We start from the raw sequence: 144,179 nt of genomic DNA, 5'->3' as shown, positions 1-144,179 counted from the left end.
AGAAATTCATTACTCTCTGGTAAAAAAGCATGATCATAATATATCTCATTTAAATTTGTTAAAGCATCAATGTGTATTCTCCAAATAACCGGTATTTTTTTTCTGGATCTATCAGTCTGAGAAATTGAGAGTTGTGAGAGAGTTGTGTCAAAATCTCTTACCTTGATGGTGACTTTATCTATTTCTCTTCATGGTTTTGTTAATTTTTACTGCATATGCATTGAAGCCTTACTTGTACATATAATTTTGGAAATGTTATTTTCCTGGTGGAATGAACTATATGTTGGTTAAGCTATTTTACTCTGGCATTTTTTTTTTTAAAGTCCAATTTGTGTGACATTCTTCTCAGCTAAAAACCCAGCTTCCCTTTGGTATTTCCCTGACCTTTTTTGACAATTTAAAAAATAATTATTGATTATCTTTCTACAATTCTTGGAAAATTCTCAGTCAATATTGCCTCTTTCCAGTTCTCTGTTATCCTTTGATGAAATTTCCAATCAAACATGTGCTAGTCCTTCACTCTCTAAGCTCCATCTTTTTACCTCTTTCACATACATCATCTTTTTGACTCTCTAAACTACAGTCAGGAAATTTTCTTTGATTCTACCTTTGAGTTTACTAATCCTCTCTTGGTCTATGTCTAATCTATTATTTAAACATCAAATATTAAATTTTTATTTTCAATTATTATATTTCTTTCTTAAAATTTTATTTGAATTTTTTCTGCTTGGTTTTATATAATAGTATTTTTAATTAGTAGTATTTTTAATAGGTAGTATGTTTTATATATATATATATAAATAAAACCAAGGTGTGTATGTATGTGTGTGTGTATACACATATACCTACCTATAGGTATATATATATACACACGTATATATACACACACCTACCTATTCCATGCAACTGGAGTGTGTGTGTGTATATGCACACTCAGAAAATATTATATATATGGTATTTTTTATATATATATATATATGCCATTCACTACACAACAATGTTTTGGTCAACAATGAACCACATATACAATGATAACCCCTTAGATTTTGGTATATTTTCTTTTTATTTTCATTTGTTTAATTTCCATGTGTTTGTGTGTTTTTTGAGGTTCCTCTTGTTGTTGATTCTAGTTTTATTCCAATGTGGTCAGAAAAGATACTTGATACAATTTGAACTTTTATGGTAATTTGTTGATCTTGTCTTGCAGCCTAAGATATGGTCTATTCTGGAGAATGTTCCATGTGTTGAGAAGAATATGTATTCTGCAGCAGTTGAGTGAAATGTTCTATGAACGTTTGTGAGAACTACTGGGTCTAGTGTGTAGTTTATCTCCAATATTTCTTTGTAGATTTTCTGTCTGGATGATCTGTCCATTACTGAGAGTGGGGTGTTTAAGTCACCTACTACTATTGTATCACAGTCTCTCTCTCTTTTTAGATTTATTAGCGTTTGCTTTATACAATAGGGGCCTCCTGTGTTGAGGGCATATGTATTTATACTTGTTATATCCTCTTGCTGAATTGACCCTTTATAAAGTAACCTTCCTGTATTTCTTTTGGTAGCCTTTGATTTGTAACCTATTTGATCTGATAGAAGTATAGCTACTTCTGCTCATGTTTTGGTTTCCAGTTGCGTGGAGTACCTTTTTCTGCCCTATCACTTTCAGTCTATGCATGCCTTTCTAGATGAAGTGAGTTTCCTGTGGACAGCATATAGTTGGGTTTTGTTTCCACATTCACTCCGTGCCTTTCAATTGGAGAATTGATAAGCAAAGGCTTACTATTGCCATTTTGTTGCTTGTTTTCTGGTGGCTTTGCAACTACTCTCTTTGTTTCTTACTGTCTTCTGTGGTTAAGCAATTTTATCTGGTAGTATGTTTTAATTTGTTCCTTTATTATTTTCAGTGGATCTATTATAAGTTTTTGCATTGTGGTTACCATGATGCTTACAAACTCATGTACTTTAGTATTGCCTACACACAAGGATATCCTCCCACATGTATGCACTATAACCATCAAAATCAGGACATTAACACCAATACATTATTACTGTCTAATCCTCAGTCCCCATTCAAATTTCACTAATTGTCTCAATAGTGTATTTTATAACAAAAGAAGCCATTCTAGAATCATGTGATACATCTAATTGTCACACTTTCTCAGTCTCCTTCAAATGGGAACAGTTTCTTGGTCCTTTCTGGCTTTTCTTGATCTTGACACTTTTTAACATTACAAGCCAATTATTTTCTAGAATGTCTCTCAATTTGTGTTAGTCTGATGTCTTTTCATGGTTCAATTCAGCAAGGACACAATAAATGAGGCAAGATTCTGAGGCTAAGAGTGGAAAGTGAGCTCAAGAACGTAGGTGGAAAGACAAGCCCCAGTCCCAAAGAATGGTTTTCTTAGGAAATGAAAGGTACAAATAAGATTTTAAAACTAAATGTTGAGACTGATTACAGGGAATTTAGAGGGGCTTGTGTCCCATGGCCTCATTCTTCATGGCCAGACTTCCCGAAAGACAACTCAGCCTCCACTTCCTCTTCACTCATGCACTCCTGCCCCCACAAATTTAGAGAAGCAATTCCCTCTTTAAAGGTCACCAAGGAATTTATGATTGTAAAATTCTATAGTCTTTTCTCGGTATTCATCCTTCTTGACCTTCCTGCAATAACCACATTATTTTTTTTCTTTAAATAGCTATATTGAGATAAGATTGAGATAACATATTTTTTCTTTAAACAGCTATATTGAGATAAGATTTACATATGGTACAATTTATCAAGTAAAGCATGCAATTTAATACCTTTTAGTATACCTATAGAATTGTGCATTCATCACCATAATCTATTTTAGAATACTTCAAGGAAACACTGCTCTCCTTAGCTTCCAATCCCCAGTTCCTCCACCTTCTCCCCCGCCCTGCCCAACCACTAATCTACTTTCTGTCTCTATGGAACATTTTATATAAAGGAATCGTATAATATGCAGTCTTTTGTGACTGGTTTCTTTCGCTTAACATAATGTTTTCAAGGCTCATTCATATTGCAGTATGTATCAATCCTTCATCTTTTATGGCTAAATAATATTCCATTGTATGGCTATACCACATTTGTTTATCCAGTCATCACTCAATGGACATCTGAGTTGTTTTCACTTTTTGGCTACTGCAAATCATGATATTTCTGTTCATGTTAAAATTCTTCCTTCTTTTGGCATTGACACCATTGTATGCCATCTTAATGATTTTCTGATAACTTTTGAGGAAAGAAAGAAAGAATGAATGAAAGCTAGCTGACCAGCCTGATATTCAGAAATCTGCATAATATGAATTCATTTTTCTGTCTCTCTTATCTCTGTTACATATTCCCTTAAGTAGAGGCAGACAATATTCAGTGATTGGAAGCCTCTGCATTTTTAGATGTTTTTTCCATTTGTCATTCTTGCTAAAGATATCCTTTCATCTTTCATGGACTAAAATATCATACCAAATCTTTGAGACTTATTTCAAATGCTACCAATAACTTTTCCATAATCCTTCTAAACTAACTTTTACTAAATGTTTATGTTCTTTGTTTCTGCCACTGCTGTACTCTCTTTACTACCAAACTGTTAGTCCTTGAGGGCATGGGTTATGTCTTCCCTTTGTGTATCTAAAGCCCCTTGCAAAGTTGATCTATTTGAAATAGGGACCCAGTAAATACTTTGAAACCTCTAGGGGAAATCATATAAATTGACTCAATGTTTCAAAAGAATATCCAGATAATTGGGGAAAAGTTATTTGGGGATTCTGACTCATCCAGAATCTGAAACTTCAGTTATCTTTAAGTTAAGGCATGACCACAGAAAAGATGATTATTGTCTTCTGAATAATTCCTATTATATTCCATTTGAGGTAATGACTCATTGTTTTAAATATACTGTGACTCAACACTAATTCTAAGTCAGTATCTACATATATGAAGCAAATAGTGAGTGACTTTAAAAAATAATTGATTCATTAAACTTGGGGGCACTTAATTTCCAAAACAGTGCTTTTATTGAAAATAAACAACAGCAACAACAAACCAATACTACATACAGCAGGTAATGCAAAGTGAGGGAGTTCTATAGTCAACTGAATGGAACTACCACCAAGGTCATGATATGCCTGGGTTTGTGGCAGGGAAAGATTTCTAAGACTGATTTTAAAATAGTAAAAAATACATCATTATTCATCCTCAAAAGATTGCTAACTATAACACCACTTATGAGGTATTCTGGCCTATAAAATTTGAACATAAATCTCATGAAGACTCTAGGTCAAACCCCCATTTTACATGAAATACAGAAGATAGAGGAACAATTGAAAGAAAACTGTAAGTAATCAGCTAAATCCTGAATGTAAACATTCCATGACACAAATATCGTTTTTGTTTTTGAACAAATCAATGTCATAAAGAAAATAACAAGAGATTGAGGACTATTTCAAAACAAAAAAAAAACTTAAGAGATATAACAATAAATGCAATACGTGAACCCTGTTTGAATTCTAATTCCAAAAAATTGACTATAGAAAGACACCTTTAAGACAACAGAGAACATTTGCATATGGACTGGGTTATAGGTTATATTAAGGGATTCCTCTTAATTATGTTAGATAAAATAATGTTCTGGTGGTAAGTTAGAGATACATACTAAAGTTTTAACATGTGGCATAGCTTAATTTTTAGGATTTGCTTTAAAATACTACAGAAAAAGGCTGGGTGCGATGGCTCATGCCTGTAATCTCAGCACTTTGGGAGGCCAAGGTAGGTGGATCATGAGGTCAGGAGTTCAAGACCAGCATGGCCAACATGGTGAAACCCCGTCTCTACTAAAACTACAAAAATTAGCCAGGCACAGTGGCAGATGCCTGTAATCCCAGCAACTCAGGAGGCTGAGGCAGGAGAATCGCTTGAACCTGGGCGGCAGAGGTTGCAGTGAGCCAAAATCGTGCCACTGCACTCTAGACCGGGTGACAGAGAGAGACTCTGTCTCAAAAAAAAAAAAAAAATTGCTGTAGAAAAATAGTGAAGAGAGGTAAAATGTATTTGGCAAACTGTTGACAAAGCTGGGTAATGGGGACACTGGGGTTTATCATAATTTCACTCTTCTTTTGAGTATGTTTGAAATTTACCATAATAGAAACTTAACTTAAAGTAAAATAAATAAAGAAAGAAAAATTTAAAAGAAAAAAGAAAAAAAAGATTACTAATATGAAAAATTGGATTTAAGTGAAATATGCCAAGTACTTACTGTGGGTGAGATCCTGTGCTAGGTGTAACATTTTTATACATGATACTTTACATAATTCTCAGTATAATCCTGGGCAGGAGATATTCCTCTCCCCATTTTATATATGAGGAAGCCAAGGCTTAGAGAGATTAAAGAATTTACGTGGGCTCACAGAGTTGGTCAACAGTGGAATTAGAATGCAGTCGGCCTCAATGACTCTAAATCCAAAGCTCACAGCTATATCACAGCTATTTCATAATCTTATCAATAATCTGAACATGATTTTAGCCAGATAAATTAAACTCACTATTCTCTTATGTTATTACAGGGAGATATATCAGAAAAGAGGAAATGAAAAAATTGAGGGATTCACTTCTTTCTGTAAGTGGATAAAAATCTTACAAAGAATAAAAAAGTGAAGAAGCAGCAAGTATTACTGATCGAAAGGGACATCAACTTTTGGAAAGGAAAATGTTTTAAGGTAAATAGTAGGACAAGAATGTGTGAAGTTGGTGGATTTTGGGGAAACTTAGAGGAAATGAGACCAGATCATTTTGAAGATTGCTGATACTGAACTGCACTGCCCCATTGCCCCAGTTACACAGCCTTCTCCTGACACTAATAATATGTTAGTGAGAAAAGCCACTTGCAAGTTAGGTAAAACTTTACTAGGGGCCAACCAACATGTTATCTAGCTACCTCCACCTTGGGGAAGGTCTAGGGAGGAGTTTCAGAAGATTTATGCAGTAGACAAAAGATGAGGTCAAACGAAGATGTACTTGGTTTGTAAATAAAACTAACAATACCATACCAGCAAGTCTGAGAATGATTTGGTTGCGCAGTTCTGCCAGACCTTCCGCTAATGCAGTCATAATCACTTTAAATAAGCTTAGTATTTGTGAATTCACCTTAGCCCATAGGCTAAAAATAGACCACTGACGCATGGGAAGCAATTCTAGCATTGGAACACTTTCTCCTGGTATGAAACCCTTGGAATTAATTTAGGTTATCAATAACTGATAAAAGTTCCTTTGTGTAACCTTAGGCCATTAATAACTAATAACCAGTGTTAGTCTCCTGCCTTAATTTAACCCTGCTGATGACTGCTACCAAGGAGAGTCAAGCCCCCAAAGGTGTCACGACAGGCAGAAGACTGAGTAACAGAATGATTAGAGTCAGTTGATTAAGCCCACTGCAGGAGTCTGTTCCATTATATAAACTTTCTTGCACATGTCAGAGCTGAAAGATAGAGAAGATATGAATCAAGGCTTTCCTTGCTCTGTCATCCCATTCTTAGCCATTCCTTCCAGTTTTCTTCCTTTTCTTTCTATTCAGGTACTCTAATGACTGCCTTGAAAGAGTCAACTTATAGAAATTTTCAAGTTAAATAATTAGAAGAACGCTTTGAAGTAAAACCATAGGCTGGGCGTGGTGGCTCGTGCCTGTAATCCCAACACTTTAGGAAGCTGAAATGGGAGGATTGCTTGAGGCCAGGAGTTTGAGACCAGCTTGGAAACACAGCAATATCCTGTCTTTGTAATTCTTTTTTAAATTAGCTGGGCATGGTGGTGCATTCCTGTAGTCCCAGCCATTTCGGAGGCTGAGGTGGGAGGATCACTTGAGCCCAGGAGTTTAATTACCAGGAGCAATGATCGCATCACTACACTCCAGCCTGAGCAACAGAGCAAGACCCTAACAACAAAATAAAACCACAGAAAATGTACTGATTACCCTTGGTATTTTCCAGCAGATCCACTTTCTGGGTTCCACCTGGTTATACGTTGCATGTATGCACATAGGACGATGACAAGTTGTACAGGTGTCCTTCAGGGCTGGCTCTACTTTTCACTTATCTTCCCCTAGAACTCAGCAATCCAGCCGAAAGGACAAGAGGGTTTTACAAGCTACCATATTTCAACCAGGTGTCTATGCAAATCTCCTCCTGCCACAGACAATATCCTTGGGTGATCCTAGGAAATTATATAACACTAGTGAAAGATCACAGCTCCCACCCAGTAGACACATCAAGATAAAATAGGATAAATAGACATGTCTGGACTGAATTGTGCCCTTCCCTTCACCTTAGTTCATGTGTTGAAATCCTAACCCCTCTGTCTCAGAATGTAACTGTGTTTGGAGACTAAACTTTTAAAGGAGTGATTGAGTTAAAATGAGGCCCTTAGGGTTGCCCTAATCCAACCTGACTGGTCTCCTTATAAGAAGAAGAAATCTGGGCATACAGAGAAATAAATACCAGGGATGTATATGCCCAGAGCAAAGACCACGTGAAGAGGCACAAGATGGTAGCCATCTGCAAGCCAATGAGATAAGCCTCAAAAGCAGCCAACCTAGCCAATCCTTGATCTTGGACTTTTAGCATGCAGAATTACGAGAAAATAAATTTCTGTTGTTAAGCTGTCCAGACGATGGTATTTTGTTATGGAAGCCCTAGCAAATCAGTACAAGTCATCACTTACTTTGCCTAGTGACCATAATGATCAAAGAGAGAAAGAGATTCTTCAAGTATTCAAGTATCAGTCAATGGGAACCCTTAAATCTTGATTGGAAAATTAAGATATAAAAGAAAACAAAACAGTTATATATACATATATCCACACATACATATACATGTAAATATGTGGTATTAAATTGCCATACTGATTCCAAAATTATTTAATTTATTTATTATTTGAGACAGAGTCTTGCTCTGTTGCCCAGGCTGGAGTGCAGTGGTGCAATCTCCACTCACTGAAACCTCTACCTCCTGGGTCGAAGCAATTCTCCTGTCTCAGCCTCCCAAATAGCTGGGATTACAGGTGCCCACCACCATGCCTGGCTAATTTTTGTATTTTTAGTAGAGACAGGGTTTCATCACGTTGGCTGGGCTGGTCTCGAACTCCTGACCTCAGGTGATCTGCCTGCCTGGGCCTCCCAAAGTGTTGGGATTACAGGTGTGAGCCCCTGTGCCCAGCCCATAATTATTTATTTACTGCTGTTAGCTCCCTGGAATTGTGGCAATAATAACAACAACAATAATAATAATGTCTAATGCTTAAATAGCATTTACTATGTGTCAAGTACTATATCCACTTATTTAACCTGAGAGAGAGAGAGAGAGAGAGAGAGAGGCACTATTATTATCCACATTTAAAAAACAAAGGAACTAAAGCATAGGGAGGTTAAATAAGTGTTCCAGGTCACAGAACTAACAAGTGGCAGAGTTAGGATCTGAGCCCAAATAATTGGTTCCAGAATCTGGGTTGCTAAGCATCACGACTTGTGTTGCTAAGCCCTGTCAAGTTTTCGCAACCTAGTAGAGAAGGATTGAGATCTAGGGTAGAACCTTGCACAGGTCTAGTGAAAGCCTGCCTATATTAAAAGACTTAGCAGTTAAGATCTGAACAGTCATCTAACCATTTGAATATGATTGGTCAGTATGTCACTTTGTAGATTAAAAACAAATTCAGTGATTACACCTGTGTAGTTTGCCTTCAATTACTGTCTCTGTAAAGCTATGGCCTAAATCCGCCACATTTTCTGGCATATAGCAAAAAGAATCCTGAATTGGAAAGTCAAAATATCTAGCCTCAAGGCTCTGCTTTATCATTATGAGCCACTTAACCCTGAGCATGTCACTTAACTTAGATTGGGGAAGATTGTCTTAACTGTAAAATGAAAAAAAAAGAAAAGAAAAAAAAAGACTGTGGACTTGATGTGAGGATTGAGTAAGATAATGAGTAAGATTCTGGTAGAGAGAAATTGCTCAATAAATTCCAGAAAAGTTTAATGAAACATCCTACTAAGATGAAAAAGAATGCATGACAGTGAATGTAAGATTTTATTGCCAATGATTCTTAAATTTAGAGATGAGTCTAATATTTGGCAGGAAGCATAAAACATAAATGAGGTGGAGGAAAAATTTTAATTCATTTTCTTTTTGGCGTGCATCACTTTCCTAAATATCCCTTAGATGTTTGCACTCTACCATGTATACTAGACAATTGGTAGCAATTAAAGAGTCCGGCTCTAGGTGGTGAAGGCTATCACACAATTAACACTACTTTATGCACTAAATCATTTGTATTAATAAATACATGGTTATTCCTTCAGGATTTACAATCATCTTTGGGGTCAAATAGTATGCAGTAATGTCAAAGGCATGTGAACCAGAACAGCTCCATTTTGAATAGGAGCTGGGTAAAATAAGACTGAAACCTACTGGGCTGCATTCCCAGACGGTTAAGGCATTCTAAGTCACAGGATAAGACAGGAGGTCAGCACAAAACACAGGTCGTAAAAACCTTGCTGATAAAACAGGTTGCACTAAAGGAGCCGGCCAAAACCCACCAAAACCAAGATGGCTACGAGAGTGGTGACCTCTGGTCGTCCTCGCTACTGCACTCCCACCAGCACCATGACAGTTTACAAATACAATGTCAGGAACTTACCCTTTATGGTCTGAAAACGGGAGGCATAAATGATCCACCCCTTGTTTAGCATATCATAAAAAATAACCCCGGGGCTGCTTTGTCTATAGAGTAGCCAGTCTTTTATTCATTTACTTTCTTAATAAACTTACTTTCACTTTGCACTGCAAACTCATCCTGAATTCCTTCTTGCGAAGATCTAAGAACCTTCCCTTGGGGTCTGAATCAGGACCCCTGTCCTGTAACAGTATTAACTATAGTATAGAACCCCAGGAGTAAGGTTCCTCCTGAACCTGGATGCTGATGAGCTAGAGGAAGCAGAAAAGTCTAGATAATGAGACTGACATCATGACCTTCAAACGTGGAGAGAAGAAAAGGAGAAAGAAACTGATTAAGAGAAGTAGGATTTTTGCCACTAGACATCATTAGAGAGGGATGAGGGCATCATGACAATAGACTCTGAAAGTCTAGGATCTGGATATAAGGAAGCAGAAGAAAAAGATGATTCTCCACAGTGGAGAGTGGTAGAGAATCAGCTCAAGCATTTTGCCTCTCACTTTTTGGTTACATGAAAGTAAAAGAGTTCCAAAACAAAACTAAAATTAAGAAAGTATTCCTTTAAAATGGAAATTGCTTTCCTGCCCTACCATCCCTCCTGCATGGCCTGGATAACCGACAGCCTCCTTGAGGTTATCCCAGCCTCTAAGCAGCCCTTCCCCCACCACCTATTTCCATATTGCACCAGGCCTGCCTTTCTCATTTGCAATTCTTAGGCCATTCCCTGATAAAACAAACAAACAAACAAACAAACAAAAAACCATCTTCACTGGTTTCTCAGTGTTTGCTAGTTTTAATTTATAAAGAAAAAAAATTTTTTCTCCCAGCAAGCAATTCCTTGACATGACTTGTATGTGTTATCTTATTGCTGTATAAAAAATTACCCCCACACTTAGTGGCTTCAAACAACAAGTCATTTATTATCTCTCATGTTTACTGTGGGTAGACATTAGGGCAGAAGACAGCAGGGATGACTTGTTACTGCTCTGCGATGTCTGAAGCCCTGCAAGAAGGCCTCACCTCTAGATGAAGGAATGTAAGCTCCATACTGTGGGATGGAATATGTATCCATGAGGCCATCTTTGGAAAACACAGTCTGTTACATTACTTACTTACCAGCCTACTTTTAAGCATCATTTCCATGTATTCTTTACCATTCATTCTACTCTCTTTCCATATAGATCTTCTGGTTTTTTTTTTTTTCTTTGAACATGACAAACTTTTCAAAGTCTCTGTTCTTTTGTATATGAGGCTTCCTTCACCCTGTTAACACCCAAGTGAAAACCTTCTTATGCTTCCAGTTCAAATTCAATTGTAGCCTCTCTGTAGAGCCTCGTCCTGGCCCAGAGGTTAATGATACCCTCCCCGAGGCTCCTATCTATGTTATGGATGTCTCCATCGTACTGTGTTGTCTCTTAGATTTTTTATCCTCACCAGACTGTGGGCAACTCAAAGGGATGGAACAGGCCTTGTTCATTTTTCTACGAATTCCCCTTATTCTCTCCTGAATGCTAAATATTTAACACAGTGCTTTGTACAGATACTGCTCATTAAATGTGTGTTGAATGGCTGAACAAAATTTTAAGGCAATCTTAGGAAAATTATGATTTCAAGGGCAAGTCGGGATTCTTGGTCTTCTATTATAAATGTTTTTTCACTGCTACTGTTATGTGAAATACTTTATTCTTTTAGGCCTTATATTAATACTTAAGACAGAGCGGGGGGAAAGGCTGGAGAGAACAAATAATGAGTCCAGCAAAACAGTTTTCAGTCAAAGTATGGATGACAACTGCACAGACATTTCTATGGATCTAGGGAAGAAAGGACTGAGCACAGGAGACCCTGGGGGAAGAAGAGGCAAGGGCGCTCATGAGGGGAGACAGAAAACAAAACGGGAGGTTGGAAGCACCAGGGATGAGTACCGCTGGGCTCACAAATTTGCCCGTAGGCAGATCTTGCTCATCTTCAGCTGTCTCTGGACAAATAGAAGCTGGATGCAAAAGTACCCCATGCTCTGCCTGATCCTGGTTCCTCAGCGGCAACACAGTCCCGGATTTTCCTCCCCTCTCCTTCCTTTCTTCCTTCCCACTGCTCAAGAGTTGCAGCTGTTGTGACCCCATAGGGCTGAAGGAGTGGGAGGGAGGCCCCCCACTGCCAGGATCCCACACTCCCAGGAGCCCCAGGGTGAATCTCAGATGGGGCTCTGGCACAGACACCAGTGAGATGATGATAAGGTCTGCAGTTTCATCCACAGCTATTCTGCTTTCCAGTCTCTCCATTCTGATTCTGGCCCTAATTTTCCAGACTTCTGTAACTGATGTGTCTCCCAGGATCTGAGTTTCCTCATCTGTCATAAAAGGTGATGGGCTCCATCAGTGCTTCCCCAAACTGCCTGAGCACAGGGATCCCCTGGGGGATTTCAAGTCATTAAAGACACGGAATCCTGGGCCCTTCCTTGGAGACTGATCCAGCAGGCCCAGGAGGAACCTGGGAATCTCTTTTATTTGCAAGCGATGACATAAGTTTGGGAAAGCCTGGAAAAGGTGACCTGTAAGTCCCTGGTTGGACTTGATTGAACCACCTGCTTTCATATTTTCTCTTTTGGCAGCATAAAGGGTGGACTGAAGTCGGTCAAGTCCAGAAGCAGTAAGAACAAATTATTCCAATAGTCCAGACATCCTCTCCTCCCATCAGTGGCTTACAGCATTCTTGTTTCTCATATACTACAGGAACTGATCTGTGCCCTTTACCTTTTAACTGAAATTCATTCTCATCAGTACATAACTTTGCAGAGCTGCGTATGCTGCTCAAGAGATGCAGAGGACCACAACCAAGGCAGTAGCATTACTGGAGAGAAGGGACTCCATAGGGGGAATAATAGTGAAACAGAAGATGCAGGACTTGATGAGGAGAGGGTTAACAGAGACCACTTTGTATCTTGCAGGGTGTTGTAGCCACTGCAGTGTGAGTGAGCACTTTCAGGCATCTCACAACCCTTTCTTTTTCATCACCTTCTTCCTTTTCCTATAGTTCTAGGAATTTCTCCCATGCCTAAGGATCCTTTGATTTCATGCACAGACCTTTTGGACCTTTTTCTGCTTTTACCTAGCTGTTTACAATGTTGAATGACAGTGACTTACACATCACACTTCTCTAGGACTTGCTACCGTCTAACACCTGTAATACTACAGTGTAAACAGGAGACAGAGAACTGATTTGCTCTAGCTCCCCCTTCTGCCTAAACAAATTTCTTAGCTTGTCATCTGGGCTGGCTTATTTCCTAGGTTTTCCTCCACAGGTGTGCCACACTGTAGCCAAACTTTTCTTTTCCAAAATTTGCCCCAGTCTTCCGACCAATACCCTAGTCTTGCCTATGTCCCTTCCTCTCTATCATGCGGGTCCAGGTAAACTTCTAATCCCCACGGGGAAATACCACTTTCTCTTTTGGCTCTCCATAGCACTGCACACCTATTTAGGGACAAGACCATCACTGTGCTCCCTGCTGGCCTGCACAGAAAGCTCCTGGATGTGAAACAATGATTTCAGCATCTTTATACTTTGCAGTACCTAACAGGGCTGTGGTTGTTTTTGTTGGATGATGAAGACGTAATGTAATAATAATTTCTCACTTATCCTACAACTTGTTTAGCTCAACTGTGCCCTGATTCTTTATTCTACAGTTTTGTGAATAGCTTTGCAACACTTCCCTTTTATATTTTTTAAAAAACCTAGATCCTCTAATATAAACTTTTGCATATTCTTATGGAAATATGCTGATATTAACACTGACATTTTCTATCAGGAAATGACAATTTTTCTTGGGAAGCTGGGGACATTGGCAGTGGTTCAACACATTGAATAAGAGAATAATCAGGAATTCAGTTTTGGTTTCCTGGGTCCTGATCCAGTGTCCTTTCAATTATTTAATAAGGTAAATAAACACAAAATTATTGAGATATGGAAAACATCAATAATGTTGACACAGCCTGCTAATAATACATGAAAACCACTTAAAAATGAAGATCCAATTAATGTACTGAGTTCAAAGTCAAACATGTTTCTGGAACTACTTTGCATATCTTTTCACAGAGAACTTAAAAAATAATGTTTGCCCTCCCTATCCACGGATTCTTTATCTGTGGAATCAGCCAACCTTGAATGGAAAATATTCTGCAAAACAAAAAAGGATGGTTGTGTCTGTCTTTTCTTTTTTTCTTTTCCTTTCTTTTTTCTTTTCTTGAGACAGGATCTCACTCAGCTGCCCAGGCTGGAGTGCAGTGGTACACTCACAGCTCATTGCAGCCTCAACCTCCTGGGCCGAAGCGATCCTCCCACCTCAGGCACGCTGGTAGCTGGGACTACAGGCATACACCACTATGCCCGGCTAATTTGTGTATTTTTGGTAGAGACACGGTTTTGCCATGTTGCCCAGGCTGGTGTCTGTTTTTTCTTGTCATTATTCCCTAAACAATATAGTAAAACAACTCTTTACAAAGCACTTACATTGTGTTAGGTATTATAAGGAATCTAAAGATGATTTCAAGTATACAGGAGGATGTGCATAGGTTTTATGCAAATACTATGCTAATTTCTATCAGGGACTTGAGCATCCATGAATTTTGGTATCACTGGTCCTGGAACCAATCCCCTATAGATACCTAGGGACAACTGTATGCAGGAGGGTTGTTATAGGACAGTCAACAAAGGAAAACAGTGCAAACTGATTATTTCTGAAAAGGTACATGGAATTGACAGGGAGAAACATCAATCTCTTGAGCCTACAGAGAAAAGCAACTCCTTTTATCTAGGCCTACTCCTAATATTTGTGGGGGAAAAAACCAAATGGAGACCCAGAAACCAGACATTTAAATATTTTACAATCTTAAACTAAACTTAAAAACTGTTAAATATAATGTCCTCTTCTGCTTTGACAAATAGAGCTTAATGTTGGCAAAATGTTTAAATATGTAAAGCTATACTTTTTACTTGACTGAAAACAAAATATCAAGACTGTTGAATTTAATTATGACTGTTTATGTCCTATTGTTCTGCTGATGTGCCAGCAATGTTCGGATAAATAATAAAATAAACATATATATAACTCATAAATTACATATTTATTTGATAAAACGCAATTGTTGCATTTATTTCATCAAATCACAGTATTGTTATAATCAAGGTTTTCACATAATTTGGTGATATTGACAGTAATACTTTAAAGGATCTTTAAAAAATGAATTATATTTGACATATACAAATATGAAGATATTTTCATCAGCAATGTGAACTAATTAAAAATGGAAACATTATATTACTTCTCATAGTTTTTAAAGTTATCTTTTCTAAAATATTTAAAAAATTTTTTAAATTAAAAGGTAAAATAAAAATTAAAATTAATGAGTACCAAACTTTTAAATACAATTATTAAAATACGTTATTTATTCAGTTTTTTAAAATGTAAGTACTTCTTTTACAAATTTTTATAAGAATAAAACTATTAGCAATTCTAGAGTTTAATGTGTACCTAGTTGCCCATGTAAAAGGTCAAATTCACACGTTATGTCTAGATCTACATATATAAAAATGTAAGAATATTTTGTTGTTTAATATTGCAAAATATTCCTCAGTCACCACACAGAACTATTGAGAAAACCATGTTAATTTGAGACTACCCTAGAAACTATCAACTAGAACACAAAGAGAACCAAGAAAATCTAGACACTCAGCATGGCACCTCTGGGAAACAGTTCTCCCACTTTGGAAGAATTGGGTGCATTCATGCTATCTGAGAGGAAGGACGTGATAAGTTCATTAATGTGTCTTTCTCTCACCTTCGTACTCGCACTGCTCAAATGGTGACACCCCATACTCTAATGATGCCAGCTGCCTGACACACTGATCTTCCCAGTATTCCCTGCAAAGGATGCTGTCTTTCTTTTTCTCAACACAGGGCCAGAGATGAGGAAGAGCACTTCCTTCGGGCCTGAACAGTGTTAGTTGTGACAGTGATTGTTTAGGGTTAGAGATGATGCACACATCTGAAACAGCTTGTGTCAGATCGCAAGTGACACAAGCTTACTACATTTGCTTTTTGTGCATTTATGACTGCAGGGCCCTCTATAGCATGAGTACCAGGGCAGACGCACTTCCTACTCAGGTCTACTTGTACCTTCCCCTTCCAGTTCCTCTGAGCACACCAAGTGCCATATTTTTTTGTCTTTTGTTTTCATTTTCTGTGCGCCTTACTAGTGAGAGCAGCATGGGAAAGATTTACTCACATGTGTACCTTTTTTTTTTTTTTTTTTTTTAGATACTGAAAAGGGAGGGTAAAGCACAGTTAAAACACAGTAAATCTAATCTTGTGGGCATAGGTGTATTTGTAAAGTCAATTATGAAGACTTATTATGACAAACAAATTGCAAATTTCTTCAGCCATAAGCAGAATTTATGTTTTCTTTTTCATAACCCCAGGGTATCTAGCCAGTGCTAAGCACATTAAGAGTCCCTCAGTATCAAACACATGAATATAGCAGTAATTCATATTTTAGAATATTTGATAACGTGTACTTGACACAAGGATATTGACACTTTGTATCTGTATAATTCAAGGGAAGAAATATAGACTTTTTATAATCCAAGTGTCACCTTGAACGTAAGGAGTATAAAAATCAACAACAAACTTTTCATGCCTCAGTAGAGTAGCACATACACGACCTCAAATTCTCTGTCATACTGCAGACATCGGGCCAAAGTGACTTGTTCACCTTCTGTTTTGATGTCGAAGACATCACATACTTTGAAAATGATTTCTGATTATTTTCCCCACAGTCTTGCCATCCTTAAAAACAGTTTTTCAAGTGAATTCTAGCTCTCACCCACCTTTCCTGAAGTGGGTGGCTTTTTATAATTACCAAAAATGACTATTTCTTTATAACCAGAGAAATAAAAAGCCAGAAGTTTAATAACTGATATTACACAAATTCATTTTAGATCTCTGAATTATGTAGATTCCAAATATCACTGACCATAGAACATTAAATTATTGTAAGTATCTGGCCATATCTTTAAATCATGAAATCAAGTGAGTTTTGGAGTGATCCTAAGGTATACTAAAGATTTTGTTTGATTTGTGATATTACTTTTAGTTTATTTTCTCAAGCATTTGTTATGAAAAACACAAGTTAGAAAAACTCCATAATCTGGAGTGACCATCTAGATTTGTACATTTTTATACTAAAAAATGTCTTCAGATGTGTTTTTTTGTTCATTTGTTTGTTTGCAATTTTGAATTTTGCATTCCTCTACAAGGGCAGGTTTCTCTGGACAACATATTGTCTTTCCTATCTTGGCAGGTCCATAAAACTCCTTAAGAGCAGTACAGTACTCAGAAATGTGAAAATGGAAAATTCGAGCTATTTAAGTTATAGAACAGACTCTTTCCTTTCTTCAGAGCAGAAAAGTTTCAGTCATTTCAATTGGCAGGCAGATGTTGCCCTAGTGCTGCCTCCATATTCATTAGCCCATAATGAATCTATTAATTGAATATGTAAGTTTGGCTAATTAGATGTAAGACATTACTTCAGATTTAAAGGGTAATAATAAAAAATTTAAACTGCAACACCAGATCAAGCATTTAAGAGTTGATAAATGTGAACTGGAAAGTGCACAATTCCAATACAAATTAGCTAATTGCCTCTGTTAATTTAGGTGAAATACATTAGCAGAAAGGTCAATCCATTTGAGGCTGGATGTGTTTTTCAAATACTAAATTAAAAATAGCAAATCAAAGAGCACTACAAAGTGGGAAGGCACAGAATCCATTTGCCCAATCCAGAGGTTTAGAGTAGGTTCAAGTAACCTCACATGGTTAACCTTCTTGGGGTTAAACAGTGGTTCTCAAACCAGGCTGTGCCTTACTAGACTTCAGAAAGTTAGTTTAAAATATCATTGCCTTGGGCCACATCTTAAATTAATTGAAATCTCTGGAGGTGGGACCAGGCATCCATATTGTAAAGCTCCCTAAATTACAATTGGAACCTGGTTTGAAAACCACTGGTCTGTTCCATGAAAGTCTGACCCCCTGACTAAACAGGAGTAGGTGGCAGCATCTCTCTATAGTAGGTGTGTATGCACTAGAAACATGACATAGTGTTATATGTAATACTCTCAAGTGGAAAAAAAATAAGCTGCCCTTGTTTTCACCTCTATTATCTCTTCCGGCTAGGTCTGTATCAAAGGGTATTATACTTGAGATCATATAACTTGAATTTGGGAAGTGGGAGGTAATCTCAGCTCCAAGTATTTGCTTTTGGAAATTCCAATTTTACAAATTGCTAATTTGGTAGATACCATCAGTTACCTTTACACTAAAAAATGTCAAATAAGTTCTTTGTTGGGCTATGCTCTGGAAAATGTTCTCTTTATCTTTTGTGTCACATGTTCCTCATAGCACCCAGAAGATTATAAATGCCCATGGGAGGCCCCTCCAAAAATATTTGTGTGTGGGTTGTGTGTGGGTTGTGAACGGGCTGTCCCCTTTTAGACATCCTCTTTCACTCCAATTCTGCACTGGATATTCTGATTTCTTTCCTGTCTCATAGGACCTGTGAATATTTTCACAGATTTGATTACTGTCATTCCACAGCCTCACTGTGAATTTGAGGGTAGGGTTGTGCCACAAAGTTTCTCTGTGTTCTTCATAGACTCTATTTCAGTGCTTGGCACATAATATATGCTCAATGAATGTTTGTTCAATTGAACTTAGTTGATTGACAAACAGAGAAAAAAAAATCCAGGTTCAGGAACTGCAGTCAGAAAGACACAGATGCTCTAAAAGTGGGATTATACAGCCCGAAGCAAGACCCCTCCTTGCCATTTGGTGGTAGATGTCCAAATTGGGTACCTACCCCAGCCCTAAATGCCTCACAGTTTTACTCTATACCTTTCACACAGCAAACTGTTTGGTTGAGATAAAAGAGGCTGCCATGCCTCCTCTGTTGTCAGGACATCTAAAGTGTTCCTCGTTATCTTTTCAGTGGCCCATTTCAGCATGTAAAAAGAGAGAGAGACAGTTCATTTAGCCTCATTTTCTAGTAATATAAATACAGATCCTTGCCCCGAATAGTGCCAAAGTTCATGTGAGAATTCCTTATGTCCAAAGATCCTGTAAGTTGAGTGGCTGTATAAGCGCAGATGGACTTGGGGAGGAACCTTAGGAATGGGAGGGTCCCATGTTAAGTATTAGGTTGATGCAAAAGTAACTGTGGCTTTTGCCACTACTTTTAAATGGCAAAACTCGTAATTACTTTTGCACCAACCTAATAATAACAGGAGTTATTTGTAGAATTGAGGAATTTTAGAAGGGTAAAAAGATAAAGGAAAGCTAAGAAATGTGAAATAAAGAAAAACAGCAGACAACTTAGTTACATGCCAAGTACTTATCTGGGCGAAATAGAAATAAATTCTGGAATCTGCCTATTAATAATTCTTCCTCACTCACATGATAAAAACAGTAGCTTCCAATCTGAGACACACTAATGCACCTTCCTCTGTGACAGAGTTCTCTGAATGCTATGTGAGTGGGACCATAGTGTTCTCAGTATTGCACTTTCTATGGTAAATTTGGCTAAGAAACACTTCTGTTCTTTTCCTATAAGTCAAAATAAAGTCCTTCTCCTAAACTAACTAAAATCTAAAATTTGTCTGACTCTAGGAGATTATTTTTTCTCAAGGCATATTCAAATTAAATGATAACATCTCTTAAAGATTTCTCACCAGTATCAGATAAAAATACATTGAATCCAAGCTATTATGTTTGAATGGACAATACTCAGTTGCACATACACACCATCGGCTGTAGGGGGCGCCAATGCATTTCCCTCAGGCCCTTCAGAAAAGGTTGTGTAGCTGGAATTTTACTTTCTTTCTGTGTCTGTTAAGTGTGATTATTGATGAAGTACTGAGCTCATCCCAGTACCCAAATTGAAGCTTCTCGAACATATACGAAATGGAACTGGGCTTTACAACAAAGGCACATCTAGTTCCCAAATTTAAAATAGTCTCCTGGGGTCCCTGAAAAGTAGAGGATATATTTAAAAAGAAAAGAACTGTGTTTTGTATCAAGACATAGTTTTTTGAGTCATAATAAATTAGGACTCTACTCCCTGCAACTCCAAATACCTCTTCTCATTGAATATAGTGACCAGAGGCCACATCAAGAAATGAGGAACTTAATATCTAGAGAATTTTTATGGTTAATAAATACCACAGCCTCAGCCTCTTTTCTTCTGGATGTTAGAAGGAATAGGATAATTAAATGAGAGTTTAGATCTCACATAAAAAGTTAATATACAAGTTAAATAAAAATATAAGTAGATTTATTTTATAGAAGTTTTCATAATGGGTCCCAAATACTTCATTAAGCATTTCTGGATAAAAATATGTAAAGCTCTTTATAAGCTTTTGTTAATAAATTAAATACCATTTCTCTATAAATATACCTTGCATTAAGCTTTCCTGTTAGAGTTTTCAGGAAACATTTCAAATAAAGTGGCCAGGCATATCCCATTTGAGATGAATGAGATCATTAGGAAACACTTATACCTGAAATAAGCACTGAGATCATTCTGCATACAACCTAAGGGCCCTAATTTTTTAAATATTTCAAACAATGTGCCTCTTTCAAATCATTACATGTAGAGACATTTAAGGAACTGATTCAATTAGCCCAGAAGAGGGGAATGCTATAATGTGTGATTTATTTTTGAAGATAAATTAAAACGCAAGTGTATCTGTTAGGAAAGGTAGGTTGTCATCATGGTTAGTAATGGGAACAGGAAAGCAATTAAGCAGGGCCACCTGAGGCTGAAAAAGCCCCTAAACACAGAAGCTCGATGTTCAAGCTGGACATTCGGTTGTCAAAATCAAAACTGTATCTTCTTTGAGAGGGATCTTTGAGCTACATTTAGTTCCCTTCATTGATTTCTAAAGCGCAGTTCTCAACTTACATACTTTCCTCCCCTTAACCGCAGCTAACAAGAAGCCTAAATTGTTATGGTTTCATAACTTAAAGCCAAACTTCACATAAAGCTGATGCCTTAAAATTACAACTTTGCATTCTATTATTTAGGTGAGGAAATATGAGGCAAGAATTTATTTTTCTCCTCTGCAACTCCAGGATATTGGCTCCACCAGGCCTAATAAATTGTTTTCATAAGGAAATAAATAGAGCATGCTGCAGCTTAGGTTCCCTTATGCAAGGGGTTTCAAACAAGATGTATGCTAAGCAATAAATAATTACAGATGGGGGGGGTGGGAGGAGAAACACTGTAAGGGTGGGGAAAAAACAGTTTCTTAGCCAAATTGGGGGAAGAAGACTGAAATTCAAATTGTTAGAAATCTGAAGGTAGTTGACTGTCATTTTAGAGATAGGGTCTCACTCTGTCACCCAGGCTGGAGTGCAGTGGTGTGATCATAGCTCACCATAACCTTGAACTCCTGCTTCAAGCGATCCTCCTCCTTCAGCCTCCTGAGTAACTAGGGCTATAGGAATGCACCACCATGCCTGGCTATTTTTTTTTTTTTTTTGGTAGAGGCAGGGTCTTGGTATGTCGTCCAGGCTGGTCTTGAACTCCCGGCCTCAAGCAGTCTTACCACCTTGACCTAATTACAGGTGTAAACCACCGCATCTGGCCAGAGATGTCTTCCTAACTATTGTGAAATCTGTAGAGAATATGAGAAAATGCTAAAACAAGATGATAAAGAGAAGAGGAAATAAGAATGCGAGAAGAGGTGTTAAGGCAGCCTTGAAAGTAATAGCCACGTAAATCTTACAAACTGAAACCAAGAAGATGAACACCAAAGAAGCATTTCTAAGTCACTGTTCTTTTCTGCTAAATCTTGTCCCCACCTTGATTTAAAAAGCTTGAACAACGACCGGGCATGGTGGCTCATGCCTGTAATCCCAGCACTTTGGGAGTCCGAGGAGGTCGGATCACTTGAGGTCAAGAGTTCGAGACCAGTCTGGCCAACACGGTGAAACTCCATCTGTACTAAAAATACAAAAATTAGCTGGGCATGGTGGCGGGTCCCTGTAATCCCAGCTACTTAGGAGGCGGAAGCAGGAGTATCGCTTAAACCCAGGAGGCAAAGGTTGCAGTGAGCCGAGATCACGCCATTGCACTCCAGCCTGGATGACAGTGTGAGACTCTATCTCAAAACAACAACAACAACAAAACACATACAAACAGATGGGGAAAAGCAAAACAAAATTTAAGATCAAGAGGAGAAAATGTTCCTTAATCAGTGAAAGAAGTTACTTTCACTTATGGTGGAAGTTGTAAAAAGTGCTCTGTCTTTTGCTCACATCAACCAACAAAAATTCTTATTAAATAGTTATTATGTGTTCTACACTGTTTTAGGAACTGAGGAAGGCACAAGGGAAACAGGCTGGAGTGCAAGATCTCCACTCACTGCAACCTCTGCCTCCTGGGTTCAAGCGATTCTCCTGCCTCAGCCTCCTGAGTAGTTGGAATTACAGGCACCTGCCACCAGGCCCAGCTAATTTTTGTATTTTTAGTAGACATGGGGTTTCACCATGTTGGTTAGGCTGGTCTCGAACTCCTGACCTCAAGTGATCCACCCGCCTCAGCCTCTCAAAGTGCTGGGATTACAGGTGTGGGCCACTGTGCCCAGTCTCTATACCTTTTCTATAGTGTTCTTTTTGCTCTTGTTGAAGCCTCCCTTCTCCCTTAAGACCCAGCCAAAGGTCAACTTTCCCAGGGAGTAGGAGTCCTCCCTGGCGGAGCACCCAGCTCATGTTGTTATGGCTCTTTTTTATGTTTTCCCCACAGCCTCTCATAACTAGTGATACGTTTTTCCACAGGTATCACTGTTTCCCCTTGCTGGGACCTTCTCTTTCTCCCCAGTGAACTCTAAGATTTTACTTTTTTAATTTCTCAATTGCATCTCTAACCTTCTAAGGCTTTGATAAAAGTATAGCTTATGAGCATATACTGTTATTAAGTCATAATTTTTGGCCATAGAAATTCCCTGAGATCCCTCAACTGCCCAAGCTAAGGTCTGTAGTTTCTCCGTGAAAACAATTCAGCCAGGTCACTTTGGGTTCTGAGAGGCTGGAACTTATTTCTATAAACCTAATACTAAAATGAAATATTTTTGTCTGTTTTCACTATTGCTTAGCATCCGAGCGCTGAGCGTTATTAGGCAGTTTTAGTTACTGAAAGTATCTAAGGAAAGATGTTTTCTGGCTGATGCTTAATGTTTTCTCAACACCCAAGAAATGGGACTCCAGCGGCTCTGAAAACGGCATTTTAGACGAGAATCAGGCCGGGCGCAGTGGCTCATGCCTATAATCCCAGCACTTTGGGAGGCTGACGTGGTAGGGTCACTTGAGCCCAGGAGTTCAAGATTACAGTGAGCTATGATGGCGCCACTGCATTCCAGCCTAAGTGAAGGAGTGAGACCCTGTCTCTTCAAACAAAACAGAAAGATGAGAATCAAAGTGTTGCTTGGTAGTGTAGAAAAGGCGTTTATCAACACTGTAGGCCCCTATCAAGCTTACATTTGGAGTGAGGAGTAAGGAAGGGAAGGGACTTACGCAGGTCTTTCCATGCGGCCCTGATTTAGTCCATGGAGTTCAAAGCCCATTCTGAGGCAGGGTCGCTAGGCTCTTGGTTTACACCTGCAGGCTGATCCACAGACTAGGGGGCAGCTTGTTGGACTTCGGAAACACTTAAACTAGGGGGGAGATGGAAGTTCAACCCTAAAGGGACAGTAAAATGAGCCCAAGGTCTGGCGGGACGATAGCTCTTAGCGTGTAAGGAACAACAGAAAAACAAAATAGCGTTTCTGTAGGTGTGCTAGGGTGAGGAGGGGAAACAGCCGGAAGAGGGATCCGAGAAGAACGAAAGGAGCCCACGAAGTACGCAACTCCTCCAAAAAGCCGGGGATGACCAAGGCCCACATCCTCCCGCCACAGCGCAGGCGGCCCGGGCGGTCCCGGCCGGCAGAGGGCAGCAACTGGGCGGGCGACGCCTGGCAAGGGCGGCCCCGCGCTGACCCGCTCGCGGGGATCTTCATTCTGAGCGCGGGGCGAGGGAGACTCGCACCCACCGCCACCTCTCCCCAACCCTCTGGCCACCACGCACCCCGGCCCGGCTGAGGGGAGTCGGGAAGAAGGGAAAGAGGGCGTCGCTGCCGAGAGCTCGGCGCCCCTGCCCGGAAGAGGAGAACGGAGGGCGCCCCCCGGGTCTCCGAAAAGAAGGGGGACGGGGTTCGGTGGGCTCTGCGACGGCGATGGGAGGGACCGTGGGCGGCCTGGGAGCCGCCCTCCGCAGTCTGAACTTTCCCGGCCGCTCTCCGCTCCGAGGCAGCACCCGACCGCTCCGGTCCCCGCCAGCCCGTGCCAGCTCCGCTTCCGGGGGCCACGACCCCCTCCCGACTTCGGCCGCGGGGCGCCTCACGCCGACTCTGGCCCGGGGAGCGGGAGACCGAGTCCGGTTGGCCGAGGCCCGCGGGCCGCGGCTCAACTTCACGCTCCCGCCGTCGAGGACTGTGGAGGCAGCGTGGGCGTGGGCTGGTCCCCGTGGCCGGGGGGCGGGGGGGAGCCGGGCGGACTTGACCGTGGGCGCCAAGCGTCCCCGGCCGCACGGCGCGGGCTTTATGTAAATGGAGGCTGCGCCGGGCGTCCTAGGTAGGATGGACCAGCCCCCCGCGCCTCGGCCCTCACGTCCAATAAGAAGAGCCCCAGCTTGACACCTGCCTATATACAGGCGAGCGCGCCCCCGGGCCGCGGACCGCACACAGCCCGCACTGCCCCACGCCGCGGGCTAGGGACACCCGGCCCGCCACCATGACTTCCAGCAAGATAGAGATGCCCGGCGAGGTGAAGGCTGACCCGGCCGCCCTCATGGCGTCCCTGCACCTCCTGCCGTCGCCCACGCCCAACCTCGAAATCAAGTACACCAAGGTAAGCGGCCGCCGAGCGCCCGTCGTCCACGGAGACTTTCTAGAACCTTCTTTCCTCTCCCCGATCTCTTCAGCGGATGAGGGCGGCGTGACGGGGCCGGGAGGGCCGGGGTCGCCGGGGCCAGCCTGTCATCCCTGCTCAGCAGAGGGACCCCCTGCCTGTCTTCGGGACTTGGGCGTTTGAAGCCCCTCCGCGGCCTTAGGACGCCTTGGGGACTTGCCCCAACCTGAAACGCAGCGTTAAGCGGCCGCCGTCAAAGGCTCCTGCCCCAGACTCGATCTGAGGTTGGTTTCTGTCCGATTCTCCAGGTCCCGACTGCCGCGGGGAAGGGGTCGGAACCGCTTCGTGTCCTCAGATGGAGGCCAGGGTTCCCCGTCCGCTTGGCCACGCAGCCTGGCAGTCGCTTCTGTGTCCCTTCGGGGCCGCTCGGCTGCTGGTCCCAATCATGTCCTCCGCAGCCCGGAGGGTGCTGAGGGGCTTTTCCCATAAGAAATTGTCAAGACACCAGCGCTCTGGCCGGTTTGACAAATTTCATGGAAACCTGACTGATAAGTACAGTAGATCCAACGTCAGCGTTTCATGTGAATTTTGTAGGCAGTGGCAGTTTTCCTGGGAAACTTAAAAAGTTTTAAAATTTGTTAGCACGTTCGGTTTTAAACTGAAGAACTTTTTTTTTTTTTTATATAACGAACTTTGACATCTTGGGTTTGCTAAGCAGGATTTTTCTTGTTGCATCGCATAAAAAAGAATATGCGTCTGCTACCTAACATAAAATGAATTTACTTTTCACAAATTCGACATAGAAAAAAATGACCGATTACAAACATGGGTGTATTGTAATGCTACAACATTTTGAGGGAGGTGGTGAGAGAAAGATGGGATTCAAAACCACGTTTCTTGGAGTTCATTTTGTAGTTCTCTGGTTTGATTTTCTAGTCCTTTCGGTACATTTCTACACCCAACTTCTCCCAATTAACTCAAACGCGTAGACGCACATGCATATGGTTAAAGGTTGATTAAAGATGTATTCCATCATGCTTTTTTACAAGATAAATTTTGTAGAGAAGTAAATTGTTTGCATCTGGCTTAATGGTTGAACGAGATATACAAGAAACAACATCAGAATATTGAGATTTTACTTGCATTGAGTTTTAGCTTACAAATCAGGGCGATTTGTGTTTTCAATGTCGATTTAGATGGATTTAAGGTACCTGCTAGCTTTTTTAGATGGTGTGACAAATTTTTCAAAGCCGTTTTAATGAGAGGTCATTAATGGTTATAGCCTTTTAGGCATTGTTTGCATAACAATAGTGCCAATGTGTGGCACTTCTCTGGGTTTAGGAACGAGCAGGGAAAGCATGCAGCTTAAAAGTTTTGTTTTATGAGGGTCTCTAACCTCTTCAGGCTCTTTTTAAAGGTTAAAATGGAAGGTCTACACTTAAGAAAAGACCTAACCCTCAGATTCGGGAAGGTTTGATTTTAGTCTTATTTTTGATGGGATTTTCCTAACAGCCTCTGAAAGAACTTTTAGGTATGCAATAGGTACGTTTTTCAGAATTTAATTTGGAAGCTCTTCCAGTTCTCTTATTCCCTAACTACCCCCTCTCTCTTTTCTCTCTTGTTCTCCCCCAGTAGGAAAGACAACTGATTTATAGCTAATTGGAGCCTTTAATGTGGAGTCTTTTAGCTCGGGGAACTTTTATCCAGTATCCACTTTCCCACTTAATACAAAGAAAAACAATCAGAAATGAAATAATGGATTGTAACTCGATTCTTTAATTTGTGGGGAGGAGGTACCTTATTTTTGTCTTGACAAACAACCCTCATAAACACTGAGTAACACTCATCTAAAGGCGAGCTCTTTCCACAAAAACTTGTAAAATCAGGTATCTGTGAACATTCCCAGCAGTTTTCCTCCTCAGCTCTTTAGTGAGACTTCTAAATTTTCTAAGACAAGCGTGGTGGACAAGCAGTATTTTTTTAAAAACATGAAGAGCAGAAGCTGCTCTTTTGGTAGCCCAGGGTAATGATTTTTTTGCTTAAAGGAAAAATAAGATTAATAGTGAGTTTTTAAAGAACGTGACCAGAAGCTAGGGAAATTATATTAGCAATTTCAAACAGAAGAATGAACATGGTAGAATTGACAGTCCTTTAGGATAGTGATACCATGTTCATTAGGGAATTTTAAAAGGGTAATGGCTACAAAAGTATTATGCTTTAGGGCCTGTTAAATATCACATTTGAAACAAACACAATATTTGCGTCAGAAAATGATACTCTAATACAATGTTATTAATTATTTTTTGTCTTGTTAAACATACATCTTTAGTGAAGGATATGACTTTCTGTATGATTTTTCATTGTGGTACTGGGACCCACATAAAGTCACTACTTACAAATAAATGACGGGACTATGAGAATTTCAAGTAATGTGCGCTTAGAAAGCTTTGTGCTTGTGATGTTGTATTTTTTCTGTATTTTTGCTCCAATTTCCTCCTTCTTCTAGAAGTATTTTACATTTTTTAATAAAGGGAATGGGGGAGATGACCAGAATTAAAAGTCAACTGCCTTTGCCAGCCAGAGGTCCAGTGGAAATGCTCCAGAATTAAAGTTCATTTCCTAAGGATGTTGCAAGGGCTAAACTCATGGTTTTGTATGGACTTTTAGGCAGTTACGTTCCATTTTTAAAAGTACGCTTACCACTCTGAAATTCCAGTATCCATGTTAGACCAATGATCAATGGCAATACCATTTTTGGAACATGTCTGTTTCTGTTTCCCTAATACAGAAAGCTGGACCCCAAGTTTTAAAAGTGATCCCTTATTAAGGAATGTGCTTTTTAAAAGAGATAGTGTTAGTCAAGGAGGAGTGAAAACTGACATGAAGTATTGAGGGGACCAATTTGGTACCAAGAGAATGTGCTCTCCTTTGCTTGTGTCCTAAGAAGACTGCATTCTGATTGCCTTGAGCGATGTGTTTATGAATTAAAAATTTTTTTAGTTGTCTATTTTATTAGTCTGACTTTTATAATTTTGTATAGCTGATATAGGAATACGCACATTACAAAATGAAGGCTCAGCACTTTACTGACAGCCCCTGTCTGCAGGGGATACCTGTTAACATATTCCCAGGTCTTTGGAAGCTTGCCCTCTGTATTCCACTTCCACCTTCTTTCTTGGCTCTATCTTCTCTTCTGGCTCTACCGGTCTCTCCTTTGCTTCCTCCCTCCCCCAGATCATTGTGCTGCATTTCTGTTGGTCACTTTTCCAATGAGAGTTTATGCCCATAACTAACAGTAGCAAAGAGTTATTTATTTTTCCTGCATCTGATATTAAACGGAGCTAAAACAGAGGCAGGAGGGGGATATTTATCAGACACTGACCTGCTAAAATAGAAGAGGCAAAAAGGCAATCAACTTAAAACTCAGAGCTAATGTGCATCGTGAGTCTAGTGTTTGTCCTTTTATTTATTCATTTAAACTTCTGTTTTCTGGGGTCGATTTCAATTAAATTCAAAAGGCATTTGAGTGGCCGTGTTCCTAACAAGGGTGCTTTTCACTATGTTAGACTAGAAACATCTGCCTTCTAGGAGATTAGGGTCTTATTAGAAAGATTGTGTGCCAAAAATTGGTTGTTAGTATAGCAGTAGTTCTGTTGATCAATGTAATAATAATTATGATGATAATACTTATGCCACTTACATTTTTATAGGGCCTAATGGTTTGCCTAGCACTTTCATATATATCTTGTTTGATCCTTGCAAAACCTTTTGAAGGAGAGAGAGTAGAAATAAATATAATAATTCATAAGGAAGACATTGGCCTTGACTTTAAAAAAATTGATAGTTTTCCTCACCATACACTTTTTCTAGTGGTCTGTGGCACATTGTTTTTTCATCTTGTTTTATTTTTTTTTTTTTTTTTTAAGGGAAGGAGTTTAAATCTTTATTTTTTTGTGTTGCTTCTCTCGCAACCATGGAGAGAATATGAACCAGTCTACCCCTCTTAAGAAGGAACTGCCTTTTGTGACTTTTGATTCTAATACTTTAAATGACTATTTTTTTGTTTTTCTATGAGATTTTTTTTTTTTTAATCTGGGGCAAGATTCTTGCCTATGCCAGGAATAATTTCTTAAAAGATAGGTGTGGATCTAGATCCTTCCAAACCTTTACTCAAGATTGTCTGTTTTGGTCATAAGTTGTCAGTCAAACTACATGTTAATAGAGGACTTCAGGTATTTTTAAAAATACTTTTTCATAACTGTACAGCTTTTTGATGTTTGTATCATCTCCATTTACAGGGAAGCTGAACAACTTCATCACAGGACTTGAATTAGGTAATTCTCCTGGGGGTCCTACCCTGATCCCTTCTACTACATGGGCTTATGTTACCATGTGGAATTATCATTTGCTGAGGGACTCCTCGTTCTTTATTTCTATAAAATGATGAATGATAGTTTTTCTGTTTCAGAGTAGGGGATTCTCTGAGGAGACTGTTTTGTGAGATCTGACTTCCTCATAGCCAGGCTTAAGAAAGGTAAATCATGCATAGTTAATTCTCTGTTGCATCGGTGAAGCACCATGATCTAACCAGGACCAAATCAGTAAATATCCCAAGTCCCATCACAGAGTTATCAGTTCTGAGTCTTAGACAATAAAATGCAAATACTGATTGGTATTTTTGTCTCTGTAGTTATCTTAGTGACAGTTTCAGGGGTCAGGAAACTGTGGACTGTCTGTCTGGTTTTATAAAGTTTTATTGTAACACAACTGCACTCATTCAGTTACATACTGTCTGTGGCTGCTTTCTGACTAGAATGGCAGAGCAGAGCAACGGAAACCATGTAGCACACATTTTAGAAGAAACTTGCATGCCCTTCCTTGATTTGGAAAAAGAGAGACTCTGAGTTAAAATAGGCCTTTGATCAAATCCTGGTCAGAAAGATACTTATTAGCTATGTGGACAGTTAACATTTATTTGACACATAGTGCCTGATATGGTGCCAGGTCCTAGGAATGCAACAGCACACACACCAAAAGATATGTGTGGCATCTTAAAGAGTTTCTTCACTGAGTTTCAATTTCTACATTTGTCATCATTGAAATAATAGTATCTACTTTGTGGGGTTAAAAGGACTAAATGAAAAGTATGTTGAAGTAAGTGGCATATAATGATAGCCAATACTAATTCTATTGCATTTTTGCAAAGTGATGAATACACACACACACACGCACGCACACACACACACTTGGTGATCTAAATTAATGGAAGCCAATGTTAAGGAAGATCAGGACTATATGATCAACTGGCCGGGTGCAGTGGCTCACACCTGTAATCCCAGCACTTTGGGAGGATCACCTGAAGTCGGGAGTTTGACACCAACCTGGCCAATCATGGTGAAACCCCATCTCTACTAATAAAACAAAATTAGCTGGGCGTGGTGGTACACGCCTGTAATCCCAGCTTCTTGGGAGGCTGAGGTAGGAGAATCACTTGAATCCGAGAGGCAGAGGTTGCAATGAGCCCAGATCACGCCCTTGCACTCCAGCCTGGGCGACAAGAGTGAAACTTTATCTCAACAAAAGAATTATATGATCAACAAAGTTTTATAAAACAGGCCATGTATTATTATTTTCATTACTTTTATTACATTATTTGCATTACTCATAAGAGTTCAATATTCAGGGTAACTATGGAATCCTCCTTATATAGTTACACTGCATTTTTACCAAATGGGATTCCTGGGAGGGTTTTCCACCAAGGTCTTGTCTTTACTAAAAAGTTACTAAAGCGATTTCTCAGACAGTAATTTAATAATAAAATTAGATATCTTGACGTTTGTGCCAAAATGTAGCATGAATATGCCTCAGTATGCTCGATTAGCTGAGCCTAAACTCCAGGTTGCAAATAGACATTTCTGATGTTTTAAGGAGTTTGGATAAAAATACTGACAAGATATTGGTACATAAATGGGGGGTGTATGCAGCATACGAGGACATTCTCAGAAGGTAGATACCTTTTGGCAGTGGGAAGGTATCTTACTTTATATAATTTAAAAGCGAAGAAACTTTTACTAGTCCTGACTAAGATAACACATGGAATTTTAAGAGCATTTCCCAGGAGCAGTCACCTTCCAGAAGGTAAAAGCGCCAGGTAGTGGCTATTTTGAAAGCCCTCCTAGCATTTCCTTGATTTCTTTATTAGCTGTAACAGGTAATTTCAAAGCCATTCGTTTCCCCCCAAACACCAAATCTAACTCACATAGAGGTGATTGCTCTAATGTCGCCTGGGTTAATTTTTAATTGCCTTTAATTGTATCTTTGAGATCCATTTCATTTAACCTTTTAAATATATGAGATTATGCACATTGGGAATTACTTATCTTGGCATTTCTCTATTGTCTGCCTTTAAGATTGAGTTATGTTTAAATTGTTTTCCTTCAAAATCTTAGAGCTTATTTACAGCAGGTTTATTTACAAGTCTCTGTTGGATCACATGATTGAAAACACTTCCAGGCTTTCAAAATTCCAGTTGGAATAATAATTGGGTGATTTCACCACCTAGACTTCTGTTGGGCCTAAACAACACTTGCCTGGGGCTAAACGTGGGGATTAATTGACCTCTGTAGAATGTGGTTAAAAATTAGTATGTCCGTGTGTGAACATTCTAATTTTTATTATAGAAGAAAGCCTTCTTTTACTCCAGTTCAGCTCTGTTACCTCCAGAAGTAGTTATCTGCTCTATTTCCTTTCCTCATCACTGTCTGACGTTTGGAGAGCCAAAGTACTGTTTCTTTATCACTACAACTCTGGAATGAGAAAAGCTTTTGTTTAGGTCTAACTGGAAACACCTGTCTCTTATCTAGAAGAATTTAGCATATCATGAATCTGAAAACCCTTTCCAATCTTGATTATAAAAGGGAAAATTTTTCAAAATAATTAAAAAATAATGTTTTAATATATCTTATATTATTTTCATCCATCTATTCATTGGACTTCGAATTTCAAGTCCAGTGACTCTTAGGGGTTTTTTTTTTGGGGGGGGGGGGGGATTATCATTTCTAGGGATTTCTTAAAGATTGAACAATCAGAAAGTGATACAGGTCGTGTGACTCTTCCACAAGAAGAATGGAATTACCTCCCAGTAAATGAATCTGGCAAAATAGTGTGAGTTTAGGAAACCCGCTAATTATTTAGCAAACCCACAAGATATGCAAAAATAACCTATTTTCCCTTTTCCCCACCTCTCACTCCTAACACTCATATACCAGATCTCCAGGCCGAGATGTGTGTGATAGTGGCACAATTTCAGGTGGGAAGGAGAAGGGGAAGGCTTTGCCTGGGAAGATGAAATTATGAAATGCCTGTATGAATTTATGGAGAACAACTGAAAGTCTTATTTCTCTAGGTGTGAAAATTGGACTTGCTCACAGAATCCTTTTTGGGAGGAGATGAAGAATCAGTGTGAGACTATTTGGTTAAATTCCCCAACAAAACTGAAACTGGTGAATTCTGCCTCATCTGTGTTTTACAGTTTGATAATATAATTGTATTATTTAATTTTATTATAATTGTATGATTTTATTATAAAATTTAATTTTAATTTTTATTATCTCAGGGTCATTTTTATTTTTGGCTATAGCCAGAGCTACTCTTTTGCTTCCCTGAATTTATTTATTCATTTGTTTATTTAACATGTATTAAGGCCTTTTTTGTACATATTGTGAGTCACTCTCTGGCAGAGAAAGATATATAGGTGTGGGCCCTGCTCTGAAGAGGTGGTAGAGGATCCCCATTTGGGTGTGGAGTGGGGTCATGCACACAGTAACTATCGTTCATGATAGAAGATGCTAAATGCTTGAGATGAATGAGGATTCAGAAGATAGAGATGTTTCCAGCTCAGCAGAACAGCACACTATTGCCAGACATATTTGACAGAAAATGAATTGCTTTAATCATACAGAAAAGTAAAGCAGTAATATAACAAATGTGTGTACTTATACCTAGATTTGTTCTTAATGTTTTGCAATATTTGCTTCTAATTTTTTAAAAGGATTAAATTGAAACCCCCATTTCCTTCTCTTTCTCTTCCTTTGTTGTAGGCATTTATCTTTCCCATAGGTATATGTATCCATAAATAATACATGCTATTGTTTTGCTTGGTAACATTTTTATATAAATGTTTTGTATATATGTACCATATATATATATCCTTCTGTAATTTTATTAGCTTGCCAAGCATATGTTCAGTATTCATCCATGTTGTTTGATATACTTGTAATTAATTGATCGTAATTGTTGCAAAGTATTCCGTTATTTGAATATATCCTAATTTTTAGTTCATTCTAGTATTGACAGTTATGATACATCCAGCATTTTTTATTGCAGTAATGCTGCATTGAACATTCCTGAACATGTCTCCTCATATACCTGGTGAGAGAGCATCTAGGATGTATACTTAAAAGTGATATTGCTGGCTCATGGAGTATATGTATGTACAACTTAATTAGGGATTGCCAAATTTCTGTCCAACATGGTTATACTGGTTTCCACCACCAGTATATTCCCAGTATGTACACTTCCAGTATGTTCCACTGGCAGTGTATCAGAGTTCCCATTAGTCTACATTTTCACCTAACTTGAGATTCTCATACTTATTAAATTTTGCCAACCTGGTAAGTGTGAAATGGCATCTCATTGCTACTTTAATTTGCGTTTCCTTGATTTCTTGTGAGATTGAGCATCGTTTCATGTTGGCCATTTGGCTGTCCTCCTTTGGCTAATTTATCATTTGCTGATTTTTCTATGTTGTAAGTATTTACTGATTTGTTATCAGTTTTTATAAATGTATTTTATAAATTTTATCAGTTATTTACTATGCAAACATTTTCCTTCCTCTTGTAACTTTCCCTCCTTTCTTTTTCTTGTGTAATTGTCATATAGTTTTAAATGCAAATGAGGAAGGATTTTTCCTCTGGGGTCTTGTTTCAGAAATCCATTCTCATTCCAAATTGTTCAAGGCATTCTTTGTTATTTTTGCTTTTTACATTTCTATGTTTACCTCCTAAAATTGGTAATGCATGGGGACAATAATAAATATTAAAGACAAATGATGTAGCATTGGAAAGTCAAACAATATTGATGTTTAAATAATTTTTAAAAATTGTATTCCCTGAAGTCTTAGAATCACATTAGGAATTCTAGAATGTGTGGTCTTCTCTATAATGGGAAAATAGGAGAAACTGGTTCTACTTTGATGGATGGTTTTAATACGTATTAGTTTCCCTAAACTAAGAACAGTACCATATTCCGTAAACCGACCTCTAAGCGACCACTGTATAAAACTCTAGGATAACATGATTATTATAACCTATTCATGTCAATACTTAATTTCCCTACCTTTCTTAGATTATCTAGAACAGAATAAGTACTTAAATGTTAGCTATGGTTGTACTCTTGCTCATGTGCGTTCGCACGCTCTCTCTCTCACACATGTACACACACTCATTTTTGAAGGGTCAAGATAAATTGATGAATTCTTTACTCTGTGCTGCCTATAGATTTGGAGAAAACATGGATAGGTAGCAAATAAAAAGAATTTCTAAAATAAAGACCTTTTTCTTGATAACTCTTTTCGAGAATACTATACTTCATCTTGTTAGTGAAGAGGATTTAAATTATTCCTTAGCACCAGGTCAGAAAATAACTCTACTTATTTTGTTAACATTTTAACTTATGTTATAAATCCAAAGCTGGTGTATATATTTACCTTTGTGTTTGAATTTCATCAGTGATTTGGTTCATGCATGTGTATCTCTAATTTTAAAGAAGATATTGTGGAAGTGTGAAATTCTCCAACCTTAAAACTAAAACTACCCCTTTTGTGTATATAATTACATATAATACCCGACAATTTTGGCTACACACTTATTTTTTGATAATGAATGTATATTCTCTGAGCATTCATATTACTTATTTGCATTTCTCCTCAGTGATACAATTTTTGCGTTGCATTATATTTTTCTGTGTAACTCCCTACTTCTAAACTGTACTAGATTATAGACTCTTATTTATTATGGTGTTTCTGAAGTACCTAGCTCAGTGTCTAACAATGTAGATGCTTCAAGAATGTTTTATTAACAAATACTTATTATATTTTAATAGCTACAGCTTTTATTAATACTACAGTATTCAAAGTACTTTTCACATATGATTACACTAAATTTTTGGGGCAACACTATGATGTGAATATTATATTAATATCTTCATTTTATAAGTGAGAAAATCAAGCATGTTAAAGTTAGTTTTTTCAGTCTCAATAGCAATAGTGGGTGGCAATTCCAGGACTCAATACTCCTCCTTCTTTACTCATAACAATAAGGACAAGTATAAGAACCACTATAAAGACAATACAATTTGGACTATTAGCCTAAAGCCTTGCTGAGTGTTTTTATGGGAAACCCCAAGCCCAGTTCTTCAACTACAAATCCCATATTTCATTCAGATCCTAAGTCTAATTCCACTCAGTATTGTTTGTAGCTATCATAAGCAACAATTCCAACCAGACAAAAAATGGGAGTATACATTCAAAAAAAAAAAGGGAGAGAATTGATACAATTTGACACTTCAGGTATAGGTCACCTGGGAATATGTGATTATTTAGGTTATGATAAAGAACTGTGGTTTTCGATTCTCACTGGTTGGGTAGTCACACACTGCCCTTAATAACACCTGTTTATTTGGTCTGTTTTGTTTGCATTCAAAAAGTGTTTTCCTTTTTTTATGGCTGTTAAGATTTGACTTGGGAGTGAGGATGTGTGAGGCTATTGAGGATAATATATTTTACATTCTTTCTGATGCTTTCTGTGCCCCAATGGGCCATCATTTTGTGTAACTGGGCTATAATTTCTGTGAGAAAGATGCTTCCCAGAAAGAGTTGGGTGGATATGTTCCATCTTGTCTTGTGAGCAATCATCTTACCAAGGCTTAATTACTATCAGATCCCTCTATTACCTGTAATTTCACTAGGGAGGCATAATAGAGGAATTCATGCAGTACTCAAACTTTGAGTTTCAGCAACACAAAGATGTGGCATTTGGGGTGCACAATTAATGTTTCATTATAAATGATTCAAAAATCCTATCCAAAGAAACTGCTGAAAGGTTGTCTCCTTTAAGCCAGATCTTGCAGTCTTCAGATTTCTCCGACTTCACTTTTAGAGAGAACAGATCTGTTTTTTACTTCCCAAAGTTACGCCTTTTCTCTCCTTTTTTACTCCTCCCCTTTTGTGCTTCTCTTCTGCTTCCCTAGGTGTTTCTCTTAAGACAGGCACTTGATGACTCTTATTTCTCGTTCAGACTCATTTACCTGTTTTCATGAAATGGTTGGTTATGCCTGGGAACCTTTGTAGTTGGCTCTCCCAGCTGTTGGCCTAAATGGTCCTTTGGGAGGCCAGAAGCAATGAACCTGGAATAACCACATTTGACTTCTGGGAGCCCTCTTGAGAATTTAGTAATTACTTAATGGATTGAATTGGCGACATACACTATTTCAGATAACAGCCTGGGTTGCATTAAATTAACCTTCACAAATGGGTATTTATTGGTGTACTCTTAAAAGACTACACGTGTTGGCTGTAATTGCTCTTCCATGTTTCTCCATGCTGATAGGTATTTGTACTGAGTGAAAAATTTCTGAGATTAAAGCCTGGGTGGTAGTTGTAGCCATTTAGTGATGTGTGTCATTGTGTTCAGCACATTGAGCATAAATCCTGTCTTGTAAACAGCAGGGAGACTAATGAGGTTTGCCCACATTCTGGTATCATTACCAGGAATTCCAACAGAGAAAAAGAGAAGGCTTAGAAAAGAAGTACACAAAACAGTGATTTTTGGAACTCTTGATGATCGGAATTAAGGATAAAGATTATTGCTCAACATTTAGTATAGGCATGTATACACAAATAGGAGTACATAAAGTACACTTAGCCAAAAAACAAACTAAACATTTTGCTTTTCCTGAACACTTGCAAAGTCACTAACTTATTGCTACGGAGATGAGGGCCTTGTTTATAAGTGTCTGTAATTCTGAGTGGTGCAAAGGGGACAAGTACTGAAATAATGCAGCTGTTAAAATGACGGCATGCTTTTTGCTTTTTTGGAACACCTCATAATTTCAGTGAACTAAAATTTCACACCAATTTTAGTTTTACAATTTTTGGAGTATTTCTGCTGTCATTTTCAGTGATAGGCACACATGACTTCAGAACACAACAAATCTCTTACAAGAAGCATTTTAAATGTAGCATTTTAGGTTTATTTCAAACTTCATTATTACTGTTAAGTAATGTGTGTTTTATAATGTCACACCAAGGAATCCAATTATTGTTTAACGCCTAGACTAATTCTTTTCTTCGACTTAAATTTTTATGAGAGCCGATATCATGGCTGCCTTGACACAGTGTGGTCCATACATCTTCGTGTTTGAATGAATGAGTAAATGAATACATACTAGACAATAAGTTGTCCGATTTCATTTCCAGAGTCATTAATAGTTAAAATGGCAGGACTAGAAAGTGAATTCCAAGGTAAAGAGTTTTGAAATAACTTTCTTTTATGTACTTCCTTTAAAGAAGGTAGACACACACAACTTTGGAAAACTCTTCTGCTTCATTCCCACACGTTTACCCTATCCTTTGAAATAGGAACCTTTCACAGTACCTTGCAGAGCAGTGAGCAAGGCAGTGGACAGGGCATTAGAAGACCCATGTTCTGACCCCAGCTCTGCCACTTATGTATGTTCATTTAACAGTTTCTTGGATATGCAGGCATTGAATAAATACTTACTGAATTGGTGAATGAACAAAATAACTTGATCATTTATTATCTAATCTATAATGGGACCTGGAAATATGAAAATGCTTTGTGATACTGGGTATACCACTTAAATTTCCCGGTAACAGGAGGCAGAGGTTGCAGTGAGCCAAGGTCGTGCCTCTGAGTACAGCCTGGGTGACAGAGCAAGACTTTCTCTCTCAAAAAATTAAATAAGTAAATAAATAAATCCTGGTAACAGTTTTATTACTTATAAAATGAGAGACCAGAACAAGATGCTTATTAATTAATCCACCTACTTTTTTAAAGTGTTAGATTAGAAAAACTATAAGATTTCTTTACCCCACCCTGACTAATTAGACCCCTTTACTTTCCTGGGCACAGAACCTGGGATTATGAGCATCCAAAAGACAATACTGAACTGCTTGCATGTTTAGTTGTAGTCTTTCGAGGGCCCAAAATTTGCACTGAAAACATTTTGTTGAAAATATTGTCTCAACAATGTACTCAGTTACCAAAAAGTTGTCCACAGAAATCCCTGTTAATGATTCTCGTAATATAAATGAGTGGCTAGCAGCGTCACAAAGATCCAGTGGGAATCAAAATGTTTCATGTTTGCTGAAGACTTACCATACTAGAAATTAGAGCAATGACTTCCAAGAGACTTCCTCCTTTGAGTCTTGGTGAAAATTGATTTTAATACTTTGTAATAGTAGTAGGCAGAAAATATTTGTTGTCATTTCTCCTCTAGACCATTTCGGCAGCTTTCCTGCCAAGCTAAGCTCATGAAAACCATGGAGGGTGAGGAAGCGCGGTGGCAAGGGAACTTGTCAGAAGCTTACAGCTTTTCACTTGAGTCTAATAGAGACTTAGCACTTTGCAGGTCAGTGCCACTGCTATTTGTCTCTGACCTGAGAGATCTGGAGTTCTTCACATCAAAACCACATCTTGCTGAGCAGAGATCAAACGTAGGAAGGTAAGAATTCTGCCAGTGATTTATCATGCCAGGGAGAGTGATCAGGCCATATGGGGCCACTGCAAATGAAGTTGACATTCTGGCAGTTTCTCATATAGGCCTCTCATGTAGTTATGGCTAGTTTTTCTTGTAGAGGAATTCCGGGTCAAGTGGCAGCTTTCAGTGGTATTTCTTAGCAGGACTGACCTCCAACATGAGGTTTATTTCAAAATGAAGTCCTCGCAAGAGTTTTCTAATGTTGTATTTAAATGGCAAATAGGGATTTTGATCAAATATTTGATGGCTAAATTGAGCTTTTCATTTGTCTCCTTTCCTGTTTTTTTCTGTCCTGGGAGGTTGCCTATCTAGAAAAATAAAAAGAGAAAATTAAGTTTAAGATCTACCAAAATTTCTCAAAATATTAGATGTGCCTTTAAAATGAACTCTATAAATTATGCACAATTAGGCTTATTAGTTTATCATCACAGTTCATTAAGTCAGGGGCCTTTAGGAATGAATTACTGCAAATAATCCAATTCCTGGGGTAAGAGGAAGCATCACATTTAAGGAATAAGTTAATTCTTTAAATACAATTCTTTAAATACAATTATTTGCTAAAATCTGAGTCAAGTGCAAACCTTTTTATTCGACAGAAAAAAATTTAATAATTCCTCTTTATTTATTTATATAAACAGATATGTAAAAATGATTGTGCTACGTAAAATTCAGCTTTTTGTTTACTGTCACAAGCAAATGTTTAGTCTCCTGTGGAGAAATGACTCATTTATTGGTTCAAAGGCTTCTTCAACCTTAGGATAAGCACTGGGGTGTTCGAACCCTTCCTTGCACAGATGTTTGCTTTGCAGCATAAATGAAAGATGATATTCACGTTTAAACATAGTGGTTCAAGACATTAACTTCTAATTCAACTGAAGATGCTAGTTGCTGCTTTTGGTTTTACTTTTTTTGTGATGAGAAAAATTTCCATAATTGAAATAGGCTTTAGTGACTAGAACTAGGTCTTAACCTACTGTAGTAAAAATTCACCTGATTTGTTGAATGATCACTTTATCTGTTTATAAACTGGAAATTAATATTCTGGTTGATGAAGTACTTCAGCTCTGCAGGGAGCAAGTGTAAGTGCAATAATGAAATGGAATTTGTCTTAGTTTTCACTTGCCGTTCTTGGAACATGTACAACGTCAATGAAAACGTGGTAGGATTGTCAGATAGAATATGTGATTTTTAGTGAAATGTGAAGATTAAGTAAATAATGGATTAGTTTTTTTAGTATAAGTATATCCTATGATTTCCCATATTTAGATTGAAATTTTATTTACTGTTTTTCTGAAATTCATATTTAATTTTTATTTGCTAAAACTGGCATTTCTAAACTGTTAAAGAAATCATTGGTGATTTTTATCTGTGACCATTTAATAAACATCATTTTAATGTAAAATTAATTAGCATTAAAAGTGAAAACCAAGGAATTCTTTAAAACTGGTACATTGGAATAATGAAGAGTGCAGTAGAAAGACTTTTTTTTTTTTTTTTTTTTTAAACCCTAGCAATACTATTGAATAAATAGGGCAACTAAGCCCATTGTAAAAACAGCTTAATCTCCTAAATGAATTGCTCCAACCTTCTAATTCAAAATCATACAAACAAAAACATTGAGATAAGCTGGGTGCTTTTTCAAATGGGGACCCCCGTGGCTTTGAAAATAAACAATTCAGCCCCCTTCCCCCTCAAGACCCACACTCACACCCACTAGCCTTTCTGATGCCTTCCATTTGCAAATGAACAGGCTGAATTCTGAGAAAGACAGAAGACTAATTAAACCTAGGGAAGATAGGCAGAGGAACATTTGTTTCCAAGCAGAAGACAAAAAGAAACCATGTTACATTCTCAGTTTTCAAGACAGGAGTACATGAAAGCCATTTCTCTTGAGTTTTCTTCCTCCAAAGTACATTTCCCACGCCCCTGTTCAGACCCTCTCAGGGCCAGACAGCCTTAGCATGTTTGAACCAGCCTGCATTAGCCTGTCCCCATGGCAGTGTCAGAAGTGGGTAGCGATCAGACATTTGGGGAGACCAGTTAATGTGTTGGACAGCCTTCACCATCTTTACCTCTTTCCCCGCCTTGTGTGTGTCTGCTGGTTTGGCTAAGGGATCTTAGTAGCAATAGAGAATAAGTGAATGAATACTCAGACAGAACAAGGAGTGACTAGCTTTTTAAGAGTACTAATAAATTGCCTTGAATTGATTGCTTATATTCAGAAGCAGAATGAATAAAAAGTCTCAGTGCATACAATGTTAGGCTTTTCAGTACTCCAATACCTTATTTAATCCTTATAACCACTCAATAAAGTGGTTTTTATTATCTTATTGTACAAATGAGAAAATTAAGCCACAGAAAGTTTAAATGACACATCTAAGTCACACCATCTAGCAATCTTTGTACACATAGGAATATGACCCATTAAGAAATCATGTGAGAGGAATAGAGGCACAGCTGGATCTTAGGATACCTTCATCAAATTTTTGTGGTTAAAGAAGATGTGGTATATTCCTAACATGGAGTACTCCTCAGCAGTAAAAAGGTTCAACAACATGGACAATTTGTCAAATATGCTGAGTGAACGGAAAAGGGTACATACTATGTGATTCCATTCATATGAAATTCTAGAAAAGGCAAAATACAGTGACAGAAAGCAGATCAGTGGTTGTTTGGAATGTGAGGGTGAGGGTGGGTAAGAGGGAGGGATTACAAAGGGAAACAAGGGCATTTGTGGGTTGGGATGGGGAATGGATATATTCATTACCTTGATTGTGGGGATGGGTGTACATATGCTAAAACTCATCGGATGCATACATCTTATTATTATACCTTAACAAAGTATTAAGATTTTAAACCTTTAAAAAATAGAGTCCAAGAAGACCTCTGTGAGACTCAGCTCAGGTGTTAGTGATACCTGTCATTTGATTAAGGGAGACAGGGAAAATTGGACATTTGAGATCTGTTGGGGGTATCCTGCTGTAACCCATGGAATCCTGAGTCAAACGGAACACTTGGTCTGCATCATAGGTCCCTGTGATTCCCCCGGACCCTTTAATCTGAATGACCCAAAATAGCACTGACTATCTCAAGCAGCATCATTCTGGGAAATGGGCCAGATCCCCCACCCATACTTCCCTTCTCAATTGATTTGGATCCAGCCTTGTCCATCAAAGGCTGACCAAACTGTCGTCTGGGGAACCCGACTAGTGACCTTTTGTCTCTGTACTCTCATCAGTGTCCTTTCACTTTCAGAAACAGACCTTGAGGTTAGATGGATATATGAGAAGCTAGGTGGATCTTGGCTACCTAACTGTTAATGTCCTAAGTTATTTCCATTTACAACATTAACACCGTTTGTGTAATCATTGCACATTAGTACAATGTGTTGGGCAAACAACACTTACTTTAAAATACCCAGCCACTTAATCCAGCACAATCACTTTCTATTAGTATTTTAAAGCTGTTTTAAAATGTTACCTTTAGTTTTACATTTTTTTTTGACCTTGTACTGTCGGAATACTTGGGCAGTCTAGTTAGCAGCCTTTTCTAGTGAATACTTTTCCTTTTTCCTGACTTTCAGCTTAGGACTCAGCATAAGTGGGGTTCAGGGACTGCAATATTGGGTCCATTATTTAAAACTGTTAATTGATTTAAAATTGTGATTGATAAATTAGTCCTTCTCAAAGCAAGCTGTCTAAAACCATACTTTCTGCTGGTAAGAGATTATGCTTATTGAACAAAGCCCATGTCTCTATAATATCAAAACATTGACTTTAAAGTGAAAAAAGCAATCAATCATCTAGGTGCTTTTTCTATACATTGCCATTTGGGTGTTTTTTCACTTTTTAGCCAGATGTTTTGGCGTGAAGCAAAGCTAATGAATAATGGAAGTAAACAGAACCACTCTTGCTCTAACCGTATAACCATTTCAGGAAAAAGTTTTTTCCCCTCTCTGATCTGAGCACTTGCCTTATCATTTTACTCTAGAATAGGTAGACTCTTAATTAGATATAAAATAAGGTGGGGCTATTTTTTTTTCAAAGTTAAAAATGCCTTTATTACCTTTGATTATAATGCTCAAAGGACACTAGCCTTACAGAGTGCCATACTGAGATGATCATCAATACAGTTTTTTAAATGTTCTATAGGTCAATGATAGCGCAGTCATTTTTTGATTGTTCATAAATCTCTTTAAAGTAGAAACAGTGGGACAATCATGTAAAAGGAGATAACATCATAAGTCCTCAAACTACTTCTTTGTATTGTTTAACCAAAAATAATTGAACTTTTTCATATAAATAGATCATTCTGGATATTGATTTGCTATCTGGTACTCTCTTATGAGGAATGAAAAGCAGTTTAATGGCAAGTTGAGTAAAATTGAACTCTCCAAGGCACAATCTACTGCAGAGTTTAATACAAATCATTTGAAGCATTTACTGTTAAAAAAACAAAACATTTTATGACTGAAATAAAACATGGCAGCTTTATGTCAAAGATTCACTGAGGATAGGAAATTATTTACATCTAACTCCTATCAATACCTGCTGCTTTGCGAATTCCTCAGGCTTTAGATTCCCCAATTAGAAAATCCATGGCAGCCTGTCTATATAATTACGGCCTTTTTGCTGTGGGCTGACAAGTGTGATAAGCCTAGTTTGTCCTCTGTTGTTTTCCTATTGCAAAAGTGGCCAAACAATGCAGGCTGTATGGCTAGTAAGCTTCACTGTTTTGAATCTTTATCCAACTAACTGTTAAGATTTATACAGCAACTTAAAGCAACTTTTAGAAGAATCTGATCCTGTTGACAGCCAATCTTAATTCCTTTTCCCAGCCCCGCTTCTTTTTCTGGAAACATGATTATATCCTTTGAGCACCTACTGCATGTTAAGTGCTATGTTAAGATGTGGGGGAAACCAGATGAAGCCAGAAGACCTTTCTTAAAGGAACTTAGGGAAGAGAGAAACTCCCATTTTAACCAGCTATACCTTAGGCACATTTCACATTTTATCTCACTAATTGTGCAATAGCCCTGTAAGGTAGACAGGTCTTATTTCTGCTTTTACAAAGAAGGAAACTAAAACTCAGAGAGTTTAATAGCTTGCTCAGGATTTACACAAGTGGCAAAAGGCAGACTGGCATTAAAATGGAGATCTTTCAACTCTACCTCCCCAATTCTAGGTTGTTCTATGAGGAAGATGAAGGAATGCATACAAGATTAATCACCTCAATCTTTAATGAATTTCTTGATTTCTTTACTTTGTTTTACATACATAGACATGACCCTTGTAACATTTAACCATCAAGCTTGAATAAATTAAGCAACTCTACACCTGTCTTGGGGGAACGGACTTGCTTGTTACCTTGCTATCCTGATGCTCTCTTTTGAAAAGTAAAATTGTATAAACCAGCATAGTCACTTTTAATTGGCTTTCAAAAAGCCCAACTTTATGATCTTTACTGTTTTAACACAGGGATACAACCATCTGCACCATTCACATGTCAGACTACCTTCCTTGGAGACCGTGAGATATCGATTCCTTTGTGGTTTGGGAAGGGACATTTCTTATTGGCAGGAAGCCTTTGTTGCAGGGAGTATTGTCCTTATTAAAGTTCTTAAAAGCATTCCCCCAGGAAGGTGAAATTTCTGAGATTAGAAAATACATGACATTTCCTGCCCTGGTGCCCAGAATCTAAGATGCTTTGAAATACTGACAAAAGGAAGTTGTACTTATAGATATTTTTCAAATGCATGTGTAGAGTGTCTCTAATAAAGTACCATTATGAATTTTTATTTTAATTCCCTTAGGTGGAAGAAGAAATTTTGTGGGCCAAACAGCAGTGACCATGTTCTTTTTTAAATTATACTTTAAGTTCTAGGGTACACGTGCAGAACATGCATTTTTGTTACATAGGTATACACGTGCCATGATGGTTTACTGCACTCATCAACCTGTCACCTACATTAGTTATGTCTTCTAAGGCTTTCCTCCTTTAGCCCCCCATCCACTGATAGGCCCCAGGTGTGTAATGTTTCCCTCCCTGTGTCCATGTGTTCTCATTGTTCAGCTCCCACTTAGGAGTGAGAACATGCGGTGTTTGGTTTTCTGTTCTTGTGTTACTTTACTGAGAATGATGGTTTCCAGCTTCATCCATGTCCCTGCAAAGAACATGAACTCATCCTTTTTTATGGCTGCATAGTATTCCACAGTGCATATGTGCCACATTTTCTTAATCCACTGTATCATTGATGGATATTTGGGTTGGTTCCAAGTCTTTGCTAGTGTGAATAGTGCCACAGTAAACATACGTGTGCATGTGTCTTTATAGTAGCATGATTTATAATCCTTTGGGTGTATACCCAGTAATGGGATCGCTGGGTGAAATGGTATTTCTGGTATTTCTAGTTCTAGATTCTTGAGGGGTCACTACACTGTCTTCCCCAATGGTTGAACTAATTTACACTCCCACCAACAGTGTAAAAGTGTTCCTATTTTTCCACATCCTCCCCAGCATCTATTGTTTCCTGACTTTTCAATGATTGCCATTCTAACTGGTATGAGATAGCATCTCTTTGTGGCTTTGATTTGCATTGCTGTAATGACCAGTGATGATGAGCATTTTTTCATATGTTTGTTGGCTGCATAAATGTCTTCTTTCGAGAAGTGTCTGTTCATATACTTTGCCCACTTTTTCATGGGGTTGTTTTTTTCTTGTAAATTTGTTTAAGTTCTTTGTAGATTCTGGATATTAACCCTTTGAGCAGTGACCATTTTATAAAGACTTTGGCATTTGATGTGCTTTTCTTTTTCAGTCTGGGATACCCAGATTCTACAGAGAAGGGAACATACGAAAAAGGACTCACTTTGTTGCCATGAAATTGTAACCAGCTCCTAAATCAGTTAGCTTGGCCATTCCCTTTTCCCTGCTCATCCAAAACCAGCCCTCCTGTGGGAAGTCATTATGATAGGGATTGGTTTTGAGGTCCTCTTCCTGAATCCTCAAATATAGTCCTGTTGGTTGTAAGAGCACAAAGCTATTCTTTAATATGCCTAGGAAAATAATTTTCTATTTGAAGATTGTAATAGTCTGGTTGTTGACTGTCCTCTGGCACAAGCTCCTGCTTCTGCACCTGGGAAGACTGCAGACAGTGTCCCAGGACCTCAACTCTAAGTAGTGTTTCATTAGGAATATAAATCAACAGTTTCCCTAACATATTTTGCTTTCAGGAAAGAAAATGAAAAATTATTTTACTGCCACCTGTGTTGATTGTGCTGAAGTAAGAGGACTCAAAATTCCTTGTGCTGAACAGTATCTAAGAAGCATTATGATACAGGAATAGAAAACCAAACACTGCATGTTCTTACTCATAAATGGGAGTTGAACCATGAGAACACGTAGACACGGGGAGTGGAACATCACACACCGGGGCCTGTCGGAGGGTGGAGGGGCAGGGGAGGGAGAGCATTAGGACAAATACCTGATGTACACGGGGTTTAAAACCTAGATGACAGGTTGATAGCTGCAGCAAACCACCATGGCCCATGTATACCTATGTAACAAACGCACACATTCTGTACCTATATCCCAGAACTTAAAGTAAAATAAGTAAAAAAGAAGCATCATGATGGAGATGCAACAAGGATCGCTCAGCCATCAAGTCCTCTTTTCAAACAAACATCAGCAAAAATTAAATTTAGAAAAAGCACTGAGGTGGGAATCAGGATATAGGGGTTCATTCTTTATTCTGCCACTAACTGGGGGTATGTGGCCTTGGTCAAGCCATTGGACTTCTTTTGACAAGTTTGTTTATCTAACACTTGCATTTGCAGAAATTATATCTAAGACCCCGTACAGCTCTGTGAATCTGTCTTTTCCTAACCACAGGAGCCTCTACTATGTTTAGACCAAGAAAAAGATTCTCATTCATTAGAGCATTTTAAAATTGTGCTTTAATAGGACTTGATTGTTAAAGTATGATCTTGGTGTACTGAATAATTTCACAACAGGAAACTAAAATCATTTGTTTTTATGCAGGGAGGGAGGGTTTCCAGCTGTTCGTGGTGATGACTTGGCATAGGTTTAAAAATGTTTGTTGTAGGACTCTTTTCCACCTGAATCTCACCATTTCAAATGATGTCTTTGTAGTATATTCATTGTGTGTTAAAATATTAGACATAATTGGAAAAAGAGGCAGTCAATGTTGAGAATGCAGAGGGCGTCCTCTGCAGCAGTCATGGAGATTCTGTTATTCAAATGGCTATGAAACGTTCATGTACACTCTTTAGAAAAGGAGCAAATCAAACCTAGATTATCACAGAACTTCTGATAAACTTTCTTATTGAGCGCCCACTGGTGGCCACATGTGTTCTATATCCAGTAACCCAGATGTACAGAATATTAGAACTCAAGGGTTATAAGGTATGGCAACAGATTTAATAATAAATGACATCTTCCATTTGATTGATAGTAGCTTTCTGACGTGCTGTATTGAAAAGTATTCAGAAAAGTTTAGCTGTAAGTGTCATGATTCATTATTAATGTCTGTCAAGAGCCTGGAAACAAGATTTGTATTGTAAGTGCCATGGGTTAGCCTTCTTTCAGTCACCACGTCTGGTACCCTCATAGACAAAGAAATTGAGGAGTAGAGAAGCTGAGTTACTTGCCAGATCAAAGCAGCCTGGAAACAAGATTTGTATTGTGAAGTGCATGGGTTAGCCTTCTTATCAGTCACCACGTTATGGTACCCTCATAGACAAAAGAAAATTGGGAGTAGAGAGAAAGCTTGAGGTTTAATTTAGCATGAAACCAGGACTAAAACACAAGCAACTTCACCTCTTCCTTTTCCTCCTCCTCCTAAGCTATAGAAGAAAATAAGACTTTTAAAGTGGTATCCCCTTATAAATAAGCCCCTAATGCACAGTCAGCTTAAATAACAAACTATAAAATGGCCACACTGCATCATTGATAGTGGCCAGGTGAGAAGAGTGCAATTCCAATTTGGCCTTTCAGACTGCAGGTCACTCAGGAGAACTCCAGTGTTATGATCCAGTGCCCCAAAGAAAAGCAGTTCCTTGTGAACCACCTTCATTTGCAAGGGCTTTAGCAGGATACCAGTGGTACTGCATCCTTTTTAGTAAATAAGTCCCTAGTCTTGGTGGCCACAGTGTCTTTATCTAGAATCATGTTCTGGATGAAAACTATTTGTCTTAACTTCAATTCAGACAAGAAAAACCGTAGGAAGCCTACAGTATAAATGAGATGGTATTCACTGTAGATTGAGAGACAGCTTTTCTGGGACATGAGATGAAAGTGATTCTAGGATTTCAAGAAACTTGACTCCTGGAATTCAACACATACGTTGTTTTGCTTTTAGCTGGAAGAAACAATGTACATTTTTAATTCATACTTGCTGCTTATGTAATACCAATACTTATCAAACATTTATTGAGCATCTACTGTTTTACCGTTCCTTATGTAGATGCTGGTTATACACAAGTAAAGATGACATAGTGGCATAGTATTTGTTCTTAAGGAGCAAGCAATCTAGTGGGGGCTTAGGTAAAGTATTACAGGACAGTGTGATAGGTAGGTATATGTACAAGGACCTGCAGTTAGTTCTGTGTGAAGGGATTTAGGACGGCTTTACCAAGAGTTCATATTTGAACTGAGTTTTGAAAGATAACTAAGATTTTACTGTTTTGTCAACTAAAGAAGGGAGGAAACAGTGTCTTCAAATATCCTAACTCACAAAAGTTCATGTCATGTTTAGAAACTGGTATAGTTTTAATATAGAATTTGAGAGGGGTTGGGACTTCCACAGGCTGAATGTTTGTGTCTCGCCAAAATTCATATGTTCAAATCCTAAAACAGTGGTCTCTCCACCCCATTCATGGTTTTGCTTTCCGCAGTCAGATGCGTACAGTATAGTAAGATATTTTGAGAGACATCACATTTACATAACTTATTATGGTATGGTGTTGCAGTTGTTCACTTCATTATTAGTTGTTAATAATGTCTAGAGCCTGTAAATGGTAAGCACTCAAATGTGAACATTTATTATTATCTTGCTCGATTTGATTTTCAATTCTGACTTTATAGTAAATTTCCTATTTACATTATTTTTACTGCCTTTGGCCCAATAGAACATAGATCTTTAATTTAAAGTTACATCTTAGTAGAGGAGAGGGGGAACAGCCACAAATGTTGAGAGGAAAGGTTCAGGTATTTTGCCCTGTGAATTATTTGTGTTGTGAACTTGCATTTACATAATAAACTTTAGCTTATTCCTCTAGACGGGAAATAATGCCTACATCATAGATTTGTTATCTAGATTAAATGAAATAGTGAAAGTTCACAGTACATGGTAGGCCCCTAATAACATTAGTTGTATCTGAATTATTTATTGAATGTGTGTTATCCATGTACTTTGGGTTAGAGCAAATTCTTCTCCGTAGATTATCTGTCTGCAGGTTGTTTTATGATTCATGGTATAGTTGGACCTGAGTAAACGTGTTCTATTAGCACAGCTCTTGAAAAAGAACACACTTACCAAACAATTCTGCCTCTTCAGCTGGGGATTCAGAGAGCCAGTGCTTTCTTTAAAGAAGGCAACTTCATCAGAACATTCAGAAGAGTCAGAATATTCAGAGGTGTTCTGTTGGCTTCTGTCAGGCAGGTGTGGTTGCTTTCTTTGGTTGGAATTCTTTAAGACACACAGACTGCCTCTCTGATATTTTATACAGTTAGAATATAAAATATATTATCTTTGGAGCATATTCATAGCAGGTATTCAATAAATGCTTGTGAATGTTCCCACATTTTATTATTAGAACTGTGACCGTGTTGATCTCCCCTGCCACAGTACTGAACACTTATTTCAAGGGCAGAGGGCTGATTCTTATTTATTTATATATATCTTCCAATGCCTAGCACAGTGCCTGCCATAAAATAGATGACTAAGAAATGATTGCAAATAAAGGAAGAATTAATGACTTCTAGGGAGCTAGGACAAACATGCCAAATGCCTCTCCTTTTACTTGTAACTCTCCTCCCTTTTTGTTCTCTCCTTTTCTCTTTTCAGCTCCTCCCTTCCTCTTGATAATCCATGTTATGAGTCACTTAACTAGCCCTAACTCACATTTTTAGAATACAATATTTCTTTCCTCTCTTCACAAAAATGAAAGGTGACATGTCTCTATTATAAAGAAATGGCCTCAGCAACTTCTGGAAAAACTCTAGTGGTTAATCAGTTACTTTTTATTTAAATATATATGCCTAATGCTGAATTACATTGTAAAACTCCCAGGCTGATTTATGGTCTCAGTCTGCCTTAATTAACATCGATTCCAGGGGTATAGTAAATGGGAATGGCCTTCACAATTGAGGTTGAACAATGAACTCTCTGGGTGTTGTCCAATTTGTAACATGATTTACATGGAAGCAAGCCCTTCCTTTCCTGGGGTTATCCCTTTTTCATCTGGTGTTTAGGACGGGTTATATATAATCCATAGATAGGAACATTTGCTGTCAAATACTTTTGCTGATTTAGAGCTAGGCCACAGAATGGTCACTATTAATAAAAAAGGAGAGAAAAAAAAAACTAATCTGAGACTTTGCAGGGATTCCAGGTTCTTGCTATGTGTCATCGCTTGTCCAGTCTGTGGCGGTTTTACGAAGTGGCCATAATGAAAGTCAGATTAAATGCACAGGATATATACATTTAATCAACAGCCATTGGAGTCTGTGGTGCTGGAAGAGTTGTAAGAGCCCCATGAATGCAAATTTATTGCAAAAGAATTCAAGGGGTGGGGGAATGAATGTCTGCTGAATGGTACTACCTGACACAGGACACCAAAAAACTTTCCAGAGTGAATGATTTAAGTGTAAGGTTTGGCTTGTAAAGCTGCCAGCTGCTTGGTTTCAAAACTTGAAACATTTCCAAAACATTGGATGAGGCACTTTATATGTGCACTAGAGTAAATACTCTGGTTTTACTGCCAATTTAAATGTGCTCAGTTTACAGTAATGAGCTTGTATAGGCATTACCTTGTTTATAGAAAGTGGAACAGGAAGAAATGAACATTAACCATTACCAGTAGCAATTCCCATTGCCTTCTACCACAATATTGATGGCAAGTTTAATTTCTTCCAATTTGGGACTGTGTCACAACTGACATTGGTGTGTATTTGGCTTTAATGTCATGTTGCTTCAGCAGAGGAACACATGCTGTGATTCAGCTTGCCTCTGTCAAGGCTGATCAGACCAGTTAGTTGTTTCTTAGTATTTTTCCTAAAACAGATGTCAAAGGCACATATATGGGAATTCTGGGACAGTAGACTAGGTAGGTACCCTGATTACACATAACTGGGTCTGTTTTAGCCAAGTCTGTTTTCTACAAATGGATCACTCATGGGAGCCATTTATTTTCCCTTAAAAATTATTTGGGTGTGTTTTTATGCTGTACATGAAACCAGTGGTCTCTGTCTCTTAGGATGACTGGCACAGAAATATCTTTATCCCTGTTTGACTCCTTGGATCATCTCCTAGAGATAGGAAGATATTTAGACTGAAAGACATAATTTACTTGGCCTGGAGAAGAAAGAAAATATAGAAATTTAAGAAGACTCCAGCAAATACAATGCCTAGAAGAGAGAAGACACTCAGTAAATACTGTTGAAGGAGATAAGAAAGGAAGGGAAGGAAGTAGGTAGTGAGGAGAAGAGGGTATTAGTAGGAAGAGACCAGGGAAACCCATATCTTAAGAGACATATCCTCATGATTTCAGAAATTTAGATTTCAAGACGCAGGAAAATAGAGAAAAACAGAAGGGGAAGGCCGCATGGGGGAAAACTGAGGTTAACAGATGTTAGCAAACTTGGACAGAGAGACATTAATCTCAGGGGAGATAGAGAGATTAGGGTGTGTGTTATTAAAAAAACAAAAAGTGTATCTTTTGGAGTTCAATTGATTTCAAAGTCCTTTTTATACATTGTCTAGGTGGATCAAAGACTGCTGGTTGCCAGGGACCTCTTATCTTTATTTCTGCTTTAATTTGCATGACTTTTTAGAACCTTTTGGCCTAAGTACACATACGAATATAGGGATGATGCTACCCAAGGATTTCCACACTTTCAGACAGTACAATTTCTTCTGCATTGTGTGGGATTCTAGCTAAATGCAGAAACTGACCAAAACCGAAAGCATAATCTAGGTCTGCAAATAGAATTATGATGCACAAGAATGTGAATATCACATTTATATTTTCATGTCATGGGCTGTCCATGTTTTCAGGTTGGTTTTGCTTTAATGGTTTTTCTAACAGTACTTTCATGATGAAAAAAAAAATAAAGCTAGTTATTCAACATTTAATAGTTTAAGTATTGAATGCCTAAATTTCGAAGTTTCATGGGAGATGAGTTCCACTTCTTTCTCTTAGCCCTATCAGTGTTTATTTTCCTTGGCTTTTAAAAGTCTCCTCTTCCCGTTTCCTCTACAGTATTTTTCACTCCATTTTATAGTTGTCCTTCCTAAATGTGTGGTTAATTTATAACATATCTTAAAATTTCTTTCTCTTTTCTCATAATTCTTTTTTTTTTTCTATTTTCTTAGGTCTTCGTTCTATAACGCTGTAGACTACCTTTATGAGCTTTCTGATTTATTTACTCTCATTCTTTTTTTGAGTTTTTGTGATTTGGGGGCTTTGGTGCTTGAATACATATTCTACTTACTTTGAGGACAGTGCTGTGGTAGAGGCTGTTAAGAATCCAAGGGGCACCATCATTTGAGTTTTTGGTAGAAGGGGAGAAAAGCTAAATGTCCATTTCTTTCTTCTCTGTCACACTTCTTAAACCAGGGTATCAGATAATCTTCTGAGAGAAGCCAAAGAAAAGAAGGGTTGATTAGGCCAGCTGAATAATTCTACTGAGGATAGAGTTTTTTCTTCTACTTTCCCCATTCCCTACTCCAGGTCATACTTCCTAATTATTTCTTATTTCCCCAAAGTGTTCTTCTAACAGATTTCTCTTTTCTCTGAAGCAAACTCCCGCACTGCCTATCTGCACTATCCATCTTGGCACTAAATCACAGTGTCTTTTGTTATTTAACTTTCCTTAGAGTAATCTTGTCATTGAAACATCATTATAAGCTCCAGGACAGCAGAGTACACGTCTTCTGTGGATTTTCAGTCGTACTTACAATTTCATGCTCAGAAAAGGCCTTTAGTAAATATTTTGCAGTGTCTTCTGTGAAGTTACATTTCTTCTCAGGTATTCCTTTCCTTCTTAGTTCCAAATGGTGCTGTTCATGTTGTATCAACCTGTTTCACAGGGGAAGATGTGGTAGGGAGTTGTGCAGGTCCCTTAATGCTAAAAAGTGATTGCATTGCAACTAAGAGTCATAACTATTCTTTAGACATTTCTGTAGACTATTATTTTTAAGTTTATGTATTTTAAAAGGTTAAGAGTTGTTGCCAAAAGTTGCTGCCCAGTGTCTTTCTGTCATAATGCAGCTAGATCTTGGATAAATATGTGTATGAACATGAATATGTGTTTGTGTGTATATATGTGTGCATAAATATGTTTTAAATTTTATTTTCCAGTGATTCATTAATAGTCTATTGATTGTATGTTGATCTTGTATCCTGGAACTGTGCTAAATTTGTACTTCTAGCAATTTTTTAAGATATTTTACAAACTTCTACATGGATAATGTCATCTAAAAATATAGTATTACTTCTTTTATTTTGAAACTTTGGCTGCCTTTTTCTTTAATATTGTAATAGCAAATGTTATTATAATATTAAATAGAAATAGTAAGAGCTATCCTTGCATACATTATTTTTTAATGTATTGATTAATTAAAAGAACAGTGATCTGGAAATGGATAGGGAGCTAAAGGAAAATGCAAAATCTGGGTTTACTCTAGAGGTGAATACCAATACCAGTTCTGGGACTAGCAAAATAAATGTGTCCAGCATCAGCAAAATGCACATTTTTCTCCAGCTCTCACAAAGCAGTCACCGAGATAGACCACATTCTGGGCTATAAATCACGCTTTACCAAGTTTAAAAAAGTAGAAATTATGCAAAAAAGATATTCTCAGTTTACAATGGAATTAAACTAAAACAGAAAGATAGCTGGAAAAACCAAAAATATTTGGAGATTAAAGAACACACTTCTGAGTAACACATGAGTTAAAGAGTAAGTCTCAAGAGAAACTAAGAAATATTTTGAACTAAATGAAAATACAACTTAAAAAATTGTGGGATGCTGCTAAAGCAGTATTTAGATAGAAATGTATCACACTGAATGCATATATTTAAAAATAAATAGTCTAAGCTTCTTTTTTAGGAAACTAGAAAAAGAAGAGTAATAGAAATAGAAAAAATAACAGAAATTATAGCACAAATCAATTAAATTGAAAACAAAAACAATAAATACAATAAAACTATAGACTGGTTCTTTGAAAAAAAATAATAAAATTGCTAAACATGTAGCCTGGCTAACTAAAAGAAAAAGAGAAGACACAAATTACTAATATCAGAAATGAAAGAGGGACTATTGCTGCTACTGCCATGGACAGTAGAATAATAATATAGAAATACTTTGCACAACTCTTTGTCCACAAATTTGATAATTTAGATGAAATGGGCCAATTCTTTGAAGGATGCATTCTACCAAAACTCAAGGAGAAATATGTATGACTAGGCCTATATCTATTCAAGAAATTGAATCAATAATTAATAACCTTTCAAAAAAGAAAGCACCAAGTCCAGATGGTTTCACTGGTGACTTCTGCCAAACAAACATACCAGTTATCTACAGTCTCTTACAGAAAGTTGAAGCAGAGGGAACACTAACTCATTTTATGAGGCCATCATTACCATAATATCAAAACCAGATAAGGAGAGTACAAGAATGGAATACTACAAACCATTATCTCTCATGAACATAGATGCAAAAATCCACAAAATATTAGCAATTTGAATGTACCAATGTATAAAAAGAATTATACACCATAACCAAGCAGGATTTATTTCAGGCATACAAGGCTGATTTGGCATTCAAAATTCAATTAATGTAGTCAGTCTCATTAGTGGGCTGACAAAGAAAAAAATCAGGAGATCATGTCTGTACATGCAGAAAGAGTATTTGACAAAATTCAACACCCATTCATGATGTAAAGAAAAAGAAAGCCTCTCAGAAAATTATGAATAGAGGAGAATTTCCTCAAACTGATGAAAAACATCTACATAAAACCTGAAGCTAACATAATACTTAATGGTGAGAAACTAGATGCTTTCCCTCTATGGTTGGGATCAAGACAGGCTATCTCCTCTTGCCGCTCCTATTCAAGATTATATGAGAAGTTCTAGTTAATGCAGTAAGAAAAGAAAAGAAAAAAGAAAATGTATACAGACTAGGAAGGAAGGAATAAAATTTTCTTTTTTCGTAGATTACATAATTTTCTATGTAGAAAATCCTTAAGAATCAATCCTTCTCCAAAAAAGAAAAAAACTAGAACTAACAGGATTACAGTAAGTTTGCAGGATTCAATGTTAATATACAAAAGTCATTTGATTTCTTACATACTAGTAATGAACATTTGGAATTTGAAATTAAAAACAGTATCATTTACATTACCACTGAAATGTTTAGGAATAAATACAATAAAATATGTATATTTATAAGGGAAACCACAAAACTTCAATGAAATAAATCAAAGGAGATCTAAATAAATGGAGAGAGACACTATCGATAGGAAGCCTCCATATTATTAAGATGTCATTTCTTCCCAAGTTAATATGTAGATTCAATGCAATCCCAATCAAAATCCTAGTAAGTTATTCTGTGGATATTAACAAACTAACTATAAAGTTTATCTGGAAAGGCAAAAGACCTAGAATAGCCAACACAATATTGAAGGAGAAGAACAAAGAAGGAGAACTGATACTACCCAATTTCAAGAGTTACTCTAAAGCTACTGTAATTAAGACAGTATGGTACTGGCAAAAAAAAAATACAGAAAAATAAGTGAAATAGAGAAGAGAACCAAGAAATACATTCACACAAATGTAGTCAACTGATCCCTGATAAAGGAGCAAACGCACATAGTGGAGAAAGGATTGTCTTTTCAACAAATCATGCTGGAAAAACTAAACATTCACATGCAAAAAAAAAAAAGTCTCAACACCGAACTTAAACCTTCCACAAAAATTAACTCACAATTTAATATTGAGTTAATTGAGAAACCTTTTTTTTTGTATAAAATAATTTTTGACAAACTTCTGGAAAAGAGTGATTAGATTTAGTGTTGTATGGTCATGGTATTGTTTTGGGGGAGGGTTAAGATACTGACTAACTTCAGTGGTCAAGTTGTTAAATATGCATAAAATACCATGAATAAACAGAAAAAATATAACGCACAACTTCCAAACCAATAGAAGGGAGTAACTGCATTATAAAATGAGCAACAATAACCACATACTTTAATCAACTAGAACTAAGAGGCAAGAAAGGAGAAAATAGAAGGTAAAATAAAGCATGTCAAATAGAAAGCATCAAGTCTTAATATAACAGAATATATAACACTAAATATAATCCCAATACATACAAATGTGTTTTTTATTTGTACATATTTATGGGGGTACATGAGATGTTGTGTTACATGACTATAATGTGGTAATCAAGTCTGAATATTTAAGGTATCCATCACTTAAATACATTTTTGTTAAGTATAGTCATCCTAAGCTATCAAACTATGAATTTATTCCTTCTATCTTACTATAGGTACCCTTTAACCTACCTCTTTTCATCCTTTCCCCTCACCCCCACTCACCTGTCCCAGTATCTGTGATCTATTTTACACTACCTCTATGTGTTCATAATTTTTAGATCCTACATATGAGAACATGGAATATTTGCCTTTTTGTGCCTGGCACAAAATTATTTTACTTATAATGACTTTCAGTTCCATCTGTGTTGCTGCGAATGACATCATGATTCCTTTCTTTTCTATGGCTAAACAATATTCCATTGGCTGTGCGTGTGTGTGTGTGTGTGTGTGTGTTGAGGGGGCACTTTGGTTGATGCTGTATCTTTGCTATTGTGAATAGTGCTACAATAAACAGGCTAGTGCAGGTATCTCTTTGATACATTGATTTCTTTTCCTTTGGATAGATAACCAATAGTGGGATTGCTTGATCAAAATGGTAGTTCTATTTTTAGTTTTTTGAGAAATCCACATATACTGTTTTCCATAGTGGTTGTATTAGTTTACATTCCCACCAACCATTTACAGGAGTTTCCTTTTCTCCACATCGTCACTGACATCTGTTATTTTTGTCTTTTTATCAGTAGCCATTCTGACTGGGGTAAGTTGATAACTCATTGTGGTTTTTATTTGCATTTCTCTGATGATTGTGATGTTGAGCGTTTTTTAATCTATCTGTTGGCTATTTTTCCTCTTTTGAGAAATATCTGTTCATGTTCTTTGCCTACTTTTTAATGCAGTTTTTTGGGGTTTTTCCTGTTAAGTCTTTTGAGTTCTTTGTATATTCTGGATACTGGTCCCCTTTAGGATGAATAGTTTGCACATATATTCTGCCATTCATCAGGTTGACTCTTTACTGTGATGATTATTTCTTTTGCTGTTTAGGAGCCTTTAGTTTAATTAAGTCCAATTTGTCTGTTTATATTGTTTGTGCTTTTGAGGTCTTAGTCATGAATTCTTTGCCTCAACCAATGTCCTGGAAAGTTTTCCCTAGATTTTCTTCTAGTGTGTGTGTGGTTTTTTTTAATAGCTTTGGGTCTTATGTTTAAATCTTTAATCTATTTTGAGTTGACTTTTATATATGGTGAGAGAGAGAGGTCTAGTTTTATTCTTTTTCGTGTGACTATCCAATTTTTCCAGCACTGTTTATTTAAGAGGTTATCCTTCCTCCAATATAAGTTCTTATCAGCTTTGTTGAAGATCAGTTGGTTGTAAATGCGTGGCTTTATTCCTGGGTTCTCTGTTCTCTTCCATTGATTGGTCTATGTGTCTATTTTTATACCAGTACCATGCTTTTTGTTACCATAGTCTTATAATATATTTTGAAGTCAGGTAATGTGATTCATGCAGCTTTGTTCTCTTGGACCAAGATTGCTTTGGCTCTTCAGGTTCCATATGAATTTTAGGATTTTTTTCTTATTCAGTGAAAAATGACATTGGTATTTTGATAGGGATTGCATTGAGTCTGTAGATTGCTTTGGTCAATGTGGTCATTTTAATTATATTCCTTCAATCCTTGAGCAATGGAAGTTTTTTCATTTGTGTCATCCTCAGTTATTTCTTTCATCAGTGTTTTGTAGATTCTTTTTATATATCTTTCACCTCTTTAATTTGAATGTATTCCTAGGTATTTTTATAGGTATTATAAATGGGATTGCCTTCTTAATTTCTTTCTTGACTAGATCATTATTAGTATATAGAAATGCTACTGATTTTTGTGTGTTGAATTTGTATCCTGCAACTTTACTGAATTCATTAATCAAATCTAAGTTTTTGGATGGCATCTTTAGTTTTTTCTAAATAGAAGATCATATCATCAGCAAAAGGGACAATTTCACTTTCTCTTTTCCAATTTGGACACCTTTTATTCCTTTCTCTTGTCTGATTTCTTTCTTTCTCTATCTAGGACTTCCATTACTATGTTGAATAGGAGTGACTAAAGTGGACATTCTTGTCTTATTCCAGTTCTTAGAGGAAAGACTTTCAATTTTCCCCATTCAGTATAATATTATCTGCGCATTTGCCATATATGTCCTTTATTAATCTGAAATATGTTCTTCTGTGCCTAGTTTGTTGATAGATTTATCATGAAGGGATTTTTTTTTAATTATTATACTTTAAGTTCTAGGGTACATGTGCACAACGTGCAGGTTTGTTACATAGGTATACATGTGTCATGGTGGTTTGCCGCACTCATCAACTCGTCGTTTACATTAGGTATTCTCCTAATACTATCCTTTCCCCAGGCCCCCACCCCCTTACAGGCCCCAGTGTGTGATGTTCCCCACCCTGTGTCCATGTGTTCTCCCACCTATGAATGAGAACATGTGGTGTTTGTTTTTTCTGTCCTTGTGATAGTTTGCTGAGAATGATGGTTTCCAGCTTCATCCATGTCCCTGCAAAGGACATAAACTCATTCTTTTTTTATGGCTGCATAGTATTCCATGGTATACATATGCCACATTTTCTTAATCCAATCTATCATTGATGGACATTTGGGTTGGTTCCAAGTCTTTGCTATTGTGAATAGTGCCACAGTAAACATACGTGTGCATGTATCTTCATAGTAGCATGATTTATAATCCTTTGGGTATATACCCAGTAATGGGATGGCTGGGTCAAATGGTATTTCTAGTTCTAGATCCTTGAGGAATTGCCACATTGTCTTCTCCAATGGTTGAACTAATTTACACTCCCACCAACAGTGTAAAAGCGTTCCTGTTTCTCCACACCCTCTCCAGGATCTGTTGTTTCTTGACTTTTTAATGATTGCCATTCTAACTGGTGTGAGATGGTATCTCACTGTGGTTTTGATCTGCATTTCTTTAACGACCAGCGATGAACATTTTTTCAGGTGTTTGTTGGCTGCATAAATGTCTGCTTTTGAGAAGTGTCTGTTTGTATCTTTTGCCCACTTTTTGATGGGGTGGTTTGATTTTTTCTTGTAAATTTCTTTGTAGATTCTGGATATTAGCCCTTTGTCAGATGGGTAGATTGCAAAACTTTTCTCCCATTCTGTAGGTTGCCTGTTCACTCTGATGATAGTTTCTTTTGCTGTGCACAAGCTCTTTAGTTTAATTTGATCCCATTTGTCTATTTTGGCTTCTGTGGCCATTGCTTTTGGTGTTTTAGTCATGAAGTCTTTGCCCATGCCTATGTCCTGAATGGTATTGCCTAGGTTTTCTTCTAGGGTTTTCATGGTTTTAGGTCTTGGATTTAAGTCTTTAATCTATCTTGAGTTAATTTTTGTATAAGATGTAAGGAAGGGATCCAGTGTCAGCTTTCTACATATGGCTAGCCAGTTTTCCCAGCACCGTTTATTAAATAGGGAATCCTTTCCTCATTTCTTGTTTTTGTCAGGTCTGTCAAAGATCAGATGGTTGTAGATGTGTGGTGTTATTTCTGAGGCCTCTGTTCTGTCCATTGGTCTATATCTCTGTTTTTGTATCAGTACCATGCTGTTTTGGTTACGGCAGCCTTGTAGTTAGTTTGAAGTCAGGTAGCAAGATGCCTCCAGCTTTGTTCTTTTTGCTTAGGATTGTTGTGGCTATGGGGGCTCTTTTTTGGTTCCATATGAACTTAAAAGTAGTTTTTTCCAATTCTGTGAAGAAAGTCATTGGTAGCTTGATGGGGATGGCATTGAATCTGTAAATTACCTTGGGCAGTATGACTATTTTTATGATATTGATTCTTCCTATCCATGAGCATGGAATGTTCTTCCATTTGTTCATGTCCTCTATTTCCTTGAGCAGTGGTTTGTAGTTCTCCTTGAAGACGTCCTTCACATCCCTTGTAAGCTGGATTCCTAGGTATTTTTTTTTTCTAGCAATTATGAATGGGAGTTCACTAATGATTTGGCTCTCTGTCTGTTATTGGTTTGTAAGAATCTTGTGGTTTTTGCACATTTATTTTTGTATTCTGAGACTTTGCTGAAGTTGCCTATTAAGGAGATTTTGTGCTGAGACGATGGGTTTTTCTAAATATACAATCATGTCATCTGCAAACAGGGACAATTTGACTTCCTGTTTTCCTAATTGAATACCCTTTATTTCTTTGTATTGTCTGATTGCCCTTGCCAGAACTTCCAATACAGTGCTGAATAGGAGTGGTGAGGGAGGGCATCCTTGTCTTGTGCCAGTTTTAAAAGGAAATGCTTCCAGTTTTTGCCCATTCAGTATGATGTTGGCTATGGGTTTGTCATAAATAGCTCTTATTACTTTCAGGTACATTCCATCAGTACCTGGTTTATTGAGAGTTTTTAGTATGAAAGGCTGTTGGATTTTATCGAAGGCCTTTTCTGCATCTATTGAGATAATCATGTGGTTTTTGTCGTTGGTTCTGTTTATGTGATGTTTTATGTTTATTAATTTGTGTACGTTGAACCAGTCTTGCATCCCACGGATGAAGCCAACTTGATTGTGTTGGATAAGCTTTTTGATGTGCTGCTGTATTCAGTTTGCCAGTATTTTATCAAAGATTTTCGTATCAATGGTTCATCACGAATATTGGTCTAAAATTCTCTTTTTTTGTTGTGTCTCTGCCAGGCTTTGGTATCAGGATGATGCTGGCCTCATAAATGAGTTAGGAAGGATTCCCTCTTTATCTGTTAATTGGAATAGTTTCAGAAGGAATGGTACCAGCTCCTCTTTGCTCTTTGTACCTCTGGTAGAATTCAGCTGTGAATCCATCTGGTCCTGTACTTTTTTGGTTGGTAGGCTATTAATTATTGCCTCAGTTTCAGAACCTATTATTGGTCTGTTCAGAGATTCAACTTCTTCCTGGTTTATTCTAGGGAGGGTGTATGTGTTCAGGAATTTATCCATTTCTTCTAGATTTTCTAGTTTATTTGCATAGAGGTGTTTATAGTATTCCCTGATGGTAGTTTGTATTTCTGTGGGATTGGTTGAGATATCCCCTTTATCTTTTTTTAAATCACATCTATTTGATTCTTCTCTCTTCTTTATTAGTCTTGCTAGCAGTATATCTGTTTTGTTGATCTTTTCAAAAAAACAGCTCTTGGATTCATTGAATTTTTTTGAGGGGATTTTTATGTCTCTATCTCCTTCAGTTCTGCTCTCATCTTAGTTATTTCTTGCCTTCTGCTAGCTTTTGAATTTGTTTGCTCTTGCTTCTCTAGTTTTTTAATTGCAACATTAGGGTGTTGAGTTTTGATCTTTCCTGCTTTTTCTTGTGGACATTTAGTGCTATAAATTTCCCTCTACACTCTGCTTTAAATGTGTCCCAGAGATTCTGGTACGTTGTGTCTTTGTTCTCATTGGTTTCAAAGAACATCTTTACTTCTGCCTTCATTTCGTTATTTACCCAGTAGTCACTCAGGAGCAGGTTGTTCAGTTTCCATGTAGTTGTGCTGTTTTGAGTGAGTTTCTTAATCCTGAGTTCTAATTTGATTCCTATTTGGCCATCTTGGAAGTATACCAATAGGAGCAGGATGTTGATTGTATCAAATACTTTTTCTGCATCTGTTGAGATGATTATGTGGTTTTGGTCCTTCATTCTGTTGATTTTCAGTGTATCATGTTTGCTAATTTGTGTATGTTGAACCATCCTTGCATTACTGGTAAAAATCCTGCTTGATCATAGTGTTTTATCTTTTCAATATGCTGTTGATTTAGGTTTGCTAGTATTTTGTTGAAGATTTTTGTGTCTATTTCATCAGGGATATTGGCTTGTAGTTTTCTTATTTTGTTGTTGTATCATTGTCTGATTTTGGTATTAGGGTGACGCTCGCCTCATAGAATGATTTAGAGAGAATTCCCTTGATATGGTTTGGATGTATGTCCCCTCCAAATCTCATGTTGCAATGTGATCCCCATTGTTGGAGGTGGAGCCTGGTGGGAGGTGTTTGTGTCATGGGACGGGATCTGTCGGGAGTGGCTTGGTGCACTCTCTGAGGTAATGAATGAGTTCTTGCTCTGTTAGTTCACGTGAGCGCTGGCTGTTTAAAGAAGCCTGGCATTTCCTCTTTTCTCTCTTGCTCCCTCTGTCACCATGTAACACCCCTTCTTCCCCTTTATGTTCTTCCACGATTGTAAGCTTCCCGAGGCCTCACTAAGAGCAGATGCTGGCACCCTACTTCTCATATGGCCTGCAGAATCATAAGCCAAGATAAATTCTTTTAAAATTACCTATCCTCAGGTATTCCTTTACAGCAACACAAAACAGACTAACATATTCCTCCTCTTTGATTTTTTCAAATACTTTCAGGAGGATTGATATTAGTTGTTATGTATGTTTGGTAGAATTTGCCTGGATTCTTATCTTGGGCTTTTCTTTATTGAGAACCTTGTTATTACTGATTCAATCTTGCTTCTTGTTATTGAGCTATTCAGGTTTTCTATTTCTTCCTGATTCAATCTTGGTAGCTTATATGTTTCCAGGAATTTATCCATTTCCCCTAGGTTTTCCAGTTTGTCAGTGTATAGTTCTTCAGAGATTACTGTGGTAACCATTGTAATGTCTCCATTTTCAATTCTGATTTTGTTTATTTGATTCTTACGCCCTTTTACGTTGGTCCAGCTAGTGGTTTATCAATTTTGTTTATCTCTTCAAAGAACCAACTTTTTGCTTTGTTGATCATTTTGTATTTTTAGTCTCTGTTTCATTTAGTTATGTCTGATCTTTTTATTTTCTTCTGCTAATTTGAGGTTTGGTTTCTTCCTGCTTTTCTAGTTTCTTGAGGTACATTGATAAGATTATTTAATTTATAATCTTTCTACTTTTATAGATGTAGACATTAATTGCTATAAAATTTCCTCTTAGCACTGCTTTTCCTATTCCCAAGAGTTTTGGTATGTTGTTTCTCTTTTCATTTGTTTCAAGAAGTTTTTAAATTTCTATTTTTATTTGTTGACACAATGGTCATTCAGGAGCATGTCGTTTAATTTCTATGTGTTTGTGTAGTTTCCAGAGTTGTTCTTGGTATTGGTTTCTAGTTTTATTCCATTGTTGTCTGAGGAGATAGTTGATAAGATTTTTAAAAAATTGCTGAGATTTATTTTGTGATCTAACATATGGTCTGTCCTGTAGAATATTACATGTGCTGATGAAGAGGATGTATAGCCTGCAGTAGTTGGATAGAATGTTAGGTCTGTTTGTTGTAAAGTCTAGTTTAAATCCAGTGCTTTTGGTTGATTTCCTGCTAGATGACCTGTTTAGTGCTGACAATGGGGCTGTTGAAGTCCCCCACTATTGTTGTAGTCTATCTTTTTAGATCTAGTAATATTTGCTTTATGCATCTGGGTGCTCCAGTGTTTGATACATATATATTTAGATTTTATAGTGTCTTGTTGAATTGATTCCCTAATATTATATAATGACCTTCTTTGACTTTTTTTTTTTTTTAAACTGGTCTTGGCTTAAAATCTGTTTTTATCTGATATAAATACAGCTACTTCTGCTCACATTTGGTTTCCATGTGAATGGAATATGTTTTTTCATTTTTTTTTCATCCCTCAACTTTCAGTCTACATGTGTCTTTACTGGTAAAGTGAGTTTCTTCTAGGCAGTATAAAATTGGATCATTTTTTAAAAAGTCATTCAGCCATTATATGTCTTTTCTGGTTTTTCATATATTCTTGGCGTTTTTTCCTTTTTCTTATTGTTTATCACTGTAGTTTGATGGAGTCCTATAGTGGTAACATTTGAGTCTTTTCTTCCTTTGTGTGATTGCTTTACAAATGAGTTTTATACTTTCGTATTTCAAAGTTAATATTTTGAGCATTTTTGTTTTTGAGATGGAGTTTCAATCTTGTTGCCCAGGCTGGAGTGCAATGGTGCAATCTCAGGTCACTGCAACCTCGACCTCCCAGGTTCAAGTGATTCTTCTGCCTCAGCCTTCCCAGTAGCTGGGATTACAGACATGAGCCACCATGCCCAGCCAATTTTGTATTTTTAGTAGAGACGGGGTTTCTCCATGATTTGGTCAGGTTCATCTTGAGCACCCAACCTCAGGTGATTCGCCTGCTTCAGCCTCCAAAAGTGCTGGGATTACAAGCATGCGCCACCCCGCCCAGCCCTATTTTGAGCATTTCTTGTAGGGTCTAGTGGTAATGAATTCCTTCAGTCTTTGCTTATCTGGGAATCAGTCTATTTTGCCTTCATTTGTGAAGGATAATTTTGCTAGAGATAGTATTCTGGGTTGCCAGTTCCTTTTTTTTTTTTTTTTTTTTTTTTTTTTTTTTACTCCCCAGCACTTTGAATATACCATCTCATTCTCTTCTGACCTGTGAGGTTTCTTCTGAGAAATCTGCTGTTAGTTTGATGAGGTTTCCTTTGTAGGTGACTAGATGCTTTTCTGTTGCTGTTTTTAGGATTTCCTTTTTATCATTGACTTTAGACAGTCTGATTACAATATGCCATGCAGAAAACCTTTTCATATTGTATCTGCCTGAGAATCATTAAGCATCCTATATCTGAGTGTGTTAATCTGTTGCTAGACTTGGCAAGTTTTCCTCTTTGTTTCTTCTTTTTTGATAATACTGATAATTTGTAAATTTGGTTACTTTAAAATTTTCCCAAATGTCACAAAGGCTTTGATTATATTTTTTAAATTCTCTGTTCTTTATTTTGTTTTACTGGATTATTTCAAAAGACCCGTCTTGAGGATTTGAAATTCTTCATTTTGCCTGATTCTAAGATTTTAAATGCATTTTGTTCCCTTCAATGAATTATTCTGTTCCAGATTTCTATTTGGTTCTTTAAAAAAAATTTATCTCTTCAGTAAATTTCTCATTTATTTCCTGAATTATTTTTCTGATTTTTTATATTCAGAATTCACTTGTATCTCACTAAGATTCTTGAAAGTCAATATTTTGAATTCTTTATCTGGGATTTTGAAATGTTCTTAAGATATATTGATGGAGTATTGTGTTCCTTTGGAGATGTCATATTTCTTTGCTTTTTCATGTTTTCTCTCTCCTTATGTTGGTATCTGCACATCTGGTATAACAGTTGGTTCTTCCTATTTTTGAATTTACTTTCATAAGGGAGGACTTTTTCCTGAAGGTGTATCTATGGTGTTGGTTGGATGGGGTACTTTGGCTTTGATTCTGGGTGGATGCAATGGTGTAGTCTCTATATGATTTTTTTTGGCAGTAAACAACATCAGTGATATCTGTGATTTCCTTGGTAAGTTAAGTTAGAGTGTTGTTATTAGCAGAGGCTGTGGTGAAGTGCTGAGGACTGGGATGCCAGGTAGGCCAGTCTTTAGACCACAGTAGTTGCAGTGGTGAGTTGAGTGTGCCTGTCTTTGTGCCCCAGTGTGGAATACCCTGGCACCTGTGTTGGAGCAGGCTGATTCTTGGCTTCCCGGTAGCTTTCTCACCTGGAGGTAGTGGCAGCAGTGGACCACGTGGTTGGATGTTCTCGGGCTCCTAGGCAGCTTGTGTGGCGTGGCAAGAGCAGTAGCAGTGGTAGGATGATCCTCTGCATCCTGAGTAGTGTGCATGGATACTGTGAGTGGCTGTGATGGGCTGGACAGGCAAGTCTCCAGGCCTGAGGTAGCACTTGTAGGTAGATTTCAGCTTATGTGGTAGTGGCTAGTAAGTTAGGCCCAACCTCAGTACCCTGTGAGGAATGTTCAGGTACCCAAGGTGGTAGATTGGATTGGACAATCTCCAGGACTTCGATCTACGTGCTCTGTCTCAGGAATGGAGAACAAAGCGAGGCTGGGTAGGCTTTTGTTCAGCCTCCACAGTGGTGAGAGGAGGCACCAGCTGTGATGGGCAGGGGTAGGGCAATTGTTAGGCCCTAGGCAGAGTGCTTGAGTGAGGGGCAGTAGCAGCTGCATTGAGGCCCTGCCATTGGAGAGGATGTGGCCATCATCAGTGGCCACAGCCTGGACTGGCAGGTGGGGAATGTGTGTCTCTTTCATGCCCCAGTTTTAGTGAGGCTTGATGCCCTGCCCTCGTGGTGGTAGCCTGTACCTAACTCTTCATCCTGCATCAGCTGCAGCAACCCCTGCCCAGCTCATCACCAATTCCAGCAGCAACTTGTGTCTCCATCTTAGATCTCAGCAACATATGCCTACCAGCACTGGGTGCTTCAGCTCGTGTCTCACTGACTTCTTAGCGTTGGCTTCAGGAGCACTCCCAGCTTGCCCCACTGTCCCAGCAGTAATAGCCTGAGTTTCCTTAATGCCTCAGTCCTGGCACTGCTGGGTCCCAGGACAGCAAGCAGTTTGTCAAAGGCTAGGTTTGGAAATAACGCCTTGCTGTAGCTGCTTAGGTCTCAGAAAGGATGTGGGGCCCAGTGTTGAGTTCTCTCTTAGGAGCAGTTCCATCTCATGGGCTCCTGGTAGCTCCCTGTGTTAGTTTCAGGGTCTGGGAGGGTTGAGGGCTTTTCAAGTGGCCAGGATTACACAATTCCATGGTGGGGATGTTGGCTGCTGGAAGTCTCACATCCATTTCCTACTTTGGGAAATCACTCCTGGCTCTCAGCTGATCCCAGTCAGGGAGGATGCAAGAGGCAACCTCTTTCCCTGTTTTTGGTGCTTCCTGTCCCTTCTTTGTTGAATTCCATTGTTCTCTTAGATAATATATTTGAAATGTGACTGTCTATATACTGTTTTGGTTTTCCTAAGTGGAGGAGTCAGGCATATAAAATGCTTCTAGTGAACCCTCCCCTACTCAAAAAGTTAATACAAATGTATTAAACTTGCTAGTTAAAATACACATTTTTGTATTAAATAAAATCTAACCATGTATCACAGAGACACATCAAAATAATAAAGATGTAGTTGAGAGCAAAAAGGAAAAGATAAATGAGAAATACTGGACAAAGGCTTAGGTAGCTGTACTAATATTAAACAAAATAGGCTCTAAAATACAAAGCTTTATTAGTAATAAAGAGCATCACTTCATATTGATAAATGGTTTACCAGAGAGATCTAATGGTTACAAACTTATATTCACTAATAAAATACCCTGAAAATTATAAAGGTAGAAATTTGGAGTTAAGGAGTATGTTGATAAATCCACCACCAAGGTGGGAAATTTCAGCATGGCTTTCTCAGTGATCACAGTACAAACATAAAATGTTAATAACAATCAAGATGACCTTAATGCATTTCACAAAATTGATACAATAGACACATACAGAAACGTGCCCCAAATAAATACTGCATTTGGGCAAGAAAAAGAAAGAAAATATCTAAGAATAAATAAATTAAAAATATAGGTTAGTGGTTACCTTTAGCGGCAGGGTGGGTCAAGCTGGAGGATGGGATTAGGAAGAAACACACAAGTAGCTTCAGTAATATTAATAATGGTCCAGTGCTTGAATGATGTGTTCATGGTATATTTTAATATGGTAGATCTTAACTTGCATTTATATTACATGTATTTTTACTGCATCTATTAAATATAACATAACAAAATTTTGTTCCTCAAATATTCTCCTCATTCTTCAGTGTGTTTCAGATTTGTTCTTGGTGTGGGAGGTACTGTATTCTGACCATATCAGGAAAGATGTCAGAAAGTGATTCATGTCGATACCGTTTGACCTGGCAATGCCATTACTGGGTATACACCCAAAGGGATATGAATCATTCTATTATAAAGATACATGCACACATATGTTCATTGCAGCACTGTTCACAATTGCAAAGATGTGGAATCAACCCAAATACCCATCAATGATAGACTGGATAAAGAAAATGTGGTACCTATACACCATGGAATACTAGGCAGCCATACAAAGGAATGAGATCATATCCTTTGCAGGTACATGGATGGAACTGGAAGCCATTATCCTCAGCAAACTAACACAGGAACAGAAAACCAAACACCACGTGTTCTCACTTATAAGTGGGAGCTGCACAATGAGAGCACATGGATTAAAGGAAGGGAATAACACATGGTGGGGCCTGTCGGAGTGGGAAGGCGGAGGGAGAGCATCAGCATAAAAGAGCTAATGCATGTGGGGCTTAAACCTAGGTGATGTGATGAAGGTGCAGCGAACCACCATGGCACATGTTTACCTGTGTAACAAACCTGCATGTTCTGCACATGTATCTCAGAACTTAAATAATATTTAAAAAATAATAAGAGGAAAGAAAGTGATTTATGTCCTCTCTCAGCAGACTTTCCATTCTAATTAATGTTAACTAAGTGCCCACCATTCTGTCTTTTTAATACCAACAACCTATAATATGTCAGTGGACAGTTCTTCACAATGACAATGGAAAGAAAGTTAGGTATATGAACTAATCCCTCCAATCTCTGAGAAACCTGGAGTAGATAGGTGCCTTCTTTTATGGACCATCTATTCCTTTTACCTTCAGTTACAGTATCACAGAAGTACATGATTTTGATAAGTCAGTATTTGTATAGTTTCCAAATGAAGAAACTGAGCAACAGTCAAGTAACTTAGGGTCAGATATATTTTCTACTTTCAAAGACCTCTATAGTAAAGCCCACATTTTTCCTGATACTAATTCCGAAATTCAGTAAACTACAAAGCAAAATTTTCTGGTTTCTTATACTGATATTAACGTGGCTTTGAGTTAAACTGATTTGGCATAATTGGGCCATGTTAAGGCAGCTTGAATGGCTTACTTTATTTTCCACAAAGTCACATTTAAAGAAACTTTTGTGAAGATAATGAATCCTCATTTAACAAATTTGTTTGGGGCATTTAAAATATGAAAGGTAGGCACCAAAAGATGACACTGACGTTTAAACTTTTTTTTTTTTAACTTTCCATTTTGAAATAATTTCAGATTTACAAAAATAAAGTTCAAAAATAGTGCAAAAAATTTCTGTATACACTTCATGCAGATTCCCCAAATGATCTTACAATTATAAAAATGATAAAAATCAGGAAATTAACGTTGATATAATATTATCATCTAACCTAAAAATCTTATTCAGATTTCACCAGTTGTCTCAATAATACGTATTTTTTTCCTGGCTCAGCAGGGAATCCATGGTTACATGATGCATTTAATTTTTATGTCTTATTAGTGACCTTTTTTGAAACAGTTTAGTTTTACTAGTCTCTCATGATCTTGGCACTTTAATAAAACATGGGACAATGATTTTGTAGGATATACTTTAGTTTGGATTTGCCTGTGTTGTATCCTCGCGATTGAATGTAGATTGTGCCTTTTGAGTGAGACTACCACAGAACTGATCCTGTGTCTTTCTCAGCATATTATATTAGCTGCACATGGTATCAATTTGTCCCATTGCTGGTGATGTCAGCTTTAATCATTTGATTAAGGTGGTGTCTGCCAAGTTTCTCCAACATAAAGTTACTATTTTTTTCTTTGTAATTAATAAGTATCTTGAGGGGAGATACTTTGAAACTACATGAACATCCATCATACATTTTTCATTGTATATTTGCCCACTAATTTTATTATCTAGTGATGATTTTTACCTGAAGCAGTTATTACTATGGTATTTTACAAATAATAATCATCTAACCCCATCATTTCTTTACATCTAGTAGTTGGAATTCTACTGTGAAGAAGAGCTCCTCCTTATCCCACATTTACTTATTTATTCATTAAAAAATGTATATCATTATGAACTTTTGGATGTCTTTTTCATTCTATGGGTAATAATCTATTACCAGCATTATTTATTTTTTGTTTCAATTATTCCAGTATTGTCCATTGGTAGCCTCTTCATGTTGACTTCTGTATCTTTTTATTATGTTCGTATCGATTTTTAAGTATTTACTTGATTTCAGGCACCACAATGTTTCAGGCTCATCTTGTACTTTTCCTGCTACAGTTCTGAAATAAATCATTTCTCCAAGGAGCCCTGGTCAGGGAATAATGCTAAGGAACAGGATTCAAAACTTTTGAAATTGCCCAGAGAGCTGCAAACGTTCAAGTATTGACCATGGAGATATTTGTTATTCAATGTACCAACAAAGTTGTCCGTATGATTTTTTAAGTGTCATTTTATAAGACTAGGTCTGCAAAAGCAATGATGTAGTAAAATTAAAATTTTAATTTTGGCACGCCAGGAAAAATAGCCATCACATTTACCATCTGGTTTCAATGTATTCATTTTATTTTTATTTTATGAACAATTTACAGGAGTAAGAATAAAGAGATAGTAAAAAAACAGCAAAATAAGAATTTAAACATAGCAAACCAAATTTTTATTTCATGTTTTCCTGATTTTGGAGGTAACATAACTTGAAATTGGCAATGCCTTTGAATGCAAATAACTGCTCATGAGCTGTCATATATGAACCTGGAACATAATCATCTCGTAAATACTGGCTCCAGATTTTAAACAGATCTCTAGAAGGTTATAGCTCATCATTACCTCGGGTTCTTCTTGCATATGTGTTATTATCACAGTGTAATGCTATGGAAAAATTTGAGGGTTCATGATTTTGTAGAAAAGGTGGTCATGTTTTTGTTTCACAATTACAAAAATATTTTCATTTTTACTTTTATAAATGTCAATCAGATTGATCAACCCAATGAACTTTTAAAATTTCTACATAATGTGTTTTTCCAGTCACCTTTACATATATACCTACCTTCAGCATTTGTCCGTTTATGAATATAAAGTAAATTTTTACCAACAAATATTATAAAAGATAAAATAATTGTCATATGTCCTTTTACCAAAGCAGGATGGTCCAGGTTCTTGTTGCAAAATATTAATGATGAAGTCCTTCCCATTAAATAATTAGTGGGTTAGAATATCATGTTTCCTTTTTGTCTTTGTAAATATATTGTTTACTCTGATTCTCAAGTCTGACAGAATTGATCTGAAAGACTCATAGCCCAAGATTTTGCTTCTATGGTCAGTTTTACCTCATCATTATAATCTCAAGTGCTCTGTCTCTGCTTTCATTTTCTCACTCATCTAATTATTGTGAAATATCTTTCTCTTAATTTTATTCTTTATTCCATTTTGGGCGGAAAATTAAGAATTCTGAATTCTTAACTGTGTTCAATGGAAGCTGAAAAGAATATGGCAAAGATGGCATCTCTAGACTTCTTTTATAACTTTTTGAAAGATGATGTATTAGACAACACAATTAGAAAACTGAAGGATGATAGAGTGGTGACATTAATTTCTAGGCAATTTTGTAATTTCTTTTGTTTCCTTATTATTTTAGTTGTTTAGCATAGTTAAAAATAATTGATGAATGATGATGAAGTAATTCCTAGCATGATGAAATAGCAAAATGTTTTAAAATACAGGAAATATAAGATCACTAAAATCTCATAATGTATCTTAGATCCTATAATGCATCTTAGGTTTATAAAATGATCGATAGACTAAATGATTAAGAAAATGAGTTTAACTTACTATTTTTTCCTTTTGATTTTTGGAAAACCTGTGAGAAACAAAAATCATGAAATACCAGTCTTTACAAATAATTAAAACTGCTGCACAGAGAAACTTAAAAACTGAACTTAGGGCTGGGTGTGGTGGCTCACGCCTATAATCCCAGCACTTTGGGAGGCCAAGGCAGGCGGATCACTTGAGGTCAGGAGTTCATGACCAGCCTAGCCAACAAGGTGAAATGCCATCTCTCCTAAAAATACAAAAATTAGCTGGGCATAGTGGCGGGTGCCTGTAATCCCTGCTACTGGGGAAGCTGAGGCAGCAGAATCACCTGAATCCAGGCAGCGGCGGTTGCAGTGAGCCGAGATTGCGCGCCACTGCACTCTAGCCTGGGTGACAGAGCAAGTCTCCATCTTCAAAAACAAAACAAAACAACAACAACAAAAAACTCAAACAAACAAAGAACTAGGATCAGTGGACTCTGGTGATATTGCAAAGGTTAAAAAGTTTGATTCAGTCACATGGTGAATAAAAGGATAGGGACATTGGTAAGACCACTTTTTCCCTAAACCCAGTAATACTCCAGAAGTGGATCCTTAATGAAACTAACTTTTAATTTTCTGCTTTTGTTACCTGGACATTATACTGTGTTCAAAGGAGCATGCAAATGTAATGAGCTATCAGCTGTGAGCAAGTTTATTAAATAGAGTGAATGAAAAGAGAACCAGACCAGTAATTCCAGAATTCTAACTAGCTCAGGCTTGAACATTAACTAGTTCTGTTTCTTTGGGCTAATCCTGGAAATTACGTATATTGGAAAGAACAGTAGTAGCCTTTGAGTCAGCCACAAGAAGAACCTGCTTCTTTGGACTCAAGCTCCCTGCCTCTCAATTTTCTCATGTTTAATAGAGATAATAAAACCCTGCTTCACAGGGTTATTGTAAGTACTAAATAAACTACTAGAGACTGTCAGACTCTGGAGGGCTAGAACTCTCTTAGCCATCTTTGTCTTTCCTGTGACTAAAAGTTATGTGAGTATTTATTGGGTAAATTATGTTACACATGTTTATGAACTGTATATTATAAACTATAAAATGTACAATTACAAGGTCATTTTGTTTGTATCAGTACAGCTGTATTAAGTGCTCTACAAATTTAAGGTCTTTTCCTTTATCTTAAAAATCCTTTGGGAAAAGAGAGTTCTAGTTTAATCAGTGCCTCCTTCTACATGGGCTCATTGTTTTTATCAAACCAAGGAAAAATGAAAAAGAAAACTTTGGGACATTTTCTAGAATTTGATATTTACCAAGTGTAGATTTATATTTATTAAGCCTCATCTCTTGATTATTTTTTAAATGGCAGGCAATAAATCAATCAGTTTATTATTGTGTTTGTCCTAAATTGGATGACTGACTGGTTCATAAGTTCAGAAATTTCACTGTGGTGCTGTAAATTTTGTAGAGTAAAACATCTTTGTATGTCCTCTAAGATTACATGGTCTAAAAATACTAGTTTAGGTTTGTCAATAACAATTTAAAATTTTTCTTGCCTTTTCCCTTGTCATTTAATTCATTTATTACAAATCTTAAGAGAAATTGACTTGAATAATTTCTCAAATTTTTGGTCTCTTTGCCATTTTAATATAATCTCAATTTCATATATAGGGAGATCAAGCCTTTTAAGAAATCCTGGGGTGATCATTTGAAAGTTATACCCCACCTGCCAACTCCCCATCCCCATCTTTTGTGGCTCTGCAATATAGCCTATTCAGCAAAGGGAAATAAACCTAACTTGGATTTACACATATAACTTACTTGACTCACTAGTTTGGTTAGAGTCATTTTTCAGGAACTGACTATAAATTAGGTGAATGTTTATTGCAGCACCATTCAAGTTTCCTTGAGAAGTCACTTAGGTCTCTGGCAGAGAAAGTAGAATCTAAGGCTTGATGACTGTAAGTTTTATCTACTGTTTAACCCTCCTGGATCCTGGCCAGAGCTTGGGCTATCAATAATGTTGCCTTAACATCAGTGTATGATTGTATGTATGTGAAACACTCTATCCTTATTTGTATCTTTCGTTAGTTGACAGGTTCACGAAAGGTAAGAACTGTAGTTAGCCTTCGGATGATAGTAAAGCAAAAAAATAGAGGAAATTCCTAAATTGGGGTTGAGTCTAGAAGGGTCTCCTACAACACTTCAAATTCTATACTTTTATTATATAACAAGTGTTATTACCATAGTAGTTCCATAACACTTGGCCATTGACTGGCTGCTTATCACCTGTGTCACAGATCCCATTCTGTTATCTACTCCCTTAGATCTTTATAAACAACGAGTGGCAGAACTCAGAGAGTGGGAGAGTGTTCCCTGTCTATAATCCAGCCACAGGAGAACAGGTGTGCGAAGTTCAAGAAGCAGACAAGGTATGTCTTTTTCAGAAAAAGATTCCCTATGAAATAACTGCCTTCAAACAGCAGAGCAGTAAACATATGCTCTCAATACACAACTACTTGCTCATGCTTCACTTTTTTCATGACAGCAGATAGTTCTTCCTTTATTTGGAGTGTTTTTCTTCAGTTGTGCCTCTTCCTCTCTAACAGGCAGATATAGACAAAGCAGTGCAGGCAGCCCGCCTGGCTTTCTCTCTTGGTTCAGTGTGGAGAAGGATGGATGCTTCAGAAAGAGGACGTCTGTTGGATAAGCTTGCAGACTTGGTGGAACGGGACAGGGCAGTTCTTGCAGTAAGTAACCTAAGAAAACGTTAAGTCTTTACCCTACATTTACCATTCTGCTGAAATTTACGTTCCTTGGTTTTATTTTTATTTTATTTTATTTTATTTTATTTATTTAGAGATGGAGTCTAGCTCTGTTGCCCAGGCTGGAGTGCAGTGGCACGATTTCAGCTCACTGCAACCTCTGCCTCCCAGGTTCAAGCAATTCTCCTGCCTCAGCCTCCTGAGTAGCTGGGATTCCAAGCGTGTGCCACCACGCCCGGCTAATTTTTGTATTTTTAGTAGAGACGGGGTTTCACTATGTTGGTCAGGCTGGTCTCGAACTCCTAAAAGGATGCTTTGAAGCAGACCTGGGGAAAAAGCAAAGGAATACGTAATACATATGAAAAATTAGACATGTTTGGATTTGGGGATCAGATGGAGAAGTGGAGGATCAGCTGAATATCTTAATTTTGAAGAGAAAACTAGAGCTTTCCATGACTGATAAGGACCTTCCTTTCTACAACTCCCCCTTCCCATGACAAATTAAAAACAGTCAAGCAACAAGAGAGTCACCATGCTGCTTGGAGAAAACCAATATCAAATGATTCTTTTGAGAATGAAATAGAACAAGTGTTTACCTCCCCAGAGTTAACCTCTCTTGACTAAAGAGAATCCTTCAGAAGCAGAGGGGATGGTACGGACCTCCCATACACTTCTGCTCCGTTTGCCCTGTCATTCTGTGAGCCAATAGAAAGGAGAGACAGCAGGAGGCAGCAACTTACTTTCACTAAAACAGTGATTTTCCTCACATAAGGAACTTCTCCTGCCCTAATGGGTTTTGTTGTTGTTGCTGTTTTTAAAATAAAATTCAATTTCTTAGAGAATATAAACTTTGGAAACTGGAACCATTTAGGAATGTATGCACTATATACTTGGGATCTCCACCTAGGATCAATGAGTATTTAGGGTTTCCTTGTTCAGTCAGGGCATTCAAGCCATTAGTACTATATCCTTCCCCCTACTTGGGAAAATAGGTCATTATTGGGCTTGCTTTCAGGGAAGAAAGCATTTTTTTCCCTTTGTTAGTGTCCCTCCTACCATAGTTCTTCCCTTCTACCATCCCCTCAGGAATCTGTTGATAGTATAGGAACAAAATGATTCCTTTATGGAAATGGTTTGGGATTCTAGCTATATATACCATTTATTTGTATATAAAAACATTTTCTAATCTGGCACTCTAGGGAATACTGTTCCAATGAGGTGTTTATACATACTGTGAAAAAGGTGTTTCATGATGAAGAAACTCTTCGCAGATTCGCAAGACACTGGGCATATTAAAGGCTCAGGAAAAGCCTACTAAATGCTTCTCAAGCTTATTTGAGCCTCATCACCATTTTTCTGGCTAACATACCAATATCATGCAAAACCAAGTGTTTTGGGACACATTAGAGAATGCTGTTTTTATACTTGTCTCTTCACTGGATTATCGATTTTCTTGAGAATTGAACTTGTATTTTACCTTTTTTTTTGGTAATCCTAGCATGGTTCTTAGCACATAAATGGCAAATGAGGGCACATAGGTGGCCAATAAATGACTGTTTATTTGAGCTAAAGATATATGGTATCTATAGTATTGGATTAACACCATACTAGAAGATGATTAATTTCTGCAGTTACATTTTCATATAATAAAACTCAAATGCCTTTCTTTTTCTTCTCTGTGTCCCACTGATCAAGTCTTTTTTCCTACCACACCTAAATGAGATTCCTGCTTTTAAACACTCTCAAGCTATGAGAAAAGTGAGTTTTAGTAAAAGGTAGCCTGTGGAAGAAAGGGGAGCTCCTGACTGGAAAACTGAAGTTAATACTGCATCCAAAGTAAACACAGTTGAAAATAGACCTAGAGCTGGCAATTCTCCGTGGATTTGACTGTTGTCAGCCGCTCACAGGGACCATTTAGGCAACCCAAATTCTGGTTATTGACATTATTCACTCTATGCTGTGTAGATTTTGGTGCTGTGCTAGCTGTACAGAGAATGTAATGCCGATCTTGTAAACATATACCTGTTCTAAAAAGTACTAGGAAATAGTTTGATTCTATTTTTTAAGGGTGAGCCAATATACAGTGATAAGTAACATGATATTTTTAAATAAGTTTCATTTTATACACATACTAAGTACATAAATTGTACTGGAAGTCATAGTATTTTCATCTCATTGATTGGATAATATTTTAATTTTAGCTTTGTCAGAGATGAAATAATTTTCACACCAGTATGTCCTATGAAATATACTTGTAGGGAAAAAAGAAAATTACAAACATGTTTTTGTTTATTTCATTTGTTGAACTTGTAACACCTTTAATACTTCTCAAGTCAAAATACTCTTCTCATTTCAGCGTATTCATTTTTCATTGTTTTTGTTACAGACTTAGCCAGTTCAGGAACATGTCGTTAAAATAATAATGTTTATAATGTAAAGCAGTTCAATATTGCTATTTCTATTAAATGGAGCAGATATTTCACTCTTAATAGGTAATGGTTGTTAACGTAAATGTTTACAAAAAACCAGCCTTTAAGTTGTTAACATCTGGGCTTCCCTAGAGGAGTTCTTGTTTATTTGGTAGTAATAAACTTGCTGTGCACTGTGGATATTCCATTTCTCAGCAGGGGTCTTGGCAGCTGTGGAGAACACTTTCTATTCTCATCAGTTGCATAAAGAGCCCATGTTTCTGCTCCTCTTTATGGATTCATATTACTGGTATAGACGCCAAAAAATCCCCAATGAGCTCTGATCATTAGTATAACGGAAGCTGTTTTGACAAGCAGAACATTTCTTTATCATTAAATAAATATTGTGTTAATATATTTGGATAGTGGTTACTGGAAGCACACAGGCACAGGAACATGCACATACATACTCATTGTGATTTGTACTAGGAACTAAACCAAACTGACAGTACTAGAAATTTTTTTATTTGAGAATAAATAAAAAGATTTATTTGACCAGGTATGCATCTCCATATTCATTTGTATTCTGTCTCTTCCTTTTTTCTTCTGCTCTAGAAATTAGTGTATCACTGGAAAGTTCTGGGGACTTAATATCTCTCCATTTCTTTTCCAACAGACCATGGAATCCCTAAATGGTGGCAAACCATTCCTGCAAGCTTTTTATGTGGATTTGCAGGGCGTCATCAAAACCCTTCGATATTACGCAGGCTGGGCTGATAAAATTCATGGGATGACCATTCCTGTAGGTATGTGAAATCAGAGTATGTTGAAAAGGAAAATGAGACCACCAGAAATGCACTTTGGCTACCAAACACAAACAGTAGTCACATAGAATACAGATATGAGCACTCTTACAGCAGTTAGAACTGAGTGAAGAACCAACCAAATTATGTCACTGACTCTGACAGCATCCCTTTTTCTATAGATAGTCCACATATAAGTATAGGGGCATGCCACTTCATTCATCTAAGGAACAGGTATGTATTTGTCAGCTGGTAAGTGGTCAGCATTTTGCTAGATGAGGTGCTGGTGTAGGTATGAAGGGGGCATTATTGGATGGAGGGAAGTCAAGGAAAATTCCAGCAAGGTTAAGGCTTGCTCCTTGCCCTCCTGAAACTTAAGATCTACTCATTGGAAGGAAGTACTCTTAAATGTTAACAGTTGTCTCTGGTGAGATTATGCCTGATTTTCAGTTTCTTTTTTATATTTTTCTCTACTTTCTATATTTTTCGAATGGCCATGAATTACTTTCATAATCTAAAAACAACAGTAATCCTAACCCTTTTTATTATTAAGATTCACGTTAGATGACAGAACCAACAAAACAAAAAACTTAAAGGCCCCTTTAGGAATATTATAACTGGGTGCTAAGTTATGTGCTTCACCTGTTAGTGCTGTAGCTGTTTAAATGAGAGGAAAAGTATCCAAGACTAAAGCAACTAAAGCGGTCAGTGAAGAGATGTTGATCTGTGCTTGAATACTAGTGATAGCTAATACCATTTGAGTGCTTTCACAGCAACCCCAAGAGAAAGGCACTGTTATAAACATCTTCAGTTTACAAAAGTGGAAAGAGGTCTGGTAAAGTAAAATTAGTCTTCCTAATTCACAGAGTAAATAAGTTTTAGAGCTAAAACTTTGACGTTAGAACCTAGGCTTGTAACCGCTTCACTAGAGAATTCAAAATAGAGCCTAGGAGGAAGAGATATCCTTATAGGAAAGGGATGGACTGAAAGAGATAGGGCATGGTGAATAGACATAAGGAAAGGAAATACACATTTACTGAGTGGATGCTAGATGCTACTTAGCACTGTGCCAGGTGCTCTACCTGTGTTCTCCAGAAGGCAGTCTGCTTTTCATGGAGAGTGCATAGTAACAGGAGTGGAAAGTAATGCTGAGGACTTTGAAGGGTCTTTTTTGGGCCTTCCTAGCCAGGCTGAGCAGTATTGATTTACTAAAAAAGGGAGTGGTTTGGCCAATAGTGTGGATGGCTGGGAACAGTGCTTCCCAAATTTAATGTATGCATAAATCATCGAGGGTCTTCTTCAAGTGCAGTTTTTGACTGAAAAGGTCTGGGATGGGACCTGAGACTCTGCATGTCTAACCAGCTGCTCGTCCTCTGCATTGAGTAGCAAGGAGAGGACACAGCAGAACCAAGTTAGGTGGCTGTTGTGATGCCTCGTGTAGGTGTGGTATGACAAGGGAAGAATAATATACAGTGAGAATGGAGGTTTAGAGACAAGACTTCCAAGGATTATTTTTTACATCGCCCCCACAAATGATGATGACATGTGGAATGTTAGTTTTAGAAAACGGGTTTCTGATCACAGGGGCTTTTCCTTTCCATCCAGAGGTTTTTCCCTTGTTCAGCTGACTGAAAAGGATGGAGAAGATTGCTCTTGGGGAAAGTCCGAATCTTAGTTCAGTTCTGACTCTAAGGATATTATAGAACAGTTGTTCTCCAGCATCACTTGCAGAATGTGGGGATGGCCTAAGTAAGGTAAAAAGTCACTATTCGTTATGAGCATACCTAGTACAGGGCGTAAGAATTAAAACCTTTGTTAACAATGGGACACATGTCACTCTTTTTAGGTGGGCCTGTCCTATATCAGTAGAGAACGTAAATTAACAAGCTCAAAGTCCCTAGTTGTGTTTTTTTTCTTGGCCCCACCCCACCTGCCATTTCATTATTAAAACAACAGATATGTTTTATGCATTTAAATATCTTTTCAAACTATTTACAAAGCTCTGAAGAAGATTGTGAAGCAGAAGGCAATGCACATAGATCTCTATTTGGCCTAACAGTATCTTGGTTTTCTTTTACTTCCTCAGAAGGGAAGATCCTGATTAGATAAAGCTAAATATTGATTGGCATTCCTGATTATGTTTGAAGCTTTAATGTAACTTGATCTGGCAGTAGAGGTGGTTGGCCCATAAGCCTTACTGTTTTCATCTGATGCTTTTTGGCGATCCTGTGGATGCTCATCTACAAGTTAGAAATACAGGGCATAGGAAAGGCTCTCACAGTAGTCTTTCCCAGCTTTACTCATTAACTATTGTTCAGCCAATGAAGGAAAAAAAATGTGGAATTCTCTTAAACTCTTAGTAACTTTTTGTTGCCCAAAACCAAAAAGTTTTTCTGAAAGTGCATTTAGAGGCATACTGGGATGAGGGACTCTACCTGTCATCAGGCCTGTAGGCAGAATTCCCAGGAGGCTGAAGTTTGGGTCATAAGAGCTCTCTCCATGGTATGTCAAACAGATGAGGGAAGGATGGAGGTAGAGGCTAACTTCGCAGCTTTCCTCTCTGTTCCAGTTTTAGATACATTTGGGTTTGCCTAGAGGTCACTTAGAATTCAGCCAACAATATCTTTGGCTAGTCTAGTACTTAGTGAATGTAGCTGGACTAAGTCAGGGGAGTCACAGGAGAAGATCACAGAAAGGGGTATCATAATCATAATTATTCACTTATTCTCAGATTTGTTCAGTAAATTAATCCATTTGTATTTGTGTTTTGTAACTCCATAATTTAACATCAGCTTCATTTTCATTTTGTCTCTGCATACTTGGCTTTTTTTTTTTTCACAATGAAGTCTGGAATATAGAAAGTCCATTAGTTTTTAACCATGAGATCTTTATAGTGCTACATACATTTTCCTGCAAACAACCTAATTTTATGTTTAGAATTATAAAGAAATAATGTACTTTATATTTACATAGAATTTAAAAGTATAAAACATTCTTGCATGTACAATATGTATGTGATTCTGTGCGTGATCTGATGAGATAGTCTGGATTTTAAATGGTATTTTACCCATTTTACATCTAAGAAAATAAGACTCTAAGGGTTTAATGTCTTGAAGGTCACGTGGCTAGTAAGTGGGAGATCTGAGATTCAAACCTAAGCGTTTTTCTGTCTAAGCCATGATAAGTTGTCTTCTTATGGAGATTGGTTCAGCAAGGCAGGAAGGTGGCCCTGCTGATGTCTTTACCTCTGTGCAGATTTTTATAATAATATACAGTTTATTCTCATCATTCATGGTAGTTATGTTTTATAAAGTCGTGAACACTGAATTAGCAAATAATGAACTATTGCTCCTAGGGGAAATATAAGGTTAGGTTCCCGCAAGCTTCTTATCACAACATTCTTGTCCACTGATCAGAGCATGGCCTTGTTTTATGTTTTTCTGTTGAAAGATCCTTTGTTTAATATATATTGTTGATTTATGAATTCTTAACTCATGACCAGCCAGACAAAAGTACTATAACTGATGCCTGAATGAAGCTTGTGTGACACATGTATTTTGTCTGTAAGGCACATCACAGCCTTCTTGCACTTAGGAACACTAGACAGCACTCAACACTATGCTTAGGGGCCATTTTAAACAGCAAAATCATGAACAAAAGGCACAAAAATATGAAAAATGTGGCACTAAACAGACCACAAAAAGGACACTTTTTTTTTTTTTAAACAGTAAAAGAGCTGAAGCAAGAAGGCAAAGTGTCACCTCGTTCAGCCTCAGCTGAGAATATGTGCATCAGGTGACTCAAAATTTTCCCTGCTTTGGGGAAATGCAAATTAAAACCACAATTGAACCACCTCACTACTGCAAAAAAAAAAAAAAAAAAAAAAAAAGTCCATAATTTAAAAATTAAAAAAAAAAAAAAGACGTTGGCATGGATGTGGTGAGAGGGAACACTTTTACACTGCTGGTTGGGACTATAAACTAGTACAATCACTATGGAAAACAGTATGGAGATTCCTTAAAGAACTAGAAGTAGAACTACCATTTGGTCCAGCAATCCCTGGATTGCTATCCAGGGAAAATAAGTCATTATAGGAAAAAGACACATGCACATGCATGTCTGTAGCAGTACGAATGGAAACTGCAAAAATAATGGCTAACTGCACATCAGCCAACAAGTAGAGAAAGAAGATGTGGTATAAATGCACCATGGTCTACTACTCTGACATAAAACAGAATGAATTAATGGCCTTTGCAGCATCTGCGATGGAGCTGGAGGCCATTATTCTAAGTGAAGTAACTTAGGAATGGAAAACCAAATATCATGTGTTCTCACTTCTAAGTAAGTGGTAAGCTATGAGGATGCAAAGGCATAAGAATGATACAGTGGACTTTAGGGAAGGATGGGAGTGGGGTGAGTGATAAAAGACTTCATATTGGGTACACTGTACACTACTCAGGTGACAGATGCACCAAAATCTTGGAAATCACCACTAAAGAACTTATCCATGTAACCAAACACCACCTGTACTCCCAAAACTATTGAAATTAAAAAAAAAAAAAAAAAAAAAAACTCTGCTTGGGATATACATGCCCATAAATGACTGAGAACACTCCATACTTATTGTTGGGTTACAAATAAATTTTAGAAAGTAGGCAAGTTCTTAAATACGGAATCCACAAATAATGAACATCAACTGTATCTAGAGCCTACTTTTTTCAAGATAGCATTTATGAGGCTTAAATGTTCTGGAACACTTAAGGTGTGGATCTGCCTGCCTAGATCCTATTCATATGGGTAAAGGGGGCTTTCGTAGTGAGTGTCAGAGATAATCACACAGTTCTGTTTGGTCACCCATAAAAAAGAACCTGAAATGTGTTTTTTTGTTGTTAAATTTTTAAATGTAAGACTGCTTTGCAACACTGAATTATACTCCATGGTTCATCCAGCATAACATCTCTAACACTAAACAACCAAAAAGAATGGGAAGAAATACACCATTATCTCTTTCACTCATTCCCATTTGGGAAGACTAGGGAAAGGTATCTTGTAACTGGAAGGGATTTTCCTTTACCTCCTTTCTGTGGCATCAACTTCGATCTCTTACTCATTCACCCATTTCTCCATTCAACAGATTTTTTTTTTTAGCACCTGCTATATTTCAGCTCTTGTATCAGGCATTGGGGTTACAAAGGCAAATAACTAAGATGTTTATAGGACAGTAAGAAAAACAAGTAGACAAGCAACTGCAATATAGTGTGATATATTTAGATAAGAAAGCATGGAATTTGGTGGGACACCATAGGAGAGACATCTCCTAGTATTAAAGCCTTCTGGAAAAGGTGGTGGGATGTCTAAGTGATAACCTTGAAGGACAAGTTAAGTGAAGATGGAGACAGGGACATCACAGGCAGTGGGAATAGCTGGAACAAAGCATGAAGGGAGGAGAGTACCATGTGTTAGTGGATCTGAAAGTATAGGCAGATAAAAAAGACAGTAGGGCTCTGAGTCTGGGTCAGCCATACTACAAGTTTTATTCCGTGGGCAATAGTGAGTCACCAGATTATTTTAAATATATGAGTGCCTTGATGAAAATTACATTTTAGGAATTGCATCAAATCTGTATATTGCTTTGGACAGTATGGTCTTTTTAACAATATTGAGTCTTCTAATCCTTGAACGTGGGATATTTTTTCCATTTGTGTCAACTGTGATTTTTTTCATCAGTGTTTTGTAGTTCTCCTTGTAGAGATCTCTCACCTCCTTAATTAAATATTCTTAGGTATTTTGGGGGGCTGTTGTAAATAAAATGAACCTAAGTGCATTCAATGGATGATTGGATAAAAAAGATACATACACATCATGGGATACTAAACAGCCATAAAAATTATGAAATCATGTCTTTTCAGCAACAGGAGTGGAGTTGGAGGCCATTATACTAAGTGAAATAACCCAGAAACAGAAAGCAAATACCACATACTCTCACCTATAAGGGAGAGCTAAGCAGTGGGTAAACATGAACATACAGAGGGACATAATAGACATTGGGGCCTTCGAAAGGAGGGAGAGTGAGAGGGGGCTGAGGGTTGAAGACTACCCGTTTGGTACCACGTTGACTGTTCTGGTGACGGGCCCACTAGACCCCAAACCTCATAGTTGTACAATATATCCATGTAGCAAATCTGCACATACACCCCTTGAATCTATTTGATAAATTGCATTTTAGAGCACTTTTACTACAAATGGATAATCACTTGGAGAGAGCAAGTACTTGCTTAATTTCTTCCCATAAAGGATAGCCTTCACTTTGACTACAAATGAATAATAGAGAGGGCAAATGCCTGCTTAATTTCTCCCCATAAAGGGTAGCCTTCAACTAGAATATTTGGGAAGGAGAGAAAAGGGTTATCTGATGACCACTTTTCAGCAATGAACTGGGTGGCTGCTTCTCTCTCTGAATTGGAAATTTCTTCCACCACTCTTCATTCTGTTTCACTCAAGGCCCACAGCTGGATGTTACTGCACAATTATGCCATACTAGTTTGATTCACAAGAGTCTTGATGTTGTTTCCTTTAGAACACTATCCATTATTTCCTGCCATGGTACCCAATGGAGCCATTGTCTGTGACCATAAATCCTATGCCTTGACCCTTTTACGATGGCAGTGCCTAATTATGATGATAAATAATAATCATTACTATGACCCATGGAACACTTTTTACCTGTTACATTATCGCTAATGTTATAGCAGCCCTAAAGAAAAGTACTGTTTTCCCCATTTTGAGTATTTTAACCAGTATTCAAATCCTCTTCTCCTCTCACATCTACAACCTCTTAGTGATGAGGGAAGGATCAAAGCTTGTTTACTTAGGGAGAAATAGAAGTTAATTTGTATTGCCTTAGGTTTTTCTCTGTAGCAAGTGTTGATTTTGATTTTATGTAAGCAGAAAAAAAAGTCCACGTTTTAAGCTGAATTCTGACATTAAAATGGACTTATGATGTATTAGCATATAGAAAAGGTTAAACACTACCCAGGTCATATATAATTATCCATTTCACTCTCTTCCAGTTTCACCTGTTAAACTAAAGAGTAGGATACAAATACACAAAGATACTGATTGAGATCCTAAGATTTTGCCTTGAATCAGCTTGATCTGGTTTATTGTCATTAACAACAAATGCATAGGGTGAAAGCTGAAATCTTCTTGTTCTATCAGAATAAGAGTGAGGGGTGATTTGCTCTGCCCACCTAAGAACAACCAGGGCTTGCTTGTTAATGGGACCGGAATTGGTTGTGACAGGAGGCCATGAACCTCTTTAAGAGGTTGAAGCTGAAAAGGACCTCAGGGATCCCTAAGGCTGATCTCCTCATTTTACAGAGAAGGTCCAGAGAAGTAAACTAACTTTTGTTAAGATCATGTAGTAGAATAGTCGTAGAGCTAAGCTATCTTCATAACAGACTCAGGAACATAATCTAACTTCTTAGAAACCACCAGCAGACTTCTGGGAAGAAAAGCATCAGTACACTTCATACTAACATATGGTTTCAGCGTTTGTATAGGCATTTATAGAGTTTATCATCGTAGTTATAAAATGTTCGGTGAGGTCTGTTCAATGTCAACATGATGGGAATCTGCTACAGTACATACATAATGGAATAGTTCAATGTAATCTTCTCATTTTTTAATACTGTGCTCATCAAAGATTGTCAGCTCCTTGAAAGGTAATTCTGTACACAAATTAGAGATTGGAAGATGACCTTCATTCGCTGAATTGTGTTACAGATTTTTATGCTATTAAATAAAATCATTTTCATTGTTACTAGGTATATAAAATTTGCTATGGTTCTTGTAGTGTTCTTAGTGTTATAATTGATAGCTATTTCTTGAGGTCCATGTTTGACAAATTTCTCAATTTCTGGCACATTTCAGATTCTTCTGATTTTATCACTATTTACAGATTGCTTAATCATACTCACTCTAGTTTATATTAATATATAGAATGTGCCAATGCTAGATATTTTTATGAGACTAAAAATTCTGTCAGTTTTCTTTTGGCAACTATAAAATCTGATTCAAGAAGTAATGTTTGCCTTGAATGAGTTATCCAAATAATTAAATTTTTCCAATTAACTAAATATTGCTGTCTCTTCTGTGTAGTTTGATAGACCCCCATCAAAAAACATAGAACAGTGGCTCAGTAGTTCACAAATATAGAAGAGGCTTATTGTACTGTTCATCTATATTAAGAAAAGCATCTAAGGCTTTTCTTAATATAATTACAAAAATGGCTCAATGCACACATGCTCAGTAAAATTTAATTCACAGCTCTGCCAAATTCATAGCATAATGAAGTATTTGTGATATTTTTATATTTTTCATAAGTTGTAAACTACTCTTGGGCCATTAAAAGCACCCAGGTATCAAAACTCGTCAGAAAAGTTATCTCTGAGTGGGTCTTAAAATAACCCCCCTTTAAGAGCAATATCTATTATTCTCTGTTTTACCTTCTGAGTGAAAGGGAAAAGAGACAGAGATCAAAAGTCCTACATATGTGATTTAATATTTGTTTTTATCTCTCATCTCCTCTTTAGCTGTCTCCATCATAGTTATGTTGTAACTTGTTGACCTAGAATGTGGTATCCAGAACATTTTCTGATGTCCTCATCAAATGCAATCCTTTTTTATGCTGAGTCTGAGCGCTCTCTGTAATCTCTCAGGTTTGGTAAGAAGACACAAAACCATTCATAGCCTACAATGGAGTATCTCAATTTGGGTGGAGACTGTTTTTATATCAGGCTGTTGAGCTTACAGCACAAAGCTAGCGAAATGAAAGAACCTTTTAAGTCATCCTGCTGTATTGAGAGAGCGTTGTTAGCATAAAAGATGGAAAAGTCGCTTTAATTTTTTTCTTTTTTTAATTACACTTCAAGTTCTAGGGCATATGTGCACAACATGCAGGTTTGTTACATATGTATACATGTGCCATGTTGGTGTGCTGCACCCTTAACTCGTCATTTACATTAGGTATATCTCCTAATGTTATCCCTCCCCCCTCCCCCTACCCCACGACAGACCCTGGTGTGTGATGTTCCCCTTCCTTTGTCCAAGTGGTCTCATTGTTCACTTCCCACCTATAAGTGAGAACATGTGGTGTTTGGTTTTCTGTCCTTGTGATAGTTTGCTCAGAATGATGGTTTCCAGCTGCATCCATGTCCTACAAAGGACATGAACTCATCGTTTTTTATGGCTGCATAGTATTCCATGGTGTATATGTGCCACATTTTCTTAATCCAGTCTATCATTGATGGACATTTGGGTTGGTTCCAAGTCTTTGCTATTGTGAGTAGTGCTGCAGTAAACATACGTGTGCATGTGTCTTTATAGCAGCATGATTTATACTCCTTTGGGTGTATACTCAGTAATGGGATGGCTGGGTCATATGGTATTTCTAGTTCTAGATCCTTGAGGAATCTCCACACTGTCTTCCACAATGGTTGAACTAGTTGACACTCCCATGAACAGTATAAAAGTGTTCCTATGTCTCCACATCCTCTCCAGCACCTATTGTTTCCTGACTTTTTAATGATTGCCATTCTAACTAGTGTGAGATGGTATCTCATTGTGGTTTTAATTTGTGTTTTTCTCATGGCCAGTGATACTGAGCATTTTTTCATGTGTCTGTTGGCTGCATAAATGTCTTTTTTTGAGAAGTGTCTGTTATATGCTTTGCCCACTTTCTGAAGAGGTTGTTTTTTTCCTGTAAATTTGTTTGAGTTCTTTGTAGATTCTGGATATTAGCCCTTTGTCAGAGGAGTAGATTGCAAAAATTTTCTCCCATTCTGTATGTTGCCTGTTCACTCTGATGGTAGTTTCTTTTGCCGTGCAGAAGTTCTTTAGTAGATCCCATTTGTCAATTTTGGCTTTTGTTGCCATTGCTTTTGGAGTTTTAGACATGAAGTACTTGCCCATGCCTATGTCTTGAATGGTACTGCCTAGGTTTTCTTCTAGGGTTTTTATGGTTTTAGGTCTAACATTTCAGTCTTCAGTCCATCTTGAATTAATTTTTGTATAAGGTGTAAGGAAGGGATCCAGTTTAAGCTTTCTCCATATGGCTAGCCAGTTTTCCTAGCACCATTTATTAAATAGGGAATCCTTTCCCAATTTCTTGTTTGTGTCAGGTTTGTCAAAGATCAGATGGTTGTAGATATATGGTATTATTTCTAAGGGCTCTGTTCTGTTCCAGTGGTCTATATCACTGTTTTTGCACCAGTACCATGCTGTTTTGGTTACTGTAGCCTTGTAGTATAGTTTGAAGTCAGATAGCAAGATGCCTCCAGCTTTGTTCTTTTGCCTTAGGATTGACTTGGCAATGTGGGGTCTTTTTTGGTTCCATATGAACTTTAAAATAGTTTTTTTCCAATTCTGTGAAGAAAGTCATTGGTAGCTTGATGGGGATGGCATTGAATCTATAAATTAATTCGGGTGGTATGGCCATTTTCATGATACTGAATCTTCCTACCCATGAGCATGGAATGTTCTTCCATTTGTTTGTGTCCTTTTATTTCGTTGAGCAGTGATTTGTAATTCTTCTTGAAGAGGTCCTTCACATCCCTTGTAAGTTGGATTCCTAGGTATTTTATTCTCTTTGAAGCAATTGTGAATGGGAGTTCATTCATGATTTGGCTCTCTGTTTGTCTGTTATTGGTATATAAGAATGCATGTGATTTTTGCACGTTGATTTTGTATCCTGAGACTTTGCTGAAGTTGCTTATCAGCTTAAGGAGATTTTGGGCTGAGATGATGGGGTTTTCTAAATATGCAATCATGTCATCTGCAAACAGGGACAATTTGACTTCCTGTTTTCCTAATTGAATACCCTTTATTTCTTTCTCCTGCCTGATTGCCCTGGCCAGAACTTCCAACGCTATGTTGAATAGGAGTGGTGAGAGAGGGCATCCATGTCTTGTGCCAGTTTTCAAAAGGAATGCTTCCAATTTTTGCCCATTCAGTATGATACTGGCTGTGGGTTTGTCATAAATAGCTCTTACTATTTTGAGATACGTTCCATCAGTACCTAGTTTATTGAGAGTTTTTATCATGAAGGGCTGTTGAATTTTGTCAAAGGCCTTTTCTGCATCTATTGAGATAATCATGTGGTTTCTGTCTTTGGTTCTGTTTATATGCTGGATTATGTTTATTGATTTGCATATGTTGAACCAGCCTTGCATCCCAGGGATGAAGCCCACTTGATCATGGTGGATAAGCTTTTTGGTGTGCTTTCGGTTTGCCCGTATTTTATTGATGATTTTGGCATCCATGTTCATCAGGAATATTGGTCTAAAATTCTCTTTTTTTGTTGTGTCTCTGCCAGGTTTTGGTATCAGGATGATGCTGGCCTCATAAAATTAGTTAGGGAGGATTCCCTCTTTTTCTGTTGATTGGAATAGTTTCGGAAGGAATGGTACCATCTCCTCCTTGTACTTCTGGTAGAGTTCGGCTGTGCATCCGTCTGATCCTGGACTTTTTTTGGTTGGTAGGCTATTAAATTATTGCCTCAATTTCAGAGCCTGTTATTGGTCTATTCAGGGATTCAACTTCTTCCTGGTTTAGTCTTGGGAGGGTGGATGTGTCCAAGAATGTATCAATTTCTTCTAGATTTTCTAGTTTATTTACGTAGAGGTGTTTATAGTATTCTGACGGTAGTTTGTATTTCTGTGGGATCCGTGGTGATATCCCCTTTATCATTTTTATTGCATCTATTTGATTCTTCTCTCTTTTCTTCTTTATTAGTCTTGCTGGTGGTCTATCAATTTTGTTGATCTTTTCAAAAAAACAGCTCCTGGATTCACTGATTTTTTTGAAGGGTATTTTATGTGTCTATCTCCTTCAGTTCTGCTCTGATCTTAGTTATTTCTTGCCTTCTGCTAGCTTTTGAATGTGTTTGCTCTTGCTTCTTTAGTTTTTTTAATTGTGACATTAGGGTGTTGAGTTTCGATCTTTCCTGCTTTTTCTTGTGGACATTTAGTGCTATAAATTTCCCTCTACACACTGCTTTAAATGTGTCCCAGAGATTCTGGTACGTTGTGTCTTTGTTCTTATTGGTTTCAAAGAACATCTTTATTTCTGCCTTCATTTCGTTATTTACCCAGTAGTCACTCAGGAGCAGGTTGTTCAGTTTTCATGTAGTTGAGCAGTGTTGAGTGACTTTCTTAATCCTGAGTTCTAGTTTGATTGCGCTGTGGTCTGAGAGACAGTTTGTTGTGATTTCTGTTCTTTTACATTTGCTGAGGAGTGTTTTACTTCCAACTATGTGGTCAATTTTGGACTAAGTGCGATGTGGTGCTGAGAAGAATGTATATTCTGTTGATTTGGGGTGGAGAGTTCTATAGATGTCTATTCGGTCTACTTGATGCAGAGCTGAGTTCAATTCCTGGATATCCTTGTTAACTTTCTGTCTTGTTGATCTGTCTAATGTTGACAGTGGGGTGTTAAAGTCTCCCATTATTTATTGTGTGGGAATCTAAGTCTCTTTGTAGGTCTCTAAGGACTTGCTTTATGCATCTGGGTGCTCCTGTATTGGGTGCATATATATTTAGGATATTTAGCTCTTCTTGTTGAATTGATCCCTTTACCCTTATGTAGTGGCCTTTTTTGTCTCTTTTGATCTTTGTTGGTTTAAAGTCTATTTTATCAGAGACTAGGATTGCAACCCCTGCCTTTTTGTTTTCCATTTCCTTGGTAGATCTTCCTTCATCCCTTTATTTTGAGCCTATCTGTGTCTCTGCACGTGAGATGGGTCTCTTGAATACAGCACACTGATGGGTCTTGACTCTTTATCCAGTTTGCCAGTCTGTGTCTTTTAATTGGAGCATTTAGCCCATTTACATTTAACGTTAATATTGTTATGTGTGAATTTGATTCTGTCATTATGTTAGCTGGTGATTTTACTCGTTAGTTGATGCAATTTCTTCCTATCATTGATGGTCCTTACAGTTTGGCATGTTTTTGCAGTGGCTGGTACTGGTTGTTCTTTTCCATGTTTAGTGCTTCCTTCAGGAGCTCTTGTAGGGCAGGCCTGGTAGTGACAAAATCTCTAAGCATTTGCTTGTCTGTAAAGGATTTTATTTGTCCTTCACTTACGAAGCTTAGTTTGGCTGGATATGAAATTCTGGGTTGAAAATTCTTTTCTTTAAGAATGTTGAATATTGGCCGCCACTCTCTTCTGGCTTGTAGAGTTTCTGCTGAGAGATCCGCTGTTAGTCTGATGGGCTTCCCTTTGTGGGTAACCTGACCTTTCTCTCTGGCTGCCCTTAACATTTTTTCCTTCATTTCAACTTGGTGAATCTGACAATTATGTGTCTTGGAGTTGCTCTTCTTGAGCAGTATCTTTGTGGCATTCTCTGTATTTTCTGAATTTGAATGTTGGCCTGCCTTGCTAGGTTGGAGAAGTTATCCTGGATAATATCCTGCAGAGTGTTTCCAGCTTGGTTCCATTCTCCCTGTCAGTTTCAGGTACACCAATCAGACATAGATTTGGTCTTTTCACATCGTCCCATATTTGTTGGAGACTTTGTTCATTTCTTTTTACTCTTTTTTCTCTAAACTTCTCTTCTTGCTTCATTTCATTCATTTGATCTTCAGTCACTGATACCCTTTCTTCCAGTTGATCGAATTGGTTACTGAAGCTTGTGCATTTGTCACGTAGTTCTCTTGCCATGGTTTTCAGCTTCATCAGGTCAGTTAAGGACTTCTCTACACTGGTTATTGTAGTTAGCCATTCGTCTAATCTTTTTTTCAAGGTTTTTAGCTGCTTTGTGATGAGTTTGAACTTCCTCCTTTAGCTCGGAGAAGTTGGATCATCTGAAGCCTTCATCTCTCAACTCATCAAAGGCAGTCTCTGTCCAGCTTTATTCCATTGCTGGCGAGGAGCTGCATTCCTTTGGAGGGGGAGAGGTGCTCTGATTTTTAGAATTTTCAGCTTTTCTGCTCTGTTTTTCCTCCATCTTTGTAGGTTTATCTACCTTTGGTCTTTGATGATGGTGATGTATAGATGGGGTTTCAGTGTGGATGTCCTTTCTGTTTGTTAGTTTTCCTTCTAACAGTCAGGACCCTCAGCTACAGGTCTGTTTGAGTTTGCTGGAGGTCTATTCCAGACCCTGTTTGCCTGGGTATTAGCAGTGGAGGCTGCAGAACAGCGAATATTGCTGAACAGCAAATGTTGCTGCTTGATCATTCCTCTGGAAGCTTCGTCTCAGAAAGGTACCTGGCCATGTGAGGTGTCAGTCTGCCCCTACTGGGGGGTGCCTCCAAGTTAGGCTACTCGGAGGTCAGGGACCAACTTGAGGAGGAAGTCTGTCCATTCTCAGATCTCAAACTCTGTGCTGGGAGAACCACTACTCTCTTCAAAGCTGTCAGAGATATTTAAGTCTGCAGGTTTCTGCTGCCTTTTGTTTGGCTATGCCCTGACCCCCGAGGTGGAGTCTACAAAGGCAGGCAGGCAGGCTTCCTTGAGCTGCAGTGGGCTTCACCCAGTTTGAGCTTCCTGGCCACTTTGTTTACCTACTGAAGCCTCAACAATGGCAGTCCCCCGGCCTCACTGCTGCCTTGAAGTTCGATCTCAGACTGCTGTGTTAGCAAAGAACGAGGCTCCAAGAGCATGGGACTCTCTGAGCCAGATGCCGGATATAATCTCCTGCTGTGCCGTTTGCTAAGACCATTGGAAAAGTGCAGTTTTAGGGTGGGAGTTACCCAATTTCCAGGTACCATCTGTCACAACTTCCCTTGGGTAGGAAAGGGAATTCCCTGACCCCTTGCACTTCCTGGGTGAGGCGATGCCTTGCCCTGCTTTGGCTCATGCTCGGTGGGCTACACCCACTGTCCTGTACCCACTGTCTAACAAGCTCCAGTGAGATGAACCCGGTACCTCAATTAGAAATGCAGAAATCACCCATGTTCTGCGTTGCTCACATTGGGAGCTGTAGACTTGAGCTGTTCCTATTCAGCCATCGTGGAACCGCCCCTCTTTAATTTTTTTCTAGGCAGAGAAGAGTACTCATTATGTACCATCTGAGGTATAGATGAGAGGGAGAGTTAACACTCTGTCTCCCGTTTGAGTTGGCTCTGCCTAGATGAAAGCTGAGAGAGGCACTCAGTCCTGGGCTCATCTATTCCAGGGAATGTTTCTCTGTAATGTTCTCATTATAACTTTCTAACAAGTTTCCATGTGTTCTGTGTTCATATTCACAAAAGAGTTGTCATTGGGGTTTTTTCTTTTCATTTATTTTTACCCCATTTATGATCCTTCTTGACATTATACTCTAATTCTGTGATTTGTGATTATCCATCTAAATCCAATACCTTCCTCACAAGAGCCATGAATATGTTTTTATGGGGAAAGAACTTGAAGTCTGAAGACCCAGATCCAAGTCCAGGAGCCTCAACTTAATCAGTGGTACCACATTAGACTTAACTTATCTGTGCCATATTTTTCTGTTTATAAAATGCTGATAATGATAGTTGCTTCATTTTTTTCATAGAGTTTTGAGTGTAAAATGAGATAAAGATGTGAAAATTATAAGGCTTTACAGAAATTGATATCTTGTTTTCATTCTTTTTTAAACCATTGTAAAGTTTTAAAAATACAAATCAGATTCTCCTACACTATATACTCCTTTCAGGAAAATTAGTAGAGTTATTAGACAAAAAAATAACAATAAATAAAAATGAAGTCAGACAATTGTAAAGCAACGGTAGGGCATCATAATACACATGGACTCCCCTTTATCCTCCTGGTCTTGCTACCCAGAGTGTGATCTATGGATCAGAAGCATGAGCCTCATCTGGGAGCGTGTAGAAGTGCAGACTCTCTGGTCTTATCCTAGACCTGTTGATTCAGAACATGCATTTTCACAAGATCTCCAGGTGCTTAGTGTGTACATTGAAATTTGAGAAGCACCATATAGTATCTCATGTAGCACTGGTAGCATTCAAGATGATTCTATGCAGTAAACAAGCAAACTTTTTTTTTAATTTTAATTACTTGGTTTGAAGAATATTAGAAGAACATATTACCAACCCATGAAACCTGTTATTTCATAGATTTTCCTTGTGGTAAGGTGAACAGGTGAGTTAAATTAACACAGATTATTAAGTAAATGATAGAGCAGATGATTCTTGGAAATGGTAAAAATTATGAAGGTGGCTTTTGTAAGTGGTCTTAGGATAACCCTGATCTAGAAGCTCAGTGGGATTCATAGCAGGGTCTTAGTAGCTGTGAATGACTTCTGGGGTGCTGTTAGCCCTAGCTGAAGGTGCCCCCAGAAGGCTTAGCTCTTGTGTTTGTCATGTACCCCAGGTCAGACTAGGGTTGTCATCTTTCATCATCCACTGAAAATGCAAATAGCTTACAAGGTCTAGGGCCCTTTATTTTATTTTAGTTCTGGATTCCATGTGTGAGATGTACAGGTTTGTTACATAGGTAAACATGTGTCATGGTGGTTTGCTGCACCTACCAACCCATCACCTAGGTATTAAGCCCAGCATGCCTTAACTGTTTATCCTGATGTTCTGCCTTGCTCTGCTCCTCCCCAGAAAGGTGCCAGTGTGTGTTGTTCCCCTCCCTGTGTAGATGTGTGTTCAGCTCCCCCTAATAAATGAAAACATGTAATGTTTGGCTTTCTGTTCCTGTGTTAGTTTGCTGAGGATAATGGCTTACAGCTCCATCCATTGTTCCTGCAAAGGACATGATTCCATTCCTTTTATGGCTGCATAGTATTTCATGATATATATATATATTTATATATATGTGTATGTGTATATATGTGTGTGTGTGTGTGTATATATATATATATATACACACACACACACACCACATTCTCTTTGTCCAATGGGTCATTGATGGGGATTTCAGTTGATTCCACGTTTTTGCTATTGTGAATTGTGCTGCAGTGAACATACACATGCATGTATCCTCATAACAGAATGATTTATATTGCTTTAGGTATATATTCAGTAATGGGATTGCTGGGTAAAAGGGTATTTCTGGTTCTAGGTCTTTGAGGAATTGCCACACTGTTTTCCACAATGATTGAACTAACTTACATTCCCACCAACAGTGGGCTATTAGCCCTTTGTCAGATGAGTAGATTGCAAACATTTTCTCCTATTCTGTAGGTTGCCTCTTTACTCTGATGGTACTTTCTTTTGCTGTGCAGAAGTTCTTTAGTTTAATTAGATCCCATTTGTCAATTTTGGCTTTTGTTGCCATTGGTTTTGGTGTTTTAGACCTGAAGTCCTTCCCCATGCCTATGTCCTGAATGGTATGGACTAGGTTTTCTTCTAGGGTTTTTATCGTTTTAGATCTCACATTTGATTCTTTACTCCATCTTGAATTAATTTTGTGTAAGGTGTAAGGAAGGAAGTGATCCAGTTTTAGTTTTCTCCATATAGCTAGCCAGTTTTCCCAGCACCATTTATTAAATAGGGAATCCTTTTCCCATTGTTTGTTTTTTATCAGGTTTGTCAAAGATCAGATGGTTGTAGATATGTGGTCTTATTTCTCATTTCTCTATTCTTTTCCATTGGTTTATGTGTCTGTTTTTGTCCAAGTACCATGCTGTTTTGGTTACTGTAGCCTTGTAGTATAGTTTGAAGTCAGGTAGCAAGATGCCTCTAGCTTTGCTCTTTTTGCTTAGGATTGTCTTGGCTATACAGGCTCTTTCAGTTCCATATGAAATTTAAAGTCATTTTTTAAAATTCTGTTAAGAATGTCAGTGGTAGTTTAATGAGAATAGCACTGAATTTATAAATTACTTTGGGCATTATGGCAATTTTCATGATGTTGATTCTTCCTATCCATGAGCATGGAATGCTTTTCCATTTTGTATCCTCTCTGATTTCTCTGATTAGTGGTTTGTAGTTGTCCTTGAAGAAGTCCTCCATTTACTTTATTCTCTTTGTAGCAATTGTGAATGGGAGTTTGTTTATGATTTAGCTTTCTGCTTGTCTATTGTTGGTGTATAGGAATGGCTGTGATTTTTGCACATTGATTTTGTATCCTGAGACTTAGTTGAAGTTGCTTATCAGCTTGAGAAGATTTTGTGCTGAGACAATGGGGTTTTCTAGATATAGCACCATGTCATCTGCAAACAGAGACAGTTTTACGTCCTCTCTTTCTATTTGAATACGCTTTCTTTCTTTCTCTTGCCTGAGATAGAACTGGCCAGAACTTCCAATACTGTGTTTAATAGGAGTGGTTAGACAGGGCATCCTTGTCTTGTGCTAGTTTTCAAGGGGAATGCTTCCAGCTTTTGCCTGTTCAGTATGATATTGGCTGTGAGTTTGTCATAAATGACTCATTATTTTGAAGTATGTTCCATCGATACCTGTAGTTTATTGAGAGTTTTTAACATGAAGAAATGTTGGATTTTATTGAAAGCAGGCTCCTTTTTTTGTCCCTTCAACTCTTCCCAAAAGAGTTTTGGGAAGAGTTCAAGCGCAAAAATAGCCTTTATTTTTAAATTTGCTACTTAGACTAACTGTAGGGGCTAGAAGATTCTGTCTCTTTCCCTGTGGTAGCCTATAGCTGAATGTTTATAAAATATGTGAACAGTTTATCCAAGAGACTTTTAATTCCTCATAACTCAGTTTCTCTTGAGACACAGTTAAGGAGTCAATTCCTCATGAGGTCAGATTTTTAAGATTTTTGTCTGCATTTTCTTCCCTTTTACTTTTTTCAGTAACTTGTGACATTATATAAGTAAAACAACTAAATTTTAAAGCATCTAGAATGTGTAGGGGGAAATGGTTTATGAATTGCCATGCCGTGCTTGTGTAGTTGCCTTGTGAGTTTTTTTCTGAACTATTCCAGGTTCCTACACGTGCTGCTAAAGTAAACACCTGTGCTCTTCTGTTCATGTTCCCATTTTTTTCCTCAGTCCCATTTGCACTCTACCTTGACATTACTCTGATTCTGTGGTTTGTGACTATCCACTAGAACCCATCACCTTAACCAACTTAGAAAGTTCAGTTGCAGAAGATTTTCTTGCAAATGAAACTCTAGCTTATTGATCAGTGGTGTGGCTCCTCATGAAAAACCTTTTCGGAGACTTTACAAATTGAAAAAGCATGGAAACTTGTACTCTTGTAAAGAATGATATCAGAAGATTCTTCAGCTGTCTACATACAAAGGTAAATAGTTAATTTGATGTTTAAAGTATTACTCAGACTTCATATTGTCATCCTATGGACAGTTGCAACATCTTCGCTATTTTTTGTTGTAATAGATATTTTAAAATAATTTCATACAGTTGCAGAATCCAGCCTACTTCTGAATTTCTTCCATTTAAAATAATATACATAAAACAAAGTCAAGAGATAAGTAGTAGATTGGGGAAAAATCTTCACAATATTATGACAGAGGCCTAATTTCCTTAATATCCATAGAGCTCTTCAAATGGCTAAGAATACCCAATGGAAAAATAGCAAAGAATATAAGCATGAAAGGATGTTCACTCTCATATATCATTAAACATAAATTAAAACAAGTTGCCGTTTTCCAGCTGTCAGATTAGCTGAAATGAAAATGTTGGAAAAACCTCAGCGTTAAAGAGTAGGAAGAATAGCATGTTGTTGCAATTATGAATTGTTAAAATTTTCTGAAGGGTGATTTGGCAATATTTATGAAAATGTGAAATGTACTTACACTTTGATCAAGAAATTCCACAGATATGAAAAGATACATATGTAATGATAGTCTTTGCAGCATTATTTATAATATCCTAAACTGAAAGTGACTTCTGTGTCCCTTAGGAGGATTTACAGTAGTAACATCGTTTATTGAGCCGATGGAATAACCTGCAGCCACTAAAAAGATGTCCTAGCTTTACAGGAAAAAAAGGGGGGAAAAACAAAATATAAAAGACTGACTAATATGATCCCATTTGTATATAAAAAACAGGAGGATAAAAGGATCCTATAAATACTTGTATGTGAATAAAAGTTCTTGAAAAGAGGAAACAGATAGTTAATTATGGAAAGAGGCGGTAGAGAGATCAAAAATCCAGAGGATAGAGAGTGACAGTGGGAGAGTGAGAGAGAGAGAGAGACCAAGACTTTAATTATTTAAAAAATAAATAATTTTGAATTTGTCAGAACAATTTTGTATGATAAATGTGATTTAGATGTGTTGAGAGACTGATAAACAATCTGATTCATATCAATTCTCTTTTCCCAACCCACACAGTCCTCCTGTCCCCACCTTCATTTCCACCCCTAGTAGTTATGCTTTCATGAATATTAGCTGAGTGTTTTTACTTCCCTTGGGGGACTGCTTTTGAGAGAGAAAACAAGTATCTGTGAAGTGGTCAAAGGGCCGGCAATGGAGGGAAAAATAAAAACTTTGCTCAGTACTGAAAATGAAAAGCTATCTGCTAAAAATGAGCCATTCTTTGGTAATTTTAATTAACCATTTAAAATAATTCAGATAAAAGCAGTGACATTTTCCTAAAGAAGAATTTGGTTTGGACTTCCTATCTAATTATTTCAGTTGCCTATTACTCCTGTAAGGAAAATAAGGTTATTAAGCTTTTCTCAAGCTCTTTTTCTTTTAGCCCCTAGGACATTCTCATTTCTATGTCTAGTTTGGGGGCAGATGCTTTGGATTATTGATGGAGGTCTTTTTAGAAATGGACTTTTACCTTCTTTAAATAGCCCTGGACATGCGTATATCTCACCACTACCCAGGAAGTACATTTTGACACCTGGATTGAGTTATGAAATTTATCTTTTACTCCTCACTTTTTCCAGTTGCCCTGCATTTTAAATTTGCCCAATAGCATTTTACTTAGTTTATTTTAATACTTCAGAAAGTTATTTAAAGGTTTATTGACTCAGTTTTTAAATCAAACAACTGTTCTACATGTTATTTTAATACTTAACATAAAATTCATTTTTTACATATTTTTCAGCTCTCCCCTCTGCCACCCTGAGGACTTCTAGTATCATAAATTTGTCCTTCATTTTGCCTTAGAGATCCTTTCCTCGGTACTGCGTTTGGGTGTCTGAGAGAGATATTCAGAGATACCCTGTGCCCAGTGTTAGGCTTCTACAAGCTTTCATGCACAGCTGAGTAGGACGTTTTTCAACTTCATTTCTGTTTTTGTTTTGTTTTGTTTTGTTTTTGCAGACACCAAACTTCTCCCTCTGCAATTTTTTTTTCCTGATCTAAACTTTCTGGGAGTGATCAAGCATTTTTCTTTCAGATGGAGACTATTTTACCTTTACAAGACATGAACCCATTGGAGTGTGTGGACAGATCATCCCAGTGAGTGTATCTCCTCGCACCTCGTATTTATTTCCATTTGACCCAGTTCTCTTAAAGACACATAAAACGTGGTCCTCAGCGATGTGTGTTTTCCATTACTGGGGGAAAAAAAAAACTGAGCTCATGTTGTTGACATATCTTTAACAGCCTCCCTGCAAATGCTTATTTGAACAGGTTAATAGGGTTTCAGCTCTGTTACCAGGAGTTGAATTCTCAAGTCATGGAATTCTCATGATTAAAATAAGCAAAGCACAGTGTATTAATAACCTGCCCTTCATTATTATGTCCATTCTGCTTATGGAAAATTAATGCTTTGTTATATTTGTTTATTTTTTAGAACTATGACTCACCGTCCTTCCAAGCATATTATTTTATATGAGCTTTTAATCCCATTCTCTCCCACTGTTTCTTTTCATAAGAATCTAGATAGAAGATGCTACAGAAGACACAGCAGTACAGTTAACGTCACAGTCATAATTGAAACCATGCCGAGCTCCTGTGTGTCTTGTAAAGAGAAATAGATGTAGTGCTTAGTGTTTGGATTGGAACATTAAACATTGTGCTTTTGTTCCTCTCTCTCATACACAACCTTTGTACAACACAAAACGTGACCAAAGCTTCTAACAGTACTAGCTAATAGTTCTGGCAGGGATTTCAAGGGGATGCTCAGAGTTTAACTCTTATAGTATAGACAGGAAGTTTTCTGTTTTCAAAATGTAGTATAACTCAAGATAATCTTTGGCATTGGGAACCAAAGATGTGGGGAAGGTATAATATTTGTTTGAATAATTGATAAATCCCAGATTACTGTGAAATTTATTAGAGAATGCAAAGGTAAAATGCGAGGTTTGGGTTAAATTCTTTAGCTCCTAAAGGCCCTAGGGAAATTCCACTTGGATCAGCTCTGGGACGAGGTCTGTCACCTTCCTCGTAGGATTCAAACTTCCCTTTCTTGCCCTTGCCCACACTCTCAACGCTGCAGCTTCACTGACAGGACAAGAGTTGCTTGTCAGCCAGCTCTGGCTCAATTACTGCACTTCAAGATTTATACACTGTAGATGGAATTAAAACATTACTGTGGACTCCCAAGTTTATAAACAACTAAGGGGAAAAGAAATTGGGTGTTTGGTGAAGGCAAGACACTTGTATATTTTTGCAAGCTTGCCAGAGCCAGTGAGAAGCCTTCAAGGATGGCAGCTGAGATGCTTCAGGCAGAAACACATTGTGGTCAAGGGCTGAAGCCAGGGGATGTGGATTTCTGTTTTCTTTCTTAATGAAATTATCAATGACACCTGATAGTACTGAGGTTCATGCCTGATCTTGTGACAATACAAGCTTAATATCCTTTTAAAATCAGTTTAAAACATTTTAGACCCCAACCTCATCTACTCATGTAAATGTACTGTAGTCTCCAATAGCTTCTTTTACAGTGGAAAACAAATGAAAATGTTTGCATACTCATAAGTATATGCACTTTATTTTTTGTAATCATGTATGTTTGTGACAATGCGTGTATCTAAAGAAAAAGTGCTACCTTGAAATACACATTGACTTAACTATAACTCATAGTTAGAATTTTCTTTTCTAGTTCTTCCATGTTGAAGAGCTTTCCATACCAGTGTGAAAATTCTGATGTAAAAATCTCAGATGCAGGAAAAAGTTTTCATACACGAGAACTTATTGGAACCAAAGCCTAATTTAAAAATACATGAAAACAACAGTGACAAAAAAAAAAAAAAACAAATAACAAAACTCCCTTTTCACCGTGGGATTTCTTTTGGTGGGTAGTTGAAATACAGTAATTGGTTGGTCAGAGAGAAAAGGAGAGATTTCCAAGGTCAGTGCTATTCTATTCTTAATGAAGTAATTGAAAATCCAAACATCTATACTTTGTAGTGGTCAAGATTTATGTTGAGGACTAGTCTGAGAAGTATGAGAAGTCACAGCTTGAAAACAAAGTAGTGGAGGAATATTTTTCCATCTATCAACTTTGAGTTTTTTCCTTTTCAGTGGAACTTCCCCCTGCTGATGTTTGCCTGGAAAATTGCTCCAGCCTTGTGCTGTGGCAATACAGTAGTTATTAAGCCAGCAGAGCAAACACCACTCAGTGCACTCTACATGGGAGCCCTCATCAAGGAGGTAAGAGAAACGGACTTCAGGAGTGCTTCTGACTCCCCTTACAGCTGGAGCCTACTAGAGCATATCTCATTTAACATGAATGCATCAGCTTTCATCAGCCACATTTCCTCCTGTTCTGTTTTCTTAGGCTGGCTTTCCTCCTGGGGTCGTCAATATTTTGCCAGGATACGGGCCAACAGCTGGGGCAGCAATAGCTTCTCACATTGGCATAGACAAGATTGCGTTCACAGGGTCTACTGAGGTAGGTATCTGAAAAACCAGGGATTAAAGAACAGTCTTGCGAATGAGTTGAGGGGTTACAAAAACAGTAAAATTAGTACCCATAGGCTAGACACCAAAAGGGCAGTGAGTACCCAAGCCCACAGAGGATAACATCGGTGTCATAGAACACTGGTGGAAGTGAAAGCAAAGGCACACAGGGACCATTTGACTCCACAGATCTCTTGAGCATTTTTGTGATACCGTCTGTGTAAGAACTATTCCAGAATCTGAGGTTCTAGCCTCTTTGTTGAGTCAAGAACAGCAGTGGCAGAAGCAAGTTAAGAAGCTGGAAGTCTAAACTAGTCTCTGGTAAGGATAAGAATGGAGACACAAGCTTTCCCTACTCATTGTTTGGACAGATCCTGTAAGTACAATTGGAACTCACTATGCCCCATGAACCATAAGAGATGATATAGAGCAGGGTTCAGCACATTTTTTCCTGTATAGGCCCAGATAGTAAATGTAGATTTTGTAGGCAATGTGGTCTCTGCTACAACTACTCAGCTATACCATAGTATCACCAAATAGTCATAGATAATACTGAGTGTGGCTATGTGCCAATTAAAGTGTATTTATAGACATGGAAATTGGAATTTTTACATAATTTTTATGGATTACAAAATAGTAATCTTTTTATTGTTTCTAGACATTTAAACGTGCAAAAACTGCTTTTAGCTTGTAGGCCATACCAAAACAGCAGGATTAAATTTGACCCATGGACCATAGTTTACAGATCCCTGTTACAGAGTCACAAGTCAGCTTAGGAAGATTTATAAATGTTACTCAAATGTCTTTGGTTCAGGTAACATATGATAAAGTCTTATTCATTGTTTCAAGTAGAACCTTACAGATGATATCATCATTGAACAAAGGATGTCTGCAGGTCTAGAGCAGTGCTGTCTAGTAGAATGAGAGCAACATTTGTCATTTAAAATAGGCTAGTAGCCACATTAAAAAATAAGTGAAATTAATTGGAATAACTTTAATTCAGTATTTTCAAAATATTTCAACATATAATCACTATAAGCTATTAACACAATATTTTTCATTCTCTTTTTCATGTTCTTTCTTGGAAATATGGTATGTGTTTTACACGTACAGCATATCTCTTCAGACTAGCCACATTTCAAGTTCTCCATTGCCATGTGTGCTACCATATTGGGCAGCACAGATCTAGAAACGTTATATCAGTTGATACAGAGTTAATTATACTTGGTTAAACTGACTCACAGTAGTAAATTTAATAAAAGATTTATTAATAAACTTGAATATCAATTCACAGATTACTGAGTTTTGTGTTTGTCTAGAGTTAAGCTTGTTTGTTTCTAAACATTTTATTCTAGTTGTACTTGTTACTGTAATTTTGCAGTTTAATGAAATATTTGAATCAAACAGTTTAAGGCTTTGAAAATATTTACTAAAGGCTAGATACTAAGAAAAACTAAAGACACAGTCAGTTAGGAGTAAGCAAGACAACTGTAAAACACTTGGGAAAAATAGAATGGGCACCTGGAATTGCTTTGCAAATGTTTTTAAGTCCCTATTTCACTTTAAAGAAATTGAAACCAGAAATCATAAATAATAATTTAGGGGTGTGATTTAATCAGAAGAGACAGTTGGACCCATAATTAAAGAAAAGTCATTGGTTCTATATCAAAAGACTGGAGAATGAATATATGTATTTTTGAAACCAAAATGAAATATTTAAAGTATCTTTTACTGCTTTAACCTTTTTCTGCTGGCCAACCAATGGTCCTGATTGAGTCAGTCAAGAGGCTTCTATTGTGTAATTTTTTTTTTTTTTTTTTTGAGACGGAGTTTCACTCTTTTGCCCAGTCTGGAGTGAAGTGGCACAATCTCGGCTCACTGCAACCTCCGCCCACCATGTTCAAGCGATTCTACTGCCTCAGCCTCCAAAGTAGCTGGGATTATAGGCACCCACCGCCATGCCTGGCTAATTTTTGTATTTTTTTTTTTTTTTTTTTTTTTTTTTGAGACAGAGTCTCGCTTAGTCGCCCAGGCTGGAGTGCAATGGCGCGATCTCGGCTCACTGTAAGCTCCGCCTCCCGGGTTCACGCCATTCTCCTGCCTCAGCCTCCCGAGTAGCTGGGACTACAGGCGCCCGCCGCCTCGCCCGGCTAATTTTTTGCATTTTTAGTAGAGATGGGGTTTGTCATGTTGGCCAAGCTGGTCTCGAACTCCTGACCTCAGGTGATGGTCTCCCAAAGTGCTAGGATTACAGGCGTGAGCCACGGTGCCTGGCCTATTGTGTAATTTTTGTAAATAAAAATGACAGCATAATATATCAAACAAGAGATAACACCTGGCCGTGTCAGTACCTACATCTCTGCCATTTATTTTTAATAGCTGCATAGAATACTCTTACATCAGTATATCGTAATTTAATCCTGTATTTGTAATCCTGTATTAACGTACTCTTGAGGGTGTTTTTTCCACTTATTTTTCCTATTAAACAGACTACTGAAATAAAAACCTTTGGAGACCCAAGAAAAATTTTACTTGTGTGTGTGTATATGTATTTATAAATCTTTAACTGTATACACGTATGTATGTATGTATACACACACGTGTATAAATGTACATATTAGACACTCAGTTGGATATGGTTCTAGAAGTGGTTGGATGTACATATTAGACACTCAGTTGGATATGGTTCTAGAACCTTCTTGCTTACCAAGAAGGCCTTAGAGTAATGGTTTCATTTATAAGAGGTCTTTTTATGTTAGGTATGTTAATCTTTTGTTTGTTGTAGAATTTGAAAATATTGTTTGTTCTTTGCTTTTTAATTTTTTAAAAACAGTTGTTTGCCATGTGCAGATTTTAAATTTACGCGTAGTCCTCTCCTTTAGTCTTTCTCTGACAGCTTCTGGATTTCCTGTCATTTTTGAATGACAGGAAATGTAGGTACTGACATGACAAGGTCTTATCTCTTGTTTGATATATTATGCTGTCATTTTTATTTACAAATCTTTAAGATTATACAAATGGCCCTAAATATTTTCTCAGTACTTTTATGGTTTTGTTCTTGTTTAAATCTTTGGTTGGATTTATTTTCATGTACAATGAAATGTGAGGGTTGTTTATAAATGAATGTTCAGTTACTTCAAAACAATTTATTAAACAGTCTACCCCTTTGTAACACATCTGAATATAACATAACATTACATGATACATTTCTATATGTGATATATTTCCATATATACATGTTGGCATAAACGTAATTTGATTAAAAGTAATGGCAAAAACTGCAATGACTTTTGCACCAAACTATACAGGAAATTTCTGTTTTACAGCTCATAATTTTGTCTGTTCTTTCACTACTACTAGACTGCCTGAATTACTAGGTTTTATAAGATGGTTGTTACCATAATGTAGGCAAGATACCTTCTTATTTGGTTTTTCAAAGCCCATTTATTCTTTTAGAAGACATTTCAAATCGATTTTCTAAGCACCTTATGTTACTCTAAAAAAACTTTCATTGGAATTTTGATTGGCATGACATTACATGTCTCTATTAAAATGAGGAAAAGTGTTGTCTCTAGCATATCATGTAGTGCAGGTCTACTAGTAATGGTTTCTCTCACCTTTTGTCTAAAATTTTGTCTTCACTTTTTAATAACTGTTTTCTGGATATAAAATTCTAATGTGACAGTTTGTGTTTTGTTTTATTTTACTTTCAAGACTTTAAAGATAACATTCTGGCATGTTTCTGACTTTACTGTTTCTGATGAGATACAGCAATCATTCTTATCTTTATTTTACTGTAAGTAATGTTTCTTTTCCCCCAGACTGGTTTTGAGTTTCTTTTCAGCAATTTGATTGTGATGTGCTTTTGTGTATTTTGTTGGTTCGTTAAAATTTCTGCATCTGTGCGTTTCTAGTTCTCATCAAATTGGGAAACATTTTGACCATTATTTCTTCAAATATTTTTTTGCTTTCTACTTTCCCCTTCCATTTACAGATACGTTAGATCATTTGTCATTATCTCAAAGGTCACTAGGACTCTTTTATTCCTTTGTGCTTCCGGCTAGGTAACTTTCATTGTCATCTTTGGAGTTGATATATTCTTCTGTAATGCTTAATCTGCTTCAGAGATTTCATTTTTAAGTTCTAGAAATTCCATGATTTTTAAAATAGAAGATACTTTCTTCCTCACTATACCCCCTCATTCGTTTTTAAATTTATGTAGACATATCTGTTTTATAATCCTTGTCTGTGGCCGGGCTTGGTGGCCCACACCTGTAATCCTAGTACTCTGGGAGGCCGAGGCAGGTGGATCACCTTAGGTCAGGAGTCCAAGACCAGCCCGGCCAACATAGTGAAACCCCAGCTCTAGCCAGGCATGGTGGTGCACACCTGTAGTCTCAGTTACTCGGGAGGCTGAGGCAGGATAGGAGGCAGGTTGCAGTGAGCCGAGATCACACCACTCCACTCCAGCCTGGGCGACTGGAGTGAGACTCCATCTAATAATAATAATAATGAAATCCTTGTCTATTTAACTTCTCTGTCATTTCTGGATTTATTTCTTTTGACTGGCGTTTTCCTGTTTTTGGGTCGTGTTTATTTTGAAAGGATACTGGACATTGTACAGATTTTGTTGTTTTTCTTTAAAGAATGCCAAGCTTTTTTTTTTTTCCCCTAACAGGTAGTTAAGTTACTTGAGGTTCAGCTTGTCTCTTTTGGAACTTAATTTTAAGCTTTGTTAAGACTAGCTTATTCTTATTAATAAGTAGAAGTCCTGCTGAGGTTTCTATTGAATGTTCCCAGTGTTTCACAAGATCTTTCTTATCTGTCTGGTCAGAACTCAGTGAGACCATCATATTCTGCATTGGTCTCCTCATCTCCTATTGCAGTCTAGAAAGTTTTGGCAAGAAAGGATTTCCTTTGTTTTCCTCTTCTCTAGATTCATAGTCCCATACTGCCTGATATCCAATGATTGAATAAAACAAGTCCATATACTTTTCTAGTTGTTTATAATGGTAAGACAAGTCCAGTGTTGGTTGCTCCATTACAGTTAGAAGCAGAAGTCTCCCTGGCACCTTTTGGTTAGTTTTGATGCTGTTCTTTGATTTTCTTTAGGTTTTCTGCAGATCGCCTTTACAGTTAATGAGGTTACTATTTTATTTAATTCCGTTGGTCAAACCAAAGTATTAGGAGTACAACCATAAGGACATACTGGATTTGAAAAAGCCCTAGATTTAATTAATAATTGAATATTTAAGAATCACTTTCATAAGTAACTCCTTTTTCATCTTTGAGTAAGCTGATTTGCTTATCAGTTTAGTCTTGATTTTATAAGTTTTACTTTTAGAAGATGGCAGTTTCTGGTCATATATGAAGATTTGTGGGGAGGACATTCTCTTTGGAGTCTATCCCTTAGGCCTTCTCAGTACCTCCAATAGTATCTTATGTATGGTAAACATACATTGTAAATATTGGTTGCTACATGAAGGAGGAAAGACTGAATTTGGTAAATAAAAACTTTATCTCAGAGCTAGAAGGTGAGGGATCAGTAGAACCCTTCCCTTCTTTAAAATGCCACTGTAAGCATAGGGTTTACTGTTTTTCACTACATAGCTATACAGTTATGGACCAGCCACTTGGTTTTGTACAAAATCGGTTTAATAATAGCATACATACCTGTTTCTCAGGGTCGTGAGAATGAAATGCAGTATGAGTTTGGGAAATTTTAAGCAGTAAGCAATTGTTAGTTTGTAATATGACATCAGCATCTCAAGAAGGGAGAGATCTCCAGGGGTTGGATGGTCTCTCAAGGTTTCAAGACAGAGGGATTTGGTGGGTCTGTAGGATATGGATAAGTAGAGTGAATTGGGAAGAAGGGCCAGTGTTAGTCAACAACTAGAAGAGGGGAACACAAAGTCTTAGTGGGACAGCATGGGGATTGGGAAGGGACTGAGGAGAAATGTTGGGAGGCAGATGAACTGGAAAATAATATGGTACAAATCAAGGCATTGGAAAGAATTCTGGGTCAAAAAATTGTGGCCAATATGTAGAAGATATCACAAGAAAACTATATACCAACATGTTATGAGTATAGATGCAAAAATCCTAAGCAAAATACTAGCAAATGAAATCCAGCAATATATAAAAATGATTATATACTACGACCAAGTGGGATTTATTCCAGGAATGCAAGGTTGGTTTTATATATGTAAAAAAATCAATGTAAATACGCCATAGTAATGGAATAAAGGACAAAAACCAAGTGATCATCACAGAAGAAACATGTAGAAAAATGTTCACAGCAGCATCATTCCTAATTGCCAAAAAGTGGAAACAACTCAAATGTCCATCAAATAAGCTGATTAACAAAAAGTGGTCTATCCATACAGTGGAATATTATTCACCCATAAAAAGGAATGAGGTATTTATACATGCTACAGCCTGAATAAATGAAAGCACTCTACTAAATGAAAGAATCCAGTTACAAAAGGCTATGTGATGTGGCTATGTGAAATGTCCAGCATAGGCAAATCTATAAACAGACAGTTGATTAGTAGTTGCAAAGGACTGGGAGAATGGAAAGTGACTGCTAATGGAATATGAAGTATCTTTTGGGGTACTTATGTCCTCAGATAGAAGCAATGGTTGTGATGGATGCACAACTCTTAATATACTAAAATTCACTGACCTGTACACATCAAAAAAGTGGATTTTATGGGATACGAGTTACATCTCAAGCTGTGAAAAATCAATTTTACAAAGGCTTTACATTTTGGATATTAATAGCCAACATTGATTTAGCACTTACTTTGTGTTAAGTACCTGCTAAATACTTTGAATCCATTATTACAACAACCCTACACCAAAGAGCAAAGTGTGGCTAAGAGGGGTTAAATTACCTGCCCAGGGTTACATGCTAGTAAGTTGTAGGGCTGAGAGTCACACACCACTATATTCCATATTACAGTGGTACACTGCCTCTCAGGCTAAGGGACTGTACACCCTCCCATAGGAGGAGGGAGCCATTAAAATTCAGAGTGACATATTAATGGGGGTACTTAGGAAGGATAATTTCTCAGTGCCACATGCTTTGTTGAATGAATGGTCAAAAAAGAAAGGTCATAGACACACTGCAACTCCATTTTTCTTTTTCTTTTTTTTTTTTTTCCTAAAATTCACTTCAAAATTGCATGGTTAGCCTCTTTAAATTTCATTTGTTACAATATAAGGTTTCCGTTTCACACTGTCTGATATAGGACTTGAAAGTTTTAAACTTAGGTTGTTTCAAGTCAATTCCACAAACATTTATTGAGCACTTATGTGTCTAGCACTGTGCTAGATCTTGGAGAGGCAAAGGTGTTGTTTTGTGTGACTCAGTCTAGCCCAGGCAATAATCTGTGAATATGTAACTATTATAGTGTGGTGTGTTATGGGAGCATGGAGGAAGATGAGAATTCTCTGCATCATTACCTAAAAATGTTACGATTTTCAAGATGCTAAGATCAAGGATAGAACTAAAGTTCTGTCATTTAATATAATTTTCAAAAGTATCTGTATCTAGGAGAAAGGCATTAGTTGAAGATATTTACATTTGAATGAAAAGCTACTTTATTCAAAGATAAAAGTTATTTTAAGATAAAAGATAATTCTCCATCTTAATTCCACAGTTGTTAATATTCACAACCGGGAAGAAGAACTTAAGACTGTCTTCCTTTTCTCTTACCACTAATCTCTTTGGAAAAAAGGGAATTGTAGTTGTATGGGAACCAAAATACAAAAAGAACTTCGAGGAAAGGAATGCTAGCTGTGAGGACCCTTGTGAGTAATGTGTTGTTTGATATTGGCAGATAATCAACAAATACTGGTATCATTTATTCTCAAAATCATTTCCTATGCCAGATATTAAAGAACCAGTACTTTGTAAAAGCTCAATACATATTTTGCTGGAAGGTAGGATGGGATATTAGGTTTCACTGTTTCCTTTCAATAGCAAATGCAGTTTTGTTTTTTTTTTTGGTTATTCCTGCAGTTGTACTTTTAACAGGCATTTAAACACCAGAGCTGCAGATTTTATGTGAATTCAGTGTCTATCCTTAGAAGTCTCTTTAATAGGATGTGAAAAACCTTATAGAGATGGGGAAATGAAAACAACACAGCCCAAAGAACCTAAATCATACCAGATGGGACATGTTGAGAAGGGTAGTGTGTGTCTGATTTCCTAGGGTCCTTAACTCTTGCTAGTTGAGCCAACACTGAACACCACATGCTCAATGACTGCTAAACATGTAGCTTCAGTGTTCTAGTGAGAGTAGTTAGTAGTCAGGTGGTGCAAAAGCCTGTAAAAGCTGGAGAAAATAATAGGTTTTCTTCAACAGTGATTTCCCATGAATCGTCTTTTTGCACTTCAGATTATATTCTTAACCACATTCAGGGCAAGTTAATGTCCATATACAAAACTATGCGGATTGCTTGTCATAAGCAAAGATAATCCCAAGCTGAACAGTAAATGATCAATCTGATTAAGCTAATGATCAACAAAGACCAACCCATACAATTTAACATTACTTTAGGATTTTTACAGCTTTAATGTAGTTCAGCCTGAGTTAATTTCTCTTCATCCTTTACTCTCTTAAAAGAAAATAAAGTACTCCTCAGTGCTCTCCTAAAATGAAAGTTTGACAGAATAGTATATCACAACTCTATACTTTGCCTCTCTGTAAACCAACTACAGGAAATCATCACTTTTTCATAAGAAGTTCTGAACACAGTCTTCAAATCATGCTAAAGGAATCAAGATGAAATATGTCAGAGTCATATCAGAAAACTAGACAATTTAAACATCTATTATACTTGAATGGATTCATTCACAGTACATGTTGTTATTCTCTCCAGACCTCAGATATCCCAGCTGTAGATTAGAGATGATTGTACCTACCTCATGGATTGTGAGGATGAAAGATGATTTGAACGTGTTCCCTGGAAAGTGTGTGTAGGTTAATCTACAATACAATAGTGTTGAGAGAGGGTCACTAGTGAGAGGTGTTTAGATGGGTACTAATCTGTTAACCCACATTAATAGATTAATGCCTTTATAAAAGGGCTTGCGGTTACACATTCAGTCTTCTGCTCTCTTGCTCTTCCATCTTTCACCATGGGATGACACCACAAGAAGTCCTTCACCTCATGTGTGTGTCTCAACCTTGGACTTCCCAGCCTCTGGAACTATAATTTCCTTTCTCTATTAGGTATCCAGTCTGGGACATTATAGGTAAACTGAATGGACTAAGAAAAGCTAGTATATCTAGTGTGTTTAGCACAGGATCTAATTCTTAGTAAAGTGTCAGTAAATATTAACCGTCATTGTTTTATATTTATTTTTAAAATGAAGTTTACGGGACAATTAATGCTTGGGGAAGTGTGGTATAATAGATGACGCACTGGATTTGATCCACCAATCATGGACCAAATCCCAGCTTTCCTGCGGTGTGAGTTTTGGTGAATTATTTAGTCTTTTCTTTCATGTCTTCTTCTATTAATAAGGCCTATGAATCACTCCCTACAGGCTCATTTGAAGATTAAAATAATGTATTTGAAAGTTCCAAGCATACTGCTTGGCATATAGTAAGAACTCTCATATTAGTTGAATCTGAAACTTCCATTTGCATATAATATTTCTATTATTATATGCAAACTTTCATTTGCATATATTTATTATATGTAGCAGTAACTACATTCTGCTGTCCTCTGGCAACTTTACTCTCCTTTTGTTTACTTTGTAGCTTTTGTAAATATTTTACAAATAATTTTGGCTACCAATAAGTGTTTTTTTGTGTATGTTTGCTCTTCTATTTCACTTCTTGGAAGACTGCCTGAGTGCTTGCTTGGATAAACTGATGATGAATCCTTTTTCTTTTTTGGTAACATAATGTACTGGATTTAGAATACGGTACAGGAACAGAGGAGCCGATTTTTTGAAAAGATTAACAAGATAGACCACTAGTCAGACTAATAAAGAAGAAAAAAGAGAAGAATCAAAAAGACACAATAAGAAATGATAAAGGGGATATCACCACAGATCCCACAGAAATACAAACTACTATCAGAGAATACTGTAAGACTAAACCAGGAAGAAGTTGACTTCCCAAATAGACCAATAACAAGTTCTGAAATTGAGGCAGTAATTAATAGCCTGCCAACCAAAAAAGCCCAGGACCAGATGGATTCACAGCCGAATTCTACCAGAGGTACAAAGAGGAGCTGGTACCATTCCTTCTGGAACTCTTCCGAACAACAGAAAAAGAGGGACTCCTCCCTAACTCATTTTATGAGGCCATTATCATCCTGATGCCAAAGCCTGGCAGAGACACAACAAAAAGAGAAAATTTCAGGCCAATATCCCTGATGAACCATCCAGCAGCACATCAAAAAGCTTATCTACCCCTGTCCCGTGCAACCCCATCCCGCAGCCCCCCAGCCATGAGTTATACACAGTTCAACAAGGGCCTCTTGTATGGGCTGTCAGCCAAGGTAAAGAACTGGCTCCTGTCCAAATATGACCCTCAGAAGGAGGCAGAGCTCTGAAGCTGGATCAAGGGACTCACCGGACCTCTCCATCGACCCCGACTCCCAGAAGAGCCTGAAGGGTGGGATTATCTTATACACACATGAACAAGCTGCAGCCAGACTCAGTCCCCAAGGTAAATCACTTCATGCAGAATTGGCACCAACTAGAAAACCTCTCCAACTTCATCAAGGCCATGGTCAACTATGGCATGAACCCCGTGGACCTGTTCAAGGCCAACAGCCTGTTTGAGAGTGGGAACATGAGGCATGTGCAGGTGTCTCTTTTTGCTCTAGCAGGGAAGGCCAAGACTAAGGGGCCACGGAGCGGGGTGGACATTGGTGTCAAGTACTCAGAGAAGCAGAAGCAGAACTTCAATGACGCCACCATGAAGGCCGGTCAGTGCATCATCAGGCTGCAGCTGGGCACCAACAAATGGGCCAACCAGTCAGCCTGACCGTGTATGGCATAAGGAGGCATCTCTATGACCCCAAGAACCACATTCTGCCCCCCCACGGACCCCTCGACCATTAGCCTCCAGATGGATACAAATAAGTGTGCCAGCCAGGTGAGCATGACGGCTCATGGGATGCGATGGCATATCTATGATACCAAGTTGGGAACTGACAAGTGATAATTCCACCAAGTCCCTGCAGATGGGCTACACCCAGGGTGCCAACCAGAGTAGCCAGGTCTTTGGCCTGGGCCAGCATATATATGACCCCAAGTACTGCCGGCAAGGCACAGTGGCCAACAGGGCTCCCTTGGGTGCTGGCGACTGCCCTTACTACCAGGAGGAGTCCAGCTACGCTACTGAGGTTGCCAGCACTCTCTTCCCCCACTGTCCCCCTGTCTGGGTTTTTTTGGGTTTTTCTATGTTTTCATCTTTTTTTGTTTCTTAACCTGTTCAGTGCTGCCAGTCAACCAAGGGTCTCTGAGTGACAAGATGGAATCAGGCAGCAGGGCTTTTTCCCCCCTTGCCTTGGTCCTTCACAGGACTGAGCCACCAGGCTGTGGGGGAAGGGGTCAAGGCCATATCCCAATATGTGTAGGGTGAGGGTCCCTGCTGGCACGTCCAGGCTGTCAGCAGAGCTGTGCTGGGGAGAAGAGACATGGGCTTGGAGGGAACTAGTCCCCGAAGGTTTCCGGTTGCCTCGCCTCTTCCCACTTTTGTCAGCTGATCAGTTTATGGTTTCTCTACCCGCAGAAGTTTCAGGAAGTATTAACAAAAGAAAAATACATTTTTTCCCCCAAGGAATGGGGTGAGGACAGTGGGGAGGGTGCTGGGAAATGAGTCCCCTGGGAAAGGGGGCCTGGCTATGATGCTAAATATTTCAGGATCCCAAGTGGCTGAGTTTCCCTAGGACCCTCAGACCAACAGACCTCAGACCTGCCTCAGGGCCCAGTGGGGAAAGTGAGTTCCGTACAAGGAAGTGGAATGCTGAGTTGTTGGGGCTAATCCCAAATCCCCGCCCCACTGTGGCCTCAGTAGATTTTATTTTTAGTTGTTGTGGCCCAGGCTGGAGTGCAGTGGTGTCATCTTGGCTCACTGCACCTCCACCTCCTGAGCTGAAGGGATTCTCCTGCCTCAGCCTCCCAAGTAGCTGGGATTACAGGCATACGCCACCATGCTCAGCTACTTTCGTATTTTTAGTAGAGATGAGGTTTCACCATGTTGGCCAGGCTGGTCTCGAATTCCTGGCCTCAGGTAATCCACCCGCCTTGGCTTCCCTAAGTGCTGAGACTACAGGTGTGAGCCATTGTGCCCGGCCCCTTAGTAGGCCCCAGCCCTTCTCCCCTTCTGGGCCTTGCCAGCTATATTGCTCCATCTCCCTTGGCCACATGCCCCACCAAGTACTGCACAGGGACCCCCACCCAGGTGCCCTGCTCCATGAGATAATGTAAAATACGACTGTGGACCAAACACAATAAAACCTCTGTAAGGAAAAAAAAAAATCTTACCCACCACAATCAAGTCGGCTTCATACCTGGGATGCAAACAGAGCCAAACAGAACCAATGACAAAAACCACATGATTATCTCAGCAGATACAGAAAAAGCCTTCAATAAAATTGTATACCTCTTCATGCTAAAAACTCTCAATAAACGAGGTATCGATGGAATATATCTCAAAATAATAAGAGCTATTTATGACAAACCCACAGCCAATATACTGAATGGGCAGAAACTGGAAGCATTCCCTTTGAAAACCAGCACAAGGATGTGCTCCCTCACCACTCCTATTCAGCGTAGTATTGGAAGTTCTAGCCAGGGCAGTCAGGCGAGAGAAGGAAATAAAGGGTGTTCAGATAGAGAGGAAGTCAAATTGTCTCTGTTTGCAGATGACATGATTGTGTATTTAGAAAACCCCATCATCTCATCCCAAAATCTCCTTAAGCTGATAAACAACTTCAGCAAAGTCGTAGGAAACAAAATCAATCTGCAAAAATCACAAGCATTCCTATACACCAACACTAGACAGCCAACTCATGAGTGAACTCCCATTCACAATGGCTACAAAGAGAATAAAATAGGAGTAAAACTTACAAGGGATGCGAAGGACCTCTTCAAGAACTACAAACCACTGTTCAATGAAATAAGAGAGGACACAATAAATGGAAAAACATTCCATGCTCATGGTTAGGAAGAATCAATATCACAAAAATGGCCATACTGCCCAAAGTAGTTTATAAATTCAGTGCTATCCCTATCAAGCTACCACTGACTTTCTTCACAGAATTAGCACAAACTACTTTAAATTTCATAAGGAAGCAAAAAAGACCTCGTATAACCAAAACAATCCTAAGAAGAAAGAACAAAGCTGGAGGCATCATGCTACCTGACTTCAAACTTTTCTGCAAGGTTACAGTAACAAAAACGGCATGGTACTGGTACCAACACAGAGACATAGACCAATAGAACAGAATAGAGACCTCAGAAATACCATCACACATCTACAACCATCTGTTCTTTGACAAACCTGACAAAAACAAGAAATGGGGAAAGGATTCCCTATTTAATAAATGGTGTTAGGAAAACTGGCTAGCCATATCCAGAAAACAGTAACTGGACCCGTTCCTTACACCTTATACAAAAATTGACTCAAGATGGATTAAAGTCTTAAACGTAAGATCTAAAACCATAAAAATCCTAGAAGAAAACCTAGGCAATACCATTCAGGACACAGGCATGGGCAAACACTGAATGACTAAAAGACCAAAAGCAATGGCAACAAAAGCCAAAATTGACAAATGGGATCTAATTAAACTAAAGAGATTGTGCACTGCAAAAGAAACTATCATCAGAGTGAACAGGCAACCTACAGAATGTGAGAACATTTTTTGCAATCTATCCATCTGACAAAAGGCTAATATCCAGAATCTACAAGGAATTTAAACAAGTTTACAAGAAAAAAACCCATCACAGAGTGGGCAGAGGATATGAACAAGACACTTCTCAAAAGAAGACATTTATGCAGCCAACAAACATATGAATAATGCTCACCATCACTGGTCACTAGAGAAATGCAAATTAAAACCACGATGAGATACCATCTCATGCCAGTTAGAATGGCAATCATTAAAAAGTCAGGAAACAACAGATGCTGGAGAGGATTTGGAGAAATAAGAATGCTTTTACACTGTTGATGGGAGTGTAAATTAGTTCAACCACTGTGGAAGACAGTGTGGCAATTCCTCAAGGATCTAGAACTAGAAATACCATTTGACCCAGCAATCGCATTACTGGGTATATACCCAAAGGATTATAAAGCATTAAACTATAAAGATACATGCACTCGTATGTTTATTACAGCACTATTCACAATAGCAAAGACTTGGAACCAACCCAGATGCCCATCAGTGATAGACTGGATAAAGAAAATTGGCACATATACACCATGGAGTGCCATGCAGCCATAAAAAAGGATGAGTTCCTGTCCTTTGCAGGGACCTGGATGAAGCTGAAACTGGAAACGATCATTCTCAGCAAACTAACATAGGAACAGAAAACCAAACACCATATGTTTTCACTCATAAGTGGGAGTTGAACAATGAGAACACATGGACACAGAAAGGGGAACATCACACACTGGGGCCTGTCAGAGGTTGAGGGGCTAGGGGAGGGATAACATTAAGAGAAATACTTAATGTAGATGTGACAGGTTCATGGGTACAGCAAACTACCATGGCACATGTATACCTATGTAAAAAACCTGCACGTTCTGCACATGTATTCTAGAATTTAAAGTATAATTTTAAAAAAGAATACAGTGCTGGAAGAAGATGCCTGGTACCTATTAAGGAACTCACGTATGATTTCTTGCTGTGGCCTAGAGTGGTGGCTACTCCTTCAAACTGAGTTTGCCAGAATGGAATTCTGGTGTAGGGAGAAATTTCTTTGCAGAAAAATGTTATGTAGTTTCCTTTGTTTTTCAGTAGTTGTGTAAAGACCACCTCACCTGCAGTGGTGAGGTTGGAGGTGCTTATTAAAACAGACTTCTGGACTCCACTCAAGATTTTCTTAAGTTAGAATTTTGGAAATAGGTTCAGGAATTCCCATTATTACTAAGTATACCCAGTGATTCTTACATTCATTGACATTTAAGAATCACTACTTTACACATAATTTGAATAGTTGGGTCATACTCCAGAAGATGTTTCCAGGCCCATTTGAGAAAAAAAACCACAGTTCTGAGTTTGTTAACCTGTGCTAGAATAAAGCAGTTGTGTAAACTGAAAGATACCACTCATATTGTTTACTATGTCTATAGTTGGTCAGGAGAGAGATAATTGATGGAATCCACCTTAAGGAAAAAAAATGAATTCACAGTCAGCAAAGCAAGGACATGGTCCAGTGTATTCCCTGTAACCATAAATTAACCAAGAAACAAAAAACTGCCAGTATTAGAAGTTTGCAGACATTTCTAAAAGCTCACACATACTATAAAACTATACAGAACTGGCAATATAGTAAACATCTGACTGAAGACAGGGGTACATATGGGCATGTGAGCAAAGTTCTACTTTGATTCTATTTCTCTGAAAGAAGCTCTGGCTCATACAGTGCAGCTGTAAAGTAAAAAGACATATCTATAAGCCACACTGCTTAAACAAGTAATACCATTGCTACTCCTCTGCCAATTTAATCTATTTGTAGTTACAGTTTCCCCTCACTCCTGTGTTCTTCTTATAGTGGAGCAGCCCTTGAACCCACAGAGCCACTAACAAACTGTCTAGCTGTAAAAGAGAGATGACTTTGAGAATCTTAGAACTGAGATTTCTCTTTCATTCCATAAGCATTTTTGTTTTCCCACTGTGTACCAAGCATTATGTGTATAAAGATGCCCTTGAGTCACTCCATGTTTTACCAATGAAGCCATCGAGGCTCACCTAGCATACAGCAAATAGGGCTGATTGTTGGTAAAATCACCTGAGTTTTTCTCTATTCCTTCTCCTCTTCTGTGCTCCAGTCCTAGTCCCTGATTTTATAGGTTTAGCACAGCTAAGCACCTCCAGTGCCCCCAGGACCATTATGTTCCCCCTGCATAAGTTGTTCAGGGGAGCCTGGGGAATTAGCTGAGGAATTCATAGGAAATTTTATCTTCCATACTTGGCTGATGAGATTTTCTTCTTAAGCAATTTTTGGTGATTTGGCTATTACCTGCTTAAAGTGATAATCCTTAGGGAAGGCCCATGGTTAATTTCAGTTATAACTATTCTAAGTGTTGGTTTCTAAACATGGAAAGTAACCACCATTTCCAAGCTAATTGACTCAGTTATTTGTTTACCAGTATGGAAGTAATGAAATGGGTGAATCAACACTCTATGTCAAGAGATTTCCCTAAAATAGCTTGCTTTAAATTAACAACCTCTCTTTTGAGCACTACACTTCTAACTGTAGTGTGGACATCTCTACCTGCGTATCCATCATATGCCCAAATCCATACTTCTTAGGGTAACAGATTGATTCATGACCTGACCCCTGCCTTTCTCATCACCTTCATTTCCTACACCTGCCCATTGTATACTTGCCTTACTAAACTTTTTGCGAAACCCCAAATGAGACATGCCTTTCACAGTTCTGTGACTTGACACATGCCATTTCTTCTACCCGAAATGAACTTTTTTCCCTTATCTAGCCAGGGAGGCCTTAGCTCAATATCTTTTTTTCTAACTTCTATGCATATAAATAAAAACTGATCAACTTTATAGTGACTATGATGCTTTATTCCTTGGATTTGTAATCTCAAATATTGCCTCCTTTTCACTCCAGTCATCAGACTTTATTTTATTGGCCACTGATCTATTTTTCACCACCTTTTCCTTGGAAGTTTTTTTAATTCACTTTTTTCGTCTGTTGGACTCTAATTATTTCAAAATATAATAAATTTATTTCTAATGAATTTTACTTTGATTATAACCATTGTATCATGTGTTAAGTCATCAGGTAGATTGAATGTAATTTTCCTGCCAGTAGTCCGCAAATGACAACAAAGAGATGGCATAATTTCTGTAATGAATTACCATTTTTGCTTAATGTACCTTTATTAACAGCTTTATTAAGGTGTAATTGATATACAGTAGATTTCACATAAAGTTTGATATGTCTTGGCATGTGTATCCATCTACCTGTGAAACCATCAGTAGAGTTCACGGTGAATATGTCCCTCACCCTCACGTTTCCTAGTGCCCCTTTGTAATCTCTCTCTCTCCACCCCCACCCCCACATTCCCAGGCTTTCTGGCACTATAGATTATTTGCATTTTCTAGAATTTTATATAAATGGCAACATATAGTATATACTCTTTTGGCCATTTTTACTCAGCACAGTTATTGAGATCTATGTTGTTGTATCAGTTCATTCCTTTTTATTGCCAAGTAGTATTCCATTTATGGGTATACAGTTTAAGTATTCTGAATTCAAAAAATCTGAAATCTGGAATGCACCAAAACCTGAAACGTTCTGAGCAACAACATCATGCTCAAAGGAAATGCTCATTGAAGCATTTTGGATTTTCGATTTCCAGATCAGGGATGCTCAACTGGTAAGTATAATGCAGATATTCCAAAATCTGAAAAAATATCCCAAATTCAAAACGCTTCTTGTTCCACACATTTTGATAAGGGATATTCAACCTGTATCAGGTTTAATATCCATTCAGCCATTGATGAACATTTGGATTGCTTTCAGTTTTGAGACTACTACAAATAAAAGCTTCTATGAACATTCATGTGCAAATATTTGTATGGACATGTATGTCCTTTTCTCTTAGGTAAATACCTAGGAATGGAATGGCTGGATTGTGTGATAGGGCAGGAAACTGCCAAACTGTTTTCCATATCGGTTGTACCATCTTACATTCCTCCCAGCAACGTGTAAGACTTTGAATTCCTTCACCTCCTCACCAACATTTGATGTGCTTAGTCTTTTACATTTCAGCCATTCAAATAGGTATATAGTGTTGTCTCAATGTGGTTTTAATTTCCAATTCTCTACCATTGACTCTCCTTTAATTTGCGTATTTGCCACAGTGTATCTTCTCTGGTGAAGTATCTTTAAATCTGTGCACATTTTGGAGAGGAGGGTTGTTTGTTTTTCGTATTGTTGAAGTATGAACATTGTTTGTATATTCTGGATAAAAGTCCTTTGTGCTTTGCAAATATTTTCTCCCAGTCAGTGTCTCTTAAAGAGAAGTTTTTAATTTTGATGATGTTCAGTTTATTAATATTTTCTTTTATGGATCAGGCTTTTGGTACTGTGTCTAAGAAATCTTTGCCTAACGTAAGATCACAAAGACTGTCTCGTATGGTTTTTTCTAGAAATTTTATAGTTTTATGTTTTACATTTGGGCCTATGATCTACTTTAACTTTTGAGTATGTTAAGAGGTAAGGATCCAAGTGCTAGACAGATGGATAGATAATGACAATAGTTCCTGCACCATTTCTTGAAAAGACTGCCCTGGATCGATTGAATTGCCTTTGTGATGTTTGCCTTTTTCAAGCATAAGTTTTCCATATTTATATGGGTCTTACTTTTTTTTTTTTTTTTTTTTTTTTTTTTGAGACGGAGTCTCACTCTGTCACCGAGGCTGTAGTGCAGTGGTGCGATCTCAGCTCGCTACAAGCTCCGCCTCCTGGGTTCACGCCATTCTCCTGCCTCAGCCTCCTGAGTAGCTGGGACTACAGGCACCCGCCACCTCCCCCGGCTATTTTTTTGTATTTTTAGTAGAGACGGGGTTCCACCATGTTAGCCAGGATGGTCTCGATCTCCTGACCTCATGATCCGCCCGCCGTGGCCTCCCAAAGTGCTGGGATTACAGGCATGAGCCACTGCACCTGGCCCTATGTGGGTCTATTTCTATACTCTGTTCTATTTCAGTAATCTGTGTAACTGTTACATCACAAGTACCACATTAATTTTACTATTGTAGCTTTATAGCAACAGGAAATTTTTTTATCTTCACAAATAAAACATTAACAACTACATATGCAATCTTCCAATACTGAGATATTCAATAGGGAAGTGAGAGAGAGAAGAGAGAATTTGGGAAAGAGGATAGGGTGGAAGGTGGCTCTTTGAATTGTTTTGCTTTTAGGAATACTTAAAATATTAAGTAGCCTATTGCAGTGTGAATAGAGCAAGTTTCAGCTAAATTTTCTGACAGAATCTACATTTGATTCTTCTCTCTCTCTAGAGAGGCTTACATTCATTTGGAGGGGAACTAATCCTGTGACTTCTAGGTTAACTCTTAGTTTCTTCTCTGGAATGGCGTTATTGGCAGATACTAGAGGACTTAAGGGAGAACAGCATTGTTCTAGAATATAAAAGCCAACTTGTAATTTCCATATTAGTTGTGGATGGAGAATTTTCACAGGCAAATCAAATGATCACATACTCCCCAAACCCCTTTTCAGCTGTAGTTATTTACTACTTTATCCATTTATTCTTTTCTAAGTTTGCAGCATACTTGAGAAGTTATATAGATTCTTCCAGAGTGAACATGTCCCTTAAATTTATGGATTTGAACATGGCTTCTGCTGTGATCACCTTAGGGAGATGGGACCTATTGGTACATTACAAAGTATCTGGAACAGTTAACAACAAGAATCTTATTTGAGGTGGCTGCTTTCCACTTTACTAACGCAAAAGTCCTATAGAAAGCCAACAACTTTACTCAGATTAAAGATGGGATTAATTTCTCCTTATGCAGCTAAATACATAAGCAATGCATGTAAATATTTAATAAATACAGAAGAGCTCTTATAAACACAAGTCAATAAACAACCTCAATAAAGTGCGGGAAACAGTATGCATTTTGCTTGGGATAGTGTTTTCTTTACTCAGTGAGGTTAACAAACAATGATCTCATCATTAGTCAACAAGATAGTAGAGAGACCATCAAAGCAAACTACAGGAGAGTCCAGATTGATTCGTGCCAAACAAATGTTTGTAGCTAACAGCTGTATTATCACTCATTCTAAGTTACACAGCTGGGGTTCTCCTTTCATTTCCTAAGTGAGATAAATGTCATGCTGCATGATACAAGCACCATCTCTACTGCTTGAGTCATGAATCAGCTCAGCTCCCTCCTAGTTAGCTTCGCCCCTCATTGTAGGTTGGGGGAAGTGGCTTGCTACAGTTATAGCTATAAATAGCTAATAAGCTTTTTTCTAAGGTTGTTTGAGTCCATTTGTGAATCATTCGCTATTTTATTTAAAAAATACGGGTTTGATTGAATGTCATGAAGGTATTGAAAAAACCAGTTTCATCTGGAAAAATGTTTGGTTTTGTAGGTTTAAAACTATTAGCATAAAACTTCTCTTTTTAAAAAATTCTTAAATCAAAACTTGAAGACTGGAGAATAAGAAAAAGTATGGTATAGTCTCTGCCTGCTGGATGAGATTCCATGATTTATTCTCTAAGTCAAAGATTCTGCAGTTAGCTTTCTCCTCAGTACTCAGGCTGAGTTTGGACAGGTCCTAAGGTGTTGATCCCTTTAGCTCATCTAGTTAATGGGACATAGAGTACTCTTGACTATTCCATGCTTTTTCCTATCAGAGCAGACCAAGACAATCAAAACCGTGATTTTTAAAGCTTATCTAAAATAGAAATGGGAGAGTATTATGTAAAAAAGGATGGCTAAATGTACAGGGCAGTTGATCCTAGAACATGTTAGTGGTAGGTGATGCGTTTAACTGTCAAAATGCTACTCACAGCAAAGGGGACCCAATCCCCAGGAGGAGGTCTGGAAAAGAGGAGGGAAGAGAGGAGGGAAAAGAACCTGAGGCTTGGTGTGCACATTCTGAGACCAGTCCTGGCTCTGCCACTCAGTGGGTGCCTTTTTGCAAGTCATTTCTTGATCTCTGTGAGTCTTTTTTCCAATTATAAAGTAGGATAATAATTCCTGCCTCCCAGGATTGTCATGAAGATTAAATAAAATAATGTTTGTGAAAACAAGTAAACAGAATAGGTGTTCAATCAACAATAACATGAGCTGGACACGATGGCTCACGCCCATAATTCTAGCACTTTGGGAGATCAAGACCAGAAGATTGTGTGAGCCCAGGAGTTCAAGACCATCCTGGGCAAGATGGCAAGCCCTGGTTTTTGCAAAACTAAAAATAAATAAAAGAAAGTAGCCGGGCTTGGTAGTGTGCACCTGTAGTCCCAGCTATTCGAGAGGCTGAAAGGCAGGATTGCTTGAGCCCAGGAGTCCAAGGATGCAGTGAGCCGTGATCACACCACTGCTCTCAAGCAATTTTTATATTCTGGCTTATTGACTTAACACATTATTTAAAGTTTGTCTGGGTCCTGGTGGCTCACGCCTGTAATCCCAGTGCTTTCAAGGCCTAGGCAGGAGGACCCCTTGAGGCCAAGAGTTTGAGACCAGCCTGGTCAACATAGTGAGACCCTGTCTGTACCAAAAAAATTTTTTTTTAATTAGCCAGGCATGATGGCAAGTGCCTGTGGTCCCAGCTACTCAGGCTGAGTTGGGAGGATTGCTTGAACTCAGAATTTCAAGGATGCAGTGAGCCATAATCATACTACTACAGTTCAGCCTTGGCAAGAGAGCAAGACCCTGTCTTAAAAGAAAATCTTCTGTGTGTACATACACATATTTTTTAAAAAGTCAGTCATTGTAGTGGGGGAGACAGCTATTAAGCACAATGTGAGAGTTATGTACATAGCGCTGTGAGATCAGAGAAGGAACACCAAACCCTGCAGGGAGGGGAGGGGAGGAAAGCCACCTTCTTAGAGGAGGTGAAAGATGTATCTCTGTAAAATGAGTTTATCATCAAGTAAGCAAGGCGTGAAAAGGCTTTGCAGGTAGATGGAGCAGCTTATACCAAGGCACACAGGCATGTTCCAGGAAGGGCAAGTGGTTTTGTGTGGTTAGAGTCGTGGGCGTGTGGTGGTGGGAATGGTGGGAAAGAAGGCTGGAAACATAGTGGTTATATTGGCCTTCATAATCTGAATTCCACAGATAAAGGTTTAAACTGCTGTTACCACATAAAGGAACTGCTTCAGTGCCTTGGTCTTGTTTGTTTCTGGTAGAAATCTGGACAGATTAATTTGGCCTGTTATTTCTGGGTACTTCAGAAAGACAAATACCCATTCCCCATATTTTTGGCATTTCTGTTCCCAACACAGTTGGAACCAGGAAGCATAGCGATGAGAATTAAGAAAGGAGAACAGGGAAGAAGCAGAGAGGAGATCTATTTGGGATTTATGAAGAGATATTACAAAAAGCAGGCATCTTTGACTAGTTTACTGGGATCTCTAGTAGAGATTTATTTTTCTATTTTTAAAAAGGTATATCTCTGAGAAGAAATCTACCTTGATATGTGTAATAAAATAGCTCTGACAAGGAACTCACCCTAATATGAGTAATTAATAAAAAGAAACATTTTACCCAACTTTAGAAACTGTTCAGGGAGCAACTGCCCTGAATAAAGAGGGCATGAAAAGCCTTTTGTGTTCCTTTTTGTCCTGTATAACAAATTATTTTTCTTGCAAAGCCCCAAATTGCTTTCCCCTACATTGCCGCATTGCTGTGAACATGATTCCAGTACACTGTGGCTCTTCCAGGGATACTCCTGGTATCAATCTTGAGGCCTATTCAAACGAGGATGGGAGTCAGAGTTGAACTGTGCCAACATTCCTGCTGAGAATTAGCCCAGTTTCATTATGTGCGGAGGAGCCCCCAGTTCACTGCCCTTACATGTTTGGGGTACCCAGAGCTGAGAGGCTCTGCAGGGAGTGCAAAGTTAAGAAACTGCATGATAGGAACACTATCACTTACTCTTTCATAACGAGCTCTGTGCAGGGAAACAAAAAAGATGAGGTTTTTCTGTCATTCAGTGCGGCTGTGGCGTTCTACTTGTAACAAGCTACTTCTGCTTCACAAGGCAAGAAGAACACAAGAATGGTGGACAGACTCTCAGAATGAGCAGAGTCCCCAGGAGTCCTATCTGTCTTTTTTAACTCCTTCAATTAACTGGAGTACTAAGGGAGAGATTTGTTGCTTGGCCTGTGCCTTCATTCTACAGATGAAGAAACTGAGACCCAGGAGGAGGTGAAGTGGCTTTCCCGAATTGAAGATTCATTAGAAGCTAGAGTTTGTAGTACCAGGTCTTCTGACTCCTGTGGGTCAACTGGGGCAGGAGGTATAAGACTCAATATGGGCTTATAAATATATAAGCCTAAATATGGTTATAATTAGCCAGGTTGTCAGCAATGGGGCAGAAGGTATCACACGAGTGCATTGTAAAATCTTTTCTGCTTGGAAGAAAAGATGACAGTGAACTAAAACTTTGATCTCTGTGGCTTTATGTGCCTTTATCCTATTTAATCCATATTACATCATATACATGATTTTATTTCTCAAACTGTATGTTTACCTGTTTTATTTTACAAATTGCCCGTATCATCAGGTACATCTCTATCAACTTGCCTTTTAACCACTTGGAAGACCTGTGTACCCCTGCAGCCTCCTTTATCTTGCCAGGCACTCCCACCTTCTGGTCATGTCGGGAGGGGCAGTATCCCTCAGGAACCAAAGTGAAACTTTTCCATTTTAGAAGATTGGTCAATCCTAGGCCTTTGTTTTATGTGTAATTCGTTCGTTCTTAGACTTTCTAATGCCACAGACTTTGACTTTGGAAACCTTTGGGTTATAACAAAGTACTGAGGAACTATAACTTAATCTGTTCAGATATAATATTAAATGAGACCCACATTTTTTCCCTAGTGAACTGCAAAGCCACGTTTATTGAACACCTACTAGGTTTACATGGGAGTCCTTTTAGCTGTGCATTCCTTATTGGTAAGGGAGTATGCCCAACAGTGCACCTGGCACATAGGAGAACTATGAATATGTGTTGAATGAGGGGCATTGGTGAAAGCCAGGGTTGTTTAGGAGTGTCCTGTCCTGTCCTGAGGCCACTCCAGATGGAAGTGGTTCCCCCATAGCCTAACACCTCCCATTCTGTCTTGAACTGCAACTCGACTTTCTTCCAAAGATGAAGGGGAAAGGTATTATTCATCTGAGATTTGCCTTGTGGTATTTAGCACAAATTTGGTTTCTGAGGAAAGGCTGGTAAAGCATTGATGCAGGGAAAATTATTCTTAGGTAGTATTCTCTGATGATCATAGATGGAGTGAAACTTTTACTTTTATATAGTTACTGTAGCCATGAATATAATCACTGGCCGACATTTCTAGTGGCAAAAAATAACCTCTAGAATGGTCTGATGAATATCAGGGAGTAGGGCTAACAGAAATGTAATGCCTGCTGGGCCAGCAGTGTCTGCCAACCCCAGATATTTATTCGGCATCTTACTATGTGTAAAACTCATGATTTTTCCTTGCTTTTGGTTGTTTCTTGAATGTAAACCTGAAGGCAGAATCTATGTTCTGTTTTGTAACTGATGATTTATGAACATTATTTGTGTCTTCAAGAAGTCATATTCCTACCTACTTTGAAATCAGCTTTGAGTGCAGGGATAAGATTTTGATGGTATGTGGCACACATTAGTGCTCAGTAAATATAGAAAAGAGAACAGAAAAATGACAGAATGCTGGGAGGAAGGAAGGGAAGGAGAGGGAGTAATCTCAAGCCTGGTCCCTGGCGTCAGCCTGCAGATAGTCCAACAGGTTCTGTCATGAACCAGCTGGGGAGCCTGGTGACATTCACTAACTTCTAACTCAAGTTTGCTCATCTCTAAAATGAGATAAAACCTCCTTTGTAGGGTTTTTGAGAGGCTTAAGTGACGTAATGCTTGTAAATATCTAACATAGACTACTCAATAAATATTAAATTCAATGAATAATATGTTTGTGAATTCCAGTAATTGTCTTGCTGAGAAAGCAGTTACCTGTTTATCTTCCTGGAGTTTAAAATGAGTCCACATCAGTTAATTTGGATTCCCCAGAGCGGAGCGAGCAAGCACACTGACATTCTCAGAAGAGCAGACAGTCACAGACGACAGCATCCTCAGGGAACACCCCTCCCTGAGTGCTGGCATTAAGTCAGAGGATTGCTGTTTCCCCAACTGCCCTTCACTGTGAGTTCCCCCTCTCACCAGTCATAATTTTCACCATTCCCAGAACAGAGGGCCAGATTCTCCTTCCCTTTGTGTCTGCCTATTTTCTTCTCAGAGGAGCATCTCTGTGTGAGAACGGGGACTTTACTGAGCCCAGGTCTTCCTGAGGCCTTTGCCTGGAAGTAGAAGAGACACAAACTGGCAAAGGGAAAGGCAATCTGGCAGGTTGGCCACAGCTCACCCATCAAACTTCAGGGCCAGATGTTAGCATTTTCCAACACCTTGATAAGTAATGTTTTCAGCAAATCAAGAAACTCTAGTTCTGCCTCTTTCAGAGACATCACTTTTTCCCTTTTCTCAGGATGGGGATACATTTTCAAAATCTTTTTTACAAGGAGGCAGAGTTACAGCTAATGAGTGACACTGGAGACTGAGGGGAAGTTGGAGTTTCCCCAGTGTTTTTCTGAAGGAGTTAACAGCATAGGCAGTTTGGGAGATCTAGGGGAGACCTGCTTTGGAAGGTCCAGCCATCTCCTTAACATCACCCCCATTTCTCTCCATTGAACATGGAAGAAAAGGGGAGGCCCTGGCTTCTCACACTTGCTCATGGTTAGCATGTCTGCACACTTACTGTGTGCCAGGCTGGGTTCTAAGTGCCATATATGGTATACCACTTAATCCTCAAAATAGAATTATAAAGCACATAGTATTTTTATCCCCCCCTACAGAGGAGGATCCAAGGCTCAGAGATAGTAAATAAATTTCCGAGGCTCAAACAGTTATTAAGTGATAGAACAGGTTAAAAACAAACAAACCAACAAAAATCCGGGCAGCCTGGCTCCAGAGCCTTTTCTCCTACCCAGGGTTCTCTGCTGTCCGCAAAGTCATTAGTCCCACTGGAGGATCTCAACAAGGGACTGCAGGAATTGAAAGTAAATGTAGCGTTTCTTTTCCCCAGGCTTTTAAAATATTTAATTTTCAGGTAAATTTCAGGAACAAGTAGCAATTTTTCATCTCAACAAGACCAAATTGCCTCTATGGGCTATATGGTGGCTCTGCTCTCCTTTCTCCGTAAAGTGGCGTATGCTCTCCAGTAGAGTCGGACCCTGTTGCAGGTTAGATTCCCAGGGAGCATTCACGGAGTTGTACTTTAGCTTGCAGGATTTTACTAGGGATCCCTGCTGAAGGGGAGTGGCCATGGGGAAGTGGAACTGCAACACAGGCCTGACACAGCCTCTGCCAGTCACGTGGGTCATCATGGAGTATATACGGCCCCTCAGAGCCCAGTCCTGTGCTAGGCTGAAAGGGTAGGACCTTTATACAAATCCTGCCACCACCAGTAGGTGGATATGGGCCACTTGGAAGAGGGCATCTCCTTGGGCAAGGGGGCCCTTTTCAGCTGAGGTGGACCCAAAGGAGGTGACAGCACTCCCCATCACTGAGGTAGAGTTGTGCCTTGAGCAGGGGCTCTAAGTAGTGGATCTTTGTTTCCATAGTGAGACTTTCATTTGCATTGCCAATGTGAGTGTATTCATTGGCAAGTGCTTTCTCCTAACTCAGCCTCTTGTTTTGTTGGATTCAGGATAAACGGCATTTACAAGATTGCACAAAAAGAGACAGATTCTCAACTGTCTGGTATCCTTTTACTGTAGCGCTAGGCAGAGGCAGAGTTATAATATTGATAGTCTCTTTGGAGCATGTAATAAAAATCATGCCTGGCATTTTGAGAGATACATGAACAATTTGTTTTACCCTCATGATATCTTTAAAGTGGCACCAGTTGACATTTTTCTGGAGCCGGAGTCCAAAGCTAAAGGCCACAATACAGTGATGGAAATCTCCGGTTACATTTTGCTTGCCAGTTGTCTTTAGAGAAATCTTTCAGTGATGAAGATTCCAGATTTAACTCCCTTTTCCTTACTCCTTCCATCACGAAACTAAAGCTATCTTCCAGTTCACTCCAGCATGGACATTAAACTGTACCCCACTAACTTATGTCTTGTACACCCAAGTTGATGACAAGAGCTGGGTTGGTTTGCCTTTTAGCATTTGTTACTGTTGCATCCCAATGTTACCCTGAGCTGGCATTGACCAGTGACTGTCTCAGCTGCAGGGTGTGCAAAACCTGTCTCCATTTCCCTTCTTTCAGGTTGGAAAGCTTATCCAAGAAGCAGCTGGAAGAAGTAATTTGAAGAGAGTAACTCTGGAACTTGGAGGCAAAAGTCCTAATATTATTTTTGCTGATGCTGATTGTAAGTCAATGACACGTACCATACATGAACCAGCACACACCCTTTGGTACTCTCTTTTGTATCTCCACTTTTTATAGGACACTAGCAAAAGATCTTTGAAGCTAAGGGCAATTAAGAAGATCTCTAAAGAGAAAATAGTTTGATAATGGGGAAAAAGCACTTTTCAGTTGACGACTGAACCATTTGTTTTCTAGACACTAATGAGCCATTTTGAATCTGTGATGTTGTAGAACGGGAGATGAGATGAAGGCTTGGTCAGTGGCATATGGTTAAACAGCAACGGTCTCAGCTGCTGAGCACCTGAAGGACAGTCTCTGCGTAGATACAATAAATCTGTAACTTTTCAACTGTGCCTGGTGGCTGGTAGACCATTATAAATAAATCCAACTTCATCAGCCCTGCCAGCATTTTCCAAACCCACAGCCCCTTTTCTGTTTACTCAATTCCAACCCCTTTCTGCTACTCCCATGACTTTCAGTCAGGATGACAGCACACGTGGGTCAGTTCGGTATGTGTAGTCCTAAAGCTGGGATGATTCCACCTTGCCAGTAGGACCTTCCCGAGGCTTAGAGCAGTAACTGAGAAACCCCATGTCTCTAGGAAGGATGCCACCTAGGCCATTCTGCACAGGTGTGACCTTTCTGTTTTGAAAAGCTCTCCAGGTAAGGAAATCCCAACATCTCATTCAGTGATTTTTTTTTTTCCTTCACATTTTGCCAGGCAGAGCTGCTTTCCCAGTTTCACCACCAGAGAGATCAGAAAACCGAAAGCAGATTGCTTGAATTTCAACCCCAGCTTGGAATTTGCAGAGTTTAGCTTTAGCTCTATGTTAGTTGTCAAGAAAATCAGAATCCTTATGCCTGTTCCTCTTGAGGAGTAGGAACCCCATCACCCTCACATTGACTGATTCATTTATTCAGTCAGTCAGTCATTTAGCAACTAATAGATGTCAGATTAAGCTATTTTGAAGTGTAAGATAGAAGGGATGAATATGGAAGAGTTATCATGCGATTTTACACAAGTCCATGTCAATCTAGAGGCAATTTAGTGTCTTCAGAGAAGACCCATTGGTGTTATGGTTTAATCCCCCAAATACCAAACATACCACTACAAGGCCCTGTACATTAGGAGTTATAAATTGGCCAAATACAAAATATAGACATGTTTACCTGTCTAAACATTACGCTATGTTCAAAACAAAAACTGCACATTAAAATATTGATTTCTGTGAAAATTGAGAAGATCTGACAACCTGGGGCTCGTATTTATGCATGGCAATGATTAAATGTAGTGACTTACTTTCTTAGCCGCTCCATTACTTGCTCCATTACCACCTGGTAGCCTCGTACCTTTACCTTGTCTGCCTAGCCCTGTGGTGTATTGGGGATTGAGACTCCTGTTATACGTGAGGTTCAGTCCCTCTGTTTGCAGAATAAGAAAGAGACCCAAAGAAGTGAAGTCGTTCAAGTTCACATAGCATGTCAGGGTGTAGTTAGAACTGGAACTAAGTTGCATTCCCAATGCAGTACTATTCATGGTTATGTCCTGCAGTGAGCACACTATACCTGGGGCTTTGGAGAGGGGAAGGAGGTGGCTCCAAAGACAAGCAGTGGCAACATGGCTGTTTCCTCTTGTAGTGGACTATGCTGTGGAGCAGGCCCACCAGGGTGTGTTCTTCAATCAAGGCCAGTGCTGCACTGCAGGCTCTCGCATCTTCGTGGAGGAGTCCATCTATGAGGAGTTTGTGAGAAGAAGCGTGGAGCGGGCCAAGAGGCGCATAGTGGGGAGTCCCTTTGACCCCACCACTGAGCAGGGTCCCCAGGTAGAAAAATCATAACCATTCCCTTGGTTTACTTAATTCTTGGCTGGCACAGAACTGTGTGCACTCTAGTAGGACCCAGCAAAGCAACATCTTTCTTTTCAGCTGCCTCCTTTATTCCCCACCATGTCTTCATGGCTGGAAATGTAGCCAGAGAGGGATTGCTTATTTCTTAGGCTTCTCTTTCCCTTTCTAAGTTGTATCTCTGAAAAACTATGGCATTACTGTTACTTTAAGAATATTCTGACCTTTGGGACTAAGCTGGCGTCTCTCAGTTCTAAAGAAAGCCCTGAGTTATGACAAGATGGGTCTCGACACTAGAACCCAGTCCCAGTCCTTCCAATCACTGAACTTTAGGACATCCCTACAGATGCCACAGTCAAGGTGGGTAGATATCTTTCTTTCCTAGAGCCATCTATCCTTTTATGAGCTGCCAAGGAGTCTGTCCAGCAGCCTGAACCAGTCTGGACATATCACTTGTAGCTTGTGAATGTGTAGGAAATGAAGGGCTGGCTCACTTCCCTTTTGCTGCATGGTTATTTCTTAACCTGAATGCCTCGTGTACTGCAGTGGGGTGGGGAGGGCCACAAAGTCTCTCCTGAGCAGCCAGACTACACTTTTCACCTCTGCAGGTTCACCGTAATCATCAAGGCATGTTTCTAAAGGGAATTCTGGTCTTAATCTGTAGACAGGTTCTGAGACTTTTTAGAAGGAACTTGGACCAGCTCCTATATGGGTCACTAAAGCATGGGTTTTCCTGTTAAGGGACAACATCTCCTCAGTTTAGGGACTATTCAAGAGAAGATTGATGTTCTGGCTGAGCCATTCAAACTTGGGTGAATGTAGGTTTTTGTATTATTTACCTCTGTCAGTTTTTGGGGGGAAGCCTGATCTTATTTTTTTGGGACTAGGAAACTAGTCCTTCACTCTTTACTGTTAATATTTTTCTCTAAAGTTCCTCTAAAAATGTAATAGGAATTCCTTTAAAAACAAACCACAATAAGATTGAGTGTGTAGCACTATCTAAAGAGGCTGTGTGCTAATTTTTGCCTCTTTTTTACTATCAATACAACTTGCTAACTTACTCCATTATAAAGGTCAGTTTTCCCTCATATGAACAATGAATAGTAAATTAGCCAGTGTCTCCATCATTTTGAAACATTTTTCTAAATGTTCAGCTGGTACTTCTGATTAGGCAATATCATCAGAGCAGTACATTTATTGGAATCATTGATATATTAGGATTAACCATACAAAATTGCCAATTTTTTGTAGGTCAAAAATTGGTAAGTAACAGCAGTTTTAGATTTGACTGGGTGTAAACTTTGAAAAAATCATGTCTCCCACAGATTGATAAGAAACAGTACAACAAGATCTTGGAACTCATCCAGAGTGGTGTGGCTGAGGGCGCCAAACTGGAATGTGGAGGCAAAGGACTGGGCCGAAAGGGGTTTTTCATTGAGCCCACGGTGTTTTCAAATGTCACTGATGATATGCGGATTGCCAAGGAGGAGGTATCAAATATGCTGTTCTTACAAAAGCCGCATCTTTCTTGGGATGGTTTCTAGAGCATTTCTAGTGGATGATATTAGAGTTTTAGCTCTTTATATTTTACATATATTTATTTTGCAATAGTAATGAACATGGCTATGAAAATTCCAGTTTCAAGAAGAAAAGTAAACCAAAAGACAAGCAAGCTAGGTGGAGGCCAGGTGACATGCTGTGTGCTTGTGATGATTATTAGCCAACGGAACAATCAGAATATCCTACCATTGACCTCAACAACACACTGGCACCAGTTCAGTTCTCCTAAATATGAGTCACTAGGATGTTAACCAGGAGAGAGAATACACTGAAGCATCTTCAAATCTGTGCAAGAGAAGGACCAGGAGCAAGTCAGCCCACAGTCCAGAGCATTCAGTTCTGGAGCAGTGTTTGCAACATCATGGAGGATGCCACTTTCTCTTCTGTACCTAAAGAAGACACCCCTAGTATACAGAGGGGAATCAAGCAATGCCGGAGAGGTTGGGGAATTTGGGGATGTTAAACAAACACTAATGTTAGACTCTTCTTGCATAATCTTATCCTAGGAAAGGTTGGGAGATTTTACAGTTTTGTACTGCTAAACTTAAATGTTATTTAAGTAATCAAGGCAGAGTAAACGTGCATTGAAATGTGGAAAGCAGGTAAAAGAATGACAGAGCACCCATGTTGAGTCATACTATCTTTTTGCAGATCTTTGGCCCTGTTCAGGAAATTTTGAGATTTAAGACGATGGATGAAGTTATCGAAAGAGCCAATAACTCAGACTTCGGACTCGTAGCAGCCGTCTTTACTAATGACATCAACAAGGCCCTCACAGTATCTTCTGCAATGCAAGCTGGGACTGTTTGGTAAGATCAGAGTCAGTCTTGTAACAAATTCCACTGGTGGTATAGGGACCAGGGGGAAATAAACAAGTATCTTCTTGGAAGGATGGGGAATACCAAAAGCAATCAAACTTCACCAGAAAAGGTGTACACTCTGTACTGCTTAGATCCAGAAATCAAAGTAGATTTTAAATTACAAACTTTTCCTCTGGAGGAAAGGAATTTAAAAATCAAACTTGTAAAAGAAATGCCGTGCCACTCAGATTATTTCTGTGTGGTCAGACTTTACATGAACTCACAGTACTATGTTTTCTTCTTTCAGGATCAATTGTTACAATGCCTTAAATGCCCAGAGCCCCTTTGGGGGATTCAAGATGTCTGGAAATGGGAGAGAAATGTAAGTCTCAAAGTTGCTGATGCCTGCAGAGAAACAGATTGCAAATATCAGCACAGAGCAGTACTTTAAAAATAGTTTAATTGTCTTACACTGATCCATTCATTCAACAAACATTTCGTTGAGCACATGGTACTAAAAGCTAAGTACTACTACATGTTGCAGAGATGAATAAAACACAATTCCCTTTCCCAAAGTGAGAACAAAAAAATTACTGTACTATTAATTCCCTGTAATAAAGGCTATGATAGAAGTATGTTAAACGTTTTGTCAGTACAGAGAAAAATTTTTGACTGGTGAGGTCAGAGAAGACTTCACAAAGGAAGTGACATTTTTTTCCTGGAAGTAACATCCAGGAAAAAAACCCACTTTCCCTCCTTTTGAAAGAAACTGATCTATATTTTCCAAATCCTGTGATTCACAGAGAAAACGTGTTTCATGCCCATTCCCTCAGCCATTACTGAATGCATATTCTTTTGAGCAAATGCCTAGTTCACAATTAACAAGTATTGAGCATAAACTATGTACAAAGCACTGCACTTGGTCTGTGGAGGAAGATGCAGGCCCTTAAGGCATTTAATATGTTTTGGGGTAAATAAAACTAATAACATTGAAAGAATCAGAGGAATCGCAGAGAAGACTGAAAAGCAATGGAGGAGCTTAGGGGTAGGGAAGATCATTGTGAGCTGGAGAAATCTGGGAAACCTTTAGATGTGATCTGCTACAGGGGTTTGAATCAGCCTTTCAAGAAGAGGAATGCTTGGATCGAGAAGGGGGAATGTATTTTCAAGGTTGGTGGGCAAAGCAGGGTAGCAGCGGGAGAGAGTGAATAAAGGTATTGTGGGAAAAACAACTGTGGTGTTGGTGGGAGAAATGCAGTGAACCAACAAGACGAGAGCGGAGGATTTACATACTGCAGATAGTTTCACTGGTAATCTCAAGCTCCCAAGCACTGAACTATAAAGTAGGTATAGCTTGGAGATTAGAGCAGTTTCTAGAATCACACTGCTCGGATTTGAATCCTGCCTATATTACTACCTGTACAAGCTTGGACAAATTCCTTAATCTAAGCCTCAGTTACCTCATCTATAAGATGGGAATAATTATAGTACCTACCTCAGGGTTGCTGTGAGGATTGAGTGTAAGGGTTAAGTATGCAAACATCCAACAGAATGTCTGGCAAGCCTTCAGAAAATGTTAGCTGCACTCATAACATTATTCATCAAGCAGATTCGTGTTATATAGGTGATCCCTCTTTTTCTTAACCTGTAACTTTGGCAGAAGTTTCCCTAAATCTCAGCTGGTGTCACCGACTTCTGTTCTGTATCTGTTAACGCCAGGGAGAAGCTGTTCTCACTTGAACCTTTTCTTCTGGCCTCCAGTACCCCTCACTGACTTTACAGCTAGAACCTATAGACAGTCTGGATCGGATTTGTTCAGTTCTTAGTATTCTTTCAGCTTTTACAGAGTCTTCTTGTACTCCAAGTATCTCTTCATTTGCTTTTGACCTTAACTGTCTGCTTCCACTTTTCAAGATGCATTCCGCTTCTTATTTCATTTCCTTCCTCTATGTCTGTGCTCTCCCAGTCTCTGAAATGCTGGGGGTAGTCACTGGCTCTGGGAATGCTGCTTGCATTGACTGTTTTGTTACAGATCATTAACAGGGTGAATCATGAGCATAAACTATACTTTCAATAAATGATCGCTGGTTGATGGAGCCTAATCCCAGGTTAAGCCGTGGTCCCTCATCATGGGCAGGCTTGTGACATTAGCTGAGTCTAGTCTATTCCCATCAGAAATGTTCTCCTTGCCCAGAAAGATGGTCCAGGAGACAGTTTGGCTGTATCTGAACCTCACATAACAGTGCCCAAGAGACTGAAGAACCATCTCTCTCTACTTGTCTTGCAGGCACTGTGGTGATTGCACCTTCCCAGTGGAGTTAAAAAATAATTAGGAAATGCTGTTCTTTGATGAGACCCACTTCATCTTGTCTAGATTGCATGGTTTTCTGTTTTGTTTGGTTTGGGTTTTGGTCTCTACCTTCCCCCAAAACATGTTTTCTCTTTCTTAAATGACACAGAGTGACAGAAAATGCTTTCTTGGTCCCCAACTCTTCCACCTCATTTGATATAGCCTCAGAAACTCCACTTAACCCTCCATCTAGACAGAATTGTTCATCTCATGGCCTGCAAACTCCATGCAGCGTTGGTCCCTGACAGCTCCCTGTCTGTCCCTAAGAGGAGCAGAGACCTGAAGTGGCACTTCCAGAAACATCTGGAAACTCCAGGGAGGGCTGACCTAGCCCATGAGGTCTCCCCACAGAGAGCTGTGGGGAGGGCTGCCCTCTTAATTCCCAGGCTCAGAGACAAGCTTTTCTCAGGTCCTCCTGCCCACTGAATTCCACCTGTTTGACTTCTCCTGTCCTTTTACTTACTTCCTCATCAAACTCCCCTGATATAAGGGGTGGCAAAGCACAAGCCATAAAATGTCACAAACTGAGGAGATGGAAAGAATGCTGTGAACCTCAGCATTTTAAAAACTCAGGACACTGGCTTTGAAAATGAGAAGCATTGTTAGATAATCTAAATCAGGGCTTGTCAAGTTTGTGTGTGTGTACATGCATGTGCATGCATGCATACAGAGAAGTCACCTCCAGTCTGGGTGATGGTTTTGTTAAGCATGTGTATCTAGGGACCCACTCTCAGAGATTCTGAGTTAGGTGATCTGCGATAGGACCCAGGACCTGCGTTTTTAACAATCTTCCAGAATGACTCCAGTATAGATCACTGCCCAGGACCCACAGAGAAGCACCTCCATTCCAGCAGCGTTTTCCATTGCATCACACACCCAAACAGTCATCCTTGGAAGCAACCTGCCTTCTGGTGACCCGCTCCCACCCTCCCTCTCAGTCCCCACCACCTGCAAGCTCCTCTGATGCAGGTGGTCTGGAGATGTTACTCTGAGAAGTGCTGCTGCAAGTCAAGTTAAACAGCAGGAAAATATATACCCTAAACAGAAACTCTTACTTGTTTTATGAGCGAGTCTGAGTGATTCCTAAAATGGATGGCCAAGAGCTACCAATACTGACAGGTTACCTTAAAGCCTCTAGGCGTGCCAAGTTTGATTTTTCTTAGGGACTAGAACCTAGTCTGCTGAGGAGCAGGAGTATAGGCTTCTAAATGTGATTGTGTCTTGCTGTATCTTCCTGCTGTGAAAGTGACCATGCAGAGAGATAGGGCTACATCAATAGTGATACACATATCTTTTGTGCATCAGTGGGCTTCTTCCCTGTTAACTGTATGTGCCACAAAATTTAACTAGAGTAAATAAATTTGAGACAGAAATTCTGGAACAAAATGGTGAAATTGCTTAAGAATCCAAACTTCAGGGCTTAGTGACCTTTAAGCATTGTTTCCCAAAGTGTGACCCAAATGACCATCTATCTCACAGTCTCCTGGTCCCTCCCTAGAGCTTCTGAAACTGAATCTTTGTGGGGTAGGGGTAGCATTCTAGAATCAACAGTTGAAGCAAGCTCTTTGGGTGATATGTATGCTGAGGTTCAGGAACTGACTGGAGAGATGACTGTGCACCAAGAAGATGGCAGTGACTCAGCTGGCATCTCTTAGCTAGTTCATGGCAGAGCTGAGTGGGCACTCCTGTCTCTGACCCCAGGTTCGGTGCTCTTTGTCTCCTCCATGCCTTCTCAGTTGTGCCACTAAGACGTCTTACTGGCTTTCCTTCATGTCCTGGGCCCAGGGCAGTTCTTTTCATAGCAGATTTGAGTCCACTTCCCCCGTGCACAGATTGCTGCTCCGGACCCAGAGAGGAGCACCTCTGCTCCAGCAGGGTTTCCCATTGCATCACACACCCAAACAGTAGGATCCAACAGTCACACTTGAAAGCAACCATAATCGCGAGGTTTCTGACTCTGTAGACTTCCTTACGTTTCTCACAACCTAGTTAGAGAGTCACATGGGAGTGAAGTGTGGCTTGGGACCTGCCCCAACAAGTGCGTGCAAAAGCCAGGAAACAAGGGAGTAAATTCACTTCAAATGGGATGCACATGGTGTCCGTGATGAAGAGACACATTCAGAATTGCCCAAGGACAGGAAAATGACCAGAGAGAGCCAGAGCTGAGCTGGTAATGAAGAGACTCCGAGCCTGGATGGAGTTAATGAGGGAAGCATGCAATGAGTGGGGCAATTTCAGTGGATTTCTCTCATTCCTCTAAGCAAAATGAACTATACCGACAAGAGAACAGCCTGCTTGCCCCAGTCCCTCCTTGGCTGCCCTCTGTTGTCTCTGTCAACTCAGGTGCCCATGGTGCTCAGAGGAGCTGCTGGCAAAGCCACTGGAGCCTTGTGTAGGCCATGGGGGCTCCTAAAAGGAACCCAAATGAATCACTTATAGCAGGTCTCTCTTGTAAAGCCCAGCCACAGTAACTCATACACTGACTTTCAAAAGACAGCCTTTCTTAATCATTTAATCCTTTCATATTCAAATATATCTCCTAAGTGTTCTTTTATTTTTTCTTGATCTAGAAGATATGATGAAGATATGACAGCAGGGTAGAACTAGGGAAGGGGGAGTAGGAAGCCTGTCCTTCCTCCTTCCCTCTTCACTTCCCTCCCTTCGTCATCAGGTACCTTCTTTGTGCCTGCTGTTGTAGGCTATACCCTATGTTTGGTGGAAGGCAAAAAGAAAAATCAGTAGGATACAGCTCAGCAGGGAAGACAGAGATATTCAAGCCCTTCGTCCTCCCAGTGTGTTAAGTGTGGTGGCTGAGGTGTAAACGAGGGGCTCTGTGAACAGAGAGGACTGAAGAGGAGCTCCTCCTGAGGCTGTTGGGAAAAGCATCACCGAAGAGTGATTTTCAAAAGAATAGAAGAAAAAAAGTTGTTATTTTGAAGAAAAATAGTTAGGAGAACATGCTTGATTTATATAATGAAATGGAAAAAAAGGCATTTAAACAAGGCGAAAAGAACAAGAGAATAGAGAAGAAATGTGGAGAAGGAGCATTGTAGTAAACACCCAGAGGGACAGGAACACTTAGGCATGTGACCCGCTCCCACCCTCCCTCTTGGGGGAGGAAAGCACACTAGTGTCCCAAAGAGCTAATACTGAACCAGTGCTGCCTTGTAGAGAGAAGCATGGCCAGGGCTTCAGAGACCTGGGCCTGGTCCCACTGCTGCCCACAGCACTCAGCCTCTCAGCACAGCCTGGGGTCGTTTGTGTGCCCTCTGGCCAAGGCTGACAGTAGGTCTGAGTAGTTGAGAGTCATTGCCTTTCTGTGCAGTATTGTGAAAACAAATCACATTTTAACTTTAAAAACTACTCATGAGATGACAGTTTCTCTGACCCTCAGAGGAAGGCTGGGCTGCCCATACATGAGGAATTTTTACATGAACACCCCAGGACTTGCTGTTCGCAGGTGATAAACTGCGCCTCCTCGGGACTCCCGCCGCACTCACATGCAGCTCCCTGGACTTCTGGTATCTGACCCAGCCCATTTCTGTGTTTCAGGGGAGAATTCGGCTTGCGGGAGTACTCAGAAGTTAAGACTGTGACAGTAAAGATCCCCCAGAAGAACTCCTAAGAAGGCCAAGAAGGAAGATGAAGCCCAGCCTGCACGTCTCTCCCTCTCTGCTTTCTCTGTAGGGCCCAGCTCTCAGGAATACACAGTTGAGCCACGGTCCTTATTTAAAGATTGAAAAGATAACATGTAGGCCAGGCAGGTCACTGCACAACTAAAGCAAACCAGCCGGGTACAGTTTTTTGGCACTCTGTAAGGGGCCACCTTAATCATACCAAATATTGGGGAAAGTGGGATAAAAGGAAGAGGAGGAGCTAGCAGATACTTCCGGTATGTCTTTCTGGAGCACAGGATGAAATAAGGGAGCTGTCTTATTTCATGCCTTTGTCACAAAGAACTTTCCTCTTAAGGAAAGGTGACCTTTCTACTGTCTTCATTTTCCTCCTTTCAGGCCCTCTTCACTCACCCACCCCCGCTCTCTTCCAAGGAGATCTCAGCTGAGCTCATTTTGGGGCAGATGTTTGGGCCGGGAACAATTTTCCAAGGTTTTAAAGCCAAATTACCATTTCATGTTATCCGTTTCTTCAAAGCAAAACATGAAATGGTTTTAGCTAGAGTCAGACCAGAATGAAAATGCCAGGAGCTGGTACACTACAGATGTAATAAGAACCTGGGATATTCCTGACCCAGTCTGGTTTTCTTTTACACATAAATAACATGAATGAAAAAAGATTGGGACAATAGAGATTGGAAGTCATGTGCAGTTCACAGCTTCTGAGTTTGCTGCACAGTTTTGGGGTGTCTGTGTGTGTGTGTGTGTGTGTGTGCGCGCGCGTGCGTGTATTAGATTCCTTCCTTCTCAGTTTTTCTGGAATAAGGCAAGGGGTGCATTGTTTTTCATAGCTAGATAAGATCTTTTCCAAAGTTTTTCTTAGAACCAACCAAAAAACAATCCAAGTAGGCCCAATAATTTGATAATGCTGGATGCCTTGCGGGTATCATTCAGTTTCTAATATTGGGCAACAATTACTATTAAATGAATTATTTCTGTAGTTGGAATCTGTAGCTTTTTCTGAACCTCTACACCAATACCTGCTATTCCAGTGCTGCAGGTGTGATTTTAGTCTGTCATACTGTACCAATGTGCCCTACATCTATTGGCAGTGACCTTGGAAAATCTGGCCAAGCCTAGAAGTTTCCTTTTCCATTTGCCGAGTTCCATTGTGCTAGGACTGCTGTGCTCCACCGAGCTCCTCTGTCACACCGAGGGGCTCATCCACATACCATTCTTGCACCTCACTGAGCAGGCCGTGGCCTGCAGTGTGGGGGGAGTAAAGCAGGCTCACCTCCCTTTCTTCCCAACCACATACTCCTCTTCTGCTTTCCAGTGACTCCACCAGTTTGATGTGGGAAGTTAGCTTCCTTTCCTTCTATCTTTCCAGCTGTCAAATCCAATCCAGTCTCTAACCTAGATACAGATCATTTATTTAAAAGTACCAAACATAACCTAGAGTATGTGGAATATGGGCAACTATGTATAGCCTTCTGTATTTAACAATTTTCTGCTTCCTAACCATACCAGTTTTCTATTTATAACTCTTATCTATCCATGATGTTTTAAAGTCTCCACTTGCTGTTATTTACAAATGACAGTGCATTCAGCAGCCCGATGCCGTGAGCCCTGACAGATGCCATATTTCTGAGTGCTTCCATGTGAATGCCACCCTCCTCCTGTAGCATGTGTCCAAGTGGACATAGCCACTAACCAACTAGTTACCTTTGGACTGCAATATAAAATGTGAAAATGAAGATTTATTTCTTTTAATTTACTTAAAAAGAAACCTCCATGCTAGCAATAAAGCATTTATATTGTGTACTCCTTGGGATTGTTTGGCTGTGTTTGTAAGTCTTTGTGTCATATACTGAGTCTGTTTGGGTCCTTCCCTCAGCTGCTGGGTTTTTCATCTGTGTTACTCTCTTGGGTAACTGAGCAGAAGCCCACAAGGGTATTTTTACACAATTCATTAAGGTAAACAGTATTCAGGTAAACAAAAACCTTATTTTCCAATACTGTTTAAAATCTGTGTGCACGTGTAGTTTGGCTGGCATGTAAGTATAACCATGTATGAAATGTATGAAATAACAAGTTTCCTTTAGAATAGTCTCCATGAAAACAAATGCAGAGGAGTCTGTAGGGTCTGTTTTCACAAATGTGGACTACATACCGCGAGCTCACATTGCTGATGGCATTTCACAGTAGCTTTATTTTTATTTACCAAAGTGAAATGAAGTCAAAGGCTGATAACCTGATGAAGTATTTTTGCAGCTGTAAAAAGAAATCTGTAAGTGGTGACTGTACTACTACCAAGATTGAGCTTGTTTTCTCTCAGTGTGTTCTCAGAGTTGAGCTTTTGAGGAGAGGTTCCAACCCTTTAGAACCGCACATCTCCCCACCTTTCCCTCCAACCTTTGGAATCTCCACCCAAGTTCCGATCAAGTGAGACAAAAGGTAAACCTAATGTCTTAGCCCCAGAGCAGATCTCGCTTGGGTGATGAGAAGCATTGCTGTGGACTGGGGTTCACTGCTCTGTTTGCCAGTAGCTTACCTTTCAGAGAAACAGATGGAGCATGGGAAAATGCAGCCCCTGTGACACTAGATGGAACTCTGAAATACAAGATGCGGGACTCCCTGAGACTCCACCTCATGTCCTGTCCATTGAGCCATGAGGAAGACAATGAGAAAGGCCTGGACATGAAGTAATCATTTGAAAGTCTTTTAGAAAGGTGCCATTGTTGCATGTATAGATAGCAGGAATCTGGAGTCAGACATGCGAAAACATTTCTGATAAAAAGAATAACCTACAAAGGCAGAGAGGAGAGGCCAAGCTCAGCATACTTAATATGACAGTGAAGAGATGGGCTGGCAAGAGCAGGCACTGCATACTGGCAACTGGTCGGACTAGAGGGTCTTAGGTCAGCCAGAGCTGTTCTCTAGTAATGTAATAGAAAACACAGACACTTGTAGGCTTTGAGTTGGAGTGTAATGGAAGCAGTGGTTGGAGTATACTGGTCTGGAGCAAAGTGGATGAAAAGAGACTGATGACAGAGTTTGTTTGCCATAAAACTATGGATGCCATAATGCTATGGGGGAGGGAGAGGAAGGAAACAAATCAGTGGAGAAGTCACTGGAACTTAAGGAATGAATATGACAGAATGAACAAAATTTATTAACGAGGGCAAATAGGAAAATGGTAATGCCACTGCCACAGAAGCTATAACATGAAATGCAGTTTTGGGGAGAGATCTTGACTTCAGGCTTTTGACATGTAAATTGTGGAGTGATGAAGGGACATTCAGATAGAAATCTCAAGCAGGCAATTGGAGATAGGAGATTCAGACTTGGCTCAGGTGGACCAGATTCTCGCATGAACATAAAAGTGATGGCTGCAGATGTAGAGAGGGTGAAAATAAAATCAAAACCAGGGCCAGGGAGAAAAAGTCCAGCAAAAGAAATGGAGGCTGTAGTCAGAGAAATAGGAGGCAAGCTCTGCAGGTGGTAACACCCCAGAAACAAGGGAGAGAAGTGAAGGAGCATAGGCAGCAAAGGGTTGAGAAGTAGAGGGTGGTGTGTGGAGCCCGTGCATTAGAGGCTTTTGACCTCTGTCTTCATGCAGTAGAAGCTGATGGTGTGCATTAGCTGGGAGGGGTGATGGCAGGGCCCTGCTCTAAGCTGTGAGCCATGTAGCCTCGCCGATGCTCGGGGACAGCCCCGTGCACTGTCAGGCCCTCGTCCTGAGCCTTCCCACAGATTCCCCTGCCACGAGCCAGGACGTATGGAATACCTGCTCTCTTTTGCTCTCCACCTGATGCCCTTGCCCACCCAGAACTCCAATAAAGAGGGAGGGCAGGAGCTCACGGTTGATAACGGCATCATGAGTTACAAGAAATGAGAGCTTACAGTAGCTGGGGCAGGAGGAAACTGGTCTCAGAATACATGTTAAAGAGTGAATAGATTTAGGAAGGTGTGAAAAGGAGGAATACAAGACGGCTATGGAGAAGAGTCTCAATGCAGACTTTGCTCGTTCCGTATTGGCAACATTCTTGGCAGGGAAGGAGGGAAGGTGCAGCCTAAACAGAAATGCCCATTGCCACTTATATGTATTTATACAGTCATTTATTTTAGTTTTTCTTTTGGTTGACTAATAATTCAGAAATATTAAAATCGTTCACAAAAATGCTTAAAAGGTAAGAACAATGATAAAAACAAAGTCCCATGAATTAAGAGTTTAAAAAAATGAAGATGGAAAACTAATAAAATCAGAATGGGGCTAGAAAAATACATGTGACCCGGTATTACCACACTGCTTCTATGGCACTGCTGCCTCATGAGGGAATCCTGACACTGCATACCCGGTGGTCCTAAGAAATGAACCTCCCTTCCACACTCCCTCTCCCCCTTCCCTTCACAAATGTTTATTCTGCTAGTCACTGGCACAGGTGCTGGGAATACAAAGCAAGCCACACATGGCTACTACCCTTGTAAATCGCATAGTCTAAGGTCACTCATAACCAATAGTCAGCAGGTTCCCTTGCCATCCTCCTTCCCACACACAGACACCGGAGGTATGGAAGAGTAACATGGTACCTTTCCCAGGTCTGCTTAGTGAGTTATCCAGAGTGACAACTTTGCCTGTGGCATCAGCTGACTAGCAGTATGGCAGAGTGAAATTTCAGCATGTTGTATCAGAGGGTGAGAAGTGTAGTCAGAAGTCCTCACTCATTGTCCCTTAGCAATCATTTACAAGATATATGTCTTAACTTCCACGGGCTTCCACTTCCTCCTCTGTAGGATCAAGATGATCATTCCTGTGCTACCTGCTTCACAGAGGTGTGTGGGGATTAAGCAACATGGTGGATGATATTTCTTCAGTTAGTCTGAGACATGATATACACACACAAACTCCAAACAACTACAGAAAGCAAAAGCAGGATGCTCTTTGATGTTTACTAATCAGTCTACAAGACATCAGAATTCACTTCTCACCCAGCGTTGAGGCCTTCATGTAGACCTTAACTCTAGTATAGTTTCCTGCGGGTATCCAGTGGGGCTTCCTTGCCTGGAGGCCAGACCTCATCTGAATACCTCAAGCCAGCTAGAGGTCAGAGGGATGCATGCAGCTGCGACTTTCTTCCCAGTTTCAGTCTCCTGCATATTCAACACATTGTTCAGACCCTCTGTAGAGCAATAATCTGGCCCATAGCCCTGGCCACGCTGTCTGTGCCACCCAGAATGTCTTATACAGCAACTGCTCTGTGGGACCAGCTGGGAGTGAGAGCATGGGAAAGTCCACTCTGGAACGGCATGAAGCCCTCTTCCTAAACATGTACACTGTCTAAT

At 38.7% G+C, this 144,179-nt stretch overlaps 1 protein-coding gene and 1 pseudogene across 1 annotated transcript; both read left to right on the top strand.

Annotated features, from left to right (window-relative positions):
- The first annotated feature begins 24,334 nt into the window (after positions 1–24,334).
- On the top strand, positions 24,335–140,657 carry ALDH1A2 (aldehyde dehydrogenase 1 family member A2). Its single transcript, XM_050796828.1, has 13 exons — positions 24,335–24,725; positions 73,948–74,052; positions 74,230–74,370; positions 77,470–77,599; positions 98,860–98,921; positions 100,932–101,060; positions 101,188–101,301; positions 128,564–128,666; positions 130,304–130,488; positions 131,835–131,999; positions 132,721–132,878; positions 133,177–133,251; positions 138,772–140,657. The coding sequence occupies exons 1-13, from the start codon at positions 24,609–24,611 to the stop codon at positions 138,842–138,844; spliced, it is 1,557 nt and encodes a 518-aa protein (XP_050652785.1). The 5' UTR covers positions 24,335–24,608; the 3' UTR covers positions 138,845–140,657.
- Positions 109,624–115,974, top strand: LOC126958480 (calponin-2-like; annotated as a pseudogene).
- Positions 140,658–144,179: the final 3,522 nt, after the last annotated feature.

The sequence above is a fragment of the Macaca thibetana genome, chromosome 7 (assembly GCF_024542745.1).
Source record: "Macaca thibetana thibetana isolate TM-01 chromosome 7, ASM2454274v1, whole genome shotgun sequence".
Taxonomy (NCBI): Eukaryota; Metazoa; Chordata; class Mammalia; order Primates; family Cercopithecidae; genus Macaca; species Macaca thibetana.
Note: the sequence above shows the minus strand (reverse complement) of the source record. Positions and strands in the feature narration are given on the sequence as shown.

Coding starts and splice junctions, on each gene's coding strand:
- ALDH1A2 (XM_050796828.1), top strand. CDS start 24,609: ATGACTTCCAGCAAGATAGAGATGCCCGGCGAGGTGAAGGCTGACCCG. Junction 128,667..130,303: donor TATTTTTGCTGATGCTGATT/GTAAGTCAATGA, acceptor TTCCTCTTGTAG/TGGACTATGCTGTGGAGCAG. Junction 132,000..132,720: donor TGCGGATTGCCAAGGAGGAG/GTATCAAATATG, acceptor ATCTTTTTGCAG/ATCTTTGGCCCTGTTCAGGA.